The following is a 138811-nucleotide window of genomic DNA, read 5'->3' on the forward strand; positions in this document are numbered from 1 at the left end:
GAGGGGCGCAAAGGTGGTCCATGCTAGCTCCCCGCAAGGCAAGCTTATCCGATGAGGGTTGAGCACTGTAAGAGCAAACAAACCCTAAGAGGGAAACCTGGAACAAAGTGGGGAAATAAGCCCCCTGACTCCAAACATAAAATCTAGGCGGTTGGTTTTTAAAAAATGCTAAAAACTGAAAAATCAAATGTCATCAAAATTTTTCTAGGGGTCTCTAATTCCCAGAAGACTCTGAGCCACATAGATTTAACCCCTGATTATCAGAGCCCTTGGACAGCAGGATTCAGCCTCCTGGGCACAGTGCATGAAACCCATCCCCTCAGAGCAATTGTCTCAGGCTCTCGCCAGACTCAGGCAGGGCCAGCGTCTGTGCAGTGCCCTGCACAACAGGACCCCAATTCTGGTTGGATTCACAGTAATAGTAATGGGCTCTTGATGGATCCCTCCTGTGATCCCAGACATTGTCCCTGCCCGGATGGCCCCACAGTCTAGTTTTGGAGTCACGTCCTGGAATGCAGCACCCAGCAGTGAAGACAATATGGGGGATTTAGGGTGGGTTTCTCCCCAAACTGTCCTTAGTTAGGAAGACGATGAGCTCTGGGTTCTGAATAACTCCCGTGTTAGTGCCTAAGGGTTTGAATCACAAGATGGTGCTGCCCCACGGGGCTGCTGTAGGCGTGACGTACGCACACACCTGGCGGGGGTGGAGTGGAGAGGTCAGTAACTGACAACCTGCCTCATCTTTACATTCAGTTTATCCTAAAAAAAAGGTCCTGACCAAACCAACCCAGCAGAGCGAGAGCTCCCTGGGGAGAGGGGGAGCGAGGCCATCCCACCTGCGGGCACAGACTGAGGTCTGACCAGTGCGGGTGAGCTCATCCCACTGAGCAACCAGGCCCGGCCCTGCCATCTCTGCCCCTCTTCGTCTCAGATCTGGGTGGGGGAGGGGGGGTGGTAGGCAAGGGAGGTACACAGGGCTGGGGGGGAGGTCTATGGGAGCGTGTATACACACGCTTACCCGAGGCAGCCCCCCCCCGGCCCTGAGAGCTGGGTAAGGGGAGCGGAGCTGGCTGGCATACCTCATCTCCCTGCCCCCCACCCCTGCTGCTGCTAGGGTGAGGGAGCCCCCCAACTCCAACAGTCTTGAGTGGTTCCCAGCTACTGGACGATTGGGGTGGGTGTTGGTGTGATGGGGAAGGGGCCACTGTCCCACCGAGAGGCCCTGTCAGGGACACTGCCTACCCCTGTGCCATTCCCCAGCCTGTCAGGCCTGCTTCCCCCGCTCACACCGTGGGTTGAACCCTGAGTCTGGTGCCGGGGCACATGAGCCAGAAGAATGGGAAGAGCGGCTCGGAGAAGGGGGTGCCGGCAGCAAAGGAGAAGATGGGCTCCATGCCCTCGGCCTCATAGAAGGTGATGCTCCCGCTGTCACAGTCCAGGAAGATGCCCAGGAGCTGGGGGCTGCGGCTCGGGGACAGGCTGGTCTTGGGGCAGTTGTGGGCATGGTAGTGGCCCCTGATGAGGCGCACAGCCCAGATGCCCTCCTCCTGCTCCATGCTGAACCAGCCCTTCCTGCGCAGCGAGCCCCGTGCTACACCCAGCGTCCAGTAGGCCTTGTCGCCCGCCTCCACCTCCACCTCCCAGTAGTGCCGTCCCGTCCGCAGCCCCGCCACGCCCAGCACACAGCGGTATGTGTCGAAACGCTTGGGGTGGGATGGGACGGCCCGATGCAGCTCCACCAGCCGCACGCCACGATGGTCCTTGGACAGCTCCAGGCACGCGTGGGCTGTCTCGGGGTCCAGAGTCACGTCCGCTGTATGGAGAAATGAGAGTCAGACCAGCGCTGCTGAGGCCTGCAGCCAAACACTCCATGGTCCAGGGACCACGTGGCCCTGCCCATGGGCCCTGGCTGCACCTCTGCCCTGTGGTCCAGCTCCCCAGAATACAGCCCCACACCACACCATGGTCCTACCCCCAAAACGGAGCTGCAGCCTCTGTATCAGGGCCACACCTCCGGGGTGTGGTCCCCTGCCCCAGCTAGTGGCACCGAGACCACTTAGAGATTAATGAGTCTGCTCTACAGCCTTAGCTAAGAGCCATGCGGCTTTTAGCTCCTGCAGTAGAGGCTCATGCATTTAGCTCCAGAGGTCACAGGTTTGATCCCACTGGCGAACGGGATCTGTCGGTGTTACCCCTGCAATATGGCTCCCAGAAAGCAGCCTTATCCCATGCTGTGGATCTACCCCTCACTATGGCCCCATGCCCACACATCATGGCTCCCCACTTCAGCACTGTGGGCCTACCTCCCCTCATGTACAAACCACGCCCTCCCTACCTGCACGAGATTCTAAGGCCAGAAGGGATAACTGTGACAATCTAGCCTGGCCTCCTGTGTAACACAGCAGCACAAGACGTCCCTGAATTAATTTCTGTTTGAACTAGAGCAGATCTTTTAGAAAAAAAAAAATCCAAACTTGAATTTAAAATGGCCAGTGATGGAGAATTCGCCACAGTTGTTGGTAAATTATTCCAGTAGCTATTCACTCTCGCTGTTAACAAGTCATGCGGTATTTACAGTCTGAGTTTGCCTAGCTTCAACTAGCAGCCACTGTATCTTGTTAGACCTTCGTCTGCTAGCTTGAAGAGGCCTCTATTATTAAATATTTGTTCCCCATGTAAGTACTTATAGACTGTGATCAAGTCACCCCTGAACGTTCTCTTTGTTAAGCTAAATAGACTGAGCTCCTTGAGTCTCTCACTAGAAGGCAGATTTTCTAATCCTTCAACCATTCTCACGGCTCTTCCCTGAACCCTCTGCAATTTATCAACATCGTTCTGGAATTGTGGACACGACTCCAGCTGCAGTCGCACCAGTGATAAACACAGGTAAAATAACCTCTCTACTCCTACTCAAGATTCCCCCGTGTATGCATCCAAGTATCACTTTACTTCCCCCCCACACCCCTCCGCCCAAACACACACGGGGTGTATATTCTTCTGCTCTCCCGGGGATCCTCAGCAAATTCCATCCCGTGTGGTGTCACTCACTCTTGAATCTCTGTAGCATTTTCTTCATATCTAGGCAACGCTCAGGGAATTTGTATTTATTCTTCACTTCAGTGGAGATAGCTTCTGGCTCCCGCAGTTTGATAGTTTCAGCGCTACGGGGAGAAATGCCTTGTTATCTCAGCTCCCAGCACACCCATCCATAGCAGAAATGGAACGGAGATGGACCATGGTCACCCACCTGATCAGTGAATGCCTCACACCCTGCAGAGGAGAAACGGAGGAGAATCAGTGTCTGCTGTGAAAAAGGCTTGTTTGGTGAATCCTAACATTTTCCATTTGGGGTTTTTTCCAACCTCCCTCCCACCCAGCCCAAATTTTTGAAGAAAACAAAATCTTTTTCAGCAGAGGGAAAAATCCCAAGTCATTTCCCAACCAATTCTACCAGTTAGCCCCATTTAACAGATGGGAAAACTGATGCCCACAGAAGGAAAAGTCACCCAGAGGCAGGCTGGGATTAAAACCCAGGCATCCCACATCACTGCCCTGTACCTTACCCCCTTGGCCACCCAGCCACCTGCTGACACACCCAACACACTCTCACCTCTAGCAGCTCCACAGATGATTTCCGGCACTTCTCCTCCAGCTCTGCGATGAGTTTGCCCAGGGCAGAACTCTGCTCCGAGAGGTCAGCTAGGTTGGCCTGTACTCTCTGCACAAAGTCCTTCTCTTCTGTTGCCAGCTTCTCTAGCAGCAGCTTCTCCTCCTCGGTCAGGAACTGGCGGATCTTCTCGAACTCTGACACGATGATCTGACGCTGAACCTGCACTTTTTCCTGCCGGGAGAAGTAAAAAAATCCAACAGGTCTAAGGGAAAACTAAGTGCTACTTACACACCAACCAGCCAGCCAATCTTTCCCTACACTTTTCTCATTGAAAATGGTTTTAATAACAGAGAAAGTGGGGAGAAGGGGGTGTCTCCCACCCCAATTTTCTCCAAATTGTTTGACCTCCCCCCCACTCCACTATCCAGGTTTCAAAAAGTGAAACAAAACCAGCATTTTTTATTGAATAACTGTACAGATTCCAAGGCCATAAGGGATCATTAGATTCTAGTCTCACCTCCTGCATAGCCCAGCCATTGAATTTCACCCAGTCACCCCTGACCTGAGTCCAATAACTTGTGATTGACCAAAGTGTTTTCCAGAAAGGTGCCCATCTAGATTCAAAGCCATCAAGAGATGAGGCATCCACCACTTCCCTTAGGAGTTTGTTCCAGTGGTTAATCACCCCTCGTGTTAATAACTTGTGCCTTATATCTACTTTGAATTTGTCTGGCTTCCGCTCCCAGCCATCGGCTCTTGTTCTGCCATTCTCTGCTAGATCAAAGAGTTTTTTAGTAGCCAGTATTTTCTCCCATGAAGGTACTTCTACACCACCATCAAGTCGCATCTCAGTCTTCTTCTTGAGAAGTTTAAGAGTTTGAGCTCTTTAAGTCTCCCATTGAATAATTTGAACCAAAGGGGAAATTTCACATTGGCTCAGAATGTAAAGAAGATCTTCATTTCATTCTGAAATTTCCCATCAAAAATCAGGAAAGGAGAGATGGGAAGGGAGAGATGGATCCAGGTAAATGCTTCTCAGAAACACTTAAAGTACAATGAAAGATGCATTTGTTTTGATGCCCTGGCTTGACCCCTGTGTGATGAATGAAGAGGAGGGGTAGCTCCCATTTATGGACACCCAGCCAGACAGTTAGCTGCAAAATCCCTGTTAGTAGCTGTTCTCTACTGGCTTTACCTGTAAAGGGTTAAAAAAGCCCATAGGTAGAAGGAAGGGAGTGGGCACCTGACCAAAGGAGCCAATAGAAGGGCTAGAACTTTTTAAAATTAGGGATAAAACTTTCCCTTTGTCTGTCTGTTGTTGTTCTCTGGAGAGAGGAGACACAGAGCAGCAATGCTGTAAGAAGTTAAACCAGGTATGAAAAATCATCAAATCATACCTAGGAATTACTTGTCTGAAACCCCAGATCTGTAAGTAGATCAGGGAATGTCTGGGAAGACGTGATTAGGGTTATTTCTTATTGGCTTGTGGACTCCTCTGTGCTAACCCCCAACTGCTTTTGTTTTGCTTGCAACCATTAAACTGGACCTCAGGAAAACCATTCTTGATGCTTAATTATTATATTTGCTCTTTTAAAATCTAGCAATAGCCTAAGTTCCAGATGTATTTTCTTACTTTTTGTTTTTAATAAAATTTACCTTTTTTAAGAACAGGATTGTGTTTTTGTGTCCTACGAGGTTTGCGCAGATGTTGTTTAATTAGCTGGTGGCAACAGCTGATTTCCTTTGTTTTCTTTCTCAGCTCTTCCCCGGAGTGGGGGTGAAAGGGCTTGAGGGTACCCCACAGGAAGAAATTCCCAAGTGCCCCTTCCTGGGTTCCAAAAGGGGGTTTTGCACTTGGGTGGTGGCAGCATCTACCCATCCAAGGTCAGAGAGAAACTGTAACCTTGGGAGTTTAATACCAGCCTGGAGTGGCCAGTATTAATTTTAAGAATCCTTGCAGGCCCCCACCTTCTGCACTCGAAGTGCCAGAGTGGGGATTCAGCCTTCACACCCTGCTAGACAAGTTTGCCCAGGGATGACTCGGTCCCTTTGGGAGTGGGGGGCTCAAAGAGGCTCACACCCTCAAGGGAGAGGGAAAGGTTTTTGAGAGCTAAGGAGAACTAGACTGGGGAAAGTTGGCAGGATTCCAGGTAAAGCAAATCTACGTGGAGACCTTTTGATGAGTCAGGGTCCTTCTCTCTGAAGTGCTTTGTCCAGATGGTTACAGACACACCGCTATTGCTATAAGAAGTCTGGCTACTGAATGGACCGTGGGTTGGGCGCTCCCCAAGGGAGAGCCCACACGTGCATGATACACCGGGGACTGCGGGGCAGGACCCGGTCTGAGAGTGGCAGAATCTCAGGATTCCACCCCAGAGAGATGGAGGCTCACAGCCAGAGCAGGGTGTCCTCAGAGAGCACAGGGGGACAGAGGAGCAGTGTCCCTGAGCCGTGACAGCCATGCTCCCCTACGTCTGTGCTAATGTGCTCCCGGATCCCCACAGCAGCTACAGCACATGTATGCGTCTAGTAGTGTCTGCTCCATCCCTGGGAGTCTGTCAGTGGAGATGGAGCGTCTCTGTCTCAAAGCTCCGCTCTAGCTCAGCCAGGAGCTATTGGACCAGAGGCAGGAATCGCTGTGGGAGATTCTCTGGCCTGGGTTAGGCAGGAGGCCGGCCCTGCTGGCTTAGACATTTACAGTCGTTGCACTAATAAACTTAATCTTTTAGAAGGGGATGCTTTGGTGCCCTGGGTTCAGTCCCCACAGATCCCTGAGCCAGGGTCATCACTAAATACAGAAGGAGGCGCCCGTTAATACCTTGCTATTATTATTAATTCGTATCATGGTAGCAGTTGGGCCCTGTCACACCGAGCGCGGCACCCACACAAGGCGACCAAGAGCGAGGCCTCAATAGGTTGTGGTTGAACTGGAGTGGATCTACCTTCCCACCAGGGAGACACTCACCTGCCATTCCTTGATCTTCCTGTTCTCCTTGGCCTCCAGCCGCTTGGCAGCTTCCATCTCCTTCCTGAGCTGAGTCAGGGCTTGCTGGACTTTGGTCTGAGGGGGAAGAGCAGCACAGGTCAGGAGGGCATGCGGGAGGGCCGTGCACCTGCCACTGAGGTGCTGACCACTTCTGGCTTCCACCAGACCTGTGACCTGACCATGTAGAGGGGGTTGTAAGGCTGCTACTGCATCTCAGCTAATGCCCCCTGGTCTGCAAGCTCAAACAGGAACGGTGTGTGGTTGAAGATCCAGAGGTCTGAGATCAAGGGCGCTGGAACAGGGGAAGTCAGGGGGCCATGGCTCCCCCAATCTTTACTGGCCATAAGAACAAGTGATGGAGAAGGGACAGAGAGGAGTGTGTGGTGGGTGGGGTCTTGAGGGAAGGTGGTGCAGGAGCAGGGCCTTGGAGGAAGAGGTGGTGCGGGGACGGGGCCTCGGGGGAATGGGCGGTGCAGGGGCGGGGCCTCGGGGGAATGGCCCACATGGAGGTGGGGCCACAGTTTGGGAGCCTGTGGGCCCCCTCACTTTTAAGGCTCTTCCACCGCTCCTGCCTGGGATCAGTCACCAGGGGTGTCCCTTTGTACCAGTAAAGTGAGCCTATTAGCCACACACAGGCTCCCCTATAAATGAAGCCTGTCCATAGATTTGCTTAGAAGTTCCCCTCCCCCACAAAGAAAAATGTTGTTGTTTTTTTCAACATGGACGATGTTGTGAAAAATATTCATGTTTTTCCCTGAAAAGTTCCCTCGGTTGCAGTGAAGAAACCCTAAAGCCGTTGCTTGGTCTATTTGTGTCAGAGCTGGGAACTGAACCCGGCCTCCTGGAGGCCTGCCCTGGGCATGGACAAGCAGCCCAGCCCGCTGAGGAAAAAGCGTTTTCTCAAACACAAGAAAAGACTTGTAGCCCCACCTAAACTTTCAGCAGTGGAGAGGAGCCCCCAGCTGCGCCTGTGATTAGCACCCAGCTCCCCAGCAGATTAGCACCCAGGAGCCCCTGCACCCAGCAGACTCTCACCCTGTATGTTTGGGCAGCCTCCTCCATGGGTGCCACCCTGTGTTCCCGGTGCTCTTGGGACTCCCGGCACACCACGCAGATGGCCTTCCCGTCCTCCTCGCAGAACAACTTGAGCTGCTCTTGGTGATGCTGGCAGAACGGCCCCGCCCACTCCTCTCCTCTCATGGCCCTCAGCTCCAGGATGGACTTTAACATGTTGGCCAGCTGCCAATTGGGCCGGAAGTTGTCCTTCTTGAATTTCCCTTTGCAGACGGGGCACTGGACGGGGCGACAAGGGCTTTCCTCCTCACATGCCTCACAGTATCGGCTGATGCAGACCTGGCAGAAGTTATGCCCACAGTCAATGCTCACTGGCTCAGTGAAGCACTCCAGGCAGATGGGGCACAAGGTCTCACCCTTCAGTCTCTCCACAGGGTTTGCTGAGGCCATGATGCCGCTATATGGCAACGCCCTGTAAAACAGAGTGCTTATGTTCATGGCACACGCACAGAAATGAGATAAAAACATAAAACTCTCTTGCTGGAAGGTTGCAACGTGATGCTACTTTAATTCCTAGAATTCAGAATAACACTCCTCAAGAATCCCAAAACAGAGAGAGACAAAGCAGGCTGCTCCCTAAGGCAGTGAGGCCCAATTCATCCACCTTGCTCTTGGCTGGCTGGCTGCAGACTGACTGATCACACACTCCCCTCTAGAGCCCCTTAGTCTGCAAACAGGATCAGGAAAAAAAACATTCTTAAAGTGATAGCTTGCAATGAAAACACAGTCCTCAATACACCACACAAACCCAAGAGCTATTTTAGGGATCCAATCAAACTTGCTTTATAGAGACCCAAATTCTACCTAGGGAGAGGAAACTTCCTCTGAAGGTGTGTTATCCTGCATGTGTAACCCACCAGTCAGTGCAAGGCATGAGTCTATTACAGCCCAGCCACTTTAGCTCTAGCTATATGGACCCCATCACCAGAGTGTCGGCTGCCTCACTATCTTTATGAGTCCCTGTGCTAATCCCAGTCCTTCATGGCCCATGGGGAGAACAGGATTGCCTGCACTGCCCTCAACATGCTCACAACACATACAGCTCTGCACTAAGACAATGGCTGTAATCAAATATCATGCTTCAGGGTTACAGCCACTGAGGAGGTCAGGAAGGAATTATTTGTCTCCATGCACAGTTTGGCCAGATGTATTCTTCATTTCCTCTCCATCCCCCTTTCTCTGAAGCATCAGGGATTGTCCATAGCTGGAGACAGGACAGACTAGTGGTCTGAGGCTGTCTGAAGAATGCTTTCTAGCTATGTGGCTGGTGGATCTTGCTCCCATGCGCAGGAAGGACTGTTCCCCAGGTCAGATTAGCAGGGATCTTGGGGGTTTTCACTTTCCTCTGCAACATGAATCACCTGCCAAGACCACATGGGCGTTTCTCACCTAATCAATTCCCTGCCATTGCAGGGGCCTCAGGGGCCCCTTGGTCTCAACTGTTCTCTGCCTGGGACACTCAGCTATTTAATCTCCCGAAGACTGAAATGCTTTAGTCTAATCTAAGTGATTGGGCTCAATACCGGGGTAACTGGGTGAGATTCTCTGGGCTGGGTTATGCAGGAGGTCAGACTAGATGATCTAATGGTTCTTTCTGGCCTTAAAATCTATAAAACAGCATTGTAGTGATATTCACAGCCCCCCGTGAGACAAGGCACAGCTGTTACCCCCAGAACAGTTCACCGACTTGCTCAAGACCACCCGAGGGACCTGTAGCAGAGCAAGAATTGAACCCAAGTCAGCGGGTCCCAAGATAGCAGCACCCAAACCACTGGACCATCATTCCCCTCCCAACAGGAGTGCAACAGACTCATGCTTTTGGCTCTGCAGGCTGCTGTGGTTGGGCAAGATGTCAGCTACATCACTTGCCCTTTCCCAGCGCTGCCAGCTGTCACAAGATTGAATGCTTTTTTTCAAACCCTGACTCTTGCACTCCCCGGATTATGGGGGAATCTCCGGTTGCGTTTTTAAGAGTTTAAGAGTCAGCTGACAGAAACATGATGACCCTACATGGCACTGACCCTAGAGGACAAATAGACTAATTATTTTTTTTGAGGTCTCCTGATTTATGGGGTCCTTCCTCAAGTCAGCAGTGCCGTCTTCCTCTGACACAACTCGTACAGCCATGGGGCTGGATGGGGCAGTGCCCACAGAGAATACAGGATCATTCCCCTACCTGCTAGGACAGCAAGCACAACCGCGGCCATCTTGTCTGGCTTGGGGGCTGGGGGGAAGGAGCAGGACTGTGCCGAACTAAAAACACCAACCTCCCCAGCTAGAGCAAAGGGGCCAGAGTTTGGAGCTGAGGTTGTAACAGGCTCACATCTGCTGTGCATTAGGCCCAGCAGGGGACTGCACCTGTCACATACAGTGACCAGCAAGGGGGTCCCACCAGCACAAAAGGGACAAGCTGGGGCGGGAGACAGAAATAATGTGGGGAAGACTGAGCGTGGCAGGGGGAAGGGTGGAAGACAGGAATAAGGCAGACAGAAAGAGAAGGGCAAGGAGGAGAAATGGAATTCTTTACCTCCCCGAAAGCCTGGACCATGTGCTCAGGTCAGAGCTCCAAGCTCATGGCAAAAGCTCCCAGCACAAGGTGAAGCCAGCAAAGTGAACTTTGTCCTTCCTGCCACTTTCTGCGCAGAGGGCGTTCCCGGTTAGGGCTGCTGGAGCCTCCAGGCATTATTAAAAATCATGTCGTATGATGTAACCTCCAGGAATACATCCAACCAAAACTGGCAAGCAGGAGCGGGCAGATTGTGCAGGAGGAGGGGGCATGGGGCAGCAGGCGCCAAGAAGGGCAGAGGGTGTGTCCCTGAACAGGGTTTATTAGTGCCAAGACACAACCACAACCCTTGCTGGTGTGAATCAGCTGTTATTCCACTGGAGCCAATGGGCCAGATCAGCTGTAGCGCTATTGATGTCAGTGGGCCAGATGCCGACTGGGTGTGAATTGGCCATCACTCCTTTGGAACCAATGAGGCCAAATCCCCAGCTGGTGTCAATCATCCATAGCTCCATTGGCATCAATGGGGCCAGATACCCCAAAACTGGAATTTGTAATCAAAAATTTTAATGAAAACTGATTTTTAAACTAGTTAATTAATTGCTGTTTGAAATGGAAAGTCTCTTCAGTTTTCAGTAATTTTTTTTTAAAGGTAGAAAATTTCAGTGCCCAGTAATAAGACTGTTGGGTAAAATTTTTTGATATTCAGTTTCAAATAAAAAAACCCGACACAATGTGGTTTCCAAAAATGAAAAGGTTTGGGGGTTTGCATTGAAAAACTGGGCGGGAAGGGGAGGGAATGGCTGGAAATTTTGACTTTTTTTTTAATTTCTTGTGAAAAAAATTGGTATTTTCCAGCCAGTCCTTGTCTTATTATTAATATTTATTGGTATTGCAGTAGGTTTAGAGGCCGCAGATGTGGTTCAGGGCTAGGCTCACTACAAACACAAAGAGCAGGTGTCTGTCCCAAAGCGTTCACAGTCTGAGTATGTAGTGGAAAATCCTGTCCCCTGTAGGAAAGAACATTCTGGATATTCTAGGAGAAAGGAATGGGGTTCCACAGAGACAAATCAGTTTTCAAGGACCTTTTGGCGGCCTGGCCAGTCCCAACACTGAACAATCAGGCGTTCAGGCCCCCCACCAAATTATGCAATTATCTTAAAAACAAGAAGCGTGGGGTGTTTCTGTGGCCTATGGTTTCTGAGTGTTGAGGCTTCCACACTCAGGTCATGTTTCCAAGCTTTTCTCCCCAACCAGGAGAGCTAGAAACAAGGGCTGCACAAAGGTTTTTGGGGAGATGGGAAGAACTCTGAAGGGAGGCCCCAGAGGAGGGGTGGCTTGGGAGCAAGCCTGTTCTGCGCTCATCCTGCAGCGGTGGCTCCCATCCTGTGGGGCTGGGGCTGTGTCGTGAACGAGGGGCAGCTGGGCAAAACCTGGACAGCACTGTGACCTCCTGTGCCAGGACGCAATGCCACTCGGTTTGGATGCCCTCTCAAATAGGGGCTCTCCGGGGCAAACTAAACCGTCCCCTTCCCCTCCCTGCCACCCCAAGGCAGCACTGGTAGAAGCTGATTTTTCCAAAAAGCAGCGTCTCCTGTCATCATGGGATTCCAGGAGCTGGGACTTTGAGGAAAACATCCTATCGTATTGAGAGAGTTGGCCATGCTGCTACTCCAGGCAACAATAGAGGCACTGGGGATAATGTCCCCCTCCCAGCCGTACCTGCTGGTTTCACAGTATCTACATAGGGTGACCATATGTCACTTTTTTGACTGGGACACTCTGTTTTTTAAGCCTTGTCCTGACTGTCCCAACTTCTCCGGCAAAAGTGGGCATTTGTCCCATTTGCTCTTGCCAACTTGATCATCAAGAGCAAATGGGACAAATACCCCCGGTGCCCACAGGGGAGAGGGGTGGAGAAGAGGAGGGACACAGCAAGTGGTGCAGGTGGGGGCGGTGAGGAGTGTGGGTGCGGCCAACGGTGGAAAAAGCCAGGGGACAGGGAGCCTACCCCAGGAGAAATTTCACCCGCCACCCATGCAAGTGGCCATGCCAGCCCCATGCAGGAGTTCAGGCAAGGGGCAGGCAGGGCTCGGGACAGCCCTGCACTGGGGGAGGGGGAGGACTAGCCCCACACGGTGTCCTATTTTCCCTTTGGGAAATATGGTGTATATTTGCAGGCAGCATGGGTGAAATGTCCACATTTTTACTCTGCAACCACCAGGGCTACAAAACGCCCTTTCTCTTTGCTGGGGGTGGCAGGGGGAGTCCCCCGTGATCGCGTGACTCCAGGAGCTGGGGATTCCAGCAAACCCCCCGCAATGGTGCAATGGCGCACACTTTCCCCAAATCGGGAAGCTGAAGGGTTAAAAAGCTTGGAGGAGGCGCCTAAATCTTTCGGTGCCTGGGGAAAGCAGGCCGTGTTTACAGAGGGACGGAAAATGGAGGGACCTTCCTGTGCCAACCCCTCCCCGCCCCCCCCGGACACCTGGGTCCCTCCGGGGCTGGCTTGGGCGTACGGGGGCGAGTCCCCCTGTGAGCGCAGGAGGAGAAACAGCCGCAGAGGCAGGAAATCGGGGGCTGCAGGGCCGGGCGTGGGGCTCGGAGCCCAACCGGGGCTGGAACCGGAAAACCCCCCCCAGCTGAGCCAGGTCCGGGCCGCAGGAGAGCTCCGGGGCAGGGGGCTCAGTCTATGGGGAAGCAAAGCAGGGCGCTGGCTGGAGATGGGGAAATTGTGAATGATGATGGTGCAGCGAAGGCAGAAGGGCTCAATGGGCATTTCTGCTCTGCCCTTGGAAAGACGCTCCATGGAGTATTGTAATTGTACGGTATGTAGAACTGCCAGGGGTCCCGTTTTGTCCAGTCGAAAAGGGGACCGGACACTCAACGTCCGGTTATCGGAGTAACCGCAGGCAGCCTCTCCGCGCAGAGGGCGGCAAGAGCAGCAGCTGCTGCTACCTGGGGCAGCTGCTCAGCTGTTGACGGAGAGAAGTGGTCCAGCCTCCAGCAGACTGAAGTAGGTTGGATACTGGGGCTGCCCAGAAGGGGATCTTGTCTGCCTTTCCCTCAGCCATTGCCCCTGCCTCAGCCCCTTGCTCCGGGGACCGCCCTGCCCTGCCCTGCCCTGCCCTGCTGCGCCCCAGTTGCCCTGGCTCCTTACTCTGGGGACCGACTTTTCTGAGCCAGAGCCCCACTGCTGTGCCCTGATTGGGCAGCCAGGCTTCCTATCAACTCCTCCCAGCTTGGCTCTGCAGGTGGCAGGTGAGTGGGGGAGGGGGGCAAGCAACGGAGGGGGGGAAGGAATGAGGGGGGCAGGCTTGGGGAAGAAGCGGGGCCTCAGGGAAGAGGTGGAATGGGGTCTGGGGAGGGGAAGTAGAAAGTTGGCAACCCTAGCCCCAGACCCTCACTCTGAGGACCGACCCCACCCCCCACACACCCCGCTGTGCCCTGATTGTCCCCACCCCGGCCCTTTGCTCTGGGGACTGTCCTCCACCCCACTGTGCCACGATTGATTTCTCTGACACAACACTCAGCAAAGGTTTGAACAACGGATGCCGTGTGTTAAGAGTCAGTGTAGTCCAGAAAAATGAAGATGATCCCTGAGAACCACTTTTATGACAGAACTGTGTACTCTAAGGAATGCCAGGTAACTGATTTGTAAATATAAACATTGTCTGTGATGGGGATGTGGTGTTGGATTATGAACTAAATTCTTTGCATTCTCTCTTCTGGGTGGGTTTTTTATTGTTTGAAAGGTTAGAACAAATTTCAGAATATATTATCTTAATACAGTCGACTTAATATATCAACATGGTAGTGTCTTGTTTTGTTAATCTGGAGAGCAGCTGGTTTCAAATGTAAATTATATTGTTATCTTATAGTTTTCACATCAGTTTGTCACTGCTTAATAATACTCTCCCAAACATGAAAAACGGTGACACCGTAAGCATGCAGTCTTAGGTTTGATGTGCTAGCTGCACCAGTTAGTGCTGTTCCCAGAATGGTGCTCATAGAATCATATGAAGATTAGGGTTGGAAAGGACCGCGGGAGGTCATCTAGTCCAACCCCCTGCTCAAAGCAGGACCAACACCAACTAAATCATCCCAGCCAGGATGCAAATATGCAGAGATGTCCTTGCAGAAACTGGTCAAAACATCTCTGTTAACTTTAGCTCCACTGAAAAATAGCTTATGACAAAATATAGAGGATGATATAATATAATAGTCCTGTATTAAGGGGACCTGGGCAGTCTCTGGTCAGAAGTATTGACCAGACTCCAAAAGTCCAGGTACTGCAATTTTCTATCTTCTTCTAGTGTCCTGTAACAAATAATACCTGAAATTAGAATATATATCTGTCAGAACAACATATTTGATTGACTCTTTGAATTAACGTTTTTAGTGCGCAACCACAAGCAGAGGGGAGCAACTGGCCTTCAAAGAGTTAAGTGCCTAGCCAGCAGGCTTCAGCGGTCAGCTATGTAGTTAACATCGCGGCATCCTCAGTTGACGCTCTTTTATCTGGTGGCTAAACTGTGCTGCAGTCAGACTAGTGTGAGGTGAAATGGCAGCACCCGAAAAGAGAAAGATTCGAAGGCTGTGCTCTTTTAAAGACAAGTGGTTGCAACTCCCAGCATATCGGAATTGGCTTATGAAAGCAAGTGAAGACTCAGGGTATTGTTCTATTTGTCGTGTTCAATTCACAGTTAAGTTTGATTCTGTAAAAGCTATCAAGCATCATGCGGAGACACCGGGTCACAAAATCAAAGTACGAGCACAGGTACGGTCTAGTACTATGGATAAATTCTTCGTAAAGGCTGATGCCTCTGAAGAAGAACACACGTGCGCAGCTGAATTGCTTCTAACATATCATGGAGTTAAACACCAGCACAGCTACCGTTCTCAAGATTGCGGAAGTACGCTGTACCGCTCCATTTTCACTGATTCCAAGATAGCTTCCAAAATTCACTGCAGAAGGACAAAAGTGGAGGTTTTGATCGAGAAAGTACTTGCCCCCCATTCATTGAAACTGGCTGTGCAAGACATTGGATCAACATCGTTCTCAATAGCGATGGATGCTTCTAATAAAGGGAACACAAAATTATTCCCAGTTGCCGTCCGCTACTTTAATAAAGATAAGGGAAGCTGCATGTGTATCATAGACTTTTTTGAGGATGCAGACGAAACATCAGAGGCAATCGCAAATAACTTAAAAAGTTGTCTTCAAAATGCCGGTCTGATACATAATCGAATTGTGGCATATGGAGCAGACAATGCATCTGTTAATTTTGGAAAACACAAGTCTGTTTTCGTGCACCTAAAACGAATGTTGGATTTACCAAACCTTGTGCCAGGCCATTGCAGTGCTCACATACTACACAATACGGCGAAACATGGCTTGAAAATGCTCTCTTATGATGTAGAGCACTTGGTCATCAACGTTTTCAGTGAATTCTCGTCCAGTGAAAAGAATATTAGTGAACTTAAAGAGTTCTTTGACTTCATGGGGACAGAATATTCAGAAATCTTACCCCATATAGCTACACGTTTTCTGACCCTTTTCACTGCAGTAGACAGGTTACTGAAGAATTGGCCAGCACTCAAATCTTACTTTGTGAGCAAAGGAGAGGAAAATGTGTGCCGTGCAATATGGGCCTTCCTTTCTGAGCAAGAGCATGCAGTGTCCAACGATGAAACTCTTACGCTTCCCGAGCTGTACATCTATTTTGTGCACAACATTATGAGCCAATTTAACAACACCATAAAGGTTCTTGAGAGTGATTACGTTCAGGTAACTGAACTGTATACTAAATTCAACAAGCTGAGGAGAGAGATTCAGAATCGACAAGAAAGAGGATTCTATGGGTACCAGGTGACACAGTTCTTGAAGAAACTACCACCTAACAAGCAGAATAAATTTGTTGGAGATGCCCAACGGGCTTACACACGTATGGTACAGTACCTGGAAAAGTGGTTTGATTTCAGTGAAAACTCTTTCTATAAGATGTGTGCGCCCCTCAATCTGGACAGACCTCTTGAGCTAGACGAACTGTGTGCTTTGACGACAAGCTTGGGCATTCAAGTGGACGGAGATGAACTATTTACAGAAATGTGTACGTTGAATGATGTGCTACCGACCCTAAAGAATTTGACAAATTCTGCTGAATCGACACTGCGTCGGCAGTCACAAGAGCCCCACAATGTCTCCGAGGTGTGGGTAGAATTCTTTAAGCGCTGCGAGGCCCCGAACTTACTTAAAATTGTGCAGCACGTGCTTGCTACCCCACCCAGCAACACATTTGTGGAAGGCATTTTCAGGGTTATGAAGAACTTGCGGACCGACAAAAGGAATCGGCTCCAAGTGGACGTGGCAAAAGCTAAGCTATTCGTGCACTTCAACTATCAAATGACCTGTGCCGAGTTTGCTGGATTTTTGAAGACGGAAGCGGCTAAGGAGCTTGTGGGAACGGCAAGAAAATATCAGAAGTATAAATTTAAATAGGTTTTAAATTGCTATTCTCATGAAAGTTCTTTGGGGCTGTACTAGGGAGTTCCTTGCACTGTTTTTGTTTTTTAATGTCTCGTGAAGTATAAAGAAGATATAAAGGTTGTATGAAATGATTATACAGCATCTGGTGACGTCCAAAAATGTACAACTTGGCACCTAACCGTATATTAAAGCACACGCAGAAAAGCAACCTGGTTTTCAGAGGTTTTGTGGGTGCTCAGCACCACTGAAAACCGACTTAGCTTTATGAAAGTGTCCAATTGAGGTGCCTAATTTTAGACGGTGAGGTTTGAAAGGTTTTGCGTACGTCCTTTAGACTTGATAAGTGATTAGAGTCCAATAGAACAGAATGGATAAACGTATAATGTTTTTTTGTTATGCCTGGAAATATTTACATCTACCTTGGGTTTATGCAAATACTATTGCACAGATCAGATCAAAGAATAAAATCTCACCATCATTTTCCTGTGTACTATGTTACCAAACTCTAATTTCATTATAGGTCAGTGGGGAGATTAAGGTCATGTCCACACTTGAGATGTTACAGTGACACAGCTGTACCAATGCAAGATATAAGATCTCTTGTGTAGCCGCTCTGTGCTGATGGGAGAGAGCTCTCCCGCCAACATAAAGCACTCTACCACTCGTGCCAGTGAAACTTATGTCACTCGGGGGGGTGTTTTTTTTCCACACCCTTGAGCAACATAAGTTTTGCTGACATACGTGGTAGTGTAGTGTAGCCTTAATGAAATCAGGAAAAGCTCAGTACAGTGGGACACTGAAGAGAGAGAATGGGAAAGGGGAGTGTTAAAAGGCTCTGCGGGTTCTAACTATGCTTTTTTTTCCGAGCCAGAGCCCAGCCGCTGTCCCCCGATTGGGCAGACAGGCAGGCTCCACATGAGCTTCTCCCAGCCCAGCTCTGCGGGTGGCAGGTGAGTTCCGGGGGGTGGAGGGGCAGAGTGAGTGATGGAGGGTGGGAGGGGAAGAGGAGCAAGGGGGAAGAGGCGGGGTAGGGGGCGGAGCCTCATGGAAGAGGCAGAGCATCGGGTGTGGGGCAGGGGTGTCCGGTTTTTAACAGTTGGAAAGTTGGCAACCCTGATCGTATGACAATGCTGGAATACTTTCTAGACTTTTAGTAACCAAGGAGGACGTTTAAAAAAAAAATGAGTAGGAATAAACTTTTAAAAGTCAGCAGGCCCAGATATCTCACACTCAGAAGTCCTGAAACAGGTGAGTGAGGAGATCTGTGGCCTGCTGCTGTTCATTTTTAATATGTCTTGGAATACTGGGGAAAACCCAGAAGACTGCAAGAGAGCTAATGTCCTGCCAATATTTAAAAAGGGCAAGTTGGACAACCTGGGTTACCCTGATGTCAATCCTAGGCAGAATAATGGAATGGAAAATAATGTCAGATAAAGCATTAAAGGACGGGATTATAGCTAAGGCAAGTCATCACGGTTTTTTAATTGAAAATGGGTCTTGTCAGATCTGATTTCATTCTTTAATGAGGTGGCAAGTTTGGTTAAAAAAGCTAACTGCGTAGATGTAATAGACGTAGACTTCGGTAAGAGGTATTTGATTTCATGACGTCCAACGTTCTGACGTAAAATTCAGCCTATACCATATCCGTAAATTACACACTAAGTGGATTAAAAACTGGCTGACTGATAGATCTCAGTCATTAATGGAGAATCCTTACTGAATGACACTGTTCCTCGTGGGCTTCTGCAGGCATTGGTCCAGCGCTTTCATTTCATTAATGATCTGGAAGTAAATACAAAATCACGGCTGACAAAATATGCAGGTGTCTCAAAGATTGGCGAGTGATAAATAATGAGGACAGAATAGTTATACAGAGCGACCTGGATTTCAATCGAGCCAAATGCAAAGTTATACATCTAGGAACAAGGAAGGCAGGCCTTGCCCCAGAATGAGGAACTGTATCCTGGAAAGCAGTGTCTTTGAAAAGGATTTATGGGTCAGTGGATGAGCAACTCAACAAGAGCTCCCAGTGTGATGCTGTGGCAAAAAGGGTTTATGCGACCCTTGGATGTTTCACCTGTGTATATGGCATTGGTGAGACTGATACTGGGATGTTGCAGCCAGTTCTGGTGTCAGTGTTTTTAAAAAGGGTATTGAAAAAATTGGAGAGGGTGCAGAGAAGAGCTCCAAAAATGATTTAATGGCTGCAAAAAATGTCGTTGAGAGGTTAGGGCTTGCCTAGACGTAAATAATCCAGAATAAGGTGGTATACGTGGGGGGTGCGTGGGTGAACATAAAACGGATTAACTATTGATTAAGTCTACGTGTGGACACTCTTATTCTAGAGTTAGCTCAATCCATTTGTGTCCGGGGTTGGGATAGCAGGATGGCTGCAGATCGGGAATGAGGGGCATGGGCAGAGCTGTGTCTGGGGGAAGCTTTGATAGACACAGACTGGCTCAAGCCAGGACTATTGGGCTCTCTCTCCCATGAGCCCCTGCAGCGCCCCCTGCTGGCCCTGGGGTCTGTGTCCCCTCCATATCTCAGTGGGATATTCCCTGCCATCTCCCCTCTCAGACCCAACTCTTCCTAGAGGGTGCCAAGCTCCAGCTCCACGTTGACATGTTTGGCTCTTTCCCAGGTCGTGGTGGGTGTGAACGTCAAGGAAGAGAACTCAGAGAAGATGGCATCCTCTGGGGCATTATGGGAATATCCTGGCTTCCAGCTGAAATGGCTGCAGCCCCATCCTGAGTGTGTATCCCAGGATGCAGGGCAGGGTGAACCTCCAGGACCCCAGAACAATGCACCACATGTCCCCAGAGAGGCGCCCCAGCCCCTCCAGGAAATAGGTATGGGGCAGAATGCGGGGGGCTGACAAGGGACAGGAGTGACCAGAGTTGGGCATATGGAGGGCACAGGCTGGTTCGGGCAGGCCGCAATGCTGTGGCCACATTGTGGACAATTCAGTGGTCTGCTGGTGTCAGTGCAGGGAGGGGATGTAACTGATCAGCCCCGTGCCCCACCCCTGAGCAGGGAGTCTCCTCCTTTGGCTGAGTTACAGCAGCACCCCCAACAGGATCGGGGCCCCGTCATGTTAGGCACGGCACAGACACACAGTGACTGGGGACCTTGTTGTGCCAGGCATTGCATGGACACATACGACCAAGATTGGGGCCCCGTCGTGCCAGGCACTGCACAGACACAGTCCCTGCCCTGAACAACTCATGTCTAAACAGACAAAAGTTGGGAGGGGAAACAGAGGCGCAGTGACATACCCAGGGTCACACAGCAGCTCCATGGTGGTGGAGCCAGGAATTGAATCCAGGCGTCCTGAGTCCCACCCCACTACCTGCCCCGTTATCCCAGGCTGCATCTGCCCTGCCTTCCCTCCCAACTACCCCTATGTGGCCCCGTCCTCTCACAGCCCCTCCTTGTCCCCAGCCACCCTGGATTCTGCCCTCGCTGCAGAGTGGAGTCCTGGGCACCGGGGCCGTCGCTCGCCCTCGTCAGCCTCCAGCTGAGCCATACCCAGCTCTGTTTCCTTCCGTCAGCATTTCCAGCGCTGCTGCCTGAGCTCAACTCCTCTCCCCCACCCGCGACGGAGGAGGGGCAAGGGTCCCTGGAGCAGCCAGCACTGAGAGGAGAGTCCCGGGCACTGCAGGGGCCGGTGCAGTTTGAGGACGTGGCTGTGACCTTCACGGAGGCGGAGTGGGAGCTGCTGGATGAGGAGCAGAGGGAGCTGTACAGGGACGTCATGCTGGAGAACTATTGGAGCCTCCAGTCGCTCGGTAAGGGGCTGTGTGTCTCGGGGGAAGGTCTGGGCCAGCTCCTGGTGCCTGGGATTCGGCCCCGGAAAGCCAGCAGCCCAGGGAGAATCTGAAGGAGCTCGGTATGTTTTAGTTTGTCCCAGAGGAGTTAAGAGGTGATGTGATCCTAGCCTGTAAGCACCCACACAGGGAGGGGACTGCTGGGAAGAGAGGGCTCTTTAACATCCAGACAAAGGCAGGGTCTGACTGGGAGCAGATGGGAGATGAATTCTGGCTGGGAATTGGGGACCAGTGTTTATCTGGGAGGGGAATGAACATTGGGAGAGCTCCCCTCAGGACAGGGTGGATTCTCGCTCACTGGGAGTCTGTCAGTGGAGATGGGGCGTCTCTGTCCCAAAGCCCCGCTCCAGCTCAGCCAGGAGTTTACTGAGCCAGAGGCAGGAATCGCTGGGAGAGATTCTCTGGCTGGGTTAGGCAGGAGGCCGGGCTGGATGAGCACATTCTTCGATTCCCTTTATTTCTATGGGGTCAGCCCCCTGGTGCCTAGTGTGCAGCGCCTGTCACAGAGACGCTGTCACTTCCTATCTAAAAGGAGATCCAGGAATGGACCTGCCTGGTGTAAATCCCTTCCTGGGGGCTGCCACATCTGCCTGTCCTTGTTCTTGGGGATGGGCTCTGGTACCGGCCCTTTGCCAGGCTGCCGTCGGGGTAGGGGAGAAAGGAGGCACTACCCTGCCCACTCCCTGCTGCCACTACACACCCACAGCCTCCCTGAGAACATGGCTTCCCTGATCTCAGGCTCTCCAGCAGGGGTCACCCTTCCCACCATTCCCAGTGGGTCCCAGACATCGCTTCCCTCCCATGGGGATCACACCTCCCCCTGTGCCGAGAACCCCACCCATGTCACCTCTGTCCTTTCTCTCCCCCACGCACAGGGTTCCACATTCCCAAGCCAGATGTAATCTCCTGCATGGAGCAAGGGCAGGCGCCATGGGTCCCGGATCCCCTGCCCACCCCTAAAAGGTGCCACAGTACAGGTAAGAAACATTGGATCAACTCGGACCCACCATAATCCCGAACACAGAACTGGGATGCAGCTCTCCCACTCGTATTCTGTTCCCAGCTGGTCCCTCCAGAGAGACCGTCATGTCCCCAGCTGCCGTTCTGTAGCTAGCAGCGCCAGCCCCTCTGCCAAGGGGTGTTGTAACTAGATCAGGGTGACATTTTTTGGACAAATACAATTTTCACTAAAAAATGCATTTTTTGTGGCTCCGAAACTATTCCTGAATTTGGGTTGAATTCAATTAGAAGTTTCAGCTGGAAAAAAAAACCATGGGAAACACTTAAAAAAAAACAAAAAACAACCTCTCAAGGTTTTGAGGTGACCATTTTGAAATGTTTCGTTTCTACTTTTCTGAAGTTTGTCCAATTAAAAAAAAGAAAAGGGTGAAAAACACCCAAAAACAACTGAATTGAAACAAAACACTTTTTAAAAAGATCAGTGTTATGCCAGACAAAAGGTTTCTGTAGATCTGAAACCAAATTTTTTCAAGTTCTCCAGTTTGATCAAAAGATTTGGAAAAAAAAAGCAGTTTTGGTTCAAAACTAACACACATTTTTTTGTGGGGGGGATTTTTTGGTTGAGCCTGTGAACTACAAAATCAGTTATTCACTCAGCTCTAATTATAGTCTAACAGCTTTGGTTCCACGGTTGGGCAGGCAAATTTGCAGGAAAATTTTTCTACACAGTTTGGAGAGTATCGGGGACTGTCTGAGCACAAAGCCAGGAAGCAGCTACTCGATGGGGATTTCTAAGCTGTGTCTAACAGCTCAATCTCTGTCCCCTTCAAATTATTATAGTATGGTTAACTTCAGATCAGGGCCCCATTGTGCCCGGGTGCTGCATAGACATACAGTGCCTGAGATCGGGGCCCCATTGCACTGGGTACTGCCCAGACACGCAGTGAGAGACAGTCCCTGTCACAGAGTTTACCCTCTAAATAGACAATACAAAAGGAAGGATTATTTTGGTTGTTTTACAGGTGGGGAACTGAGCCTCAGAGAGAGAGTCAGTGCCCTGGCTCACTAGGTGCATTAAAAGAAAGTAACTTGTGCTGGAGATAATTTACTTATTATTGTGATATTTTGCATGTGGTGTCATTGCAGGGCCCTGTCACTCCAGACATTGCACAAATACTGGACCAGAAGGCAAAGCGCTGCCCTAAGAACTGCAGTCTAAAAATACCACTACAGGAATGGTGCCGGGGGGGAAGGGTTGGAATGGCATCAAATATATTGGTCTAGCAGCTGTAATTCCCGAATGCCCCATTCCATGTTTTTTCCATTGGTTTAGGGCAATCCAGGCTGTTTGGCTGAGTCCAGAGGGCTCAGGGGTTTATGTGTGATTGACCCAAGTAGAATGGAAGGTCAAATAAGGGACAGGAGTGGGTTTCTCTGGCCCACTGAGAAGATCCAAGTTGTGCTCCCCTTCCCTGCCCCTGCTCTGCTAGCCAGGTATAAAATGGCTGGATTTCACTCCAAAACTATGACTTCCACCCTGGGCACTTCAGTTCAGTCTTCTTCGCAGGCAGCCGAAAGGGGATTTCTTTTTATACTATATTCTCCCAGCATGCTTTACCACGGACAAGGCTGTTTAGATGGCTGTCATGGTGGATTGTATTTCCCAGCATGCCTTGTCACAGGTAGGGCTCGTAAAATGGCTGCCATGGTGGATGAAGCTTCCCTGAATGCCTTGCCACAGGCAAGACTACAAAGATGGCCATTATAATGGTGGAAGGTTCCTAGGATAGGGCCGAGTTAGACAGCCCCTCACGGCTGGCTTTCCTGTGTTCCAGCCAGCGTCAGGGCCACGAGAGGTGGCAAGGAGCTGAGGTGGGGGCAGTAGGAAGCTCCCGAGAGGGTGGCGCTGCCCCATGTCCCCTCCCCACAGCCGCTGAGCCCATGGGAGCAGTGCGACCGCTGCCCCAAATGCGGTAAAAGCTTCCTCCCCACCTCGGCCCTGCAGATGCATCTGAGGAACCGTTCTGTAGAGAGGCCATGCCCGTGCAGTTCCTGCAGGCTGCAGTTCAGCCAGGGTTACAATCTGATCAAGCACCAGGCCCCGCACATGTGGGGAGCGCCCCTACTGGTGCCCTGACTGCAGCCGGTTTCGCTGTCAGAGCAACTCCATCATGCACCGCTGCATGGCCCATGCCTGCACCGAGACCGCCAAGAGCGTCACCGGAAGCTCCAATTTTCTCAAGCGTGGGGCCCGCACGGCCGGCCGGCCGGCCGCATCTTTGCCACCAATGTGGGAAGAGCTTCGTCTCCAGGTCCCACCTGCAGGTGCGCTGCCTCAGCCACAGCGGGGCGAGGCCCAACAAGTGCCCCCAGTGTGGGAAAAGCTTCATCCGAGCTCTCTCCAAGCTCATCGGGCATCAGCGCATGCACGCGGGCGAGCGCCCCTTCACATACCACGAGCGTGGGAGGGGCTTCAGCCAGAACTCGCACCTTGCCCAGCACAGGAGAGTCCACGTGTCCTGATGGCCCAGGTGGTGCTGGGTGGCCGGCGTGGGACGGCACTCATTGCTCACAGACATCAGACATGGTTTAGAAGAAGAACAAACACACAACCCTGGCAAACTGAAATGGGCAGCTCTGTGCTGCGTGGGTCTGCCCGTGAGCCTGCCCTTCAAAGTGAAAATAAAATAAAGCATCATTTTAAAGAAATATTCCATGGGCAGCACTGACTTCAGATACTGGAGGGTAGGTGGGTGCTAGGGCTCCTGGGTGGTAGGGAGGGGTTGGGGAAGCCAGAAGGTAGGTGGGTGCTAAGTAGGGGGGATTGGATGGATACAGGGTGCTTGTGGGAGAGCTGGTGGCTACTTGGAGATAGATGGCGTTGGGGGAGGGTTGAGAGGTGCTGGGGGAGTAGTTGCGTGCTTTCATAGCTGGATAGTTTGGGGGGGTCCTGTAGGACAGACTCTTGGATGTTAGGAGTCTCCAGGGGTGCTGGAGGGGGTGTTAAGGGGGTACCTGGGGAGGGGGGCAGTAGAGGTGCTGAGGTTGTTGTGGGTGGGGGTATGGACGAAGGTTGAAGGAGCTCTTTGAGGGTTAGCAAGAGATCAAGAAGGGGTATTGCTTTCGATGGGAGATGGATACTCACAGCTGTAATGCTAAGCATGGGCAGAAGCTGCTGGCAGGATCGGGGCACTAATAACCCAGTAATTATTGATCATAAATAAAGCTGCGATTGAGTCACAGAGGTTAGGGAAGTCAAAGAAGCCATGACTTCCAAAGGCCTCCATGACTTCAGCCAGCACCGGCTGGGAGCTGCAGGGTCCCCTGCCACCTCAGCCGCGGGCAGCACAGGGGCACCCCCGATGCTCCCCTCTGCTGCAAGCAGCACAGGGGCACCCCCCCAGCTCCTGCCTGCTGCCCTCCTCCTGTGGGCAGCAGGGGGAACCCCCACAGCTCAGGGCCACCACAGGAGGCAGTGGGACCCCCGCAGCTCAGAGGCCCCAGCAGAGGGGGACCCTGGAGCTCCCAGCCACACGCAGCTGCCCAGCCAGTCCATTTTGTCAAGGATATTTTTAGTAAAAGTCAGGGACAGGTCATGGACTTCCGTGAATTTTTCAATATTGCCGGTGACCTGTCCGTGACTTTCTAAAAATATCCACGACAAAAGACACAAAACAAGCACTGAAAAGGACATTCTGAGGAAACATTTTTCAGCATTGGATCCAAAGGGGGATTAATGGCCTCGACTTAACTGGCAACCAATTAACTCAAGGTGAAAAAACAGACAATTAAAAAAAAACCCTAGTGAAGACAAGTCCATGTGCATGGACGCTGCTGTCAGCTTTCAGTCTGGCTACATGGGGTTAGCTTGCACCTCTCAGGCTTTGTCAACAGACAGACATTACCATTACTATACTGCTATGGTGAAAACAGTACAATTCCCGCCCACCCCCGAGTGAGGATGCTGCTGTACTGTTATAAAAGTGTTTAAACTGGGAATACCATAAACCAGTGTAAGGCACCTTTATAACTGTATCCACACCAAGCATTGTACCCGCTTTAGCTACACTGGTGTAGATTGCATCCCTTCCCACAATACTTAAATCGGTACCTAAGCTGCATCTAGGCCAGCCATTGCAAGTGCAAACTAAAACAATACAAACCAGGTTTAAATTTATTCAGATCAGACTAGAAGATGACAGTGGTCCCTTCTGTCCTTATAATCAATGAATTGGGAAATTGAATGGAATAACTGTCGTGGAATAGCTGCCTCTGAGGACATTTCTGTTCTTTTTGGGATTTTTTACTCTGGGCGGGGAGCTCTGTGTCCGGAGTCGGGGCTGCTGCTGGGTTCCCGGTGGGGAGCGTGCAGCCAAGAGTCCGGGGGCCAGCCATGCTCCCAGCAGGAAACAGGGAGCCAAGAGTGCAGGTGGCATCCAGGCTCCTTGCGGGTAGCCCAAGCGACAACCTGGCTGGGAGTGGAGAACCAGAGGGGCAGCCGGGCCTGACTGGGAGCAGGGAGCTGAGACCCCAGCGGGCAGGCCAGCTGGGAGCTAACATAGGTCAACTTAAGTTTTTAGCATAGACCTGGATGTATGGAAAGTCTGGACCACTGATTCCCCCCTCCAATTTTGCAGAGACCTGTGGGCTCCTTCTCTTCCCAGGCTGTGATGCCCTCACCCACGTGGTGCTTTCCTGCGGGAACCAGGGCCTGGGTTTCCCCATTACAAGAAAACCTGCAATTCCCACGCACTCCTCAAGTGCCTGCGGGAAAGCAGCACACGGGCGAGGGCATCGGGTGAGAAGAAACCGCACCGGAGTGAATCCGAATTGGCTGTGCTCTTTGTGCACAAGGAGGACGCCCCCTCCCCAAGGGCAGGGGAGGGTTGCGGGGGCCATAGCCACCCCAAAACTTGCTTTAGTCCCCCCATAGCCACCCCTTAGCATTGGCCATTCTCCCACCGCCCAGCTGTAAAGGCTGAGCAGAGAGCGCAGAGGCTGCTGGCCAGGCACCCAGCTGCAGTGCGGGGGACATACTCCCCTAAGGGATGTCTGTGTCCCAACCATGTGCTCCTCTGAACCTGGCAGCTTTCCCTTAGCCCTTAGTTTAAAAACTGTTCTACAACCTTTTTCATTTTAAGTGCCAACCATCTGGTACCATTTTGGTTTACGTGGAGCCCACCCTTCCTGTACAGGCTCCCCCTTTCCCAAATGTTTCCCCAGTTCCTAATAAATCTAAACCCCTCCTCCTCCCTACACTATCGTCTCATCCACGCATTGAGACCCTGCAGTTCTGCCTGTCTGACTGTCCCTGTGGGAGGAACTGGGAGCATCTCAGAGAATGCTACTATGGGGGTCCTGGACTTCAATCTCTTACCTAGCAGCCTAAATTTGGCCTCCAGGACCTCTCTCCTATCCTTCCCTATGTCATTGGTACTGTGGCAGATTGCCGGCACTACTACGATGGGTCTCACGCTTTCTCTTCTGGGGGGGGGGGGGTTCAGGGCACCATTTCTTGCTCCTATTAAGTGCCCCACTTGTGTCCTAGAGGAGGGGAGTGGAGAGGAGAGGAAGGGACCTGGGCCCACCATCTACTGCGGGTCCCAGCCCAGGGGCCCTAGGGATAGCAGTAAACCACTAGAACTAGCGGTTCCTTCCCCTGGGCTACGTCCTTCTCCTGCCCTTCAGCTTGTGGGGCTTTCTGCCCTCCCTCTGCACAACCCAGGTGTCCCTGTACCCAGGGTCTTAGTCTTCTTAGCCCACCGCAGCACTTCTCCAAACTCTCCTCTGCTTCTCTCCAAACTGCTCTCTGCTTCAACCAATCCACTCTGCTTCAACTCCTCCAAACTGCTCTCTACTCCCACATCAATCCACTCCACTTCAACTCCTCCTCTTGGCTGATTGAAGCAGGGGGGTTTTATCATGTGACTGGCTTCAGGTGCTTTAATTAATTTATAGCAAACTTTCTTCCCTCTACAGGGAATAAGGCTCCCTTCTAACACTCTCCTGCTGCCCTCTGGCCATGCTGTATCACAGTACCTACATGTACCATGATCACCAGCTCCTGCCCAGCACCACACATAGGCCTATCTAGATGTCTTGAGAGGTCCGCAACCTTCGCACCAGGCAGGCAAGTCACCATGCGGTTCTCCTGGTCATCGCAAACCCAGCGATCTATGTTTCTAATGATTGAATCGCCCATTACTAATTCCTGTCTCTTCCTAATAACTGGAGTTCCCTCCCCCAGAGAGGTATCCTCAGTGTGAGAGGATACCCCAACATCATCTGGAAGGAGGGTCCCAACATCATCTGGAAGGAGGGTCCCATTTCCCTCTGCTCTAGTTGGAAGTTCTCCTGTCCTAAGGCTTTCATCCTCCTCCACAGCACAGAGGCTGTCAGACTGGGGGTGGGACCATTCTAGTGTGTCCCAGAAAGTCTCATTTATGTACCTCTCTGTCTCCCTTAGCTCCTCCAGCTCAGCCACCCTGGTCTCCAGAGCCCGTCTCCAGAGCTCCTTGCACCGAATGCACACACATGCCACCTGCCCATAGGGCAGGTAATCATACATGCTGCATTGGGTGCAATAAACTGGGTAGTCCCAGTTCTGCCTGCATTCTCTTTTTACTCCTGAAGCTTGTTCCTTTGTTGTTGTTTTGTTTGTATTAGGGGGTGGTTTGGGCTTTAAGTTTAAAGAAGTTTAAGGAATGGTAAGTGTATGTAGCTCCCCCCCTCACTCTCTCCCTGTAAACTTCCTCGCAAAACTCCCGTTAGTCGCTCCTGTTTGCTAGCTGCTCTGGTCGCTTAAGAGCAGGCTTTTTAAAGCCCTGGTCTTCCTGAGTAGCCCCGGCCCCTGCTTAAGCGTTGATGGGTGCTAAAGGGCTTAGGGATCAAAGCTTCGTTAAGAAGCTTTCAGTTCTCAGCCTTGCCTAGCAGGCCACTAGGCTCAGCGCCCACACCCTGTGCCCCTGCCCAGACATAACACAGTCTATCCCCCTCTAATGTCCCCCCCCATCCGCCTGACCCATAACCCCAGCTCCCTGCCCCCACTCAGCCCAAACAGGCACTCCCTGACTCCCCTCCCCCCTGCCATGGGGGCTGTTGCACTCATTGGTGCAAGGAGCATGTTAGGTCTCAGAGGGAGCTGGGAGGGGAAGTTCTCTCTTGTGGGACTTGTCCCCTTGAGCATAAGGGCCAAGGGGGCGGGGCAGCATCTCTCCCCTGGGGCTCCTGAAGAGGGACATACCTGGGCTCCTGCTCCAGTGTGTCTGTCTGCTCTGGTCTCTTAGTCTGCCCCTCCCAACTAGGGATACGTGTGCCGTCTGCCGTGTGCAGACGGGGGAGCGTCCCTACCAGGGCGCCGCCTGCGGCAAGCGCTTCAGCCACAGCTCCACGCTGGCAGCGCTCCGGCGCATTCACACCGGGGAGCGGCCCTACTGCTGTGGACAGGGCAGGGAGAGCTTCACGTACAGCTCCGTGCTGGCCAAGCACCAGAGCGCCCACGCCGGCCTGCCCCCCTTCCCCTGCGCCTGGTGCAGCAAGAGCTTTGCCTCCTGCCCAGTGCTGGCCACGCACCAGCGGGTCCGCACCGGTGAGTGCCCTTTCCACTGCACTGACTGCGGCAAGAGCTTCTGGGGGAGCTCCAGCCTGGCAGAGCATCGGCGGCTGCACACCGGGGAGCGCCCCTTCTGCTGCCCCCAGTGTCCCAAGGCCTACACCTCCAGCTCCATCCTGGCCAAACACCTGCGCTCCACTCATGCTGGCCCGGGGCCCTGCCCGCAGTGCGGGGAGGCCTGCACCTCCCTGGCAGTCCGGACCAGGCATCCCACGGCACAGAGGCACCCAACCGCTGCCCTGACTGTGGCCACGAGCTGCGCTCCAGCATGGCACTGGCTAAGCACCGGCATGGCCACACTGGGGTGCTGCCCTACCAATGTGGGGGCGTGTGGCAAAGCCTTCAGCCGGAGCATGGGGCTAGTGGAGCCCTCTGCGCCCACGGATTCTGCTCTGGCTCAGAGCTGCGCTCCCGCCTGCTCACCCACTCCAGGGACAAGCCCCACATTTGTGGTGCCTGCGGGAGGGCCTTTGCCCGCCGTGCCCACCTGGCTGGGTGCTGGCACACCGGCGAGCGGCCCTGCCGCTGCCCTGACTATGGCAAGGGCTTCTACAACAGCTTGGTGCTGACCCGGCACAGAGCCAGCCATGCCACCCACTGGCTCTTTGCCTGCGCCAGCTGCGGCAAAGGCTTCAGCCAAGGGCTCGGACCTGCTCCAGCACCAGCGCATCCGCACCGGGGAGTGGCCCTACCACTGTGCCCAGTGCGGGAAGGGTTTTGCCCACAGTGCTGGCCTCCCGGTGCACTGCTGGACCCACTGGGGGCAGGACGGTCCCAGGGAGGTGCCTCCCAAAGAGAGAGAGCCTGTCACTGACTCATAGCTGCACTGCAGACCTCGAGCAAAACCAGCGTTGGGCCCTAACTGAAGACCAGGGCCATGTCTATGCAGCAGCGGTGGCTGCTCTTGCCATTTTCGGTGCATTGCCTTGTCATGTAAAGGTGGAAGCGCCTGAATTGATGTGGTTATGGCGGAACCTCAGCTTCCATTTCAAAACAAATTGTCTCTTTCTAGCCCCTGTGGCTTTGGGGAAAAGAACCAACCTATGGTCAGATCACCCCAAGTTATACCAGTGGTAGGACCTAATGATCTGGGTGGAAATAACAGGCAGCGTTTGTGTTGCTGCATTGCCACCTCTTGCCATTTTTATTCCCCACCGTGCAATGCGTGGTGGGTTATGTTGGTTTTTTAAGCCACCCGTTCCCAGAGTCACATAATGATAGGAGAAATCCGTCTGTGCATCGATCCATCTATTCCCCTCTCTCTAGATATAGATATATCCATCCGCACATTACACACACCCCCTTCTCTTTCTTAGGGTCAACTGGCATTTTTTTTTTTAAAAAGTCAGTTTCTGGTAGAGCTGGTTGGGAATTTTCCAGGTAAAGGCTTCTTTGCTGGAAAAGGCCTGTTCGTCGATAATGCACCTGTTCGCGGGAAAGGGCTGATTTCAACAAATCTCCCAATTTGAAAAAAAAATTGAATAAACAATTTGGAGTTGTCCGCATTTTTGAAATGAAAAGTTTCATTTTGTGGTCCGAAATGACTTTTCACTTCCAAATTTTAGTTAATTTATTACTCAAAAGTCAAAAATCTAAACAAAAGATTTTAAAATCATTGAAACGAAACATGTTGATTGACTAGGTCCAAACCAATGTTGAGATATCAATATGTGAAAGTGTTCAAGATTTGGACTTTTTATCCCAATTTGGGACAGGGAAAATTTTTCGAAAGCTCAAACTCTTGTGGGACTGTGGTCCAGCTCTAGTTTCTAGTCCTCATGGGGATTGAAATTGGAAAATCATAGACTATCAGGGTTGGAAGAGACCTCAGGAGGTCATCTAGTCCAACCCCCTGCTCAAAGCAGGACCAATCCCCAGTTTTTGCCCCACATCCCTAAATTACCTCCTCAACGATTGACTAACAACCCTGGGTTTAGCAGGCCAATGGTCAAACCAGTGAGCTATCCCTCCCCTAAAATATGACCCCTAAAGGCTCCAAAGCCAGAAGGTGAACAAACAGAACTCCCAAATGTATTATTTTTTTAAAATCCAGTCACTCGCTATTTTGGTGACAGGTTTCAGAGCGGCAGCCGTGTTAGTCTGCAGCAGCAAAAACGAGGAGTCCTTGTGGCATCTTAGAGACTGACACATATATTTGGGCATGAAAGCTTATGCACAAATAAATGTGTTAGTCTCTAAGATGCCACAAGGACTCCTCGTTGTTTTCATTATTTTGGGGGGCCCTGTGCCCCCTGATTGGAGAGTGCTGTATCTGTGTTAGGACAATGCAAAACTAATGAGGGAGCTCCGGCGCTCAGTAGAAATAACCCAGGGCAATGTGAGTGTTTTGGCTGCCAGGCTGGATTGCTGTGTGGAATTAACAGTCTTGTGAGGCGGTGCCTGGTTCAGACTGGTTTCCGTGAATCTCTGGATGGGGAGTGAAGTAGCTGGGCTGGGACTGCTACTGGAAGGAAAGAATTTCCAGTAACTTATTACAATTATATTATTTATTTATTGTATCATGGTAGCACCTTGGAGTCTAAGTCAAGGACCAAGACTCCATTGTGCCAGGCACTGTACAAACAGAACAAAAAAATCCTGCCTCACAGAGGTGACAGTCTAAACATAAGACAAGAGACAGAAGATCCAGACAGACAGAAGAAGGAGCCCAGACAGTCGTCAGTGCGCTGGTCTGGAAATTGCTTATTGTCGGGTAAGGGACAGGGCCCTGGCCACGGAGGACAATTTTATTCATTGTGGAAATAAATAACACAACTGGGTGTAAATGCTAGCTCTGCTTGGTGTAAATCCCACCCTTTGCTGTACTTTTCTTATTCTAGTTTGCATGTAGGTGGCTACATGTAGCTAGCAACCCTGCAGTGATCCTGATGCTCCTGCTACGAGTCCATAGGCTGTAAATAAAAATTATTAATACACTTTTTTTTTAAATCTGGGAATTGTTCCATTACGGGAGTGTTCTAGCCTCCGTGGAGCACACAGTGTTGGCATGAGATTTTATTGCAAATCTGGGGATTGGACATGGACCCAGCGTGTTCCCAGTCTCCAAACCCTGCCAGTCCTGTAGGGCTGGGCTAAGGGAGGGGCCTTCCTGTTCCACCCCACGACATCTCATGGCTCATGTGTGAGCAGGGTGAGTTCCCGTCTGCAGCCCCGGAGGATCTCCCTAGCTAGGCAGTAAGTGGGGGCATGAGGTGCAGGGGAGACGCAGAGAGTTGCAGCCAGAGGTGGCCCCAGGAAGGGAGAGAAACAGCAGATTAGTAGAGCTGGTGAGCTTTGGAGTTGCAAAAGAGTTCTTAGAATTAGTCCATCGTTTGAGCCCAATGTTCCATACCAGGGTATTCCAAATGGGACTGGAGATCTCAATCTTGCAGCTCAATACTTCCCCGGATAAAGCATAAGCCAATTTGAATAGAAAGGATCAGGTCCCAAGAATTCTTTATACAGGTCCTGGACAGCACAGAGTTCTTGAATGAACAATAGGCCTTTGATGTAACTTTCTGTTTCCCAAACATTACTGGTAATTAACTACATGGATTAACATAAGGTAATTTATCCATTAAGCAGTTCATCACAAACTTTAAAGAGACATATAGACAGGCCAGTCCTTGCCTACAGACAGCCCCCCAACCTGAAGCGAATACTCACCAGCAACCACATACCACACAACAGAACCACTAACCCTGGAACCTATCCTTGCAACAAAGCCCGTTGCCAACTCTGTCCACATATCTATTCAGGGGACACCATCACAGGGCCTAATAACATCAGCCACACTATCAGAGGCTTGTTCACCTGCACATCCACCAATGTGATATATGCCATCATGTGCCAGCAATGCCCCTCTGCCATGTACATTGGTCAAACTGGACAGTCTCTACGTAAAAGAATAAATGGACACAAATCAGATGTCAAGAATTATAACATTCATAAACCAGTCGGAGAACACTTCAATCTCTCTGGTCACGCAATTACAGACATGAAAGTTGCAATATTACAACAGAAAAACTTCAAATCCAGACTCCAGCGAGAGACTGCTGAATTGGAATTCATTTGCAAATTGGATACAATTAACTTAGGCTTGAATAGAGACTGGGAGTAGCTAAGTCATTATGCAAGGTAACCTATTTCCCCTTGTTTTTTCCTACCCCCCCCCCCCCAGACGTTCTTGTTAAACCCTGGATTTGTGCTGGAAATGGCCCACCTTGATTATCATACACATTGTAAGGAGAGTGATCACTTTACATAAGCTATTACCAGCATGAGAGTGGGGTGGGGGGAGAGAAAACCTTTTGTAGTGATAATCACCCATTTTTTCATGGTTTGTGTGTATAAAAACGTCTTCTGTATTTTCCACAGTATGCATCCGATGAAGTGAGCTGTAGCTCACGAAAGCTCACGCTCAAATAAATTGGTTAGTCTCTAAGGTGCCACAGGTCCTCCTTTTCTTTATACTTTTCTAACATGTCTCTAAAGGTTGAATCTGGGTCATTTAGCCTGTGAGCTCCTTAACCCTTTCTGGCCATGTGTCCACACGGGGGAGAGACCTCACAAATGCAATGAGTGTGAGAGACATTTCAGTCTCAGCTCAGACTTCAGAGGCTTCACATGGGAGGGAACCCCTACAAATGCAGTGAGCGTAGGGAAAGCTACAATCCCCCCACACACCTTATTGAGTACCCAGGAATCGACAAGGAAGAGCGATTCCACAAGTGCCCCGAATGTGAGGAAAGCAGCAGCAGCTCATACATTCTCAGATATGAGAGAATCCACATGAGAGAGAGAGAGAGAGAGACCCTATAACGGTCCAGGGTTTGGGGAAAGCTTCCACAAGAACAGGTTTCAGAGTAGCAGCCGTGTTAGTCTGTATTCGCAGAAAGAAAAGGAGGACTTGCGGCACCTTAGAGACGAACCAATTTATTTGAGCATGAGCTTCCGTGAGCTACAGCTCACTTCGTCGGATGCATGACTTCCACAAGAAGTCACACCTTACTGAACACCAGAGAATCCACACAAGAGAGAGACCCTGCAAATCTCCTGAGTATGGCAAATGCCTCAGTCACTTCTCAGTTTGTATTAGGCATCAGAAAATCCACCCAAGACAGAAATCCCATAAGTGACCTGACTAGAGATGAGCCAAGTGAACAGCACCATGGCTGATTTGCACCAAACTCACAGGCAGGGCCGTCCCTTGGGTATGGCGAAGCAGGGTGACAGCCTCGCACTTTGGGGGGCCCCCCACGGGTGGGGAGGTGAGGCGGGAGGTGTGTGGGTGAGTGGGGTGAGGAGGCGAACAGGAGGTGAGCGGCAGGCAGGCAGGCAGGTGGGGGGGAGCGAGGAGGAGCCCCCCTACCAGAACCTCCCCCTCCCCCCAGTGCCTCCTGCCCAACAGTGGGCCCCACTGATCAGCGCCTCCCCCTTCCTCCCAGCGCCTGCCGCCTGCCGCAGATCAGCTGTCAGGAGGCGCTGGGAGCAAGGCGTGCTCAGGGGATGGGGCAGAACTGGGCAGGAAAGAGGAGGGGCAGAGGTGGGGCAGAGGTGGGGCTTTGGGGGAAGAGGTGGAGTGGGGGTGAGGCCTGGGGGGAGCCGGTGGGAGCACCCCCCCGGCAGATAGGCGCCAAGTTTCTAAAGTCCCTAATGTCTGCTCACAGGGTTTGGCAAGGCTGGAGAGGCCACATAACAAGGGCATGTAGTAGTTATGTGAGCAGAGAACAAAATCACCATCCTGGACTAGAATCGTGTAGAGCCTCTGTGTGAGCCATGGCAAACGGGGAGCCTTGAAGTGTTCCTGGGGGAGCCAGCCACGAGTGTTGGGGGAAATTGTTTAATAGATATGCCCCTGTTTTTAACCTCCTAAGAGGCCACCAAACTAGGTTGAAAAATCATCTGGGTTTTATCTATGGGCCTGCGTCTTACATTGCTGCTGCTGCAGCTGCTGAAAGCCTCTCCACTCCTGCCGCTGTGCCCCGGCTCTCAGACGTCTGAAGATTGTCATATGTGGCTCGAAGGGTCAGTAAGTTTGGTCACCCCTGCTATAGTCCTTCCCCATATCTATATTCAGGTGGGACATGGAAGCAGAATTGATCCCTGGCTCCATCTCCCATTGGAAAGGGACTGGGGTTCAGTGCCTGATATCGCAATTTCCACAGCAATCATTTGGGTCTGATGCTTTACACTTCCTGGGGGCACTCTGGGTTGTGAGGCAGCTTGCTCCACCCGCCCTTAGCGTGAGGAAGCTTTGTCTGTGCCTGCCAGGGGCCAGCTCCCCAACTCTATCAGCCCCAGGTAACACAAGCACTCCCTTCTTGGCTTCACAGGCCCCACTATCACTCTGCAGGTTAGCAATAGGCAGACAGACCCGCAATGTCCTCCGAGAGTCCCCCGAGTCCACTGGAAATGCACAGTGTTCACTGATCTGTTGCTTCCAAAGAAGCAGTATACTCCATCTTACCAGTTTCACCTCAGGTCACTGCTCTGCTTAAATCACAGCACTCAGATTTGTTTAGAGTGAAATCAAGCATGAGTTTATTTAACAAAGCACAGAGATCCAACTAGTAGCAAGTAAAAGTGTTGGGACCAAATGGGTACATATAAAATAAAACCATAACTCACAATCTAGAGCCTAGATTTAATTAAAAAGATATTCTCATGTCTAATAAAGTTATTGCTCACCCAAAATCCCTGCAGTGCTTTCCAGCCAGGCTGGCTGTGACCCTCCTTTTGTGAGACAATCACACTGTCGGTTTGCCCCCTAGGTGAGTGTTTCAGTGTCTTTTTGCACTCTAGGGTATACCAGACCAACTCTTTGTCTTTATTCAAGAACAGGACACCCCTCTGCAGTTTGTTTCTTCCTGTAGATTTCTTCCCCTGTAGATTTTGCAGTCACTCAATTCACACTTGGCTCAGTATGCAACTAGGCCTACAATACATAAATGGCCAGACAGGGAGATAAGTGTCAGTTCACCTCCTGCCTGAAAGGAACATCTCTGAAGTATGTCACCTCCTGGCGACCTATCTTATCTCTAAGACCTTAAGACCATAATTCTCAGTATAGATACATAACTCCTTAAATATTATCCATATATACATTTTGCAATGATTATGAAAACCAGTGGGCTACTGGCTCTCGTTAGAAACCTCAACATGCCACCTTTTGGTGAACTATTATGCATATATCCAACCAAGAAGATCCCTGATAAAACCCTGTGCACTCTTTCTTTGCCAGCTGGCACCAATGCATCCCTGGGTCACAGATCCTGTCTTTCCCATTCCCCTCTCTGAGGTTTACTTTCGCCCGGCACAGGGAAAGAATGAATCGTGTCCAGATTCTCTCTCGCTGTCCCACCACCAGGTTGGGCAGTGAGTGAGAACAAGGAGAAGAATCCTCATCAGGAAGGCACCGAGCAAGTGCAACTGCATGGGATGATATTGGGAAGAGCCAAGGGGAACATTTCCCACAGTCCTAAGCAGGGAGAAGCCCATGAGAGTCAACACAGGGTAGAGAGGCACGCAGGGAAACCAGCCAGGAAAGAGAGGGAATAAATCCACTCACAGGAGCAGAGTGGTCAAGAAAATGAAAGGAACGACTCAGAGAATCCCCACTGGAGGGAGACCCAACACATGCAGTGACTGTGGGAAAAGCTACACCATGCACACCTTATTGAACACCAGTGAATCCACATGGAAGAGAAAGACCCCCACCAGTTCCCCCAATGTGGGAAAAGCATCAGCAGCAGCTCATGCATTCTCAGACATGAAAGAATCCACACAGGAGAGAGACCCTATAACTGCCCAGAGTGTGGGTAAAGCTTCAGTATGAGCTGGAGCCTTACTTCTCATCAGAGAAGCTACATGAGAGAGATGCTCTACATGTGCCCTGAATGTGGGAAGAGCATCCACCAGAGGGCACCCCTTACTGAACACCAGAGAATCCACACGGGAGAGCGATCCTGCCAATGCCTGACCGTGGGAATATCTTTGGCTGCACACTGGAGAAAGACCCTACAAATATTCTGAGTGTGGGAAAAGCTCTCGTCCCCTAATGCCCCTACTCTACTTGTGCTACATTGATGACATCTTCATCATCTGGATCCATGGAAAAGAAGCCCTTGAGGAATTCCACTATGATTTCAACAATTTCCATCCCACCATCAACCTCAGCCTGGACCAGTCCACACAAGAGATCCACTTCCTGGACACTATGGTGCTAATAAGCAATGGTCATATAAACACCACCCTATACCGGAAACCTATTGACTGCTATTCCTACCTTCATGCGCCAGCTTTCATCCAGACCACACCACACGATCCATTGTCTACAGCCAAACTCTAAGATACAACCACATTTGCTCCAATCCCTCAGACAGAGACAAACACCTACAAGATCTCTATCAAGCATTCTTACAACTACAATATCCACCTGCAGAAGTGAAGAAACAGATTGACAGAGCCAGAAGAGTACCCAGAAGTCACCTACTACAGGACAGGCCCAACAAAGAAAATAACAGAACGCCACTAGCCGTCACCTTCAGCCCCCAACTAAAACCTTTCCAGCGCATCATCAAGGATCTACAACCTATCCTGAAGAACGACCCATCACTCTCACAGATCTTGGGAGACAGGCCAGTCCTTGCTTACAGACAGCCCCCCAACCTGAAGCAAATACTCACCAGCAACCACACACCACACAACAAAAACACTAACCCAGGAACCTATCCTTGCAACAAAGCCCATTGCCAACTGTGTCCACATATCTATTCAGGGGACACTATCATAGGGCCTAATCACATCAGCCACACTATCAGAGGCTCGTTCACCTGCACATCCACCAATGTGATATATGCCATCATGTGCCAACAATGCCCCTCTGCCATGTACATTGGTCAAACTGGACAGTCTCTACGTAAAAGAATAAATGGACACAAATCAGATGTTAAGAATTATAACATTCAAAAACCAGTTGGAGAACACTTCAATCTCTTTGGTCACTCGATTACAGACCTAAAAGTTACAATTCTTCAACAAAAAAACCTTCAGAAACAGACTCCAGCGAGAGACTGCTGAATTGGAATTAATTTGCAAACTGGATACAATTAACTTAGACTTGAATAGAGACTGGGAGTGGGTGGGTCATTACACAAAGTAAAACTATTTCTGCATGTTTATTCCCCACACACACACACACACACACTGTTCCTCAGACATTCTTGTCAACTGCGGGAAATGGCCCATCTTGATTATCACTACAAAAGGTCCTCCCGTCCCCCGTTCCCCCCCTCCCCCAGCCCCGCTCTCCTGCTGGTAATAGCTCACCTTAAGTGATCACTCAGGTTACAGTGTGTATGGTAACACCCATTTTTTCATGTTCTCTATGTATATAAATCTCCCCACTGTATTTTCCACTGAATGCATCTGATGAAGTGAGCTGTAGTGCACGAAAGCTCATGCTCAAATAAATTTGATAGTCTCTAAGGTGCCAAAAGTCCTCCTTTTCTTTTTGGAAAAGCTTCAGTCAGTTCTCAGCCTGCATTGGCCATCAGAAAATCCATGCATGACGGAGACCCTATAAGTGACGTTGACTAGGGAAGGGCCAAGTGAATAACATCTTGGCCTATTATTCCCATCATGCTCAGGGGGTTGGGCATGGCTGCAGTGGCCATGTAACAAGGATGTGCAACTGTTGTTATGTAAGCAGAGATTGAAATCACCATCCTGGAATGTGTCCCAAACTGTGAGCCATGGGCTTCTTTGGGGAGCCAGTTCTTGGGAGAGCCAGCCACAAACGTTTGGGGGAAATTTTTTGATAGGCCCTTTTTTATTAATTATTATTATTATTATGACATTATTATACAAGGCTTAAAAATTACCTGCATCTTATCTTTGGATCTGCGACTTTTGCTGCTGCAAGGGCTGAGTGGGAACCTCTTTGTGGCCTCTGCTCCTGCAGGGGGCTTTCAGCAGAGAGATTCCATGTGGATAGATTTCAGAGTAACAGCCGTGTTAGTCTGTATTCGCAAAAAGAAAAGGAGTACTTGTAGCACCTTAGAGACTAACCAATTTATTTGAGCATGAGCTTTCGTGAGCTGTCTCATGCTCAAATAAATTGGTTAGTCTCTAAGGTGCTACAAGTACTCCTTTTCTTCATGTGGATAGAAGCATTCAGCAGGAAGTCCCTTGGCTAAAAGCCCCCTGCTGGAGCAGAGGGCAAAGAGAGGGTTCCAGCACTGTCATCATTAGCAGAAGCACAAGCACAAGCAGACAGGAGAAAGGGGCTGAGAGAAGAGAATCATGCATCTTTTCTTATCTAGCCCTGGTGCGAGTACTGCTGGAATAGTGTGTCCAGTTCTGGTGTCCACAGTTCAAGAAGGATGTGGATAAATTGGAGAGGTTTCAGAGAAGAGCCACAAGAACGCTTAAGGGATTAGAAAACCTGCCTTAGGGGTTGTATACACTTGAAATGCAACAGCTGCACAACTGAAGCACAGCAGCTGCAGCACCGTAGCACTTCAGTGTCGATATTATCTACGCCTACTGAAGGGGTTCTCCCATGGATGTAGGTAATCTACTTCTCTGAAAGGCAGTATCTAGCTTGTCAGAAAAACTCCACCATCAACCTAGCACTGTCTACATAGGGACTTAGGTCAGCTCACCTATGCCGCTCAGAATGAGTGTTTTTCACACCCCTGAAAAACATAGTTATGTTGACCTAATTTTCTACTGTTGACCGGGCCTTAGAGTGATAAGCTAATGTGACAAAGTTTCCTGCTCTACCTTGGTGGGTCTTGTGCTTATTGGCAGATTGGCTCGCCTTGGAACTTCATGGCAGCCCTCAGCTTGGCCGTTTTTCTGAATTCACAGTCCAGGTCAGCTCCTCCTGTGTCTGACCAGGAGTTGGGAGGATTTGGGGGGAACCCGGGCCCGCCCTCTACTCCGGGTTCCAGCCCAGGGCCCTGTCGAATGCAGCTGTCTAGAGTGCCTCCTGGAACAGCTGTGCGACAGCAACAACTCCCTGGGCTACTTCCCCATGGCCTCCTCCCAACACCTTCTTTAGCCTCACCATAGGACCTTTCTCCTGATGTCTGATAATGCTTGTACACCTCAGTCTGCATTCTCACTCTCAGCTCCTAGTGCCTCTTGCTCCCAGCTCCTCACACGCACACCACAAACTGAAGTGAGCTCCTTTTTAAAACCCAGGTGCCCTGATTAGCCTGCCTGGCTGCAGATCAGGGCTTGATTCTAGCAGCTTCTTGATCGGCTGCAGGTGTTCTAATCAGCCTGCCTTAATTGTCTCCAGAAGGTTCCTGATTGTTCTGGAACCTTCCGTTATTTTACCCAGGGAAAAGGGACCTACTTAGCCTGGGGCTACTATATCTGCCTTCTGTTACTCTCCTATAGCCATCTGGCCCGACCCTGTCACGCTAAATAGATCGAGCTCCTTGAGTCTAACAAAGAGGAGGTAAAGGGGTGACTTGGTTACAGTCTGTGGCAATGTGTGTGCACCCTGTCCCCCTGTGGGGTGGATTGTGGATGTGGTGGCACTGTGGTTACAGTCTGCCAGACTAGGGTCCTGCGACTCAAGGCAGTGCAGCTCAAGGGTCAGAGTCAAAGTGGCTGCCCTTGGGTTCAAGGCTTTGCAGCCTAGTAAATGGAGTCAATATAGTGGCCCTCAAGCGCAGGGCTGTGCGGCCTAGTGGCTGGATCCGGGGACCACCATCCAATGGGGGTGGCAGCTAGCGTAGAGAGTCCCAGGGTAGTGGGCCCACCTGACTCCACTGGGGTCCCAGCCCAGGACCCTGTCGGCAGTGAGTGCATTCACCACCCATTCAGTGTGGCTCCTACTGCAACATGCTGACCTTACACAGGTAGGAGATACCACTCACTCCACCTCCCTGGGCCACTTCCTGCCATGCTTCTTGAAGCTGTGATCCATGTGACAGCGGGGTCTCCGGGCTCCTTGGCGCAGGTAACTCCCTGGGACACTGACTCCAGCTGGTTAGTTGTTAGGCAACAGGTCTCCATTCTGGGTCTCAGGATCTTCAGCTCCTGCAGGCAAGAGCTGTAGCGGCTCCTGGGCTGGAGCCTCCACCAAACATCCTTCCTCCTTGGCAGCCAGCCCAGAGTGAGCTGGGCTGCTCTCCTGTATACTAGCACAGCAGTTGGAGCATGCCCAGCATGGTCTGGGGGGTGGGACTTCCTCCCCCCATAGTGTGGGATTAACCCTTTCTTGCCTAGTGTGGGTTATGCATACCCTGTCACACAGTCTATAAGTATCTACATGGAGAACAAATATTTAATAATGAGCTCTTCAATATAGCAGAGAAAGGTATAACAATGGCTGGAAGTTGAAGGTAGACAAATTCAGACTGGAAATAAGGTGTCATTTTTAAAGTGAACATAATTAACCAATTTACCAAGGGTTGTTCATGGTGGATTCCCCATCGCTGACAATTTTTTAAATCAAGATTGGATGTTTTCTATGAGATATTCTCTCGGAAATATTTTGGGGAAGTTCCATGGCCTGTGTTACACAGGAGGTCAGACTAGATTATCATAATGATCCGTTCTGGCCTTGGAATCTGTGACTTTACAAAGGAACGATTTTTACCAAGTGCTAAGGCTACACACAACAAACATTCGACTGAAGATGATAATGAACAGAACAGGAAGGAGAGTTGTGATTTTTTTCCCCTTCAGAAATAAGAAGAATTAAAGTGGAAGGTGGGTGGGTGGGGTGAGTCTAAAGAAGCAACTGCCTTTCAAAGAGCCTTAGAAGATTCTTACATTGTGGGCATGTGTCATAAATATAAAGGGAAGGGTAAACACCTTTAAAATCCCTCCCGGCCAGAGGAAAAACCCTTTCACCTGTAAATGGTTAAGAAGCTAGGATAACCTTGCTGGCACCTGACCAAAATGACCAATGAGGAGACAAGATATTTTCAAAAGCTGGGGGGAGGGAGAAACAAAGCATCTCTCTCTGTCTGTGTGATGCTTTTGCCAGGGACAGAACAGGAATGGAGTCTTAGAACTTAGTAAGTAATCTAGCTAGATATGCGTTAGATTGTGATTCCTTTAAATGGCTGAGAAAATAAGCTGTGCTGAATGGAATGTAGATTCCTGTTTTTGTGTCTCTTTGTAACTTAAGGATTTGCCTAGAGGGATTCTCTATGTTTTGAATCTAATTACCCTGTAAGGTATTTTTTAGATTTTATAGAAGTGATTCTTTTTACTTTTTCTTCTATTAAAATTCTTCTTTTAAGAATCTGATTGCTTTTTCATTGTTCTTAAGATCCAAGGGTTTGGGTCTGTGTTCACCTGTACAAATTGGTGAGGATTTTTATCAAGCCTTCCCCAGAAAAGGGGGTATAAGGATTGGGAGGATTTTGGGGGGAAAGACGTTTCCAAACGGACTCTTTCCCAGTAATATATTGGTTAGACGTTTGGTGGTGGCAGCAATAAAGTCCAAGGGCAAAAGGTAAAATAGTTTGTACCTTGGGGAAGTTTTAACCTAAGCTGGTAAAAGTAAACTTAGGAGGTTTTCACGCAGGTCCCCACATCTGTACCCTAGAGTTCAGAGTGGGGAAGGAACCTTGACAGTATGTGAATTGCAGAATACAAACAAGCACACACCATTGGCGAGACCCTTGTACTCCCAGCAGCAGTAGATGTGTCGAATTAAGATTGGGGAACAAGCAGCCATGGCACTGAAAACCATTCCTATTTCAAGTGATATTATCTGTCAATGTATTGATGGCTTTGCAGAAAATGTCAGGACCAGTCAATAGAGCAAGTTAAGAAGAATAAATATTTTGCACTGCCGCTTGATGAATCCACATCCACAGACAACATGGCTCAGCTTCTGTCATATATGAGATTTGTCACAGCAAGTACAATAGCTGAATAACTTTTGTTTTGCAAAGAAATCCCAACCTGAACAACCAATGAGGAAATAGTCAAGATCCTTGATAAATTCATAGTGGATAGACTCATAGACTTTAATGTCAGAAGGGACCATCATGATCATCTAGCCTGACCTCCTGCACTTTGCAGGCCACAGAACCTCACCCACCCACTTCTGTAATAGACCCCTAACCTCTGGCTGAGTTACTGAAGGCCTCAAATCATGATTTAAAGACTTCAAGTTACAGAGAATCCACCATTTACACTCGTTTAAACCTGCAAGTGACCTGTGCCCCATGCTGCAGAGGAAGGAAAAAAAAAACCCAACCCAGAGCCTCCGCCAATCTGATCGGGGGAAAATCCCTTCCTGACCCCAAATATGATGATCAGTTAGACCCTGAGCATGTGGGCAAGATCCAGCAGCCTGACACCTGGGAAAGAATTCTCTGTAAGTAACTCAGAGCCCTCCCCATCTAGCGTCCTATCACTGGCCATTGGAGATATTTTCTACTAGCAGTCGCACATCAGCTACATGCCATTGTAGGCAGTTTCATCATACCATGCCCTCCATAAACTGATCAGGCTCAGTTGTGAAGCCAGTTAGGGTTTTTTGCCCCCACTGCTCCCCTTGGAAGGCTGTTCCAGAACTTCACGCCTCAGATGGTTAGAAATCTTCACCTAATTTCAAGCCTAAACTTATTGATGGCCCGTTTATATCCATTTGCTCTTGTGTCCACACTGGTGCTTAACTTAAATAACTCCTCTCCCTCCCTGGCATTTATACCTCTGATGTATTTATAGAGAGCAATCATATCTCCCTAGTATGCTGTGTGGAGATGGGTTCTGACCCCTCTTTGCTTCTGTTTCACAGTGGAGTTGTCACATGGGAAAGTGTTACAATGCATCTTCACATCTTGCAGGTATGTGTGTAATATACCAATTTCTTGACTATGATCACTTACCTGGTGGACGTATTTGGCAAATTGAATGCGCGGAACCGAACACTTCAAGGGAGGAATACAAATATACTCAATATGAAAGAGCAAGTCAGGAGACTCAGGAAGAAGCCACACTGAAAAGGAAATTACTGAAATAGTTCCGTTGTTTCCAGTCCAGCTTTTTAAAGAGTGAAAGTGATCAAAATGCTACTAAAGACCAAATATCAACTCATTTCTATGGATTGTATTTCCATTTTGATTAATATATTCCTGGAGTTGAACATGAATCTCCAGATACCAAATGGATTCTAAACTGGTTCTTGGGAACAGCTGACTCCATTCCAACTTTAAGCATCTCAGCTCAAGAAAATCTCTTAAATTGTCAAGTGATCACATGCTACCAAACCAGGATTTCAGTTAAAGGAGAGTATGAAGAACTCAATAATAAAGCTGTGAACGTGTTGCTCGCATTTGCTTTATTTCTGTGAGCCTGAGTTTTCGTGAAAACTAAACATAGAAATCGTTGAAACTTGGAAAATGACTTGGCCCTGGTGCGACTGCTGCTGAAATGCTGCGTCCAGTTCTGGTGCCCGCAATTCAAGAAGGATGTTGATAAATTGATAAACCAATAAGCAGAGAATCCCCCAGAGTGGGAAAGACCCCATCAACATCCTGGCTGTGGGGTGAGCATTAGTTGGAACTTAGGCTCCATCAGCCTTCAGAGCTTCCCCAAGGAGGGAAAGACTTCATCAATGTCCTGGCTGTTAGGTAAGCATCTGTGCAGGCTCTGATTTAGGCTCCATCCTCTCTTGAAGTGGAGATATGTGGATTGTCATAGAGGTTAAGACCAGAAGAGACCATTAGATCCTCCAGTCTGACCTCCCGTACGTCACAGGCCATAGAATTCCACTTAGTTACCCCTATATTGAGCCCCTGTGTTTGGCTAATGCCTCTTCCAGAAAGGCACCCAGTCTGGATTTAAAGACATGAAAATTCCATGCAGAATCCATCTTTTCCCTTGGGAGTTTATCCCACTGGCTAATCCTTCTCATTGTTAAAGTGGTGATTTATTTCAAATTCAAATGTATCTGGCTTCCTCTTCCAGTCATTGCTTCTTTTTTGTTCTGCCATTCTCCACCAGATTAAACAGCCCTTTACTACCCAGTATGTTCTCCTGTGAAGGTATACTGTAATCAAGTTAACAGATTGAGCTCTTTAATTTTCTCATTGTAAGGCAGTTTCTCCAGCTCTCAAATAATTTTTTGTGGTTCTTCTCTGCACCATTTCCAATTTTGTTAATAGCTTCATAGATTCCAAGGCCAGAAGGGGACCATTGTGATCATATAATCTGAGCTCCTATATAACACTGGCCATAAAACACCCAGAATAATTCTTTTTGAACTAGAACATATCTTTTAAAAAAAGAAATCCAGTCCCCACAGCTCAGGGACTGGCCTACATCTGGGTTCTTTCCATGCCAGCAGGGCACCAGGGCCCTGTGCAAGGGTGGATGGGGGAGAGGGAATCTGGACCAGGATGGGGAACTACTTGGGAGGTTCTCAGGATAGTACAAAGGGGAGACAGCAATTGAGACCACAGAGCAACAGGAGATCCTGCCAGGGAAGCTTCCCACAGCATACTCTCCCGGTCACGTGAGGATTGACTCTATGATGGTGCTGGGAGCGCCCCAGCTAGGGGGCACATCTTGTGATCCACAGGGTGGGAGGAGTGGCCCAGCCAGCCCGCAGAGCACATAAGATGGCCTTTGCACCACTTCAGAGGCTGTGCCCAAGGTGGGGATGGGAGCCCTGGGCAGCGAGTGTGTCCACTCCACTGAGGTCGTGGGAAGATCCATTTTGGATTGCGCAATGTGTGAATCCAGAAATTTTTCTCAGTGGTGTGATGCATGTCTCTGTGTCTGGGTGTGTATGGTTTGGTGTGCGTCTCTCTGGGTGTGCTGTGGTGGTAGATGAATGACTGGGCTGGGAGGAGGTTGTGATGGGCTCTGGAGTAGGGGATCATTCTGGGTGTTGCTTGGGTTCAGTGAGAGCCTCGGGGTAGATGAGAGAAATTATGTACACATTGGAAAAGTAGCTACATCAGTAGCCCTGTTCAGTGTAAATCAAACCCTTAGGTTTCCATTGTTGCTGGACAGCTTGTAATTTGGATTGGTGTGACACTAGGCCCAATCTGGAATGGAGGGGAAGTTAACGAGGCCCTAGTCATGGCAACAGAGAGTCAAAGCTTAGTGCAGAGCCCTACAACCCTTGGAAATGTGTCACTGGGCTAATTTTTAACTGGTCTCAGAGACCACTAACTTTCCAGGACCTCAGCTCTGAACACATCTAAGACTCCACACCTCTCTGCATTGCTCCCCAAATCCTTGAGAGAAGAGAGCTGATGACAATTTTTCAAAAGAAAAGGTTTTTTTCCATTAAAAACTTTCTTTTTTATGTCTCAAGCTAATTTTCACATTTTTTTAAATCGAAACATTATTGAAAATGTCATGAAAATGGTCATTGAAACTGTTTAAGGTAAATAGAAAATTTTATTTAGCAAAAGTTGAGTCACTAACATTTTTTATAATATTTCTTATAAAAATGTTCCACAAAGAATTTTGGATTTGATCTGATGAAGTGAGCTGTGGCTCACGAAAGCTCATGCTCAAATAAATTGGTTAGTCTCTAAGGTGCCACAAGTACTCCTTTTCTTTTTAAAGAATTTAGGGAAAACAAAAAATGAGTCTGTTTGAAAACCTGTGAACTGAAAACAACTTCAGCATTTTTACCAAAACTAATTTGTCATTTTTTGTTGGGCTCTGTCATCTGGTTTTTAGCCAAAGGTTACCTTGCTACAGTGCATTCTGCACACATTTCCCTGGCCTTATTCAGTCTATTATTTATGTTATGGTGGTGCCTACAGGCCCCAGCTTAGCTCCAGGCCCCGTTGGGCCAGGCACTGCACAGACACACGGTGACCAAGATCAGAGCCCTGTTGTGTTGGGCGCTGAATACATAGGTGCCAACTTCTTCTGGTGCCGGTGGGTGCTCGACCCCCGTCTGCCCCTGCCCCGGCCCTGACTCCACCCCTACTCCTCCCCTTCCTGCCCCCATTCCCACCCCTTCCCCAGAGTCCCCACCCCAACTCTGCCCCCTCCCTGCCCCTATTTGACTCCTTCCCCAAATCCCTGCCTGGCCCCGCCTCTTCCCCGCCTCCTCCCCTGAACATGCCACGTTCCCGCTCCTCCCCACCCCATCTCAGAGCTTGCTACAGCTGTTTGGCAGCTCCAAGCGCTGGGAGGGAGGGAGGAGCGGAGATACAGCATGCTCGGAGGAGGTGGAGAAGGAGGTGAGGTGGGGGGGGCAGGGAGCTTGGCTGCTGGTGGGTGTAGAGCACCCACTAATTTTTCCCCATGGGTGCTCAGCCCCAGAGAACCCACACAGAGTCAGCGCCTGTGGCTGCATAGATATGCAGTGAGATACAGTGTCTGCCGCAAAGAGCTCATGTCCCATAGATGTGAAGGCCACAAGGGCCCATTCTCACCATTCAGTCTGACCTCTTGCGTAAACTGGTCAAAGAATCGCACCCAGCAATTCCTGCATCTGGCCCTCTGACCTATGGCTGAGCTACAGTGGACCCTTTGAACAGCTCCCCTCTTTATCCCAGCAGGTATCAAGGTCTCCTGAATGAGAACAAGGAGGTAACATCCATGGGCCTACATGGGTCATTCTCACGGAATTGCAGAGAGAGCTTATTGTAGACTTCCACCAGGACAAACAGCTTTGGATGCCAGCAGTGGCTGGAGAGTTCCCCACTGGGGTAGGCCAGGGGTGCAGGTGCCACAGGGTCCGTGGCAAAAGGGGAACTGAAGGACAACATGGCCCCCCACAGGGCCTGCCCCTGGGACTGGCCCCACCAGTGTGCCCAGCGCTTCCAACAACACTGCACACTTACTGAGCACCAGCAAGTCCACACAAAGGATTACCCTACCCCAGCCAGGACTGTGACAGGGCCTTTGGCAGTACTGAGCACCTTCACACCCACTAGAGATGGCACCGGGCAGGGCAAAAAGTATCCGCATAGTACAGGTTGGCCCTGGTGAGGTGGGGGTCATGAGAGTGGGCAGGGGAGGGCGGCTGGGGAATGCAACCCTGACTGACAGCTCCTGCTGGGGAGGAAAGGACAGGGTCCTGACTGACAGCCTTTCGTAAGCATTTTGGGCTATATAAGTAGGGGCATTGCCAGCAGATTGGGGGACGTGATCGTTCCCCTCTATTTGATATTGGTGAGGCCTCATCTGGAGTACTGTGTCCAGTTTTGGACCCCACACTACAAGAAGGATGTGGAAAAATTGGAAAGCATCCAGCGTAGGGCAACAAAAATGATTAGGGGACAGGAACACATGACTTATGAGGAGAGGCTGAGGGAACTGGGATTGTTTAGTCTATGGAAGAGAAGAATGAGGGGGGATTTGATAGCTGCTTTCAACTACCTGAAAGGGGGTTCCAAAGAGGATGGATCTAGACTGTTCTCAGTGGTACCAGATGACGGAACAAGGAGTAATGGTCTCAAGTTGCAGTGGGGGAGGTTTAGATTGAATATTAGGAAAAACTTTTTCACTAGGAGGGTGGTGAAGCACTGGAATGGGTTACCTAGGGAGGTGGTGGAATCTCCTTCCTTTGAGGTTTTTAAGGTCAGGCTTGACAAAGCCCTGTCTGGGATGATTTAGTTGGGGATTGGTCCTGCTTTGAGCAGGGGGTTGGACTAGATGACTTCCTGAGGTCCCTTCCAACCCTGATATTCTGTGATTCTATGAAATCATGTTGCACTCTAACCGGTGCAATTACTGATGCTCTGTAATATATATAGAGAGAATTAAATGATACTGGAAAAACCCAGTAAATCTTACTTAACTCATGCACATGTACACTCAGGCCAGGACAAGAAGTAAAGGGCTTAATCTGCAGCAAAGGAGATCTAGGTTAGATATTAGGGAAAACTTTTTAACTATAAGGGGAGTTAAGCTTTGGAATAGGCTTCCAAGGGAGGTTGTGGAATTCCCATCACTGGAGGTTTATAAGAACAGGTTGGACAAACACCTGTCAAGGATGGTCTAGGTTTACTTAGTCCTGTCTCAGGGCAGGGAGCTGGACTTGATGACTTCTCAAGGTCCCTTCCAGTCCTACATTTCTATGATTCTATCTGAGTCATCTCATTGGACAAACCCTTAGGCCTGTTGACGGCAAAGCCCAGTTAAGTCTTTCCATTGACCTTCAAAAAGGTTTTGGATCAGGTCCTCTGAGTGGGATCTACTCACCGGAGTCAGGGTTTCCAGAAGCTGGCTCCATCCCATAATCTCACTATTGGGGAGATATAATCATCTACAGTAAATTGTCACACATGTGTTTTACAATTCTTTTTCAAAAGCCAACAAAAAACAAACACCAAATACAGGCAAAGAGTCCTGTGGCACCTTATAGACTAACAGACGTATTGGAGCAGAAGCTTTCGTGGGTGAATACCCACTTCGTCGGATGCATGTAGTGGAAATTTCCAGAGGCAGATATAAATATGCAAGCAAGAATCAGGCTAGGGATAAAGAGGTTAGTTCAATCAAGGAGGGTGAGGCCCTCTTCTAGCAGTCGAGGTGTGAACACCAAGGGAGGAGAAACTGTTTTTGGAGTTGGCGAACGAGTCACAGTCTTTGTTTAATCCTGAGCTGATGGTGTCAAATTTGCAAATGAACTGAAGCTCAGCAGTTTCTCTTCGAAATCTGGTCCTGAAGTTTTTTTGCCGCAGGATGGCTACCTTTACATCTGCTATTGTGTGTCCAGGGAGGTTGAAATGTTCTCCTACAGGTTTTTGTATATTGCCATTCCTAATATCTGATTTGTGTCCATTTATCCTTTTATGTAGGGACTGTCCAGTTTGGCCGATGTACATAGCAGAGGGGCATTGCTGGCACATGATGGCGTAGATTACATTGGTGGACGTGCAGGTGAATGAACCGGTGATGGTGTGGCTGATCTGGTTAGATCCTGGGATGGTGTCGCTGGTGTAGATATGTTGGCAGAGTTGGCATCGAGGTTTGTTGCATGGATTGGCTCCTGAGTTAGAGTTACTATGGTGCAGGGTGTAGTTGCTGGTGAGAATATGCTTCAGGTTAGCAGGCTGTCTGTGAGCGAGGACTGGCCTGCCTCCCACTGCCTGTGAAAGTGAGGGATTGTTGTCCAGGATGGGTTGTAAATCACTGATGATGCGTTGGAGAGGTTTTAGCTGAGGACTGTATGTGATGGCCAGTGGAGTTCTGGTCCTCATCCTCCCTGATTGAACTAACCTCGTTATCCCTAGCCTGATTCACCGGCCTCTGAATGGACCCTGCGTCCACTTCAGCCTCAGAGACAGCAACAAACCCTAACACGTCCCCTCTCAATTCAGGCACATGCAGAAGCAGCATGAGAACAGCCCTGCTTACTCCCTGAAGCCTCATAAGCCACTAGTATGTCATGACACATGGTGCCATAGTCTCATGAGTTGGGTTGGGGTCAGAGTTAAGGTTATTGTGGAGCCTAGGTTATGAATTTATTTAGAAAGCAAATGGTTTGCTTGCTCTTGTAACTGGGAAGCTCTGCTGATGCTGGTGATGTGGATGCCTATGAAGTATCTTAGGGGGGGCCCAGTGGTCCCCTCTGCTTAAGAGCAGGAGAAAGATGGTATATTCTCTGTATGTCCCTGTGACTGCGCCTGCCCTGCACTGGCCCTGTGAGGGTTAAAACCAGCCTAGGGAGGCTGAGTGGCAGGCAGCCAAAGGAATGGTTGCAGAGGAAACAGCCAATTAGGGCAGCAGCTGCAGACAATTAGGGCAGTGGCTGGACCAGCCAATCAGGGCCCAGCTGGCCCATATAAAAGGAAGCTGTAGACCACAGTGAGGGAGTCTGCTGCAGGGAGCCCTAGGGAGAAGACTGGTTTCCTAGAGGGCTACAGAGAGACCAGCACCTGGGGAAGGGTAGGTGCTAGCAGGGACCAGGGGAGCTAGGGAGAGCTCCTGAAGGGCTGCCAGGACTTATAGGCTCGAGGCCCTGGGAAGAGGGCAAAGGAGCTGGAGCCATGCAGGAGCAGAAGGAACTGAGGCTGTGGGGAAGTGGCCCTGGGACTAGAGACAATGGGTTGGAAGGACAAGTCAGCAGGAAGCTGCTGTTTGCAGGGTCCCTGGGCTGGGGCCCGGAGCAGTGGGTGGGCCTAGGCCCCCTCCCCCACTAGCTGCAGAGGGAGCGCCCCAGCTGTGGACTGCCAAGCCACTGGGAGGAGTGGCTGAACTCTTGTTGGAGGAGTTCCCCGGAATGGGGGAACCGGATGGTGACACAGCCGGAGAGCTGTGCCACGAAGTAGAGCTTAACGGGTCATAAGGGGCCTGCAGATGGAGACGAGGGCAGGAGACCCACCACCACCCAAGGGTGCACCCGCTGGGACTGAGCTAATTCCCAAAACGCCCAGCAGGAGGCTCCAGTGTGGTGAGTGATGCCATGACAGTCCCTTTTGCCACCTCTGTAACATTGTCCCCACTCATCCTGGAGGCCTCTACAATTGTGCTCTGGGGGACTCGGGGAGGGGACATCCACTCACTGCACTACAGAGCTACTTTCTGTCGGAAAACCAAACATCTGATAGCAGACCATTTTTGGCAAGAACCTGAACATATTTCTGTGGTGGCATGTTAAGTGCCAGCCATTCGCTCCACCAGCTCCGGGTCCAGCGGAGCTTCTCGGTGGTGCCAGAAGTGCCTTCGTGCTGCCTGTCCTCTCCGAGCTGTGAGTGCATCCCATGCCAGGCCAGCTTCTCCGTCGCTGCTTAAGTGTGAGCCTATGGCATTGGCATTACTTCCCTCCTGCACATTGATGGGGTTTCACACCTGATCTGAGAACCCCCAGCTTAATGCATGTTCCTATGAGCCATCCCCAACCCTACTGCTCAGTGACAGGGCTCCCCACAGTCTCTGCCCCCCATGAATCATCCCTCTCCATACCATGCAGTGACATGAGAAGGCTCCACTGAAGTCTGGGCTCTTGTGTACCTGGAGCACGTTTCAAGGAGGCTCTCCCCTTCCCCATGGCCAGTGCAGGTTTGGGGGTGGATCTCCCCTTCCCCGTGGCCATTATCTCTCTTGAGGCCTCTCTCTTCTCCCCCTCTGTTAAAGCATCTTTTGTTGCTGCTTCGTTCTTCGCCGCCCTCAGTGCCCTCAAGGCAGCTCTCTCCTCATCCACAGCTGGTGCCTCTTTTGTTGTAGCTTTTTGGGGTATTGTCTGGTGTGGCTCTGTTCTCCCCCGTGCCCAGCCCATTTTGAGGGGCAGATCTCCTCTCATCGGCCCGAGGTTTGGGGGTCAACCTTTCCTTCCCTGTGGCCAACATGATTTTTTGTCGCTGCTTTCTCCGTACCTATGCCCGGTGTGTGACTGGAGGTAGCTGTGTCCTTCCTTGTGGCTGATGTCTCTTTTGAGGCCTCTCTCTCCTTCTCCCTTGCCAAAACATCTTTCAGAGACTGCACATCTTTCCATGTTGTTTTTCCTGCCCTGTGCCCAGCCCATGCCTGTCTCTCTCCTCCCTGGTGCCAGGGCCATTTTGGGGAGTGGCTCTCTCATCCCCCATTCTCAGCCCATGTCTGGGAGGAGCTCTGTCCTCGGCTGGCCAGTCTCTGGGGGCGGCTCTTTCCACCCCACGGTCTGGTCTGTGTCTAGGAGCATCTCTCTTCTCCCCTGTGCCAGGCCTGTTTTGGGGGACAGCTGTGTCCCTGGCCAGCACGGTGCAGGGGCCCACGTGGGTGCGTCGGTGTTTGACCAGGTGTGAGGCCTGGCTGAAGCACTTGCCGCACTCGGAGCAGGCGTAGGGGCGCTCACCAGTGTGGACGCGCTGGTGCTGCACCAGAGTGGAGCGATCGCTGAAGCGCTTGGTGCAGACGCTGCACTCGTAGGGCCTCTCGCCGGTGTGGGTGCGCTGGTGGATGATGAGGTTGGAGTTGTGATGGAAGCTCTTGCCGCACACAGAGCAAACATAGGGTTTCTGGCCCAGGTGGATCTTGCTGTGGGTCCGGAGGCTGGAGCTCTGCGAGAAGGCCCGGCCGCACTCCCCGCACTGGTAGGGCCGCTCCCCGGTGTGGGTGCGGTGGTGCACGATCAGGTTGGACTGCAGCCGGAAGCTCTTCTCACACACTGGGCAGTGGAAAGGCTTTTCTCCCGTGTGGACACGCCGGTGCCGCTGCAGGTCTGAGCTCTGCTTGAAGCCCCGGCCACACTCAGGGCACTGGTTGCACCTCTCAGACTGGGGCAGGCTCTTACTAGTGGGGGAGCCTCCCATGAACAGGTTCCTGCGGCAGGAATTAACGGGCGATGACAGAGGGGGCTGCTGTGCCTGCCTGAGAGTGGGGTGTGGCTGTGTCCTGTGCAGGGCAGGAAGCAGCTGTTCAATGCACAGAGGAGACAGTGGCTGTTCCTTGTGCCTAGGAGGGGATGGATGTTCCCTGCCAGGAGTGGAGGGCAGCTGTTCCCTGCTCAGGGGAGGGACAGGCTGTTCCCTGCCAAGAGTGGAGGGCTGCTGTTCCCTGCGCACGGGAGGGACAGGCTGTTCCCGGTGCAGGGGTGGGGGTGGCTGTTTCCTGCGTACAGGACGGAAAGGCTTTTGCATGCGCACAGAAGGAAGCGGCTGTTGCATGGACATGGGACAGGTGGGGAGCTGCTGCTTCCCACCCTCAGAGGGGGCTTCTGGCTCTTCTCCTTCCAGAGAGGGTTTCTTTCTCTTCCGGCCAGGGCTCTGGGGCGCTTTCCTCTTGGGCCACCTTGGTGAGGCCTTGGGTGTTGGAGCTGCTTTGACAGGTGCCTCCGCCTCCCCGTGGTGCGGCACAGCCAGCTCCTCAGCGTCCAGCCCCCTCCTGGTGTCTGCGGGGACCAAGGGAGAAGTGGTGCGTGAGCCGGGCCCCAGGTGCAGGGGGAAGCCAGCAGAGGGATCTAAACTAACACTGCCTGGAACGTGGAATTCAAAGTTCACAAAAATATTTGAGTTTTTGGAAAAAAGTTTGTCCCGAATTGGCACAAAAAAACAAAAACTGGAAATTTCCCCCACAACTTGGACCCCGCAATACTTCCTTTGGGACACACTGAGCTGCAGGAACGTTTGTGTGTGTGAAATGAAATGTGCTCCCTGGGATTCCCGGCTGCCCGTCCAGGCAGGTGCCGTGGAGTCAGGAAGTGCCTAAAGAAAAGGAGTACTTGTGGCACCTTAGAGACTAACCAATTTATTTAAGCATAAGCTCACGAAAGCTTATGCTCAAATAAATTGGTTAGTCTCTAAGGTGCCACAAGTACTCCTTTTCTTTTTGCGAATACAGACTAACACGGCTGTTACTCTGAAACCTGTCAGGAAGTGCCTAGGAGCCCCCGCTCCGGGGCAGCCACCAGGCCAGCTGCTGATGGCCCTGGGAGCTTGGGAGCCGGGTATCCCAGTGCTTCCAGATTCCTGGCGCCTCTGTAGTTCAGAAACCCCAGGCCAGGGGCAGCCCTCCTGGGGAGCTGCTGAAGCGCTGGGGAGGGGCGAGCTGGCGAGACACCAGGCAGGTTTCTGTCAGTCCCCAGCCTGCTTTCAGCCCAAATTCTGTCAGAACTGAGATGTTTCTATGGAACATTTCAAATTCGGCAAATCGTCACTTTGTTATGGAAAAAATCTCCAGCCAGCTCCAAAGTAACCCCATTATCTAAACCAGGGCAAACTGCCACCTGGAGGTGCCTACTTTGGCTTACCCTTAACCTATTTCCACTTGCATGGAACTGAACCAAAACAAACTTGGTTAAAACCAGAACAACGCCGTCCACACGGCCCAGTGCAGCTGTTTAACAGACACAGGTTATATTATAGTATACACAAATGCAAGAAGCCTGGGAAACGAGCAGGGAGAACTGAAAGTCCTGGCACAGTCAAGCAATTATGATGTGATTGGAATAACAGAGACTTGGTGGGATAACTCACATGACTGGAGTACTATCATGGGTGGATAGAAACTGTTCAGGAAGGACAGGCAGGGCAGAAAAGGTGGGGGAGTTGCACTGTATGTAAGAGAGCAGCATGACTGCTCAGAGCTCCGGTATGAAGCTGTGCCGGGGGGTGCTCACTGCTCAACCCCTGGCTCTGCCACAGGCCCTGCCCCCACTCCACCCCTTCCCACCCCCTCCTCTGAGCCTGCCATGCCCTCGCTCCTCCCCCCCTTCCCCTCCACAGCCTCCTGCACACCATGAAACAGCTGATCGGGTGGTGCGGGGAGGGAGGGAGAGGCGCTGATTAGTGGGGCTGCCGGTGGGTGGGAGGTGCTGGAGCTGATGGGGGGCTGATGACTTATTACTGTGGCTCTTTGGCAATGTACATTGGTAAATTCTAGCTCCTTCTCGGGCTCAGGTTGGCCACCCCTGGTCTGGAGGAACCAGCTGGGGCAGAGCTCTTCTTGACCTGCTGCTCGCAAACCAGAAGAATTAGTAGGGGAAGCAAAAGTGGATGGGAACCTGGGAGGCAGTGACCATGAGATGGTCGAGTTCAGGATCCTGACACAAGGAAGAAAGGAGAGCAACAGAATACGGACCCTGGACTTCAGAAAAGCAGACTTTGACTCCCTCAGGGAACTGATGGGCAGGATCCCCTGGGAGAATAACATGAAGGGGAAAGGAGTCTAGGAGAGCTGACTGTATTTTAAAGAATCCTTATTGAGGTTGGAGGAACAAACCATCCTGATGTGTAGAAAGAATAGCAAATACTGCAGGCAACCAGCTTGGCTTAACAGTGAAATCCTTGCTGAACTTAAACACAAAAAAGAAGCTTACAAGAAGTGGAAGACTGGACAAATGACCAGGGAGGAGTATAAAAATATTGCTCAGGCATGCAGGAGAGAAATCAGGAAGGCCAAATCACACCTGGAGTTGCAGCTAGCAAGGGATGTTAAGAGTAACAAGAAGGGTTTCTTCAGCTATGTTAGCAACAAGAAGGTGATCAAGGAAAGAGTGGGCCCCTTACTGAATGGGGGAGGCAACCTAGTGACAGAGGACATGGAAAAAGCTAATGTACTCAATGCTTTTTTTTTTCACCTCTGCCTTCACAAACAAAGTCAGCTCCCAGACTACTGCACTGGGCAGCACAGTATGGGGAGGAGATGACCAGCCCTCTGTGGAGAAAGAAGTGGTTCAAGACTATTTAGAAAAGCTGGATGAGCACAAGTCCATGGGGCCAGATGCGCTGTATCTGAGAGTGCTAACGGAGTTGGCGGATGTGATTGCAGAGCCATTGGCTATTATCTTTGAAAACTCATGGCAATCGGGGGAAGTCCCGGATGACTGGAAAAAGGCTAATGTAGTGCCCATCTTTAAAAAAGGGAAGAAGAAGGATCCGGGGAACTACAGGCCAGTCAGCCTCACCTCGGTCCCTGGAAAAATCGTGGAGCAGGTCCTCAAGGAATCAATTTTGAAGCACTTAGAGGAGAGGAAAGTGATCAGGAACAGTCAGCATGGATTCACCAAGGACAAGTCATGCCTGACTAACCTAATTGCCTTCTTTGCTGAGATAACTGGCTCTGTGGATGAGGAGAAAGCAGCACATGTGTTAATCCTTGACTTTAGCAAAGTTTTTGATATGGTCTCCTGCAGTATTCTAGCCAGCAAGTTAAAGAAGTATAGGCTGGGTGAATGGACTATAAGGTTGATAGAAATCTGGCTAGATCATGGGGCTCAACGGGTAGTGACCAATGGCTCCATGTCTAGTTGGCAGCCAGTATCAAGCGGAGTGCCCCAAGGGTCGGTCCTGGGGCCGGTTTTGTTCAATATCTTCACAAATGATCTGGAAGATGGTGTGGATTGCACCCTCAGCAAGTTTGCAGATGACACTAAACTGGGAGGAGTGGTGGATACGCTGGAGGGTAGGGATAGGATACAAACGGCCCTAGACAAATTAGAGGATTGGGCCAAAAGAAATCTGATGAGTTTTAACAAGGATAAGTGCAGAGTCCTGCACTTAGGATGGAAGAATCCCATGCGTTGCTACAAACTAGGGACCGAATAGTTAGGCAGCAGTTCTGCAGAAAAGGACCTAGGGATTACAGTGGACAAGAAGCTGGATATGAGTCAACAGTGTGCCCTTGTTGTCAAGAAGGCTAAGAGCATTGTGGACTGTATATGTAGGGGCATTGCCAGCAGATCGAGGGATGTGATCATTCCCCTCTATTCAGCATTGGTGAGGAGTACTGTGTCCAGTTTTGGGCCCCACACTACAAGAAGGGTGTGGAAAAATTGGAAAGAGTCCAGTGGAGGGTAACAAAAATGATTAGGGGACTGGAACACATGACTTATGAGGAGAGGCTGAGGGAACTGGGATTGTTTAATCTGAAGAAGAGAAGAATCAGGGGGGATTTGATAGCTGCTTTCAACTACCTGAAAGGGGGTTCCAAAGAGGATGGATCTAGACTGTTCTCAGTGGTGGCAGATGACAGAACGAGGAGCAATGTCTCAAGTTGCAGTGGGGGAGGTCTAGGTTGGATATTTGGAAAAACTTTTTCACTAGGAGGGTGGTGAAGCACTGGAATGGGTTACCTAGGGAGGTGGTGGAATCTTTATCCTTTGAGGTTTTTAAGGGCAGGCTTGACAAAGCCCTCTCTGGGATGATTTAGTTGGGGATTGGTCCTGCTTTGAGCAGGGGGTTAGACTAGATGACCTCCTGAGGTCTTTTCCAATCCTAAGATTCTAAATGTCTATCTATCTCTGGTAGTGACAGGCCCCAGCACCATAGTATGTAGGCACCTCACAATCCTTAATGTGTTTATCCACATGCATTCCTGGGAGGCAGAGCAAGGCTGTTATCCCCAGTGTACAGATGGGAACTGACACACACAGGGACTAAATGACTTGCCCAATGTCACACAGGGAGTCTGTGTCAGAGGTCAAACAGAAGTTAGGTCTTCAGCATCCAAGGCCAGCAATTAAGCACCAGGCCACACTTCCCGATCATGCAGCTATCTGCACTGCTGAATCTCTGTGCACAGCCAAGCCTGGTGGATGTCAGAGTAACAGTAGCTTGGAAGTGGTGACGGTGAGTGTCTCACACCTGGATTCACCGTGGTGAGGAGTGGAAAGGAAAGGCAGAGCATGTCTTGATTCTGCCTTCTCCCAAGGCTCAGTGGATCTGGCTGTGGGGCAGGGCTGCAGGAGCTCCTGGCTCTGTGGCTAAGCTCTGCCTTTTCTGGCTCAGCAGACAGAGTCAGGAGGCACTGCCATGGGAACTTGTGGCTGGGATCCCAGGATTTTGCTTTCTGAGCTGGCTGATTCATCCCTCACCTGTTGGGACGTCCCTCTGGGTCTCCTGCTTCTCAGGGGCTGGGGGATCTGAGATGCATGGCTCCTCCCCTCGCTCCAACTGAGAGATCAGGGTGGGTTTGCGAACCGGACAACCTGCCAATGGGGAAAAGAAAAGAAGCAATGAGGGCGCAATCAGCGAGCCCCAGGGCTTGGTACAAAAGTCCCTCTCTGCTGGGGAGGGGACGATGGGGAAGTGGGACAACCAGTGGGAGGAGGGGCAGGCACAACCCAACGGTGACAACTCTGAACCCCCAGAGACAGATAAGAGCACTCTCCGCTGGAGCAGGAACCTCAAGCTCACACACGCAGAAAATACAGACAATGCATGCGGATGTACTCGGACAGGGACTAGGCCCTTTTAGGAACTCTGGGGTGGAGTCACAGGTTCGAACCCCAGCTCAGGCAGGCAGGGAGTACAGGCAGCGAGTGTGTGTGGGCATGCGTGTACTCAGATAGAGAACCCCAGGACGGCATCACAGGTTCAAAGGCCAGCAAGGCCCATTCTCTCCAGACAGTTTGGCCTCCTGCACTGAGCCGGTTGGGTAAAATTCTACAAAAAAATGTTTCCTTTGGACAATGCCATTTCAACTAAAGGAAATTTTTCACACAAGCAAATAATTTTCAAAATGAACATTCTTTGGAAAATATAAAAATGCAAATACTGCAAAATAAATGTTGTTTTGAATATTTTCTAAATTACATTGTTTACATTATGAGCAGTGCATCACAGAACATAGTTCAAAGTGTCTCCGGTTTGTGCTGCGGTTTCTTATTTATTTGTGTTATGGTGGAGACCCAGTCGTGGAGCAGGACCCTATTGCGCCAGGCGCTGTACAAACACACAACAAATAAACAGTGTGTACCCGAAAAAGCTCATAGTCTAGTACATGACAAGAGACAACAGATCTATAGACAGACGGAGGAATACAAGGAAACAATGTGGTAACATTATCTAAATAGACAAAACATAGGGTGGGGGAAGGGGTAGAACAGAGAGAACGTCATGATAGCTCCAAGATTTACATCATGTTAATTCCACAGGTATCAAACTGTTTCCCTGCAACATAAATAGACATTTTGATCTAGAAAATAAGTCAAGATGTTCTAATCTGTACTAAGCAGTCACAGCCCTTAGTGCAGTGGTCCCCAACCTTTCTGTGGGAATAGCACATTCCTATTCCCAAAAGACTGTGGTGGGCGCCAAACACCCCACTGCCGAAATGCCTCTGAGAAGCGGCAGTGGAAAGAATCCTCGCCTCCGAAATGCCGCCGAGAAGTAGCAACACTTCTCGGCGGCATTTCAGCGGGTGGTTCTCCTGAGGCCGCGCTCGGCGGCGGCATTTCGGCGGCGCACACAACTGCCCCAGGGGGCACCATTGCGCCCACAGGCAGAGCATTGGAGACCCCTGCCTTAGTCTATTAAATAAATAAATATTTTGACTATTATGTCATGAGATTACAAATCATGACATGAGAGGGCACGTCCTAATGTGCACCGTATGTCATGAAATAATGTACAAATAATATAAAAATGAAAATAAAACACATTTTAAAACAATAATTTTTAGAATTTCTGTTTCATGGGAAATTACAAGAATATTTGGTTTTGTTCTGATTCAGGGTGAAAACAAATTTTTAAATGTCAAAACGAAACAGAAATTTGGAGTTTTGACCAGACTTGCTCCTGCATAACCCAGGCCACCCAGCGATTCTTGCTTCTAGCCCATCACAGAGATGCTCAGGAAATTACTTTTAAAAAAAATGTTGATTAAAAGGGGGGTCTTTTTTTTTTTTTAACCTTTTCAGGCTTTTGATGAATACACACACATTGGGGGTTTTCAGCAGTGGACACACAACATATTTGATGGAAAGTTTTTGTGAAAATGTCAGTTTTGTTGAAAAATCCAATTTCCATAGAAAATAATTTTGATGGGAAAGTTTGGAGCAGACCTATGCTTTATGTGCATGTACTGTGTTTCTCAGTCTCCTTGAAAACAAGGGGTGCAAAGGTTAGCCTGGGATTCTCACGTCACCTCCCACCAGGACCCCAAGAGACCAGGGAATAGCCTGCATCTAGAGATGTGTGAAAAATTTTCCAACACAACAGTTTCAGTGAAAATCATGAAGCTGCAAGATTGGCTGGCTCCCTGAGAGATGTTTATAAATTCAATTTTGGTTCTTCTGACACAGAATTTTTCAAATATTTCAGTTCCATGGGAAATTTCTAAAATTTCTGACTTTGTTGTCTGAATTTTAGAAAAGTGAACTGTCTCACAAGCCAAAAATTCTGGTTCCTCACTGTGCTACCAGGAGCCCGCCAGACCTGGGCATAGCAGAGAACTCACCAAGGGAACTGCTCAAAGACGAGCCATCCAAACTTTATTTTCAACTAAAACTGGGACATTGAACAAAAAAAATGAGTGGAAATTTTCTGCTTTGCTCAACATTTTTTGTTTTTTTCACTGAAAATTTATACAAAACCCAAAACAAAAATTAGTTTCCACTGAAACTTTCCATGGGAAAAAATCTCCATTTTCTGTCCAGGTCTACCCACAGCCAGAGCTAGTCAACATTTTTTTGTTTGACAAAATTTTTGGATGAAAAACAGACTTTATTTCCATGTAAAAAAGATCTACTTTTCAACAAAAGAGTTTCCAGTTTTTGTTTTTTCCTCTCTCATTTTTCCTTTATTCCCCCAGTACCAAAACAGTAAAAGTCATGTGAGAGAGAAAGGAAAAAATGGGGGGGAAAAAAACAGAGACAGACAATTTGGTTCTTGTTGGAAAACTTGAAATATTTGTGAAAAAAATATTTTTAGTTTTTTTCAAAACAATTTTTCGGTGGAAAAGGTTTACGATTTTCCAGTCAGCTCTGCCCAGAGCTTCCACATGAGGCGAGAAGTTTGGATAATCACCCAACTAACCCAGTGAGCTAATGCTCCGGTAAGTCTCCTGCATGACAGTCCCATACAGCTGCCTCTGCTCCTCATCCAACAGCAACCACTCTGCCTCAGCCAGAGTCACAGCCACATCCTTGAACTGCACTGGCATCTGCAACCACAAAAACATCCACCTCAGCACTGACCACTCCCGGCATAACTCCCTGCTGCGAGCTAGCTGTGCCAGGGACAACTCCTCCCCCGCACTACGCTCGTGCCAGTCCTCCCCTGCCCCGCTCAGGGCCAGCTGCTCTGGGGCCTATCCCTGGAATTAGGAGATCATGCACGAAAGCAGGGTAGGGTGCGACGTAGTGGGGATTTTCCCTTGTTAGGTTGTATGTGAGCCTTTGTGAGTCTTATTGCATGAATGCAGTGTGTGCCTCAGTTTCCCTGTGTATTGCACCAATGTCTAGGTGGTGGGAATAAGGGTGTGTGACTTTTGCGGGGGCTGCTCCAGCTGGAAGCGAGTCAGTCTCAGCTGGCTTGGGGCGCAGGGGAGAGGACCAGAGCCCTGGCTCTGGGCTCTCCTCCCCACAAGATAGACTTGGCTGAAAGTCACTGATTTCTGTGCTAACAAGTTCTGCCCTATGCTGTGTTCCTGTCAACTAAAAAACCTTCTGTTTTACTGGCTGGCTGAGAGTCACATCTGACTGCGGAGTTGGGGTGCAGGACCCTCTGGCTTCCCCAGGAGCCCCGCCCGGGCGGACTCGCTGCGGGAAGAGTACAGTGTGGAAGGGGATGCTGAATGCTCTGAGGTCAGACCCAGAAGGTCAAAGCTGTGTAAGCTTCTTGCCCTGGAGACAATATGCTCAGAGAGAGGAGGCTCCCCCAGAGTCCTGGCTCACTTCATAGGGAGTAGTTCCAGAGCATCGTCCCGGTGACTCCATGACACAGGGCCAATGTCAAAGGAAACAAGATGCACAGAAATGGGGTGTGCATGGTGGGGATTAGTGTGGGGAGTGGTGTTCACAGCCACATCAAACAATAACCACATTGTACCCTGGACGGTATCTCTGGTGAGGAGGTGGCCTGCCTGTCAGCGTGCAGTGCTCCAATTTGGAGAGCACGTTCCCTGCAAGAAAAATACTCTCACACAGCGAATCTGGGGACCAGGCTGGCACGACAGCATGAGGCCCTCCTCCATTCTGGGAAGCACGTTCCCTTCAAAATGGCCACCCTCACAGAGTGACTCTCAGACTCTCACGGAGACTCAACACTGGGCCTTTTCAGCTCAAACCAAACCTGTTCAGATCCAAAGCTGGGCTGCGTACTTGGGAACTCAAGGAACTGCGGGAGAGAGTGCTGAGATGTCACTGCTTTAAGGGAGACTTTAAATGAGAGCAGACCGTCTCCCACTCTCCCCAGTGGTATATTTTCCGGCCTCTCGGAACGTCTTAGCACAGGTGACGCCAAGTGTGGCAGATTCACTCCCTCAAAATCCCCTGATTAGCAGCACTGGCCGCCTCGCTAGCCGAGATCTCTCCCATTGTCCCTTCTGTCATAAATATACAGGAGGGATTTTATAGCACTGTATACAGAAAGGTGGTTACCCTTCCCTTTATATTTATGACACCTTCTAAGTTATTGGGGCCACATGAGCCCACAAGTGCTCCGATGCCCAGGAGTGGCCGCTAACTTGGGGCATGACAGTTTTTAGTTGTCCAGCTGGGAGACGGGTGGGGCCAGCTTTCCAGGGGGATGTGCTAAAGATAACACAACTTTAGCTGCGCAGCATCTGAACCATCAGGCCCCAGTTGACTCATGTTGGGAACCCAAACTCTAAAGCACCCACATGCTATGGAGACTCTTGAGCAAGGCTTTACGGAGACAAATACAGGAACCCTGGCTCCCCTGTGGCTTCCACGGTTTATCTCCCCTTCCCACCCTGGTCCCTCACTGAGATAACTGGAGTTAAACTCTCACCTGTAGCCCCGGCCATTCGATCTCTGGCTGCCCCACCTGGAACCCCTCTGCCAGGGCCACTGCTTGGGCGCCGGTCTCGGGACCACTTTCCCAGATCCAGCTCTGCATTTCCTCCGGCAGGATGGTCAGGAACTGCTCCAGGATCAGCATCTCCAGGATCTGCTCCTTGGTGCGGCTCTGCGGCTCCAGCCAGCGATGGCAGAGCTCCCGGAGGTGGCTGTAAACGTCCTGGGGCCCCTTGGCCTCCTGGTAACAGAATTCCCTGAAGCGCCTGCGCTGTGTCTCTGGGCTGATGCCATAGCGACGCAGGATGGTCGCCTTCACCTTCCAATAGTCACTTGTCTCTGTGATGTCTAGGCTACCAAAGGCCAGCTGGGCTTTCCCGGTGAGGTACGGCTCCAGTCGGGTTGTCCACTCCCCTCTCGGCCACTGGCAGGCATCAGCCACCTGCTCAAAGGTGGCCAGATAGGCCTCGATATCGTCCTCTGGCGCCAGCTGTGGCAGCTGCAGGGTTCCCCATGTAGGTGCTGGAGTTGGATTAACCTCAGCAGGGGTCTGCGGGGCTGACAGCTGCTCCTCTCGGCACGGTGCCGTCTCCTCCTTCGGCTCGATCCCAGCCTGCTCCAGACCCCTGGGTGACTCTCTGCCCCCCTGGGAGGTGGGGTTTTCACACCCACGTGCACAAGTCGGTGCTGGCACAACTCTGGGAGGGGGCGGCAGTTCTGGCTCTCCGTGCCCGAGGATGCAGGCCGGAGCCGGCCCCACCTCCGGAAGGATGTGCAGGGCCTGCAGCACCTCCTGCCAGACGTCCTCCCAGTGCTGCAGCATCTCCTTCTGCGACGCATACCGGGCCTGTTGCGGTGCCACCCATCTCAGCAGCTCCCCAATGGTGCCGGACTGCACCACAATAGGCAGCCCGCCCGCCCGCTCCAATCCCGCATCTGGTTCGGGCCCAGCTGAGGCCTGCTGCTCCGTCAGCCCAGCGGGACACACCGACTGCTCCACCTGGATCTGAAACTGCAGGTCCAGGGCCCCCTGTGCCCCCTGCCCTGCAGCCATGGCTGCTCCCTGGGGTGTCCTTATCCCAGCAGGGGATGAGCCCAGACCCCAGGCCTTTCTGGCTCATTCATGCCCCTGGCAGAAAGCATCCAGCCTCCGGCTTCCTACCCCAGTGTCCCGCTTTTGACACCAGGTGATCCGGATGGGGGATCAGATGCGAGGGCCCAGAAGCACAAACTGTCTTGCAAAACCAGAGCGACCTCCTGGAGCCGGCAATGCTGCTGTCTGGAAAGAGGGGCTTCTCCTGCAGCTCCTGAGAGGGCAAGGGAAACACAGACAGTGAGGGGGCAATTCCATGGTACCGAGGGATTTGAGCGCTTAGCTCAGTCTGCTAACTCCTGGTAAAAACAACAATGGCCGAGTTGTCCCTGGGATTGTGCCTCGTGTTTGCTAACACTCCTGTCCTCCTAGTGTGGATGCAGCCTTCCCTGCCAGAAAAACTGTGTGTTCTTACAGCCAGCTAGTGACCACCTCTCCTTGTTAGAGAATCATCCCAGAGTGGGGATAGGGCAATGAGGGGCACAAGCCAGGGACCTGGGAAAGCCGAGTTCAGTTCCCTGCTCTGTCAGACTCTGTGTGTGGCCCTAGGACAGTCACATGCAGAGCTTCCAGAGAAAAAATCGTAACAGAAAGACCCCTGCTCACCTCTCCCACTCCTACCCACAGCTTCCTGCCCCCACCCAGCACAGACAGGTCCCTTTCCAACCCTCCTTGTCCATCCCTCCACATGTACCTCCAGGGCCCTGCCCCCCCCCCCCCCGCACAGCCAGCCCCCTCCTTGCCCCATGTAGGGTGATATGGGGTTGCAGCTGCGTTATTAGGGTTTGTCTACATAGGGAAATTGGCTGGAAATAACCATGGGTTTGTTGGGCTGAATCTGCCGCCCACCCAGCATGGGGCCCACGCTGGCTCTGACAAATGTCCAGCTGGCCTGACCCCAGAGGAGGCGAATGGGATGCTGGGTGGGTCGGTTCCCCCCTCAGCTCACACACTTTGTAATCCTTCACCTCCTCTTACACAAACACCCCCCAACTCCTTCTGTTAGCATCACTCTCCACATGCCCATGGCCCCCACGTGCATCCTCCCCCTGCACTTGGCCCCAACCCTCCCCACCGGCAAGCGCTGGGGTTTTGTTCAGCCTCGCTGGCAAGCCCCTGCTGTCTGTGTGCAGTGAGAAAGCTGCAGGCTGATCAAACCCGCTGTTGTTCTCTCCAGTTCCGCCTTTGGGCTGGGCTTCCCTACAGCGTCTAACTCCTCCCTACTTGTGCCCTGCATTTTAACCCCACATTAGCCTGCTCCGTTTCCGCTGTGCTTAGAGCTTCCACAGCGTTTGGACAGAGAACTCCTCCTCCCTCCTGCCAGTTGGACAGAAGCCTCCCAGATCATGGGGGAAAGGTTTTATGGGCAGGATTTCCCAATGATTACGTTTGCAGATGACACAAAGCTGGACGGGGGGGGCGGGGGGGTAACCAACACTTTGGAAGATAGAGCTAAAATTCAAAGGGATCTTGATAAATTGGAGAACTGGGCTACAGCCAAAAAAAAAAAAAATGAAATTCAACATAGACAAGTGTGAGGTGCTGCACTTAGGGAAGAAAAACCAAATGCACCCATACAGAATGGGGGGAAACTGTCCTGGCAGCAGCACTGCTGAGAAGGATCTGGGAGTGGTGGTGGATCACAACCACAGCATGAGCCAGCACTGCGATGCTGTTGCAAAAAAAAGCAAATGCAAGTTTAGGTTGCATTAACAGAGGCAGAATCTGCAAGTCACGGGAGGTGATAGTACCGGTCTCCTCGGCACTGGTTAGGCCTCAGCTGGAGTAGTGTGTCCAATTATGGTCACCAATGTATAGAAAGGATGTAGAGAGAAACTAGAAAGGACCCAGAAGTGAACAACAAAGATGACCAAAGGGATGGAATGCAAGTCAGAAGAGCAAAGGCTGAAGAAACTGGGTATGTTTAGTTTGGAAAAGAGGAGATTAAAGGGGGATGTGATAGCGGTCTTCAAATACTTGAAAAAAGATGGAGAAAAAAGGCAAGAGGCAATGGGTTCAAACTACAGCTCAGAAGATTTATGTCTATATTGGCAATTGAGCGACAAAACTTTTGTCGTTCAGGGGTGTGAACAAAACAAAAGTTTTGCCATGGCAAGTGTCATTGTGAACAGTGTGTTGTCGGCAGGAGCGCTCTGTTCATTGGGGGTGCAAGTATTTTGTTGGCAAGAGTGCCGACAAACCGTGACGACACTGCCCGTCTTTTAGCGACACGGCTGTGTCAACACGGCCATGTCGCTAAAAGCTGTGTAGTATGGTCAAAGCCTAAGAGTAAATCTCTGAAAAAACTTCCTAACGGTAAGAACAGGAGGACAATGGAACAGACCTGCCTAGGGCGGTCAAGGAAGCTCCTTCACTGGAGGTTTTCAAAAGGAGGCTGGAGCCATCTGTCTTGGATGGGTTAGTGTGACGCATGGCTAGAAAGGGTTAAACATCCTGGAAAATAAATAACCCTCAAAAGACATGTGGGGAGATAATGTTTGTGTTTTTGTGTATTTATATATGTATGAGTAGGGTCCACAATGTAATCAACAGTCCCTGTCTATGCTGTATTCTGATATCATTTAAATTAGTTGTAATGTATTGTGAATAGTGGAGGAACAAGCAAATGGCCTTATGTTAATTCGTATAGCTAAGTACTGGTGATGGACCTCCTTCAAAGTCATCCTAATTACCTTTTGTTCCCTGTGGAACTCCAACTTGTCAAAAGACATGAAATTGTATAAAAGATCCTTGGGTCCTGATTCTGTCATCTCAGATCTGCTTAGGCTTCCTCAGGGGAAGTTTGAGTCGCAAGACTGAGGTCCCAGTTATGCTGGTAAGCCCTGAATATGGGATTTGGACATTGGACTATAAACTATGAACTATTTCTTAAAGAACTCTTTGCAGCTACAAAACTCACCATCTCTGGTATGAATCTGAACCTCAATGAATCGATCTCATGTCTGTATGTATATTGATCTTTTAACCATACTCTCTCTCTTTCGTTTTTTAATAAAGTTGAGTTTAGTTCATAAGAATTGGCTGTAGTGTGTATTTGGGTAAGATCTGAAATATTCAATAACCTGGGAGGTAATGTGTCCGATCCTTTGGGATTGGCAGAACCTTTTCTTTTATATGATGAAATAAGATTTACAGAAATTTTCATATTTGACGTGGGTACCTGGATGAGGGCCTGAGGCTGGATCTCTTTCAGGGAACTGTGTTGTTTGGACTTCTGAATAACCAGTAAGGTAATAAAGAAGCTGTTTTATGCTGGCTTGGTGAATCTAAGTATTAGAATATCCACCAGCTTTATGGGGATTGTCTGCCCTATTCTTTGCAGTTCACCCTAATTGAGTGACCACAGCTAGGACCCCAGTCACAGTTAGACACAACAAATCCTGCATCTTGCAGGGGGTTAGACTAGATCAGTGGTTCTCAACCTTTTGCAGACTACTGTACCCCTTTCAGTAGTCTGATTTGTTTTGCGTGTCCCCAGGTTTCACCTCACTTAAAAACTACTTGCTTACAAAATCAGACATAAAAATACAAAAGTGACACAGCACACTAGCACTGACAAATTTGCTTGTTTTCTCATTTTTGCCATATAATTATACAATTAATCAATTGGAATATAAATATTGTTCTTACTTTTCAGTGTGATACTTGAGTCCGTTTTTCACTTGTGAGCCTTGTTTGAAGCCGGAGCCACAGGCAGTGGGGCTGAAGTCCAAGCCCTACCACATAGAGCTGAAGTATGTAGCTTAGCTTCACAGGGGTACCTGTCTATCACTGCCTTTAACCTGTCCCATGACCACTGATCTAGATGAGTTGATGTACCCCCTGAAAGACCTCTGCATACCGCCAGGGGTGCGCATGCCCCTGGTTGAGACCCACAGGACTAGATGACCCCTGCGGTCCCTTCTAGCCCTGTGGTTCTATGACCCAGAGAGGCAGAACTGTCAGCTGAGCGATGCTCAGTGATGCACTGTGTGGTTTGCAGACTGAATGGCTGACAGACATTCCCATTAGAATTCTTGTTGCCAAAAGCTGTTAGCTTTCACCTCCAGGATGGCTTCCATTGATCATCAGGCACTTCACCTGTGAGTTATGTACATGCAACTGCTTTTCCCTTGTCACTGCACAGATAGCAGCTCTGTGCTAGGAGAGAGAGAGCACCCTGTGAATGAAATGAGAGAGCAGCTCAGATTAACGTACTGCTCAGCACCAGGATATATCCCACCAGAAACCCACTCCAGTACACAGCTAGCGCAGTAATATTAGGGTGCAGTTACATGGGTCTGGCGTGGGTAGTGCTTAGTAGCGGGGGTTTCCATGCCCAGGCTAGCTCTGCAGTGAAGAAAGACCCTTAGTGTGGTGCTGGGATTCCAGGCTGTGACACTGACCTGGGGAGAGGATGGCTGAGAGCAGAGGGACCTTTAACCACCAGACAAAGGCAGAGCACGATCCACTGGCTGGGAGTAGAAGGGAGATAAATTCAGACTGGAAATAAGGGGCCTGTGTTTATCAGGGAGGGGAATGAACCATTGGGAGAGCTCCCCTCAGGATGGGGTGGATTCTCCATCCCTGGGAGTCTGTCAATGGAGATGAGGCGTCTCTCTCTCAAAGCTCTGCTCTAGCTCAGCCAGGAGTTACTGGGCCGGGGGGCAGGAATAGCTGCAGGAGATGATGGGTTAACTAGCTGGGTTCTGCAGGAGGCTGGGCTGGATGGCGATAAAATGAGATCCCAGTGGGTAGGGAAAGGGCTCTGAGTGCTCCATTGGAGAGAGATGTCTGTGTACATGGAAATTTGCCAGTTTCCACCCAACACAGCTCCCTGCCCCTGCTCAGCACAGACAGGCCCTGCCCTGACCCTCCCTGGCCCATCTCTCTGGACCCATAATCCCAGCTCCCTCCCCCACTCAGCACTGGATGAGGTGCCAGAAGAAGGTGCCCGAGGATACACAGCTTTGTCCCTGAGATCTGTGGAGCTATCAGTCTTCTTGTGGCTGCACACCACCCATGGCTTCCTCCGCCAGCCCTGTACAGAGCTTCTAGCAATGGGGAGCCTGGCCTTCCCACAGTGATCGCCACTGCAAAGCCTGTGCCAGGCTGAGCCACCACAGCTGAGCTCTCTCCCTGCTTGGGGACAGGGAGTTACCGTATCCCAGACCCTGACACAGCCCCTTTAGCGAGCCAGGTCCCTGTGGGTGCTCTTCCCAAGACACTCCCTCCTGACAGACCCGTACAGGCAGACAGACATGGGTTCAAGGCCCAGCTCCGCCAGGGATTCCCTGCATGACCTTGGGCAAGTGACTGAATCTCTGGGGGCCTCAGTTTCCCCATCTATAAAGTGGAGATAATGCTCTCTTACCTCACGGGGCTGTGTCAGGATAAAATCCATTAACCACTGATAAAATCCATTAACCTGCCAAACCCTGTTGCTCAGGAGCCAGGTCCCCAAAATCTTGAGATTATCTTAAATATCTTGTCATTTCTATATATATAAAAAAACAATTTTAGAGCCTGTTTACTCTCCTGCTGGTGTGGGAGCCATTAGGTGTCATGTTTATCAGCTTTTCTCCTCAGCCACAGGGGCTGGAATCTTACAGACCAGGGCCCCATTGCACGAGGGCTCGCACACGATGGGACAAGGGACTGATAAACACCTACAGCAGAGGTGGGCAAACTATGGCCTGGGGGCCACATCCAGCCCACAGGACTGTCCTGCCCGGCCCCTGAGCTCCTGGCTTGGGAGACTGTCCCCCCACCCCCGCAGCCGCATGGCGCAATGCTCTGGTCGGTGGGGCTGCAGAGCCCAGCCTGACCCGGTGCTCTGTGCTGTGCGGCACGGTTCCTGTCCTGGTGCAGCTGCGCTGCCAGCCACCGGTGCTCCAGACAGTGCGGTAAGGGGGCAGGGAGTGGGGGGGGGTGGATAGAGGGCAGGGGAGTTTGGGGGGGTGATCAGGGGCATGGATAGGGGTCAGGGCAGTCAGAAGGCAGGGAAGAGGGGTTGAATGGGGGCAGGTGTCCTGGGGGGGCAGTCAGGAAGGAGAGGAGGGGTTGGATGGGGTGGTGGGGGGCAGTTAGGGGCGAGGGGTCCGGGGGCGGTCAGGGAGAAGGGGTGGTTGGATGGGGCAGGGATCCCAGGGGGGCAGTCAGGAAGGAGAGGGGGGGTTGGATGGGGTGGTGGGGGGCAGTTAGGGGCGGGGTTCCGAGGGTGGTCAGGGGACCGAGAGCAGGTGGGGTGGATGGGGCAGGAGTCCCAGGGGGACGGTCAGGGGGCGAGAAGCGGGGAGGTCGGATGGGGGCGGGGCCGGGCCATGCCTGGCTGTTTGGGGAGGCACAGCCTCCCCTAACCAGCCCTCCATACAATTTCAGAAACCTGATGCAGCCCTCAGGCCAAAAAGTTTGCCCACCCCTGACCTAGAGAGAGACCTCTAGGGATGGTCATACAGGAAATGTACAGGCATAACAAATTATTGCTCTCCATTATTAAACTCTCCATGTAGATACTCTTCTAGCAAACTAAGAGGGCTTGTTTCCCAGTTCAGTTTACAACCAGATTAGCTGTATGCGAATGTCCCTGTGTAGCGTTTGTTGGTTTTTCTCAGTGGAATGGGATGGAGTTTCCTTTCTGATTAAATAAATAGACATCACCTCCAAAAGCAACTTGTTTTAATGTCTCCCATTGATCTGATCCACCTCTGGGGTTGGAGGCAGCAGGGGGCTGATGATACAGGAATCTCTCACCGAGCACAGAGTTTTTACTAGGTCAGAAGAGGAGATGTAGATCTGAATTACTGACGCTGGCGTGGAATGAACTCAGAGGAAACAATTTCACGTGCTGCCTCTTGTGAGACTGGAAAATATTTAGACTGCGGCAGAGCTGGTGAATTTTCATCCTTCATCAAAGTGCGGGAGGGGTTTTGAAAGGAAACAGCTTTTCATCAAAATGGACATTTTTGCAAATACGTTTTAATTTTTTTGTCAAATTCCTTGATTTCACTGGAAAAAACTCCAAATCCTGAAACCCAACAAATGTTGTTTTCAGTAATCGAAGCCCAACAGAGTTTCAGCCTTAAAAACAAAACCATTTTGGTTTCAGAAAAGTAAAGAACTTTCAGTTTTTCAAGGGAAACCAAAATGTTATGACAAAAATGGAAAATATTTTAAAGGAGGGAGGAATACTCTGCTTCCCCATCCACTGACTCCTCTGTGTCCTGTACTTTGTGCTAAGGGCAGGGCTATACCCAGCCTCGGGCACTGCTCAGTACAAAGACTACACAACAAAGGATGCCCTCTGTTTGGATTATGAGGGAAGAAATTGCTCTCCCACTCCCCAGGACCCCAATCCTGCTGTCAATGGGCAGAAGCACATTGAGATCTGGATGAACGTTTTTGCCAACGGCAATTTAAGGCTCCTGGAGCCTCTGTGCACCCCAGTCCCTCAAAAGTGTGGCTCTAGGGCTGGGGGATGGCTCCCCACTCATGCCCCAGTCAGAGTGTTGGGGTCCCTCCTGCTTCACTTTGGTGGCGAGCTAGGGGGAGTGGAGAGGTACATGCCCATGTGATTCCCCCACACCTCCAGGAGCCACCTGCACCACACAGCCCACCATGGGGCCTGGCCCCTGCTCTGCTGCTAGACTTGGTCCTGCTCCCTCCATCAAGGCCTGGCTGTGCTACATGTGCCCCTGTAACTCACACCCCCCTTGGGTGGGGTGCTCTGTCCCATCTAGCATAGGCGCCGACTTCTAATGGCGCCAGTAGGTGCTCAACCCCCCTCTGCCCCCGGCCCCGCCCCGACTCCACTCCTGTCCCGGCTCCTCTCGCCCCCATTCCAACTCCTTCCCTGAAGCCCCAACTCTGCCCCCTCACTGCCCCTATCCGACTCCTTCCCTAAATCTCCACCCCAGACCCACCTCCTCCCCTGAGCACGCCACGTTCCCGCTCCTCCCTCCCGGAGCTTGCTACAGCTGTTTGGTGGCAGCAAGCGCTGGGAGGGAGGGAGGAGCGGGGACCTGACCACTCAGGGGAGCAGGAGGAGAAGGTGAGGCAGGGCAGGGAGCTTGGCTGCAGAGCACCCACTAATTTTTCCCCATGGGTACTCCAGCCCTGGAGCACCCACAAAGTCGGTGCCTTTGCTCTCTAGCAGCACTGAGACCACTTAGAGATTAAAGAGTCTGCTACAGCCTTAGCTAAGAGCCATGTAGCTTTTCGCTCATGTGGTAGAGGGTCATGCATTTAGCTCCAGAGGTCCCAGGTTTGATCCTGCCTGCCGCTGATGAGCGGGGGCCTGTCAGCATTACATACCCACTCAACTGGGGGGTAAGTGGGGGCTCCATCCAGAGCAGAGGGCAGGCATGTTTGAGAAGGATTGTTCCCATCTTTCAGCACAGGGCGCTGCTCTCCTGCCCATCCCCTGCCCAGCATTTCCCGGTGCTGAGATTCAGCTGACTCTGAAGCGGGGCTTGGAGCCTGTTTATATAGGTGTCCTTCACCTGGCAATGAGCTACAGCTGACTTTGGGGGCAGGCCTGGGGGCATGTGCCCTCTCTGCTGGGATCCCCCAGGCTGGGTGTCACTGTTGCATTGACTCCAGCACCCATAGCTTGTGTCCATATTGGGAGTGTCTGACTAGGAGGCATCTCCACTCCCCTGCCACAGTGAATAGCCAGCACCCAACTGTCCCCAGCAGGTGAGATGTGGTGGGGGACCAGGACTCCCTGGGAAGTAGAGGCTAGAGAGCTGCTGGCTGCCCCCAATCATTGTGTTTAGGAATAAAACCATCCCGACAATTAACAGCAGCTGGGCAGAGCTGGGACTGAGCCATCCCAAATGCAGGGCCTGGCTCTGATGGGACTAGAGGGTCAGGCCCTCATAGGTGCAGGGGCTGCCCCTGACACCCCATCTTGCCCATCAGCATCCTGCAGGGACAGGATAGTGCTAGGTTCCCAGAGCTGATCCCTGGCTCTCTGGTGTCACAACTCAACAGCCATCGCTGGCTCTGGAGCTCTTCCCACATTGATGGGGTCTCTCCACCACCACAAAGGGGGGGCTTTTGGGGACTGAGTGAACTGCCCCACTAGTGGGACATTGATAGGGTCTCTGCCCCGCAGGCTGGCTCTGTGCTCTGTACACTGTCCCCTGTACATGGGGTCTTGGTGCCACTAGAAGGCATAGGCACCGACTCTGTGGGTGCTCCAGGGCTGGAGCACCCATGGGGAAAAATTAGTGGGTGCTCTGCACCCACTGGCAGCCAAGCTCCCTGCCCTGCTCACCTCCTCCTCCGCCCCCTCCCTGCTCCTCCCTCTCTCCCAGCACTTGCCACCGCCAAACAGCTGTAGCAAGCTCTGGGAGGGAGCAGAGAGGAGCGGTAGGGTGACCAGAGGGCAAGTGTGAAAAATCAGGACAGAGGGTGGGGGGTAATAGGAGCCTATATAACAAAAATCCCCCAAAATCGGGACTGTCCCTACAAAATCAGGACATCTGGTCACCCTAAGGAGCGGGAACGTGGAGCACTCAGGGGAGGAGGCAGGGCTGGGGCGGGGATTTGGGGAAGGAGTCGGATCGGGGCAGTGAGGGGGCGGAGTTGGGGTGGGGACTTTGGGGAAAGGGGTTGGAATGGGGGCGAGCGGGGCCGGGACAGGAGTGGAGTCGGGGCGGGGCTGGGGGCAGAGGGGGGTTGAGCACCCACCGGCGCCATTAGAAATTGGCGCCTATGCTAGATGGGACAGAGCACCCCACCTGGGGGGGTGAGTTACAGGGGCACTTGTAGCAGTGTATCTCCCCAGTGTGGGCAAGGGGGTCCCTGGTGGGTGGCAGCTGAGAGTTGAGCTGAGAGAAAAATGGCCCCCATGCTCCAGGGACCCACGGGTTCTCTGCTCCACATGAGAGAGAGTGTGTGCCATGGGCCAATTTCTGGGGCAAACATCCCCTAGTGTAACCAGTGTAGCAACACCTGCCTGCATCTTCAGGGAGCCTGAGAGGGAGCTGTCCTGGGTAGGACCAATGCAGATACACTAGAAAACTAACACAAAGAACCCAAGGTGTATTTTTAGTCTCCTGGTCGGTGATCACTTTGGGTTGGCGATGGTGTCTCAGTGGGAACTTCCCACTGACTGCTGTGGAGCAAGGGTCACACAGAGACCTGAATATAACCCTGTCCCAGGGACAATGGAATCAGCTGTCTCTGATGACTGAGTATTCATAGGCTGGAAGAATTAAAGCCCGGAGGGACCACTAGATCATTAGTCTGACCCCTGTATAGCACAGACCACTAAATTCCATCCAGTTTCCACTGTATCAAGCCCAGTAACTTATGTTCAGCTAAACCATCATCCAGGAAGGCCCCCAGTCAGGATCTGAAGACATCAGGAGATGAAGAATCCACCACTTCCCTTGGGAGTTTGTTCCAGTGGGTAATGACCCTCACAGTGGCAAACATGTGCCTCGTCTCTCATTTAACTTTGCCTGGCTTCAGCTCCCAGCCATTGGTTCTTGTTCTGCTTTTCTCCGCTAGATTAAAGAGCCCTTTAGCGCCCAATATTCCCCCCCCCCCCCCCCCCGGAAGGCACTTTGACTTCCTGGTGCGGGTAGCAACAGACAGGGACACAGTAACATAGGCATTGTCAGACTAGGTCAGAGCCAAGTTCCATCCAGTCCAGTGTCCCATCTCCAACACAAGACGCTGCAGAAGAAGATATAAGAACCCAGCAGAAGCAGATGGGGGATAATCTGCTCCCCGAGCCCTTAAGCAGGAGGGGTTGCCAGGCATTTTTTGCATTAACTACTCTAGTTCTGGATGTTCCCTCTTTGAATCTTGCTAAGTTCTTGCTTTCAGTGGAATCCTGGGGCAGTGAGTTCCAGAGGATAATTATGTGCTGTGTGGAAAAGTATTTACTTTGATCAGTTTTGAATTTCCCAACTTTTAGTTTCATAGTGTGTCCCCTTGCTCTTGCGTTATAGGATAGGGAGAACAGACACGCCTTTCTCCCAGATGTCCTTTCTCTAGACCAGTCAATATTTTATAGACATTGATCATGTCCCTTCTTGTTCACCCCCTAACAAAGGTTACAATTCCAGCTATGTCTCTCTCTCTCTCCAGGAGGAAGCTCTTCCCTTCATAGGTTTTTAATAAACCAAGATTTATACAACTGTGCGATAAAGACCTAATAACTCAAGTTGTCTTTGTTATAATATAACATGATTTTATTTTATGGGGCGGTTTACTGTGAACCCAGCAGAATAGTCAGCAGGTGATCTAACCACATTTTTTGTTATATTGGGTGGAACAGAAATGTGTGTGCTGCCAGGGTTGCCAACATGTGAATTCTGGGTGATCCCTGGCCCAGGAATTTGCAGAAGTTTTTGGGAGAGCAAGGAGTGCACTGCGACACAGGGGTTGCTGACTACAGGCAGATTTGGGTGGACAGAGGTAGCCTGTGTTCCCAGCATGTTTTGCCCACTCTGCAGCATCTAAGGCTTGACTACACTACAAAGTTTTGTTGGCAAAAGTTATGCTGCTTTAATTAAAACGGCTGTTGCATGTCCACACTAGCTCCTTGTGTCAGCCGAGCGCATCCACACTAACAGCGCTTGCCGAGTCGGGCACTGTGGGTAGCTATCTCACTAACTGGCCACAGGGTGCTTTGGGAAGGGTTTGCTGCTTGCAATGGCTCGTGGGGCAGGTACAGAGTCACATGATGCAGGTTTCGGTCAGTCTCTTTTTCAGTGTGTGAGGAGGAGAGGTGAGTGGCGTGTCTGGGGCAGGGGAGACAGCAGGCTGACTGGCCTATCCTGAGGCAGAGGGAGGGGGATAACCCCCCACATCAGCTCCCGGCTCTGCTCAGCACAGCAGTCTCTCCCAAAGCAGCCCGCTCTGCCTGCAAGTTTGTGATTCCCTCCGAGTTCTCCCTCAGCGGCACCCAGAGCAGCTCTGTGAGCTCTCCATGCTGAGGAATGTCACAGCAGTCGTCCCCCCCACCCCCCCGCTCAGCGGCAGGCTAATGATTTGCTCTTTGTGCCCCAAAGGGAGCAGCCCGCTCAGCTGTCAGCTACTTCCCGGAGCTCTGAAAGGGGAGGGGCGCATGATGCCTGCCGGGCAGCAGAGATCAAAACAGTGAGCAGAGCGGTCACGGCAGGCATTGTGGGATACTGGCGGATTCTGGAAGCCGGTTCTGTTGACAAAACAAACAGCAGTGTCTACACTGAGGCTTTGTCACTTTAACTTGGCTGCAAAAAGTTTTTATGCTCTCGTTGAGGTGGTTTTATTTTGTCGGCAAAACAGCAGAGTTTTGCTGCCAAAAGCAGCTTTGCAGCGTGTACACCTCCCCTGTTTTGTCGGCAAAAAACAGCTTTTGCCGACAAAACTTTGCAGTGTAGAGAAGGCCTAACTAATGTCTTGTAATCTACCGGACTTTGTCGTGATTCACTCAGGCAGAAATGATCTGGGCCTCCTTCAATGGAGGACAGCAGATTTGGTCTGCATCACAGATTTGTGTCCAGGACCTCCGATAGTCTGGCTAAGGCTTCGCCTACACTACCAGTTTATGCTGGTATAACTATATCGCTCAGCAGTGTGGAAACCTAACCCCCAGTGTAGAAAGCGCTTCTCCTGTTGACATAGCTAATGCCTCTCGGGGACGCGGAGAACCTACGCTGATAGGAGAAGCTCTCCCATTGGCATAGGTAGCATCCACACTAAGTGCTACAGCCGCACAGCTGCACCCGTGGAGCTGGGCCAGTAAGTGTAGAGAAGCCCTGATTGTCTGCATAATTCCTGCAGTGACAATATGGCAGCCATTACTAAGGGTTGGAAGAACATTAATCGGGAAATGAGAAGGTTCCTGGCTGACTGGACAAAGTGTAGTGTTTGTCACAGAAACATTACGAGCTCTGACCCTGCAGTGTTTCTCAAAGATGGAGTCCATCTATTGAGCAGGGGACAGAGGTTCTCTCTCTCAACCATAAAACTGTCAATATTTTGGAACAGAAACCCCGTCTGGGATTTCTCTCACTGGCCCTGCTATAAACTCCACCCTTCAACCACTCTGAAGCACAACCACGAACACCACTGCACTGTAACACAGCTGTCCTTCATTCCAGGCACTGCATGTGAGTTGGGTTATCAGAGGGGATAAGTAATGCCAGTAGAAACATTTTATATCAGGGAATGAGGAGTTCAGGGATATGCATTTCCTCCTTGCAAGGGGCGGGGGGGGGGGGGGGGAGAGGAGAGCCTGGAAACAGTAGTGGGAAGGAAGCTAGGTTGGAGTGGGGAAAACAGGGGGTCAGAGGTATAGAGGAGCCCAGCTGATGTGTAGCAAGGGGCTGGCTGGCTCAGGATGCAAATTGCAGGACATGATATGTACAACTGCCTAAATGACTACTAACTTCTACCAAAACAATATATTTTACAGTTCAAAAAACTAGGAAATTCAATGACAGAAAATGACATTAACACAGAGTTATGGTTGCTTGGTGGTATATCGGACCCTTGCAGAATGCTGAATTGAGCAAAACTCAAACTTCTGAAAACCAGGAAATGCAATTTGTGCTGATGCCATGCCCCAGGTGAACACCTGCCACTAATTATTGTAGTCCAAATGCAATAAAGATTTAACAACTCAAGTTGTCTGTGAGAATATGTTTTTATTTTATGGGGAGGGTTACTGTGCACGCAGTAGAATAGTCATCAGACAGCCCTGTCCTCTTTTAGCAATGCCTCAATATACCATGTTAACAGGTATACCTTTTTACTTGGCCAAACCCACAATTGCTGAAATGTAAAAGCTCCTTTTACAGCTCATTCACAGGATTCCATCTGACGCTATTAAAGGACAAAAAGGAAAAAACAAAGTTGCCCAACTGAAAAAGGGCAGAATTAAGATTGTACGGGCAACCTTAACTTTTCATTTCCTGGTTTTCAGAAGTCTGAATTTTGCTCAACTCAGCATTCTGAAAGGGCAAACAACCAAACTAGCTTAACTCAGCCTGAATGTAGTTCTTTTGCCATTGAAATCTTGATTACACTTGTTGAAGAGATATCTTTGGTGTGTGACATTGTTCGTGTTGGTTAAAAGTGCTTTTGGAGTGCTTGTAGGATTTTACGTGGGTCAACCTGGTCTGCTGCTGACATAATCCGGATGCTGTTGGAGCATGCGGCAGCCCTTGATCATTACAGCTAATAGTGTGGCTGCTTTTTATTTTTTCCTTTTTATCCAGCCCCTTTGTAATTTTGTAGTTTTCCTGTTGTGATCTAAAGAATGTCCAGTGGCTGAACACATCTCCTTTTGTGTCTGCTTGTTCAGGGAAAGGGATTTGACATGTCACCAGGATTTTTGTTAGGCTTGGGAGGATGAGATTTTTAATTGGTAAATGTCAGTAAACGTCAATTTCTCCCAACGCACACAAACCAATGAAAAATTATTGCCACTGGTTATAACTGAAATTTACAGATAGGCAAAATAAGAAAAATGCTGCTGGAGAACCCCTCAGAATTCAATTTAAGGATATTTACTTTGTATATTTTGACCAGTCCTATTCAACATATTTATAAATGATCTGGGAAAAGGAGTAAACAGTGAGGTGGCAAAATTTGCAAATGATACAAAATTACTAAAGATAGTTAAGACCCAGGCAGACTGCAAAGAGCTACAAAAGGATCTCTCAAAACTGGATGACTGGGCAACAAAATGGCAGATGAAATTTAATGTCGATAAATGCAAAGAAATGCACATTGGAAAGCATAATCCCAACTATACATATAACATGGTGGTGTCTAAATTAGCTGGTACCACTCAAGAAAGAGATCTTGGAGTCATTGTGGATAGTTCTCTGAAAACATCCACTCAATGTGCAGCAGCAGTCAAAAAAGCAAACAGAATGTTAGGAATAATTAAGAAAGGGACAGATAATAGGAGAGAAAATATCATGTTGCCTCTATATAAATCCATCGTACACCCACATCTTGAATACTGTGTGCAGATGTGGTCGCCCCATATCAGAAAAGATATATTGGAATTGGAAAAGGTTCAGAAAAGGGCAAGAAAAATTATTAGGGGTATGGAACAGCTTCCGTATGAGGAGAGATTATTAAGACTGGGACTTTTCAGCTTGGAAAAGAGACAGTTAAATGGAGATATGACTGAAGTCTATAAAATCATGACTGGTGTAGAGAAAGGAGATAAGTGTTGTTTACTACTTCTCATAACACAAGAACTAGGGGTCACCAAATGAAATTAATAGGCAGCAGGTTTAAAACAAATAAAAGGAAGTATTTCTTCACACAACGCACAGTCAACCTGTGGAACTCCTTGCCAGAGGATGTTGTGAAGGCCAAGACTATAACAGGGTTCAAAAAAGACCTGGATAAGTTCATGGAGGATAGGTCCATCAATGGCTATTAGCCAGGATGGGCAGGAATGCTGTCCCTATCCTCTGTTTGACAGAAGCTGGGAATGAGTGACAGGGGATGGATCACTTGATAATTACCCGTTCTGTTCATTCCCTCTGGGGCACCTGACACTGGCCACTGTCAGAAGACAGGATACTGGGCTAGATGGACCTTTGATCTGACCCAGTAGGGCCATTCTTATGTAACACAGACAATTTGTGTTTTAATGGTTATAAAACTTTAATTTTTTGCATTTCAGCATCTGTCATTAAATAAGTATTGTCTGAAACACATGCCATTTCCTGCAATTGCAAAAATGTAAATTGATAAAAATAGAAAAAAAAAGTTTAAAACCCACACATTTGTGCAATTGTGGAAACGTAAATGGACAAAAATCTAAAAAGCTTTAAAATAAACATAGATATTACCCAGTGAAGTTAGAAAAAAGAAAATTCAGTCCTGACAAGTCTAATTATTGTTTCCTCTTTGAGTTTTGTTTTTCTGCAATATTCTTAGTTTTGAATCTCAGGTACCTGCAGGAGCAGACTAACTCCTGACACCATGCTCAGTGTTCTAGCATAAGAGAAAGAGCCAAGGTAGTGCGACAGTCTGGTTTTATTCCTTCCGCCACATCTACAGTCCTCTCTCATCAAGCAACTACTGACCGTAGAGTTCTCTGCATTCCTAAGCATTACCCTATATGAGTATCCTATCATACAATTGTAATGGCCCCCTGTGCTGGGGAGAGACCCCTCTAATGTGCTGGCAGTAGGGCAGAGCCAGCCTACGGGGGCAGAAACCCTATCAATGTCTGCGTGGAGGAGGGGGCATGAGGGCAGATCACTTAGCCCCCAGTAGCTCCCCTCTGCGATGGTGGAGAGACCCCATCAATGTGAGGAGAGCTCCAGAGCCAGCGACAGCCACTGAGCCATGGTGCTGGGGAGCCAGGGATCTGAACTGGGCACCTGGTGCTGCCCTGGGTCTGCAATCAGCCATTGGGGGAGGGGCGGGGTGGCAGAGGCAGCCCCTGCACTCATGGGGCCCTGACCCCCTCCCCCAACCTAGTCTGTGCTAGTCCCTGAGGATGGGATGACTCAGTCGCAGCACAGGCCAGCTGCTATTAATTGTGGGGATGGTTTTATTCCCAACCACAGTGGCTGGGAGCAGTTGGCATCACTCCAGGCTTTAGCCCTCAGGGAGACCTGGTCGCAACTCATCTGCCAGTTTAGAGCTGGCTATTCACCCTGGGGGGTGAGTGGAGGTGCCTCCTGGTCATATACTGCCAACACAAACACAAACGCTGGAATCAGTGCAATGGTGCACTGGGCTGCCCCCAGGCCTGCCCCAGCATCCCAGAGTGTCTGTATCTTAGCCCAGGCCTAAACAGCCCCCACATCCCACCCCAGAATCAGCTGCAGCTCTGCACCATACAAGGCATTCCTGTATAAACAGCTGCCATGCCCCACCCCAGAGATGGCTGCAACTCAACAGTGGACAAAAGATCCCCGGTTAAACAGCCCCTGCAGCCCACCCTGGAGGCAGCTGCATCTCATTATGGGATGAGGGACCCTGTGCAAACATCCCTAACGCCCCACCCCAGAATCAGCTGCATCTCAATGCCCGACAAGGGATCCCTGGCTAAAGGGTCCCCAGCACCCCAGAATAAGCTGCGTCACAAAACTTGTATAAACAGACCCCACCCTCCATCCCAGAGCTAGCAACATCTCAGCTTTGGCTGAAGGACCCCCGTATAAACAGCCCCTGCACCCCACCCCAGGGGTATCTTTACCTTAGGATGGACTGAAAGAATCTGTGTAAAGAGCCACCAGAGACAGCTGCACCTCAGCTCCCGGCACACCCTCCATGCTGACCCCACCCCATAAAAGCTGAGCAAGGGACGCCTCTGGGCAGCAGGTCCTGGGAGCAAGCTGGGGGGTGAGCGAGCGAGGAGCAGCACCACCACCCTACAGTTGCATGGTGGGAAAAAGTCTCCTCCCCCCAACCCCACCCTCCGCATCCGGTCCAATAACTTCGGGCTGAGCTGGAGCGTAGCCTGGGGAAAGAGACGGACTGACAGACACCCCCAGCCCTAGGGGCCCGGTTCCCAGCGTGACTCCCCAGCCCAGGTAACCACGGGCCCCCTAGTCCCAGCCTGGCCGGGTCTCCCACCCGCTCTCAGCCTGTGGTTCTGGCTCTGCCTTTGTCTGGGAGCTGAAAGCGACCTCTGCTCCCAGCCCCCCGCGGCAGCGCTCCGGCAGGGCAGGGAGGCAGCCCGGGGGGTCCCGGCCGGGGCGGGTGAATGCGGACGGGGCAGGGGGGGGCGCGCAGGGAGAGGGACGGGTGGAGGCTGGGAGCAGCGCTGGCGGCCGGACGAAGCAGAGGCGTTCACAGGGGGCTCCGTGGGAGCCGGGGGGGGGGGGGGGGCGATCTGGTTTGTGGAAATAAAGCCAATAGTACTTTGAGGGGGAAATGGGGGCCCAAAATAGTCCTGGTGGCACAGGGCCAGTAGGAGGGGTAGGAGAGCCCCCACCTGTGAGAAAGAGCCCAGGCGCCTGTGACTGAGAGAGCGTGTGTGTGTGTGTGAGAGAGAGACAGGGGGAGAGCGTGTGTGTGTGTGAGAGGGAGAGAGCGTGTGTGTGCGCCGTGTGACAGCCAGAGAGCATATGTCCTTGTGTGATGGGCAGAATGTGTGTGTACACATGTAACAGGGAGAGAACGTGTGTGTGTGTGTGTGTGTCAAGGGCAGAGGGTTTGTGTGTGTGTGTGACTGGTAGAGAGCATGTGTGTGCATGTGACAGGGAGTTGCCTGTGTGTGTGTCAGGCAGTGTGTGGCTATGTGATGCACAGAGAGCATATGTGTGCTCATGGGATCAGGAGAGAGCGCACATGTGTGTGCACACCAGGCGACTTGTGTGTGTTTGTGCAATGGGCAGAAGAGCGCGCGTGCATCGCCTACGACAGGGAGAGAACATGTGCCAGGCAATGTGTGTGTTAGAGAGACAGCCAGCCAGCAGAGACCGTATGTGTTACATTAATTTATTGGAATATATGGACATAAAGACTCACAGGTGTCCAATAGTAAACATTTTAAAACAAAGTTCAGGGTTTTGGTAGTAATAGTATTTAGTACCCTGGCAAATACCCCATTAAACATTCTTTTAATCCTTTAATAAAGATACAAAAAAGGAAGGGACAATATAGTTAAAGGTTTGACATGTAAAGTACCAAATAAGGCTTTTATTTTAACACTGTTTTTTCTTTTTTTAAAAGAAGCAGGAGGGAGTTTCTAAAAAGGAATGTTCCCTCCCCCATCATTTGACAGATCTTTAGATGGTATTAAAGATAGTAATAACTGTTAGTGAAGTTTGATTTTTTTATTAAAGGCAAAAGCAAGACATGCACACATCAGGGGACAGAAAAGGACAGCAGAGATAGAATGTGCAGTTTCTGTCTTTGTTGATTTTGACTTGCAGTTTCACTGTTGGAAAAAACACATGTTGCAAGTCACACTAAGACTTGGCAAACTTGTACCAGTATTGAGCTGTTTAGGGCATTGCTTTTAGCTGCCTCTTTGGTCAGAAGTTTACAGCCATATTGCAAAATATACGGCCTTGGCTGACTAAGCCAGACTCTTGTTAAACAGAAGGCAAAAGAAGAGGGATAGGAAAGAGAAGAAATAAGATGGGGAGGCAAAAAAACACCTAGGGGTGGGGGGACAAAGTCTTACATCCCAGGGGAGGTGATCATCTGAGTCCCTTTTTTTGCCTGAGTCTGGTAAGAAAAATCTCTTAGGATCAGGATGACAAAGGCCCAACAGTGTCATGGAGAAGCCTGGTCATCCAGGAGACAATGCGGTCAGGCAGTCATGATAAAGCTTGATCCTTCCTGATCTTCTCTCTTGCAGTCTGCCTGCATCCCCCTTTGCCAATTTTCCTCCAAAAATCTCTCTCCTTTTTTTAAAAGGACCTTATTGCAGTATATGCACACCCAATTCCCCTTTTGGGTCAGATCTTGGGTGAGGGGGCACTGCAGTTACAGTGCACCAGACTGTCCTCATGCTTAAGACAGCACAGCTGACAGGTTAGAGTAAATATGGCTGCCCTCAGGTGCAAGGCTGTACAGCCTAACAGCCAGAGTCAGGGGCCACTCAGGAGGGGAGGTTGACAGCTGGGGTAAGAGGCCCAGGCCCTCCCTGCTCCACCAGGTCCTGGCCAGGGTCCTGTCAGCAATGAGTGTGGACAACACCTAGTCAGCAGAGATCCTACTGCAACACGCTGACCTTCCTCAGGTGGGAGATACCATTCACTCCAGCCCCCCGGGCCACTTTCTACTGTGTCTTCTGAAACCGGGATCTGTACATCTCAGGGTCTCCGGGCTCCTGGCACGGGTCACTCCCTGGGATTCTGACTCCAGTCAGGCCACCGTCAACAACAGGTCTCTGATCTGGTCCTCAGGATCCCGCAGTTAGGTGCTAAAGCAGGTTCTGGACTGGACTGGAGCCTCCACCAAGCATCCATCCCCTTCAGCAGTCAGCCTAGAATGAGCTGGGCTGCTCCCTTTTATACTAAAGTGGCAGTCGGAGCATGCCTAGAAAGGTCTGAGGGGTGGGACTTCCTTCGCCCACAGTTTGGGATTAACCCTTTCTTGCCTAGTGCAGGGTATGCACACCCTGTCACAGACCCCAAAAGGGGAGTGGTGGGTGGAATAGCCCATCCCCTCATTATTTTGTCCACCAAGAGGCCCAATATCTGACACACCGATTTTTGGTTCATTGACTTCTGGTCCCAGGCATGCCTGTAACACAGATTTGAATTATATCAGTAGGCCTTTTGGTTTAGATTAATTCAGGCTTTCTGTCCCCCTTTTGCACCATTTCCCACCATCATATATTGTTAGAGGTTATAGTAACATGTTTGTAAAACTTTTGTTTACTTTTTCACAGTTAGGCTCACAATAATTGCAAGGCCCCAATTGTTCCAACAGTGTGTGTGTTTGAGACAGGGTGATCAGATGTCCCAATTTTATAGGGACAGTGCCAATATTTGGGTCTTTGTCTTATATGGGCCCCTGTTACCCCCCCCCCCCCGCCCTCTGTCCCAATTTTTCACAATTGCTATCTGGTCACCCTAGTGCCAGATGGGCAGAGTGTGTGTGTGTGTGTGAGAGAGAGAAATGGGAAGAGAGCATGTGACTACAAAGACAATATTTTAGTGGGGAGAGGGTCTGTGAGGCGCAGGAGCATGTGTGGAGGACATGCCAGAGAGGTGAAGGCAAAGAACACGTGGGGGTGACACTAAAACAAGGCGCATATGAGAAGCGTGTTTGGGTGAGGGGTGGCCACGTGGGTGAGGGAACGTGTGTGTGTCAGAAGGGATACAGTGAGAGGCGGGCTCATATGTGAGGAGGCAAAGGCTCATGAGGGGATGCGCGTGAGTACAGTGGGGAAGGGAGGCACGGATGCTGGGATCCCGTTCTCCTCACCTGCGGGTTCAGATCTGTTGAATGCTGTTAGAGCTGGTGCATACCCCTCCGCTGGGTCCTTGTACAAAAGGAGGGGTTGTTGACATTCCCACCAGCCAGTTTCCCCATGGAGATACACCCTAATAACCTAGATATAACCCCATGTCACCCAGCACTGGGCTTGGAGGAGCCTGTCTGTGCTGGGTGGGGCAGGGAGCTGAGGGAATGGGAGGTGGATGGGGAGGTTAGACAGGGGCCTGTCTGTGCTGGATCAGGGCAGAGAGCAGGGGGTATGAGTGGGGGAGATAGGCACGGGTCTTTCAGTTATGACTTCTTCTCTGGAAGCTCTGCATATGTGGTATGAACCATGCAAATTCTGCCAGTATTGGGAACTTTCACTCACTCCCTTGTTCAAAGATAAGTGAGGAGGAAATATGCTCCCTGTTAACATAGTGTGTGAGCATCCCACAGGCCTTCATGTATTTATCCTCACATACGCTTGTGAACCAGGCCAGTCCGACTGTCCCCAAGATACAGGTGGGGAAATTGAGGCACAGAGAGACCAAGGTCTGGTCTACCCTTCAAAGCTTTACTAGCACAGCTTGGGAGGGGGATGGAGGGTGCGATACTATTACCGACAGAGCTATACCAGTAAATGCTCTAGTGTAGATGCAGTTACACTGGTAGAGTTTAGACCACACACCAAACCAGCATAAGCTATGTCAGTGTAAGCACTTTTATACCAACTTAACTGCATCCCCACGACAGGGTATTGGCGGTGTAGCTATACTGATGTAATCATACCACAAACCCTACCTCATGTAGACGAAGCTAGAGTGGCTGTCCCAGGGTCCGAGTCTGACAGAGCAGGGAACTGAACTCGGCTTTCCCAGGTCCCTGGCTCGTGCCCCTCATTGCCCTATCCCCCCTCTGGAACGATTCTCTAACAAGGAGAGGTGGTCACTAGCTGGCTGTAAGAACACACAGTTTTTCTGGCACGAAAGGCTGCGTCCACACTAGGAGAACAGGAGTGTTAGCAAACGTGAGGCACAATCCCAGGGACAACTCGGCCATTGTTGTTTTTACCAGGAGTTAGCAGACTGAGCTAAGCGCTCAAATCCCTCGGCACTATGGAATTGCCCCCTCACTGTCTGTGTTTCCCTTGCCCTCTCAGGAGCTGCGGGAGAAGCCCCTCTTTCCAGACAGCAGCATTGCCGGCTCCAGGAGGTCGCTCTGGTTTTGCAAGACAGTTTGTGCTTCTGGGCCCTCGCACCTGATCCCCCATCCGGATCACCTGGTGTCAAAAACGGGACACTGGGGTAGGAAGCCGGAGGCTGGATGCTTCCTGCCAGGGGCATGAATGAGCCAGAAAGGCCTGGGGTCTGGGCTCATCCCCTGCTGGGATAAGGACACCCCCGGGGAGCAGCCATGGCTGCAGGGCAGGGGGCAGAGGGGGCCCTGGACCTGCAGTTTCAGATCCAGGTGGAGCAGTCGGTGTGTCCCGCTGGGCTGACGGAGCAGCAGGCCTCAGCTGGGCCCGAACCAGATGCGGGATTGGAGCGGGCGGGTGGGCTGCCTATTGTGGTGCAGTCCGGCACCATTGGGGAGCTGCTGAGATGGGTGGCACCGCAACAGGCCCGGTATGCGTCGCAGAAGGAGATGCTGCAGCACTGGGAGGACGTCTGGCAGGAGGTGCTGCAGGCCCTGCGCATCCTTCCGGAGGTGGGGCCGGCTCCGGCCTGCATCCTCGGGCACGGAGAGCCAGAACTGCCGCCCCCTCCCAGAGTTGTGCCAGCACCGACTTGTGCACGTGGGTGTGAAAACCCCACCTCCCAGGGGGGCAGAGAGTCACCCAGGGGTCTGGAGCAGGCTGGGATCGAGCCGAAGGAGGAGACGGCACCGTGCCGAGAGGAGCAGCTGTCAGCCCCGCAGACCCCTGCCGAGGTTAATCCAACTCCAGCACCTACATGGGGAACCCTGCAGCTGCCACAGCTGGCGCCAGAGGACGATATCGAGGCCTATCTGGCCACTTTTGAGCAGGTGGCTGATGCCTGCCAGTGGCCGAGAGGGGAGTGGACAACCCGACTGGAGCCGTACCTCACCGGGAAAGCCCAGCTGGCCTTTGGTAGCCTAGACATCACAGAGACAAGTGACTATGGGAAGGTGAAGGCGACCATCCTGCGTCGCTATGGCATCAGCCCAGAGACACAGCGCAGGCGCTTCAGGGAATTCTGTTACCAGGAGGCCAAGAGGCCCCAGGAGGTTTACAGCCACCTCCGGGAGCTCTGCCATCGCTGGCTGGAGCCGCAGAGCCGCACCAAGGAGCAGATCCTGGAGATGCTGATCCTGGAGCAGTTCCTGACCATCCTGCCGGAGGAAATGCAGAGCTGGATCTGGGAAAGTGGTCCCGAGACCGGCGCCCAAGCAGTGGCCCTGGCAGAGGGGTTCCAGGTGGGACAGCCAGAGATCGAATGGCCAGGGCTACAGGTGAGAGTTTAACTCCAGTTATCTCAGTGAGGGACCAGGGTGGGAAGGGGAGATAAACCGTGGAAGCCACAGGGGAGCCAGGGTTCCTGTATTTGTCCCTGTAAAGTCTTTGTCCAACATGTTCAGGAGTGTTCATGTCCAATATGTTCATGGAGAGTGGGTGCTTCAGAATTTGGGTGCCCAACATGAGTCAACCGCCCCAGCTACAGTTGTGTTATCTTTAGCACATCCCCCTGGAAAGCTGGCCCCACCCGTCTCCCAGCTGGACAACTAAAAACTGTCATGCCCCAAGTTAGTGGCCACTCATGGACATCTGAGTGCTTGGAGACTCATGTGGCCCTGACAACTTTAGAAGCATCAAGGGGAGAGACCTTGACTAGCGAGAGCTACCAGTGCTGCTAGTCAGGAAATTCTGAAGGAATGAATTCCCCACACATGGGGCATCTTAACACAGGTGTGTCTGAGATGCCCTGAGGGAGAGTTGGAGACGGTCTGCTCTCATTTAAAGTCTCCCTTATAATAGTGATATCTCAGGGTTCTCTCCTGCAGTATCGTGACTGGTTTGAGTTAAACCCCACCCGGTGTTGATTTTCTATGAAAGTTTGTGATTCACTCTGTAAGGGCGGCTATCTTGTAGTGAAGGTGCTCTACAAAATTATGGGCCTCATGGAAACAAGCCAGCCTGCTCTTTAAATTCACTGTGTAAGGGTGGCTGTCTCCCAGAGAATGTGCCCTCCAAATTGGAGGGCCTCAAGCTAACATGCAAGTCACCTCCTCACCAGAGTTACTTTGTAGAGCACAGAAAACAACATGGTAATTTGATGTGGCTACGAACACCATCTCCCCACACTAAGATTCATAAATTCCAAGACCAGAAGGGACTATTGTGATCATCTAGTCTGACCTCCTGTCTAACAGGCCAGAGAACGTCCCTGAAATAATTCCTAGAGCAGAACTTGTAGGAAAAACATCCAGTCTTGATTTAAAATTTGTCAGTGATGGAGAATCCACTCCTCACGCTTGGTAAATTATTCCAATGGTTAATTACCCTCACTATTAAAAATTTGCACTGTATTTCCAATCTGAATTAGTCTAGCTTCAACTTCCAGCCATTGGATCATGTTAGACCTTTCTCTGCTAGACTGAAAAGTCCATTATTAAATATTTCTTCCTTATGTCAATACTTATAGACTGTGGTCAAGTCACCTCTTCTTTTTGTTAAGCTAAGTAGATTGAGCTCCTTGAATCTATCACTATAAGGAACGTTTTTTTTATCCTTTAATCATGTTCACGGATCTTCTCTGAACCCTCTCCAAACATCCTTCATGATCTGTGGGCACCAGAACTGAACAGAGTATTGCAGCAATGGTCGCACCAGTGCCAAATACAGAGGTAAAATAACCTCTCTACTCCTACTCGAGATTCCTGTTTATGCATCTCAGGATCACATTAGCTCTTTTGGCCACAGCGTGACACTTGGAGCTCGTGTTCAGCTGAATACCCATCACGACTCCAAAACCTTTCTCAGTCACTGCTTCTGAGGATACAGTCCCCACTCCTGTAAATATGGCCTCCATTTTTTGTTCCTAGTTGTATATATTTACATTTATCTGTATTAAAATGCATATTGTTTGCCTGAACCCAGTTTACCAAGTGATCTAGATTGCTCTGTATCAGTGACCTGTCCTCTTCATCATTTACCGCTCCCCCAATTTTTGCGTCATCTGCAAATATTATTAGTGATGATTTTTTGTTTTCTTCCAGGTCATTGGTAAAAATGTTAAATAACATAGGGCCAGGAACCGATCCTTGTGGGCCCCACTGAAAACACGCCCGCTTGATCATGATTCTCCATTTACAGTTACATTTTGAGACCTAGCAGTTAGACAGTTTTTAATTCATTTAATGTATGCCATGTAAATTTTATACCATTCTAGTTCTTTAATCAAAATGTTGTGTGGTACCAAGTCAAATGCCTTACAAAAGTCTAAGTATATTATGTCAACACTATTACCTTTGTCATCCAAACCTGAACTCTCATAAAACAAAAAACAAGATAATTTGACCGGACCTATTTTCCATAAACCCATGTTGATTGGCATGAATTACATTATCCTGTTTTAATTATTTATTATCCTATATCAGCCCCTCTATTATCTTGCCCAGGACTGATGTCAGGCTGACATGCCTATAATTATTCAGGTCATCCCATTTACCTGTTCTATAAATTGGCACATTAGCTGTCTTCCAGTCTTCTGGAACTTCCCCAATGCTTCAAGACTTATGGAATAGCAACACTAACGGTCCAGCGAGCTCCTCAGCCACTTCTTTTAAAACTCGTGGATGCAAATTATCTGGGCCTGCTGATTTACAAATGTCTTACAAATAGCTTCTGTTTAACATCCTCCAGGGATACTAACGGAAAGAGTGTTCTCGTATGATGAGACTAAATCATCTGTTTTTCTTTTCCCAATAAAGCACAGAAATATTGAACACTTCTGCCTTTTCTACATTATTATTGATAATTCTACCATTTCCATCTAGTAATGGACTAGTACTATTGTCAGGATTCAAACCCCACCATGCACACCCAAATTCTGTGGGTCCTGTTTCCTCGGCACTTGGCCCTGACCTGCTTTTGTGCCTGATCCCCTGATTTCAGGGATTGGCCCTGGAAAAGCTGGCGCTAAGTGGGATGCAGGAGGATGGCAGAAGTTGGGAGGGAAGGGCTAGTGTCTGGCACAAGCATTAGTGAGCAAGGGGTAGCCTTGGAGTGGCCTGTGCTAAGGTGGATGATTTTGTGGTTGCAGGAGCCAGTACAGTTTGAGGATGTGGCTGTGAGTCTGAGTGAGGCAGAGTGGTTGTTGCTGGATGAGGAGAAGCAGCAGCTCTACAGGGACATCATGTACGAGAATTACCAGAGCATCCGCTCGCTGGGTGAGTTGCATTATTATCCAAACTTCCTGCCCACTGTGGAAGCTCTGGGCAGAACTGTCCAGAAAATCATAAATCTTTTCCACTGAATTTTATTTTTTAAAGAAACTGAAAATATTTTAAAAAAAAATTCTTTTTGCAAAAGTATTCCAAATTGTCCAACAAAACCCAAACTGAAAATCTAAATCTTTGCCTTTTCTTTTGCCCCCTCCTCGCTCTGCTTTTTCCCATCCTCTCCTCTCTCCTCCTGCTCCCGCTTTCCCCCATTTACTATTTTGCTACTGGGAAAAAAGGAAAAACCGGAGAGAAACAAAAACTGGAAACTTCTTTTGTTGGAAAAAATAGTCTGTTTTTCATCCAAAGATGTTGCGGAACGAAAAATTTTGACCACCTCTGGGCTGGCTTTGAGCAGAGCTGGACAGAAAATGGCAATTTTTTTCAATAGAAAATTTCAGTGGAAACTAATATTTGTTCTAGTTTTTGTTGAAGTTTTCAGTGGAAAATTTATACTTTTCAATGTAACCCCAACACTTTTGGTTCAAAAACTGCCAAAAAAAATTAAAAATCAATAGAATTTTAAAAATAGCCAAAATCTGGGTTTTGGCTGAAAATTTTAAATTTGGGGGACTTTGATGTTAAAAAAAAAAAAATTGACTAAAGCACACACTCTCTGCTAAAATTTTTGTTCCATCAAACCCCCAATTTTCTGTCACAGAAAGAGTCTGGATAGTTTTTGAGCAACTCTCACTCTGAAGTCTCTGCTACCCCCAAACCTGGCAGGCTGCAGGGAGCTTCATGATCAACTAGAATTTTTTTACCTGTGAGAAATTTCTGACTTTTGTTCAAATTTCAGAAACATGAAATTAGAAATTTCCCATGGAACCAAAATGTTTGGAAAATTCTGTTTATGAAAGAACTGAAATGGAATTTTATAAACATTTCTGGCTGGAAATAGGATTTTTATTTTTAATTTTCACAAAACCTTTTCACTAAATATTTTTGTCACTGAAAACCCTCAGATATGTGTGGGGTTTTTTTTGTTTTTTTTTTTCCTCAACAAAAACCTGAAAGTTCTAAACACCGCCCCCCCCCCTTAAAAAAAATTTCACAGTGGGGAAAGAAAAATAATTTCCTGAGCCAGAGGCGCCGACTTTCTGATTTTCCTGGGGGTGCTTGACCCCCACTCTGCCTCAGGCCCCGCCCCCACTCCACTTCTTCCACCAAGGGCCCACCTCTTCCACCCACTCCCCCAAGTGCACCCCACTCCTTCTCCTCCTCCATCCAGGGCCTCCTGCCTCCAGCTTCTCCCAGCAAATAACCCAGCGGGTTTCAGCTACAGGGGGAGCTGCTCTTGCAGTTGCTGCTGTGCTGGTGAAATTCACCCCTCGGGAAGCATGACCCTCTTCCAGGTGCTGGTGGCAGCTCGGAGGGCCAGGGTCAGTTCTCCAGTGGGGTGGTTCAGAAGTTACTGGCTGGGACACCCACCAAAATTCCAGCTTGGCCCAGGTGCTTTGCCAGGCAAAACTGCCCCAGGCCCGGCGTGTGGGGCTTGGAGATGCAGAGAGCTTTGTGCCTGGGGGTGGGGGCCCGGCCCAGGCTGGGAACAACCAGCACTGGATCAGCCAGCCCCAGCTAGTGAGTCCAGCTGCCTTGGCCGTAGCCTGGCCCTCTGCCCCCTCAGTGCGCTGAGCTGTTTCCTGAGTGCCGCCCCAGCACTGGAGCACCCATGGAATCAGTGCCTATGTCCTGAGCAGCTCTGTGATGGGCTGGATGCAGGAATCAGGGGGTGAGACTCTCTGGCCTGGGTTATGCAGGAGCAGGTCCAGTCAAAACACTGAATTTCCATTTCACTTGACATTTCAAAATTTGTTTTCATTCTGCATTGGAACAAAACCAAACGTTCTTGAAATGAAACACAAATTCTTAAATTGTTTAGGCATTTATTTTATTTCTTTTTTTCTGTTGTTGTATGATTTGGATTATTTTTACCTTATTTCATGACATGCAGTGCACGCTATGGCATGTCCTCTTGTGAGAGACAAAGTGGGTGAGGGAATTTCTTTTATTGGAACAACTTCTGTTGGAGAGAAAGACAAGCTTTTGAGCTTACACAGAGCTCTTCTTCAGGACTGAAGGTTACAACACCACTGCATACAACATGGCCTCTCATGTCACGTCATATAATATGGCATATTATGCCATAACATTCAAAATATTTTAATTTTATTTTGAAAAATATTAAGGGCAGTAGCTGCTTAATACAGATTGAAACATCTTATTTTCTAGATCAAAGTGTCTCCTGTTTATGGTGTAGTGAAAACATTTAACACCTGTGGAACTAACATGACATGAATCATAGAAGATTAGGGTTGGAAGAGACCTCAGGAGGCCATCTAGTCCAACCCCCTGCTCAAAGCAGGACCAACCCCAACTAAATCATCCCAGCCAAGGCTTTGTCAAGCTGGGCCTTAAAAACCTCTAAGGATGGAGATTCCACCACCTCCCTAGGTAACCCATTCCAGTGCTTCACCATCCTCCTAGTGAAATTGTTTTTCCTAATATCCAACCTAGACCTTCCCCACTGCAACTTGAGACCATTGCTCCTCATTCTGTCATCTGCCACCACTGAGAACAGCCGAGCTCCATCCTCTTTGGAACCCCCTTCAGGTAGTTGAAGACTGCTATCAAATCCCCCCTCACTTTTCTCTTCTGCAGACTAAACAAGCCCAGTTCCCTCAGCCTCTCCTTGTAAGTCATGTGCCCCAGCCCCCTAATTATTTTCATTGCCCTCCACTGGACTCTCCAATTCGTCCACACCCTTTCTGTAGTGGGGGGGCTCAAACTGGATGCAGTACTCCAGCTGTGGCCTCACCAGTGCCAAATAGAGGGGAATAATCACTTCCCTAGATCTGCTGGCAATGCTCCTACCAATGTAGCCTTGTCACGGAGTCCCCAGACGATGCTCTGGAACTGCTCCCTACGAAGCCAGTCAGGACTCTGGGGAAGTCTCCTTTCTGGGAGCAGCCTGTCTCCAGGACACACAGCTCACACAACTTCCACCTTCCTGGGTCTGACCTTGGAGCATTCAGCATCCTCTGCCCCTCCATGCGTTTCCCACAGCGAGTCTGCCCAGGCAGGCTCCTGGGGAAGCCAGAGGGTCCTACCCCCCAACTTCGCAGTCAGACATGACTCTCAGCTAGCCAGTAAAACAGAGGTTTATTAGACGACGGGAACATGGCCTAAAACAGAGCTTGTAGGTGCAGAGAACAGGACCCCTCAGCTGGGTCCATTTTGGGGGGCAGTGAGCCAGACAACCACTTCTGCACTTCACTCCATGTCCCCAGCCAGCCCCAAACTGAAACTCTCTCCAGCCCCTCCTCCTCTGGGCTTTGTCCCTTTCCAGGGCCAGGAGATCACCTGATTCCTTTGTTGTCCAACCCTTTAGCTCTCACCTTGCAGGGGGGAAGGGCCAGGCCATCAGTTGCCAGGAAACAGGGTGTCGGCCATTCTCTGTGTCCAGACCCCTGCACACACCTGCCCTTTAGGGCTCTGCAATGATCTTACACCCTTATCCCACCACCTAGATGCTTAAGAACTGCATAGGGGAAACTGAGGCACCCCCACAATATTCAGAGGAAACATTAAGAACAGTCCCGCTTCGTCATAAGCCTTTTATTTAAAGTGAATTTTGTAATGTGGTGTTACACCACCATGGGTTCGGCTCTGGCAGCTACAGTTTCAAGCTTATCAGAGTGAAAGTTCCCTCTGCTCCTTGCTTCAGAGTTAGTCTCTAGGAACACATAAAGACCAAGGGTGGTGACCACACATACATTCAGTACAAAGTCTAGTCTATTTTACAGGTTTTATTAAAGTTACTAAAGTTATGATTACCCAAGCATATAGAAATTCTATACAGAGTTATGCACAAGTTACAAATACAGTTATACTCGCATCCTTAACAATAGTGTTAGGGCATGGCTACACTTGCAGATGTAGAGCGCTGTGAGTTAAACCCACCTTCGGAGAGCGCAGCAGGGAAAGCACTGCAGTCTGTCCACACTGACAGGAACAAGTGCACTGGCATGGCCACATTTATGGTACTCGCAGCAGCATTGGGAGCGGTGCATTATGGGCAGCTATCCCACAGAGCACCTCTTCTCATTCTGGAGCTGTGGCTTGTGGGAAGGGAGCAGGGGGGCATTCTGGGTCCTGTCCCAACCTCCCATGATGCATCGCTTTGCATCCCAGCAATCCCTGTGCTTCTGATCACATTTGGCGCCATCTTTCAAAGTTTTTTGTACTGCATGCTTTGTCTTCCCTTTTGGTCTGTGGGAATGGAGCCCGAACTGCTGAGAAGTATGCTGACGAGTCTCGCCAGCATCTCACGTTTGGCAGTCGAGTTATTCCTTATGATCCAAAATGACAGTGAGGGCTCAGACGATGATATTGACTCGAGTAACGCATATGACATGAGTTTGCTTGTGGCATTCATAGACATGCTCACCACAGTGGAACACCACTTTTGGGCTCGGGAAACAAGCACTGAGTGGTGGGATCACATAGTCATGCAAGTCTGGGATGAGAACCCAGTGGCTGCAGAACTTTTGGATGAGAAACGCCACTTTCATGGGACTGTGGGAGAAGCTCGCCCTCACCCTGCAGCGCAAGGACACAAGATTGAGAGCTGTCCTGATGATGGAGAAGCGGGTGACTATTGCAATCTGTAAGCCGGCAACTCCAGACAGCTACCGATTGGTCGCTAACCAGTTTGGAGTGGGGAAGTTGACTGTTGGAATCATGTTGATGCAAGTTTGCAGGGCCATTAATCGCATCCTGCTCAGAAGAACCGTGACTCTAGGTAATGTGCATGACATTGTGGCTGGCTTTGCACAAATGGGTTTCCCTAACTGCGGAGGGGCGATAGATGGCACACATATTCCAATTCTGGCACCAGCCCACCTAGCCTCAGAGTATGTTAATTGGAAGGGCTATTTCTCTATGGTTCTCCAGGCGCTTGTGGATCACCGTGGGTGTTTCATTGACATTAAGGCAGACTGGCCTGGAAAGGTGCATCTTTCGGAACACTGGCCTGTTCAGTAAGCTGCAAGCTGGGACTTTTTTCCCAGACCATAAGATCACCGTAGCGGAAGTCGAAATGCCCATTGTGATCCTTGGAGACCCCGCTTACCCTTTAATACCATGGCTCATGAAACCCTACACAGGGAGCCTTGACAGCAGCAAGGAGCGGTTCAACAACAGGCTGAGCCGGTGAAGAATGACTGTGGAGTGTGCCTTTGGCTGTTTAAAGGGCCGCTGACGCTCTCTGTATGGGAAGCTGGACCTGGCTGATGACAGCATCCCCACAGTTATATCCGCATGCTCTACCCTCCATAACATTTGTGAAGGGAAGGGTGAATGATTCCCTCAGGCATGGAACTCGGAGGTTCAACACCCGGAGGCTGAATTTGAACAGCCAGAGAGCAGGGCTATTAGAGGGGCCCAGCGCAGGGCTGCAGGGATTAGGGATGTTTTGAGGGAGCAATTTGAGGCTGAAAGCCACCAGTAATGTCTGGTGCCCTTCACGGGAGTGAAGTGCAGTGGTTCCAGTATTAGTAGGAATCTGTGTGTTTGCTATGCTGACTTGCAGTGCCTGTTTCTTTCCTGGGCTAAGGTATCTTTTACTTTATGCAATAATAAAGAATGTTTCCAAAGCCAAAAAATCAATTTATTCATTTATTGAAAAGAAACACAACTGCTTGGGAAACGGAAAGGGCAAGGGGGTGGGGTGGGGAATGGTACAATCACAGATTTGTGTATGTCCTGTAATCATTCTCAGCCTTCCTGTCTGGAGTGCTGTGCAATGAGTGCTGCACTTCTGGCTGGCTATACCACATGGTGATGGGGGTTGAGTGCAGAGGGAAAGGGTCTTAGTTTTCAGGGCTGGGTGGTGAAGCTACAGGTGTTGGAGGCAGCTGATGGTGGTAAGAACCCAGATGTTGGGGAAAGTGGGTTAGAGGTGACATGAGGGCACAAGGGAAAGAGTTTTGGGACAAGGGCTGCAGGCGGGGTTGGGCACGATAGTGTTCCGCCTGCATGACTACGAGCGCCTGGATCGAGTCTGCTTGGCGTTCCATTATGCTTATCCGCTGATCCATGCTTTGCTGCCGGAGCACCATGCTTTTGTGCCGGCGTTCCTCATTCTGCTGGCGGATCCTCCTTTCACTGTCCCACCACTCCTGCACTTTTCGATTTTCATTACTTGAATGCTGCATTACTTCATGCAACATGTCTTCCTTGCATCTACATGGTGTGACAAAGTTCCTGCTCTACCTTGGTGGGTCTTGTGCTTATTGGCAGATTTGCTCGCCTTGGAGCTTCATGGCAGCCCTCAGCTTGACTGTTTTTCTGAACCCACAGTCCAGGTCAACTCCTCCTGTGTCTGACCAGAAGTTGGGAGGATTGGGGGGGAACCCGGGCCCGCCCTCTACTCCGGGTTCCAGCCCAGGGCCCTGTGGAATGCAGCTGTCTAGAGTGCCTCCTGGAACAGCTGTGCGACAGCAACAACTCCCTGGGCTACTTCCCCATGGCCTCCTCCCAACCCCTTCTTTACCCTCACCATAGGACCTTCCTCCTGGTGTCTGATAATGCTTGTACTCCTCAGTCCTCCAACAGTCCGCGTTCTCACTCTCAGCTCCTAGTGCCCCTTGCTCCCAGCTCCTCACATGTACACCACAAACTGAAGTGAGCTCCTTTTTAAAACCCAGGTGCCCTGATTAGCCTGCCTTAATTGATTCTAGCAGCTTCTTGATTGGCTGCAGGTGTTCTAATCAGCCTGTCTTAATTGTCTCGAGAAGGTTCCTGATTGTTCTGAAACCTTCCCTGTTACCTAACCCAGGGAAAAGGGACCTACTTAGCCTGGGGCTAATATATCTGCCTTCTGTTACTCTCCTATAGCCATCTGGATCGACCCTGTCACAATGGCCTCTTTCTGATTCTTTGGAGTCTTTCAGCCAGTGATAACATGGATAGCTGAGATCTCAAGGTTGCATCTGTAAAGGCAAAATGCAACACTTAACAGAGGCAGCATTGTTCACACCAGACAGAGCAATGATTCCCCCATACTTAAGGGCAAGTACAGTCTACACAATAGCATAATTTGCCCATCCCAAAACAAGCGCACATAACCCACAGGAGCCCCAAAATGGTGAGTAAGCACAGGGTCAAGCGTGACTGATTGTTTCACGGCTGAACTGTCCTCTGGGTTTCTGTGCCTTGGGGAGAGCCAACAGTGGCAGGGGCTCCCTATACTGAACACTGTCCCCACATTTTCCACAGAGTTCATCCTGGAAGATATCTCGCTGCTGAGGGTGACTTGGGAAGCAAGGGAGGGTCTTCTACTGCAATGCAGATTCCGCCCTGGCCCATATGCAGCTTGCCTGTGTGCAGCAATGGTCCCTCCGCCCCTCACGGCACAGTGGCACGGACAAGTTAGCCTTACTGGGACAAGGAACACAGTGGCTCTCCCAAGAAACCTGCGCAAGAGCATTGCCCAGGTTCTGGCTGAGATCTTTGAAGAGACCACTGAGGCCAATTACCACGATGTGAGAGAGCACATCAACGCCCTATTCCACATCTAGGCATGCATGCAGCCGAAACCCTCCTCTCCCCCAGAGCCTGCACCAAGTAACTTCCTTCCCAAAATAAAAGCTGCTTACCGGGAACCTCCTCTGGTGTTTGTCCTTCCCCAAGCACTGGCTGCCGCAACTGGCTACCTTCCTCCTGGCTTGAGAACAGCTCCTGGCTGCATGCATCTAGGGATGCTGGGGTGTCTTTCTCCGCTGGAGCACCCTCGCTCCCGCTTTGCTGCTCCTCTTCCTGCCTTGTTGAACTGGGCTCTGAAGTGTCCATGGTGGTACTCAGAGTGGAGGTGAGGTCGCCCCCAAGTATCGCGTCCAGCTCTTTGTAGAAACGGCAGGTCGCAGGGGCAGCACCGGAGCGGCTGTTTGCCTCACAGGTTTTGCAGTAGGCATTCCGCAGCTCCTTCACTTTAACTCTGCACTGCAGTGCGTCCCGGTCATGGCCCCTTTCCATCAGGGCCCTTGATATCTGCCCAAAGGTACCATAATTCCTGCGGCTGGCGTGCAGCTGGGACTGGACAGCTTCCTCCCCTCAAACACTGATGAGGTCCAGCACCTCACCATTGCTCCATATTGGGGACTGCCTGGCTCGTGGAGGCATAGTCACCTGGAAAGATTCGCTGATGAGAGCACTCCACGCCTGGCTGAGCAAACAGGAAGGGGATTTTCAAAATGCCTAAAGAATTTAAAGGGCAGGTCTGATGGTTGGTCATCTGAGGGCAGGGCAGTAGAGTTCAAAGTGATGACCAGAGTGGCCAGAACAGGCATTGTGGGACACTTCTGGAGGCCGATAAGAGCGCACTATAGGACCAGGGCGTCCACACCAGTGCCGCGGCACTCCAGCGGGGGCGCAGCAAACGTTATTCCACTCGCCCAGGTGGAGTACCACCTCAGCAGCGCTGTAGCCGCGGAGTCAGAGCGCTCTAAGTGCCCCGCCAGTGTGGCCAGGCAGTGAGCTAGTGCGCCCGGGGCTCCTTTATTGCGCTGTAACTCGCAAGTTTAGCCAAGCCTGCAGGGTCTGATGGGTCTCTCATGGCTTAGTCATCAGTAGAGGGATGGTTCCTGCTGGAGCCTCCCAGAGGGAGCTTAATTTTCCCGTTCGGGGCATCCCCTTTTTATAATGTGATTCTGTCTATACCTACATTCTGCGCATGTCCATAAAAGTGTCAACCCTCTTTTCTCTTATTGGTCTGTGTCCCCTGGAAACTTAAGGGACCCCAATTTTCTATAGGCTGGGTAGGTTCCCTTTGTTCTCATTAGTATCAACTCACAACCTGAATCCCATGGTTAAGACACATGTCTGAGACAGATACGCCTTTACAGTATTTTTATGATCTAATATTAACCTTCTGGGTAATTTTGCACAATGTTACCACTTGGTGCCCCTTTTCCCATAACCTTAGGGCATTAGGTTATTTCTCGGTCATTGGCTTGAGTCATCATTTCTTGTCTCCAAGGCCCAAAATGGCTAAGCTAAAGTCTTGCAGGCCTCAACCTACAGGTTCTTGTGTTTCAGTTTGTCTGTCTTACTTACTTACTTGGTTCCTCTAAATACCGATCGATTTTATACTTTTATAATCCTACAAATTAATTTCCAATGAATATATGTAATATAACATTGATTAATCATAACATCACACAATAAATGGATAAACTAAAATCATTGGCTACATTTCTTCCCCCCACCCCCGACAGGGTGAGTGTTATCTCATTATAATTGATGATTGGACAATAAGAGCCCTGTCACATATATATTACATGACAGTATCCAGCCATGATTAATACAATAGTACACATAGTAAGAATACTATAGACAATAATCCTTTTTTTCCATCCAATTTTCATCTCTCTTGATACAATGAATACCTTATGAGCTGCTACTGTCAAAAATTTCAGACAGTGCTTGGTTTGTCTTATTTATGTTATTCCTAATTTTAATTAATTGCACATTTTTTTTCTTTAACGATTGTTTTAGCTGTAAAGTTTAATGGTTTATATGCATGAAGCACTGGAGTGCTCCGTTCAATGAGATCCCGGTGATCTGGGTTGCTAAGAATAACTGTTTCATTTTCGAAAACATTGGAGATATTGTCGTGTGCCCAATAACTGTGGGTACTTGTTGCTTAACACGAAAATTTGGATGTGTTACCATACATCCAAGATGACCATAATAGAATTTCTTGTGACTAGTTACTACACAATATTATTCCTTTTTGCTATAGGCCACATATTTCGTAAAAGATTTCTATTTGGTTAGTTGCACTGCACATGATACCCGTGTGCATTGCGTTGGTACCTTTCCAGCTGGTGACACAGTGGAGTTGTTACATCAAACACATTATACCTACAGATCCATTGATGCACCTTTTGAGAGCAGGAAGCAATCCATGGGACTTTCCATATCTGGGCATTTTGGTGATACACCACCAGTGCAGGTATTTGCATTTGTTTCTTATAGATATCATCTTCTAGGTGGCCTATGGAATGGAAAGCCAATTGATCACATACGTCCTTATCTGGATCGAATACGACCAATGATACTGTGAACGAGGCATATGGATCATAAAATGTCACAGGTTTCATTTAAATAATGTGTCATCATTTGGATGTGGTTTCACAGATCCCAAGTTTCTATTTGAACCAAAAGATTTTTTTTTTTTTTAAATATATTTGGTTTGGCATTCGACTTTCTCTTCTCCATGTTTTGAATACAATGTGGACAATACCAATTCAAAATTTGTTGATCTCTGATTAATTTGGGTACTTTTCTTAGTTCCAAGAATTAATAGGTATTATTAATAGTGTCTATTACATATTCACTATATAATGAACAAATAATTTCTTTTCCAAGTTAATGATTTTTCCCTGATCATTATTATATTTATCAACTGATCCATCTTATTTTGAGTTTCATTAAACAATTTGGTTATTTCCTGCATATTATACACCATAAATAATTTTTTTATTTTGCTAAACCTTTAATTCCTTTAACATGGGGTTAATTACTTTTTTTAGCTTCTTTTTTTAATCACATAATTGATATGCCTTATGATTCTTTTAACATTAACCTTATTTCAAATTAGCACCTCTGAACTAATAAACCTGTGATACTGTTCAAAACTAACCTTATCAATGAGAAGTACTGAAAAGAAAGTTGCAACCTTAATATCTTTACAATAACTAAATTCACTTATTTACCAATTTAGATAAATTTCATACAACAGGGATATGAATAAACTGAACTTGATTAATTAATACCCCTGGTATAGACGTAGCTGTGAGACCACTAACAGGGCCTTCTTGCAAACTGAACACTTCACAAGGTTCTGTGAATAATGGTCTTTTCCATTACTGTGGCTTGTACTTTTACTTTAAAATATTTATTAATAACTTTTACAATACCCGAAGACTTAATTTGGCTACAAGCTTCATATTCTCCTTTATATTTATAATTTAGGTTATATATATGTATCTGGTCGACGCTTCAGTTTTTACTGAGCTTTGGCATTTGGTTTTGTTTTTCCATAATCCATATGGGATTCCACCACTTATTGATGAAGATTTATCTTCACTTGTAATATGTTTTATATCCTCCCCCCGGATTTCTTAATTAAGGGAGAGATGTTTTTCCCCAATCTACATAAGGCATGTGTTCATTCCCTTTTATGTTGTATTTAAGAACAAGTTTCTTATCTATTACTTTTTTACCTTTTGATAAGATTTGTTATGAGTGGTTGGAAGAAGCATTTGACTGACTAAATTTCTTTGTTTTTGTATCTCCAGTGGAAAATCCTTTCCACAATACAAACTTTCACTTATCCGTCAATGCTAACCATACCCCAATCTATACAGACCTGATGTATGACTTTGTACCTTATGTATTTTCAAAGCTGTGCTATTAGTTCATGCTGAAAACAATATTTTAACCCAAGTCGTAATTATAAATTGTCCTTGTGCTGGCTGATAATTCCATTTGAAGAAAATTTCAGTTGAAAAGCGCTGATCTTTCACATCTTAATCTGGTTTTATCCGTTCTTGAGCCCAGATCACTGTTATAATTTGCATCCTGCACAACAGGCAAGTTTGAGCTTAGTTCCAACATAAAATTTTGATTTGCCTTGACTATTCTTGGTTCTTGTTGTACTGGAAGAGTCTGTTTGGTCTGAAGTGCAGTATTAAGGCAATAATACAGCATCAAAGTTAAGACATGCATTTTTTTCTTTTCCCTCTACTGGCCTGGCTTTCTCTGATCCTTTACTTCCTCTTTTGTTGTCAACATCTCTGGTTCTTCTGCCTGTGGAGAAATATTTCTTTTCAGGTACAACTTTAATTCTATTAACATGATAGAATTTATCTACCTTTTTTTGATTCTGATTCTTTATACAGAGGAAACGGAGTCCATTTATAATATAATGTGGCCCAGTTCACTGGTTACATAAATTGTGTTCTGATACAGCATATTACCACCTGATCTCCAATTTCCCAAGCATTCTCTCTTTCTCCTTTATTAAAATAAACCTTTGCCTTCTGTTTGGATTTTCCCAATTTGATAGCTACCTGCAAGAGAACCTGATTTAAATGTTTTTTAATGCTTGCACATAGGTTTTCAGTTTGACTTCCTCTAGCTGTGTGCCACTGGTATGCCACAAAAGATGCTTTGGCATTCACGTGGTTTGCCCAGTCATCACCTCAAAGGGTGTATGATCTGTGGAAGCAGTGGGAGTTGCCCTGAGTGCCGTTAAAATGAGTGGAATCAGGGTATTCCTACTGCATCCATTGGCATCTACCAGTTTCCGCAGCATTCGTTTGATGGTGCAACTTGTTCTCGTTAGCATCCCTGATGATTGAGGTCTATGTGAAATGTGCAATTTTGTGGCACTCCCAACAACTGTAAACATCTTTGGAACACTTGCCCAGTAAAATGTGTTCCTCTGCTGGACTCTACCCTAGCAGGGAGTTTCCAATGAGAGAAGACTTGTTTCACCACGTCTTGTTGTTGTGGCTAAAGGAGCATTTGCCTCAAGGGGAAATGCTTTCACCCATTTGGAGAGTGGATCAATAACAAGAAGATATTGGTTTCTTCTGATCATAATAAGTTTCTGTGATTTTTATTTTGGGAGGTATTGATGTGAAAATCTGGGTTCAGATTTTCCCTGGATTAACATCTGGGCACACATGAGGGTTCCCAGAATACAACAGGGCTTCCAGCAGGGGAGATAGAGTCCATGCTGGAGTTATTTTTATACCTCTGTCATGCAATAGCAAAGTTCAGTGTGCTAGGTGAGCATTAGATATCTGTCCATCCTTGATTCGATTAGAAAGCAAGAACTAGAGAGGGGTGTGTGTGTGAAATGTAGAGCTACTGGGTTTAAACCAATTAAAAATGCAAAATGCTTGGTTGTCCAGCTAGTGACCAATAAATATTTTTCACAAGTGGAATATTTAAGTTCCACTAGGCTCATTCTTTTGGAGCATAGGCTATTGGCCTAAATTTTTCCATTACTCTTTAGAAGCTACTGTTGCAAGTGCAATTGCACTCAGAGACCTTTTAAGTGATGCGGTTTGCTGGGATCTGGAGTGATCAGCACAGATGCTTGAATTACTACTCGCTTCAATTTTACAAATTGAACTGATCTGATCTGTCCTGGTCCAAGCAATCCCTTTTCTTTCAGAAGTTATACAGTGGACTTGCAATGAAAGCAAAGTTAGGAATGAAGTCTTGATGGTGTCATACCAACCCTAGAAAAGATCATAAAGAAGTTATGTCAGTAGGCGTCGATAATTCTCAAATTGCATCTGCCTTGTGTTGGGCTGATGTTTGACCTCCTTAAAACAAAGTAATACCTAAAAAAGAAAGACGAGGAGATGGTTTGTTCCTGCGCCCTCAAACAGGCATCTTTAAAATACAGCCAGCTCTCCTGGACTCCTTTCCCTCTCATATTAGCTTCCCAGGGGATCCTGCCCATCAGTTCCCTAAGGCAGTCTTAGTCTGCTTTTCTGAAGTCCAGGGTCTGTATTCTGCTGCTCTCCTTTCTTCCTTTTGTCAGGATCCTGAACTCAACCATCTCATGATCACTGCTGCCCAGGTTGCCACCCACTTCTACTTCCCCTACTTCCCCTGTTTGTGAGCAGCAGGTCAAGAGGAGCATGGCCCCTAGTCGGTTCCTCCAGCACTTGCACCAGGAAGCTGTCCTCAACACTCTCCAAAAACTTCCTGGATTGTCTGTGCACTGCTGTATTGCTCTCAGCAGACGTCAGGGTGATTGAATTCCCCGCATTGAAACCAGGGCCTGTGATGAATCTAATCATAGAACTATCATGACATTGCCTGCCATCACATTGTTCTCTCAGTTTTACCCCTTCCCCAACCTTGTGTCTTGTCTATTTAGATAATGTTGCCTCCTTGTTTCCTTGTATTCCTCTGTCTATCTGCATAGATCTGTTGTCTCTTGTCATGTACTAGACTGCGAGCTTTTTCAGGTACAAATTGTCTATTTGTTGTGTGGTGTTCAGTGCTTGGCGCAATAGGGTCCTGCTCCATGACTGGGGCTCCTAGGGCACTACAGTAATAGAATAAATAAATAAATAAACAACCACAGCACAAACAGAAGAGACTCTGATCTATGTCCTATGAGGCGCCTCACCGAGTGACCTGTCATGAAATAATGTGAAAAGAATGTAAAAATGAAAATAAAACAAATTTCTGTTTTGAATTTTCCTAAATTACATTTTCCAAAAAGTTTTCATTTTGAAAATTATTTGTTTTTGTGAAAAATTTCCTTAATTTGAAATGACATTTTCCAAAGGAAACTTTTCTTTGTAGAAGGCCAAACTGTCTGGTCAGAGTGTGGGCCCTGTTGGCCTTCGAACCTGTGACTCCACCCCAGAGTTCCTAAAAGGGCCTAGTCCCTGTCCGAGTACATCCGCATGCATTGTCTGCATTTTCTGCGTGTGTGAGCTTGGGGTTCCTGCTCCAGTGGACAGTGCTCTGGTCTGTCTCTGTGGGTTCAGAGTTGTCACCATTGGGATTGTGCCTGCCCCTCCTCCCACTAGCCGTACAACTTCCCCATCGTCCCCTCCCCAGCAGAGAGGGACCTTTGTACCAAGCCCTGGGGCTCGTTGACTGTGCCCTGATGGCTTCTTTTCTCTTCCCTATGGGCAGGTTTTCCAGTTCGCAAACCCGCCCTGATCTCTCAGCTGGAGCGAGAGGAGGTGCTGTGCGTCCCAGATCCCTCAGCCCCTGAGCAGCAGGAGACCCAGAGGGATGTCCCAACAGGTGAGAGATGAATCAGCCAGCTCAGAAAGCAAAATCCTGGGATCCCAGCCACAAGCTCCCAGGACAATGCCCCCTGGCTGCGTCTGCTGAGCCATGGCAGAGCTTAGCCACAGAGCCAGGAGCTCCCACAGTGCCCACGGTCAGATCCACTGAACCATGGGGGAGGCAGAGCCATGAATTCCTGGTTCCCCAAGCTACACTGTCCAATTTGGGTGCTGCCACAGACTCCTGCGTGACCTTGGGCAAGTCACTTAGATCCTGTGTGTGTCGGTTCCCATCTGTACACTGGGGAGAACAGCCTTGCCCTGTCTCCCAGGCATGCATGTGGATAAACACATTCAGGATTGTGAGGCACTTTTATACTATGGTGCTGGGTGGGGCCTGTCAATACCAGAGATAGACAGACACTTTAATATAACCCGTGTCTGTTAAACAGCTGCACTGGGCTGTGTGGACGTCCTTGATCTGGTTTTAACCAGGCTTGTTTTGGTTCAGTTCCATGCACATGGTAACAGGTTAAGGGTAAACCAAAGTAGGCACCTCCAGGTGGCAGTTTGCCCTGGTTTAGATAACGGGGTTACTTTGGAGCTGGCTGGAGATTTTTTCCACCACAAAATGACGATTTGCCGAATTTGAAACATCTCAGTTCTGACAGAATTTGGGCTGAAAGCAGGCCGGTGATTGACAGAAACCTGCCTGGTGTCTCGCCAGCTAGCCCCTCCCCAGCGCTTCAGCAGCTCCCCAGGAGGGCTGCCCCTGGCCTGGGGTTTCTGAACTACAGAGGCACCAGGAGCCTGGAAGCACTGGGATACCCGGCTCCCAAGCTCCCGGGGCCATCAGCAGCTGGCCTGGTGGCTGCCCTGGAGCCGGGGCTCCCAAGCACTCCTGACTCCACGGCACCTGCCTGAACGGGCAGCCGGGAATCCCAGGGAGCACATTTCATTTCACACACACAAACGTTCCTGCAGCTCAGTGTGTCCCAAAGGAAGTATTGCGGGGTCCAAGTTGTGAGGAAAATTTCCAGTTTTTGGGTTTTTGTGCCAATTCGGGACAAACTTTTTTCCAAAAACTCAAATATTTTTGTGAACTTTGAATTCCACGTTCCAGGCAGTGTTAGTTTAGATCCCTCTGCTGGCTTCCCCCTGCACCTGGGGCCCGGCTCACGCACCACTTCTCCCTTGGTCCCCGCAGACACCGGGAGGGGGCTGGACGCTGAGGAGCTGGCTGTGCCGCACCACGGGGAGGCGGAGGCACCTGTCAAAGCAGCTCCAACACCCAAGGCCTCACCAAGGTGGCCCAAGAGGAAAGCGCCCCAGAGCCCTGGCCGGAAGAGAAAGAAACCCTCTCTGGAAGGAGAAGAGCCAGAAGCCCCCTCTGAGGGTGGGAAACAGCAGCTCCCCACCTGTCCCATGTCCATGCAACAGCCGCTTCCTTCTGTGCACATGCAAAAGCCTTTCCGTCCTGTACGCAGGAAACAGCCACCCCCACCCCTGCGCCGGGAACAGCCTGTCCCTCCCGTGCATAGGGAACAGCTGCCCCCTCCCCTGAGCAGAGAACAGCCTGTCTCCCCCATGCACAGGGCACAGCCACCCCCTCCTGTACGCAGGGAACAGACACCCCCTATCCAGCTGCCCCATCTGCCATCCCTGGCTAAGTCCTGCAGCAAGGAGCCAGCAGAGCAAGATTCCCCTCCCAGCAAGAGCCCGCCCCCCTCTGAGAAGTCCTACCAGTGCCCCTTGTGTAGTCAGAACTTCAGGCAGAGCTCAGACCTGCAGCGGCACCGGCGTGTCCACACGGGAGAAAAGCCTTTCCACTGCCTGGTGTGTGAGAAGAGCTTCCGGCTGCAGTCCAACCTGATCGTGCACCAGCGCACCCACACCGGGGAGCGGCCCTACCAGTGCGGGGAGTGCGGCCGGGCCTTCTCGCAGAGCTCCAACCTCCTGACCCACAGCAAGATCCACCTGGGCCAGAAGCCCTATGCCTGCTTCGAGTGCGGCAAGAGCTTCCACCACAGCTCCAACCTCATCATCCACCAGCGCACCCACACCGGCGAGAGGCCCTACGAGTGCAGCGTCTGCACCAAGCGCTTCAGCGATCGCTCCACTCTGGTGCAGCACCAGCGCGTCCACACTGGTGAGCGCCCCTACGCCTGCTCCGAGTGCGGCAAGTGCTTCAGCCAGGCCTCACACCTGGTCAAACACCGACGCACCCACGCAAGCCCCTGCACCAAGAATAGAGCTGCCCCCAGAAAAACACCAGTCACAGCAGTGGAGAGAACCAGCCCCAAAAATGGGGCAGCCAGGGGGGAGGAGAGAGCTGCCCCTACTCCTGGGCTGAGTGAGAGGATTGCCATGCCTCAAAATGGAGCAGCTCCAGGGGAGGAAAGAGCAGCCCGGAAAGATGCACCCACAGTGGGGAAGGACAGAGCCACCCAGGAAGTGGTTTCAGAGGGGGAGAAGGACAAAGCAGCTCAGAAAGTTGCTTTGGCCAGGGAAAAGATAGCTGCCCCCAAACGCATGCTGGCAACAAAGGACACGCTGGCCGCAGGGAAGGAAAGGGTAACCCCCACACTTGGGCTGGGTGAGTTGAGAGCTGCCCTCATAAACAGGCTGAGCACAGGAAAGGACAGAGATGTGCCCGCTGTGGGGGAGAAGAGAGCACCGACTCCAGCTGCACCAGCCGTGCATGAGGAGCGAGTCGCTCTGAAAGATGCACTGAGGGCAGGGAAGGACAAAGTAGCAACAAACCACACATCAGCTGCGGAGAAGGGGAGCACCGCCCCCAAACGCACGCTGGCCACGGGTAAGGGGAGAGCCAACCCTGAACACGCACTGGCCACAGGAAAGGGGAGAGCCGGCCCCAAACACGCACTTGCCCCAGGGAAGGGGGGAGCCGGCCCCAAACACGCACTTGCCCCAGGGAAGGGGGGAGCCGGTCCCAAACACGCACTTGCCCCAGGGAAGGGGGGAGCCGGCCCCAAACACGCACTTGCCCCAGGGAAGGGGGGAGCCGGCCCCAAACACGCACTTGCCACAGGGAAGGGGGGAGCCGGCCCCAAACACGCACTTGCCACAGGGAAGGGGGGAGATGCCCCCAAACACGCACTGGCCACGGGGAAGGGGAGAGCCGGCCCCAAACACGCGCTGGCCACGGGGAAGGGGAGAGCCGGCCCCAATCACGTGCTGGCCACGGGGAAGGGGAGAGCCGGCCCCAATCATGTACCAGGCACACGGGAGCGCAGACAGCAGGGGAATCCTCTCATGTCACTGCGTGACAGGGGCAGGGATGGCTCACAGGGGGAACAGACCGTGAGGAGCCCCATCACTGCACGGTAGGGTCCGGGCTGGCTTCTCTGAACATGCATTCAGCTGGTTTTCCACTGACTGGGTGTGAAACCCCATCAATGTGCAGGAGGGAAGTAATGCCAAGGCCATAGGCTTGCACTTAGGCAGCAGTGGAGAAGCTGGCCTGGCGTGGGATGCATGAACAGCACGGAGAGGACAGGCAGCACGAAGGCACTTCTGGCACCGCGGGACCGGAGCTGGCAGAGCAAGTGGCTGGCGTGTAAAATGCAAGCACAGACCTCTCTCTCTCTCGGGGCCGGGGGAGAGAGGAGGCTGAAATCTTGGCAGGCACCAGGAAGGGAGAGTTGGGTGAATTTTAAACTCTCAGACTGGGCCCTGAGCTGAGGGAGTGTAAAAGAAGCTCTAGAAATCTCCCTCTGTGTGGAATTAAAATGAGAAAAAAGGTTCTGGTGTGACCAACTCGTGATCTGTGGTCTTGTCTCTTAAAGCCCCAGCTCTGCTTTTATATATAAAAAGAAAATCTGGGTCTAGTCCAATGACTGGAGAGAAAAATCAAGGAAACTCAAACCCTATTGGCTACAACGCCAGAGGGCAAATCACTCTGTCTTAATTTATTTTATTTTATTAAATCTAATGAGTTTTTAAACCGATTCTGTGATATTTTGCATCTGACTCCACATTTCTTTGAAGGCCTGGGGCTTTTGGGGGAGGAGGGGCTGGTAAAGCCACAGGAGGCAGTTTTAGAAGCACAGTGAATGTATCCTCCACGTCCATTGCCACCCCCATGCTGCATCCCAGGCGAGCCCTAATGGGGAAATGGTCGAGAAGTGGCAGCTGCATCGTGCACTCTTACACCTGCAGAACGCTGTTGGGATTGTTCTTAGCAAATTGTTGTGGCCACAGCCCATTGGAAGAAGTTTAAAAAAAAAACTGTCGGCCCAATTTTTAAATGGACGGTGCCCCTTTCATAGCGTTTTAGGTCAGAACATTGTAACGGTGTAGTCTGATCTCCTACGTACCACCGTCCGTAGGCCTTCCATTAATTAAATGTTGCTTCAAGCCCAATAGCTAGGACCCTACCAAATTCACGGTCCATTTTCATAACTTGCACAATCATCGCATTTTAAAAAATCTTGAATATCACGGTATTTAAAGGTATTTCAGGTATTTAAATCTTAAATTCCATGGTGTTGTAACAAACATGAATATGTATTTAAAAACAGCAAAATATAAACATGCAAAGCCCTTAAGATTCAGCATTTCTCAAACTGGAGGTCCCTACCTAAAGGGGGTCACAAGGCTATTGTAGAGGGTGGCCACAGAGCAGCAGGTGCTGGCTATGCACCCAGCTCTGAAAGCAGGGCTGCCGCCAGCCAGAGCACAGCCGTAACGGTGACAACACCGTGACCCCCCCTACAATAGCCTTGCAACCCCCTTTTGGGTTGCAGCCCCCAGCTGCGGAAAAGCTGTGTACTTCTGTATAGGGTACTTTTATAATATAGGTAAAAGTACACAAAAGACCAGATTTCACAGTCCATGATACGTTTTTGACAGCTGTGAATGTGGTAGGGCCCTATTTATAAGCTATATTAGCTGACTGTATTGTGCTCCTTGGCCCTTTCACTGCCCCTTTCTCTGGGCCAGTCTTAAAACAACTCTGTTCAGCAATAAAAGTGCTTCGCTGGGCTACCCCAGGGACGTAACCAACAGACAAAATCTTTATGACATAGGCTACGCTCCAGGGGATGAATACATGTCATTCCCATTTCGTTCCCAGTCTCACAGGGATGCTGTGAGGGTCTTGTGACTAAAGAGCAGGCTAGGAATTTCCTGAGTTGTTTTTTTAAGAAAACATTTTTAAAAAACACGTGTGACAATGGGCTGTAGATGATTTTATCTCCCTCGAGCGAGATTACCAGCTGGAGCCAGCTTCTGAATCCAGTGAGTAGCTACTGAAGGTCGCTGGAAAAATTTTGCAGAGCTTTGGACAGACCTGTGGTCTCAGTGTGTGCAATGAGACGACTCCCATGCGTGAGGCTTTGCAGGCCTGGCTCCTACCTTTGGCCGTAGCTCTAGGTGTCGTGACACGCTGGAACACTTTGGTCAAGGGGTGCATCTTCACGGTGGGGTGAGCCCCAAGGTCTGAGCCCTTGGGGTTAGCCTAGCCCCGGTGTTAGCCACCACAATGCAAATCCTGACTTGAGTTACTGTGTCCTGATGTGTGCCGCCCTCCCCCACAAGCGTTAGGACTACAGGAGACATATGCCATTGGTGCTTTGTGCTGCAGCAAACTGAGCTGCTCTAGGATTTTTTCCCCCCAGTGCACTGAGAGAGAATTTTTCTGACCTTCTGGGCCCATGGGGGCATTGTGGAAAGGCACTGGAGGACTATCAGCACTGCAGTGGGTTAACCTGCGTCCTCACTGCAAAGGGGGCAGGTTAGCACCCTGAATGAAAGCAGCACCAGGACTTTAACCCGCCTGGGTTTAAAACCCCTACAGAGCTCAGGAGAGAGGATTTTGTGCGTATGGACAGGGGGTACAACATGTGGGTAAGAGCAGTGAAGACAGACCCTCTGAAACACAAGACAACATACTAGTCAAATCGGCAGAGTCTGTAACCTGCCTGTCCCAGCAGAGCGTGGCTGATGGGCTTACAGTAACCATGGCACAGACCTCTCCCAAGAGCACATCCCAGCACAGACACACTGCTGCTGGGTGAACTAAGGCCAACACCTAGAACTGTTCCCACACCTCTTGCCACACACACACAAGTTTTCATCCAACTAAACCTTCCACACGCACAAAAAATAGTTTGACAATTTTATTTTTTAATTCTAAACTAACTTTCAGGGGGAGTCCTGTGGCACTTTAAAGACTAACATATTTATTTGGGCATAAGCTTTTGTGGGTAAAAAATCCTGGTTTTTTACCCCTGAAAGCTTATGCCCAAATAAATTTGTTAGTCTTTAAGGTGCCACCAGACTCCTCGTTGTTTTTGTGAATACAGACTAACACGGCTACCCCTCTGATACTTTTAGGGGGGAAAGCAATATTTTCAGTATTTAAAAAAAATTTCCTTTCAAAATAGTCAGAAAATGCACACTTTGTTTTTAAATTCCCCATCATTAACTGGCCCATTTTCTCTAGATTTTATTTTTAAACTTAAAATGAGAGAATGTTTAAAAAGTGAAAGAATGAAAGTTTTAAAGTACCACTTCCATTTTAATTCTCTTTAAATGACATCAAATAGCAAAGTAGCAATTTTTTTTTAATTGGAAAAAACAGTAAAGTGAGAAAGTTTAGACTCCCCATTTAGTCAACAAAATTCCCTCCTCCCAGTGGAAAGATAAAACATTTTAAAAGACACTGGGATTTTTCCCGATCAAAATAAAGGAAAAATTGCACTTTTCCATCAAAAAAAATATTTCAGAGTTCAAAGCAGTTTGAACAAAAACAACAATCTTGTCATTGGAAATTTTCTATGGGGGTGGGAGGGGGAGACCCATTTTGAGCAGCTCTGCCTTTCTCCCTGCACCCCGCCCACTCCCTCAAAAAATATATATATTTTGAAAGGTCCCATTCCCAGAAGTGAATAACTCCAAATAAGCTGGCACTGGAGTTGATGCATCGAGTCATTTTTGGAGGCACGTTTTACAACATCACTAAGATATCTGAGTGGGGAAAACATTTCCTGTTTCAGCTCCCCACCGCCACAGCGCGCCATGCGAGCCCACTGACCTCAGACTTCACCAAGGCAAGCCGGTGGGCAGGAAACCACACATGGGACGTTCCCAATGGAAATTGTTTGTGTTTTATAGGAAAAGCATTTCACTGGAAGTGAAGGGAGCACAGCTGAAGGTCTGCTTGGGATGGAAAATGAAAGGTGACTGGAAAGGGAAAATTGGCTGTTTGTTTATGATGCTTGATTTTTTTCATTTTTTCCATTATAAATATTGATTCCTGACTTCCAGTTTTGCTAGGGGGTCCCGTGGGGAGGCGGAGAATTTAGCAGGATTATATCACAGGAAAGCACAGACTGGGACTTCTACACTTTGGCCTCAGATTTCAATCACATGCCGAGGCACCTGTCTCTAACCGCAATGCCAAAGGGGCTGCCGAGCTGATTCTCATTGCAGGCTGGTTGCATCAATAGCCTATTTTGTTCAAAGCTCTAACTCAGACTTGGCAGAAGAGCTGTCTGTGTAAGAGATTCACCCCCTGCTAGCTGAGGAATCACCCACTCCAGTTTTCTCCTAGCAGTCTGCCAAAAATCTGGGAAGGCAAGGATTGATTGCCAAGGCTCAGATTTTCCAACTAGCACCCAACTGGTCAGATTAAAAGAACAAGCAGAGAAAAGCTCTATCTCAACAAAAGGGGAAGCCCTCTAACATCTTCTTCCCACATCTGAAGGAGCAAGAAGAAAAAAGCCCATGGCGTTATTTCTCTCTTCACAGGTCACCCAGGATGGTGCCCTTTCAGAGATGCTGTCCTTCTCTCGCAGGCACACAGTGAACTCGGGGGGAACCTTCCTCCACTTTCATTTGGTTTGTTTTAAAATTAGGATTCCAGGCTTAAAACATCAAAATGATCTATTCATAGTAATGATGTACATTGCCCTTACTGCTCTGTTGATACAATATTGCCATATTGCCACACAGGCTGTAACGCAATAAAACAAAGTGACTTTGGGTTCTTTTGACTCATCATTGTACTTAGCTGGGACCTGATTTTTTATATTTGCATTCATTTGATTATGTTTAACAATTTATAACACAGATAACCAACCGATACACATGGTGACATTGTAAAACACTGTCGCTATCAATACTACATTAATGTTGCCGTAGTTTGCTTTTAATGATCTTACACATTCTAGCCTGGGTTCTGCCACATTATTTAACAAGTCCCACATCAACATTAGAAACAAACATAGGCAGCATGTGAACCGCTGGCTGGGGGAGGCTATCCCCCCCCAGCCCTGCCCCTTCCACCAAAGGGCCCGTCCCTTCCATGCACCCCAGAACCCAGAGCCCCCCCAAGGCCACTGGCCCCTGCCCCAGGCTGGCTAGTGCCCGCAGCTCCCCCCAGCCCCAGGAAGGTGGGCAGCGTGGCCAACCCCCTGGAGCCCAGTGGTACCACCAAAGCAGGGCCCTGGGGGCAGAGTGTGGGCAGGTCTACGCCTGGCTGTTTGGGGAGACACAGCGTCCCCCAGCTTCCCCTACCTGCCGCCCATGGAAACAAAGTTATAATTACATTATTTACTGAGGCAAATAGACCTGTATTTATTACTAGCATTTGCAAAGGAACTGAACTACCATTAGTGCATTATAATAATCCACCAATGGTGGTTACAACCTAATTAGAATACTGAAACAGAGTGGTACCACAAAAAATGTTTTCAATATTTTTCTTTCATAGTTTCGCACACAAAAATGTTTGCTGCAACACAAACCCCACAATTAAAAAAAAAAAAAAACCCAACAGTCACATGACATAAACATATAACCAAGGAACAAATTATTCCAACATTATTATACATAAACAAAATATATTAGAAAACAAAGAGTTAAAAACACAAAATAAACCATAATCAATGGATTAAACATTGCTGTTTAGGACAGAGGTTCTCAAATGGGCGGGCACAGAATGTATTCTGGGAATGTGTGAGGAAAAAATTACTGAGCACATTCAGAGCTGGGTGGCTGGAGAGCAGCAGCTGCTGGCCGGGCACCCAGCTCAGCAGGCAGAAGGCAGCAGTGAGGGTGGCATGGTATTGCTACCCTGACTTCTGCACTGCTGCTGCTGGCAGCGCTGCCTTCAGAGCTGGACAGCCAGAGAGTGGCTGCTGCTGGCCGGGCACCTGGCGGGGGGGAGAGAGAGAGAGAGAGAGAGAGAGAGAGAGAGAGAGCGTGTGTAAAAATGACTACAGACACAAAGAGGGGCACAAGCAAATAAGTTTGAGAACTCCTGGTTTAGGACACAGCCAATAAACCTCAGGCTTAAAATCGTTAATTACCCTTGACTTAGTTCACAGCAGCATTGATCAATAAGGCAAACAGGCACTGGAAATTTGTCCATTTTTAAACAGAATGATATCAAGAAAAACCTACTTGAGTTAACAACCTCCTTTTAGCTAGATTGCACCTTAATTTACCTATAAAAATTAAATAGTTTAGTTAAGAGCCAAAAGGTGTCTTCCCTGACTATTCATATCCTATATAAAAATTATTTTAAAAGGGATATTAACACATGCTTTATTCACTTAGGAACCCTAAAAGAAAAATTGCAAGGAATAAGTCTGGATATTTCTATTTTGATGAATGACTGTTATATTGTGGGTAGCAGGGGCTACTTACTACCTTTTATTTTTACTTTTTTTTTTTGTTTTTGCTAGAGGCTTCAGTGAGTCTTCAATACTTCCTTAAAAGAATGATCCCTGGGTAAAACAGAAAAGTTCTACATTGTTCATTTCCTTGATCACGACCACAGGGGGTGTGTCCTGAACTACAACTGACTGGATACCTATCTCTGGGATAATGATACACAATAACCAATTAGTAAAATCAAGGATATGTTTATTAACAACCAAAAATTTGAACCCAGCTAGTTCTGTAGCTAGCAGTCCAGCCAATTCAGATGTTCAAGCAACAGAACAATATAAATACTTAATATTTTAATTGTACCTAAGGTTTTCCTTTTGTTCCTTTTTTCTGCCTTTTCCCCTTCCTCCACCATATTTTGCAGTTTAGAAGATTAGTGGGGGCGGGTTTGCTTTACCCTTTATATCTGGCATAGCCTCATTTAAAGAAGATGCTGAACCTTACAACTTACTAATATTTTTAAAGTATACTAAATTAGATGCTCCTATAGGACTAAAACACTTTCAACTGACTCTGTTCAAAATACATTATTAAAATAAGGGAATTACCACTGGTTTATGGGCAATACATTTGTAATGTCATTAAGCCAAATTTAGGTTAAAAGCAAATCGCTTCGCCTGTTTCCCCTTTTCACACACACAGGCTAGGGAAGTCACTTCCCCTTTGTGACTGCAGCAACATGTTGGCTACTGGCCAAGAAGTGTTAACTTTTGACTGGTTTCTGTCAACTTTAACTAAAGAACAGACACAGGCATTACAGCTTAAAGGCACAGTGGACAATTAATGCCTTAATATCCTTGACTTTAAATTATTTTCCATTATTATTATTAAGACGACAGACATTTATGAATCCTTTTAAAAGAGCATTTATGTCACACACATTTTACATAAATATTTCTATCTCCATGACTACTTGCCGTTCCTCCTGCTGCTCCACCTCCCCTGACTTCCCCCCCTTTCTTACCTCCTCCCTGCATCCTTAATGTACTTCAACACAAAAACTTGTTAGGCCATTTGTTTGCCTGGTCATACTCTGCTGACTCCATTTCTTCTTTATTTATCTATGGCTGTAGTATAAATAACAACTGATTTTAAGCCTTTTACACATCGCTCGGTGGAATCCTTCCCACAATTTTCTTAACTTTATTTTTAAATTTCTTAATTGGTTTCAACATACTTCATGTCCTTAAAATTCTTTAACACACTCGATTGTGCTTAAAATTCCTGGAGAGGGCTGAGGTCATTCTCTCCCTCCCTGGGCTACTCATAGCTAAGGCTATGTTTTAGTCACGGGTACTTTTACTAAAAGTCATGGACAAGTCACAGGCAGTAAACAAAAATTCATGGCCTGTGACCTGTCCATGACTTTTACTATATACCCCTGACTAAATCTTGGGGGGAGGCAGCCCAGAGGGCACTCCGGGTGCTCGGGGAGGGGGTGTTAATCGGGCTGGCAGGTTCCCTACCTGGTTCCAGGCCTTCCAGGAAGTGGCGACATCCCTCCACTCCTAGGCGGAGGCGTGGCCAGGCAGGTTCTAGGCCTGACGCTATTCAGCATTTTCAGTAATGATCTGGAAGTAAATACAAAATCATGGCTGATAACATTTGCGGATGACAACGAGACTGGTGGAGTGGTAAATAATGATGAGGTCAGGGCTGTCACACAGCAGGATCTGGATGGCTTGGTAAGCTGGGCCCATTCAAACCAGATGCCTTTCAATATAGCCAAATGCATCAACATCCATCTAGGAATAAGGAATGCAGACCAAACCTACAAGATGGGCTGCAACCTGGAAAGCAGTGACTCTGAAAAGGCTCTAAGGGTTGTGGTGGACAGACAACTTGAACACAAGCGCCTACTGTGATGTGGCAAAAGGGCTGATGCAGTTGTGGGTGTATAAACAGAGGAGTAGCGAGTAGAAGAACCAAAGGCTGGAAGCTGAAGCCGGACAAATTCAAATCAGAAATGAAGCACACATTTCTAACAGCGAGGGTGACTGACCATTGGAACACTGCCCGGGCACCCAGCCACCGAGACCAGTGCCCCGGCGTGCTGGACACTGCCTAGGCACCCAGTGAAAAACACTCTCTGCCCCTAGGATCTCTCACAATCTAAACAGGCATTAAAGAGGTGTAGTGTCCCCTTTCCACCCCGTTACTTTTTAATGCCAATCTGCTTAAAGGGTTTGATGGACAGGTCTGGGTTCTTCTGGATTCTGCCACCCACTTAGCAGGCTGTATCTTCTTTACTTTTTCCTATGAATTTATTTGGCGGTGCCTTCACCCCCCTCTCTTCTTCCTGGGCAGCTTGGGAGGAAAATTCTAACCACAGGGTAACTCCCACTTACTTGCCAGATAGTCTGAGACTCCCAAGAAATAATACAAATACATACAATATATTTAACACAGTAATTGTATTAAACAGGAGACAAAGATAACATAACAGGGTAAAACACTATTCTTAGGGTCACCGGTGCCCACACTGATAACACCCGTGACTTTTCCCAGTCACGTGACCTGACGTAGCAAATGTAAGATCAGTGTCCCGTTGGTACACGTACTTTGGTGGAGCCCTTGATGACCTATGACCACAATATCTTCTCTGCCGTGGTTTAGCAGGGTGGCTGACTGTGTTCACTACAGCCCAAAGAACTCACAAGTGGGAGGAGGTGGTAAGTCCCTCCACAATTTTAATACGCAGCAGGTTATAAAATCCCCAAACCCTTACTCCCTGGCTTGAGGACACAGCTCAGGGAGTAGGGGGTCCCCAAAACAATTTCCCTGACTAACTAAATGATGGTGCACTCACAAACTCCATGATCGATCCTTAGGTTCAAAAATGACTCTGGACTCCTCCGTCACTACAGAGGGGCTGATCTCTTCAGGCAGGAGTCAGACTGCTTCTGGTCCCAGGATTTCCCCTCCCCACAAAGTGGTGCAGGGGTCAAGGTGCAGATTACACAAGTACACTAAAATCCAAACGGTCATCTCCTAGCCCAGCGTCCAGACACTCACAGCGGGCAGCAGCCCTGGACCAGCAGCCAGAGCAGAGCTGACCATGTGGTGGCTGGTCTCACCTAGGGATCTGGAGGGGGAACTCAGCCTGGCTGGGGAAGCTTCCCAGCAAAACTCTACAAACTGGGAGTCATCAGTGGAGAGGGAAAAGCCCAGCTGCGGGCTCTGGCTGTCAGGTCCCCAGAGGCCAGTTCTCAGGGGGAACCCTGCATGCAGGCCTGGGACTCACCAGCTCCCCACACAGCCAGTCCTGCCCTTGCCCTGGCTGGCTCCAGACTGCCTCAAAAAATGGCTTCTCTGCTTTCCTGAGCTCCCTGGGAAGGGCATCTCACTCCCTAGTGGTTGCCAGGCAGACTCTGAGTCTGCCTTAGCTCCCCCTCCCTACCAGGGACAGTGTGCCTCTCCCTGAGCTGCCAGCAGACAGAGCCCCAGGAATCTAGGTCATCTCCTTGCGGGTTACAGAGACAAGGGATTATTTCCCCTGTTTTGCAGGGGTGGAGCCAATAACAGAACCCAGGGGTCCTGAGTCCCAGTCCCACACGCCAGACACCACTCCCACTGGACAGCAGCCCCTGTGGATAGGGCACCAGCTCTGCCTCCCCATCTCACAGCATGGTCAGCAAATCCTGGGGGACCTCCCTTGCTTTAACCCATTCCTCACCTGCATGGGCACCCATCAGGGTCCCCCAGGCCTCCACGCCGAGCAGCTCAAGGATCCAGCTGTCATCCCCCTCAACCAACTTCCAGGCAGCGGGATGGGAGCGAGAACACAGCACAGTGCCGGATACAGGCTCTTACCACCAGCTGGAGCTGTGGGCACGTGGAGGGAGAGAGGGGCAGCAGGCGATCAGGAGTGCAGGGAGGGAAAAGGGTTTCGCGCAAGTGGGTACATTACACCTGGGAGGGGGCACAGAGAGAGGTGAGGGGGCTCTGAGCAGGGGCTGACGGTCTATGGGGAGGAGCCCAGGGAGACTAGTAAATGGGAGGGAACTGGGGGGTCTGAACCACTGCATCTCAGCAACTCTGGGGCATAGCTGGGGGCATCCTCCAAGTCTTCCCTGGTCATGGGCCCGGGCCCAGCACCTCCACTAGATTATAAATTCACCTGCACCTGGGATTGTTTGGATCAAGCCGTGCCACTGCTGGAAGGGCCATTTATGTATAGGGCGAGCCCCGCCCATGGGCGGGTTATGTCAATAAGGGGGTGGAGCCAAGGCCCATATACACACCCCTAATCAGGCAGGATGCTAAGTGGAGCAGTACACAGAGGCAGTATCTGGAGTATGCTGGAGCTGTCCGTCAGGTCGTGTTGCAGATTTCAGGTTCAAGCTTCTAGCGTACAAGTTTCAGGAATGGCACGAACTGGCTCGCAGAGCCCAAGCAGTGAGAAATGGAGTTTTGCAGGGAACCTAAGAAACATTCCCTCCTCTGCCCCTTTGGGCAGTTTCTTCAGTGGCTTGTCTCACATGTCTTTTCCAGAGCCCCTTTCGGAGAAATTGAAACTGCTCTGGAATCTGCACTTGGCAACTTTCCCCCAAATCAGGGATACACAGCCAGCATCACACACACATTGAAAAATCCTGTGCCTGTCCTTCTCCACAGATGCACATACACACACACACGAAAAAATAATCCATGCTGGGTTGTGGTTACCTTGGAGCATGTGATTACTCTGGAGAGGCGATTTCAATAAAACACTACGCCACCACATGCAATAAGGCATAAATTGACCACCCTTATAGCCCAGTAGCCACTTCCCTGAACTAACACCAATGAGTCTAGCTGTTCAGATTTTACCTCTTTTAGCTTCTGTTTATATCTCCCAGTCCACTTTGCAAACATTGTGGAGCATGCAGCAGGCTAGTATGACCACAGGAATATTTTCTTCATTTAGGTCTAACCTGTCATAAAGGCAGCACTAGTGTGCTTTTAATGTGCCAAAGGCACATTCTACAGTCAGTCTGGACCTGCTCAACGTATTGTTGAAGCTATCCTTGCTGCTGTCCAGGTTTCCCATGTAAGGCTTCATGAAGCATGGGAGCAAGGGATACACTGGGTCTCCCAGGATCACTATGGGCATTTCAATATTCCCCGCTGCACTCTTCTGGTCTGGAAAGAAAGGCCCTGCTTGGAGCTTTCTGTACAGGCCAGTGTTCCTGAAGATGTGTGTATCATGCACCTTCCCAAACCACACTGCACTGATGTCCGTGAAATGCTCATAGTGAGCTACAAGTGCCTGCAATACCATAGAGAAGTATCCCTTTCTGTTGATGTACTCCATCGCAAGATGGTCTGTGGACCAAAATTGAATTTGCCTGCCATCTATCACCCCGCCATAGTTAGGGAATCCCATTTCATAAAATCATAGAATAATAGGCCTGGAAGCGAACTCAAGAGGTGATCTAGTCCAGTCCCCTGCACTCATGGCAGGACTAAATATTATCTAGGTTTCAGAGTAGCAGCCGTGTTAGTCTGTATTCGCAAAAAGAAAAGGAGTACTTGTGGCACCTTAGAGACAAATAAATTGGTTAGTCTCTATGGTGCCACAAGTACTCCTTTTCTTTTTGCAAATATTATCTAGACCTTCTGCAAAGCCATCCAATATTTCATGCACATTGCCAAGAGTCACAGTCCTTCGTAGCAGGATGTAATTAATGGCCCTACACACTTGTAATACCGCAGCCCAGGTGGTCAATTTCCCAACTCTAAACTGATTCGTGACCAACCGGTAGCAGTCTGGAGTTGCCAGCTTCCACACAGTGATCACCATGTGCTTCTCCACCGAAAGGGCAGCTGGCATAGCCCAGAGGGGAGGGCTTGAGTGCCTGAAAGGCTGGTGGTGTTAGGGGGCTAACACCCACCTACCACAGGCAAGACTCCCTCTCACCCGGTGGGGGGGGTAACAGTATGACTCAGACTCCTGGATACCCCAAGAACTGCTACAGCAGGGTTCTTGGGGGAGTGTCAGGGCCCATAATATCAGCAGCCTGACCTAGGGGCTGGAGCCCAGAGTAGAGTCAGGGTCATAGTCAGGAGTCATGCCAAGGGTCCCAGACTGTCATTAACTGGAGTTAGGGTGAGGAAGCAGGGACAAGGAGCAGGAACCAGTCCAGAAGGCAGGAACTTGTTCTCAGGGGTCTGCTGAGCCCAGCAGCAGCTGGTCAGAGGAGGGATTTGGCAGGAGCAGGATGCCATATGCCTAGAGGGTTTGTGGCTAGTCAGCTGCACCTGCTGAGTCAGTGGGAGCAGGCCCTGTCTGTGGGGGATCAGCTACCATTTCCATGCTGGGCCTTGCAGTGGCTGGCACAGGCTTGAGAGCTGCAGGGCCTGATCAGGAAGGGGTGGGGTTTCTACAAGGTGGGGCTCCTGAAAGAACAGTTCACAGGGGGAGGGGGGCTCCCAGGATGGGATTCCCAGAGGGCAGGCAGCAGGGTTCTGGGGGGAGGTGAGAGGGCTCCGGGGGGGGATTGGGATTCCCAGAGGCCAAGCAGTAGGGATGGGGGGTGAGGGGGCTCTGGAGGGTTTGTGGGGAGGGATTTCCAGAGGCCAGGCAGCAGGGCTGGGGGGAAGTGAGAGGGCTCTGGGGAGGGGTTTGGAGATGGGATTCCCAGAGGCCAAGCAGCAGGGTTGGGGGAGTGAGGGGGCTCTGAGGGGGTTGTGGGGAGAGGTTTGGGGGTGGGATTCCCGGAGGCCAGGCAGCAGGGCTGAGGGGACTCTAGGGGGTTTGTGGGGAAAGGTTTGGGGGTAGGATTCCCAGAGGCAGGCGGGGGGGGGGGGGTGAGGAGGCTCTGGGGGGTTTGTGGGGAGAGTTTTGCGGGTGGAATTCCCAGAGGGCAGGCTGGGGGGGTGAGGGGGTTCTGGGGGGGTTGTAGGGAGGGGTTTGGGGTGGGATTCCCAGAGGGCAAGCAGCAGGGCTGGGGGGTCTCTGGGGGGCTTGTGGGGAGGGGTTTGGGGGTGGGAGTCCCAGAGGGCAGGCTGGTGGCTGAGGGGGCTCTGGGGGGGTTGTGGGGAGAGGTTTGGGGTGGGATTCCCAGAGGGCAGGCTGGGGGGGGGGGTGAGGAGGCTCTGGGGTGGGGTGGGGAGGGGTTTGGGGGTGGGATTCCCAGAGGGCAGGCAGCAGGGGTGAGGGGGCTCTGGGGGATTTGTGGGGAGGGGGTTGGGGGTGGGATTCCCAGAGGGCAGGCTGGGGGGTGAGGGGGCTCTGGGGGGGTTGTGGGGAGAGGTTTGGGGTGGGATTCCCAGAGGGCAGGCTGGGGGGGTGAGGAGGCTCTGGGGGGTTGTGGAGAGGAGTTTGGGGGTGGGATTCCCAGAGGGCAGCCAGCAGGGCTGGGGGCTCTGGGGGGTTTGTGGGGAGGGGTTTGGGGGTAGGATTCCCAGAGGGCAGGCTGGGGGGTGAGGGGAGAGGTTTGGGGTGGGATTCCCAGAGGGCAGGCAGCTGGGCTGGCGGCTCTGGGGGGGTTGTGGGGAGGGGTTTGGGGGTAGGATTCCCTGAGGGCAGGCAGCAGGGCTGGGGGCTCTGGGGGGGTTGTGAGGAGGGGTTTGGGGGTAGGATTCCCAGAGGGCAGGCGGGGGGGGGGGAGGGGGCTCTGGGGGGGTTGTGGGGAGAGGTTTGGGGGTGGGATTCCCAGAGGGCAGGCAGCAGGGCTGGGGGTTGTGGGGAGGGGTTTGGGGAGAGGTTTGGGGTGGGATTCCCAGAGGGCAGGCTGGGGGGGGGGGTGAGGAGGCTCTGGGGGGTTGTGGGGAGAGGTTTGGGGTGGGATTCCCAGAGGGCAGGCTGGGGGGGGGTGAGGAGGCTCTGGGGGGTTGTGGGGAGAGGTTTGGGGTGGGATTCCCAGAGGGCAGGCTGGGGGGGGGGAGTGAGGAGGCTCTGGGGGGTGGTGGGGAGAGTTTGGGGGTGTGATTCCCAGAGGGCAGGCAGCAGAGCCGGGGGTTGTGGGGAGGGGTTTGGGGGTGGGATTCCCAGAGGGCAGGCAGCAGGGCTGGGGACTCTGGGGGGGGGTTGTGGGGAGGGGTTTGGGGGTGGGATTCCCAGAGGGCAGGCAGCAGGGCTGGGGGGTTGTGGGGAGGGGTTTGGGGGTGGGATTCCCAGAGGGCAGGCAGCAGGGCTGGGGACTCTGGGGGGGGTTGTGGAGAGGGGTTTGGGGGTGGGATTCCCAGAGGGCAGGCAGCAGGGCTGGGGACTCTGGGGGGGGTTGTGGGGAGGGGTTTGGGGGTGGGATTCCCAGAGGGCAGGCAGCAGGGCTGGGGGCTCTGGGGGGGTTGTGGGGAGGGGTTTGGGGGTAGGATTCTTAGAGGGCAGGCAGCAGGGCTGGGGGCTCTGGGGGGGGTTGTGGAGAGGGGTTTGGGGGTGGGATTCCCAGAGGGCAGGCAGCAGGGCTGGGGGGGGTTGTGGAGAGGGGTTTGGGGGTGGGATTCCCAGAGGGCAGGCAGCAGGGCTGGGGACTCTGGGGGGTTGTGGAGAGGGGTTTGGGGGTGGGATTCCCAGAGGGCAGGCAGCAGGGCTGGGGACTCTGGGGGGGGTTGTGGGGAGGGGTTTGGGGGTGGGATTCCCAGAGGGCAGGCAGCAGGGCTGGGGACTCTGGGGGGGGTTGTGGAGAGGGGTTTGGGGGTGGGATTCCCAGAGGGCAGGCAGCAGGGCTGGGGACTCTGGGGGGGGTTGTGGGGAGGGGTTTGGGGGTGGGATTCCCAGAGGGCAGGCAGCAGGGCTGGGGGCTCTGGGGGGGTTGTGGGGAGGGGTTTGGGGGTAGGATTCTTAGAGGGCAGGCAGCAGGGCTGGGGGCTCTGGGGGGGGTTGTGGAGAGGGGTTTGGGGGTGGGATTCCCAGAGGGCAGGCAGCAGGGCTGGGGGGGGTTGTGGAGAGGGGTTTGGGGGTGGGATTCCCAGAGGGCAGGCAGCAGGGCTGGGGGGGGTTGTGGAGAGGGGTTTGGGGGTGGGATTCCCAGAGGGCAGGCAGCAGGGCTGGGGGCTCTGGGGGGGGTTGTGGAGAGGGGTTTGGGGGTGGGATTCCCAGAGGGCAGGCAGCAGGGCTGGGGGGGGTTGTGGAGAGGGGTTTGGGGGTGGGATTCCCAGAGGGCAGGCAGCAGGGCTGGGGACTCTGGGGGGTTGTGGAGAGGGGTTTGGGGGTGGGATTCCCAGAGGCTGGTGGGCGGGGGGTCCCCTCTGGAAAGGGGCGGGGCTCTAAATAGTCAGGTGCTTCAGGGCTCGGTCACTGCCCCCAAGCTCCCACCCCACATCCAAGCCTAGAGGGCGGGGCCAGAAAGGGGGCGTGTCTTCGCCGCAGCTCGCCCTCCCGTCATCTGATTGGCTGTTAGCGGCGGGAGGCGGGGGCTTCTGCCGCCATGTTTTTCTGGGGCGGAAGTCGCCGGGGGAGGTCTGTTAATGGTCGGAGAAGCTGGCTCAGGGGCCATCTTTGTTGAGGGCAACGCGGGCGCTTTGACCCCGCGGTGTCCGAGGAGCTGCCTGGTGAGACTCGGCCCTGCGGGCGGCGGGGCCCGGTGCCCGGCTGTGCGCGGCCAGGGACACCCCAGAGCACGTGGGGCCAGACACGGCCGCGCGAGCCCCTGGGAGTTGGGGCCGGGGGTGCAGGGGGTTACGGGGGTGCAGAGAGATGGAGGGGGATGCATGGGGTGGGGGGTGCAGGGGGTTACGGGGGTGCATGGGGAGGGGGTGCAGAGAGGTGGGGGGGGATGCATGGGGCGGGGGGTGCAGAGAGATGGAGCGGGATGCATGGGGCGGGGGGTGCATGGGCTGTATACACTGTTGCCTTGGCTCCCTCCAACAGAAAGGGACCTGGGCCTGTCCTACCCTGCTGGGTGTGGAGAATTCCCTATGTGCCTTCTGCAAATTCATCACAGGACTCGCAGCTGCGGAAGCCTGTTGGCTCCTGTTGGTCGGGAGCTGCCCACCCCGGGCCTCTGTCCCTTGGCCAGGGTGGCTGGAGCGAGGCCGCTGGACTCAGCGCGCACGGTGACTCCAAGTCCAAATATTTCAGCATGAGCGAAAGGTGGAAAAACCACTCGACCCAAGTCATGGCTATTGTGAGAGAGTTTGCGGAGGTGGCGAAGAGAGGCAGTGCTACAGAAATTGCAAAGAACAAGCGAGTGGTACGACTGAGATCTCAGGCGGGGAACCTTTTCGCTGAATGCAGTGAGAGAAGGAGACTCCCAGAACCGACTGACTTTGGCTAAACATCTGTGAGCGTTAGACTCAGACTCTGAGGGTGAAGGTACTGATATTACTGCATTGCCATTGCCAAGTACTTCAGAAGGAAGCTGGATCCAGGTCAGCCAAAGACAACGAGCAGGAAGTGTCATGTTGTTTTCAATCACTCCAGGAAAAAAAAAACAAAACTCCAGAACTGAAACAAAAGAGGGACTGGAAAATTGCTAATTTTTTTTGTAGCAGTAATATTCCCTTTTCTGTTATTGAGCATCCAACTTTTCAAGCAATGATCAGCTGCCTACGGCCAGGCTACCGAGCACCCAGTCAAAAGCAGGTACCAGGTGAACAGTGAAATGCAGTTACTGATGGCTTGAGGGGTGGAAGCATGCAACAAATTACATGGAAAAACAGTTACGGCTGGCATAACTGTGTGGATTGCTCACTGTGTGCAAATAGGGAAGACTGCTTCATGCGTCAGTGGTTGATATGGTATGTAATAAGAAGCCTGGACAGTACTATGCTACACTGGCAAGAGAAGCCAAGGCATTAGCAAATGAACTGTACAGTTGCATTGTGAAGAGCGACATGATAGAAAATAAGAAAAAGATGGAAAGTATGATTGATTTGGAAGACGATGGATGTGCATCATATTGACTCAATCTTCTTGGACAAGAACGTACACTAAGTGCTTTGATGAAATGTAGATTGCCAGAATATTTTTGTAAATCGCTGTCAGCCTGGAGCTTGGTTCAAAGAATGCCGAATCCCCAGTGACACGATGGAACAATCAAATAACATGCTTGGAAACATAAGTTAAAAATCGGCCACATTATCTCAGGATTGTGAGAACTCATGAGGCAGAATTTGAAGATAGAGCGATCAGTATAATTAATACTCAAGGAATTTACCAAGAAGCAAAGAACTTGATCACTCAATTGAAACCAGTTGCGGTGGCACTTGACACACTCCAAAGGGACACACATCAACAGTTGCTGTTACATGTGAAGTATGGTTGGATCTGCAGATAAATGAAGATCTTGCACCACATAAAGCAAAAGTACAAAAGAGACATCCTGAGGCAATTACTCCTGTACACATGTTGATCAACCTCCTTCTCAGGAAAACACTCAGGAAGGAAACCGTCAGCTGAACAAGAATATATTGCAAAGCAGTGGGTGCTTGGCAAAAATCTGAATGTTGCGCAATATTTACTTGCATTTAAAGCAGAAAGAAATCTACGTTTTCATCCACTGTGAAGAAAAAGGATGGGAAAATCTGAAGGATGCTGATAGTCCATCTAACTTCATAGAACTGGTGATGCAATTGCATCAGTGCCCAGCAAGTGCAGCAAGCAAAGAACGAATCTTTTAAACTTTGGATACATCCATTCATAACTGAGGAATAGGCTCGGTCTATCCGCTGCATCAAAGTTGGTCTACTGCTGCAGAATGCTGCATGGCCAGTTGGACCCAGGCTGGTCGCCTGCAACGCTGCATGCTTCTGATTGCGTAATGCATCAAGCTTGCACCTCTGCATTGCTGTCATTTTCATATCCTCAGATGGTTTTGATATTTGTATAATATTGAAAATGAGTCATGACCCGTATGATTTCCTTGAGGAAAATACCAAACCAAATTGGACACAGGCATTCCGACGTTCCTAATTACATATATTCGTATTATGCCCTGTGCAGTTTTACTTTTTATTTGTACAACCCTAAATTAATCACTGAATCTACTGCCTTATGGAACCGCATTTTCAATATGTAACTAAAGTGGTGTGCATTACTGAAACCGTTTTTAAAATGCCTTAAATTGGGACTAACTAGTTTTTCCCAGGGTAGTAAAAACCATGATTTTACCTGGTAAAAACACCACCTCTGGTAAATACCATGCTATCCCTGGTGTGCATGGGGGTGCAGGAAGGGATGGGTGACTGCACGTAGCAGTGATGGGAGGAGAGATGGGTGAGAGTGCATAGGGATGAGTGGGTGGAGGGGTGGGTGTTCGTAGGGGTGGCATAGTGTGGTGGTGGAGGGGATGGGCTTGTGGTGGATGGGTGTAGCAGTAGGAGGTGGCATGGCAGTGGGTGAGTGGAAGCATGGTGGGTGGGGATGAGGGTAGAGGTGCATGGTGGTGGAGGGGATGGGTGAGTGGGCATGGTGGTGGAAGGGTTCTGCTAGGGCTGCTGTGAGATGGAATCCAAGCCTTTGTGCTCTGGATCTCTGGGGTATTTCAAACACCTGGAGCCTGAACAGAGTCCAGCTACTGCCCAATCTCAGGGTCCCTAGGCACGCACCCAGAGCACAGACCTGCTATCTGGCACCCCCCTGTGAGTGTTGGAACCCACTGTCCAGCCACCTACCCACTCCAGGCTCCACAGTACTTGAACTCATTTGCCACAGATCCACAGGATCGGTGCTAGGCCCCAGTTTTTAAACAGTGCTTGGAACCCTTCAATGCACCAGGCCTCCAGGGGGTCCCACTCTTCCTTCAGGGCAGGCCACCCAGCCTCACTGCCACCGAGATGGAGCCTCTGGCCTCCAGCCCCCTTGCTCCACCCAGTGAGTTCTGCCCTGCGAGCTGACGTGGCCGTGGCTCGGTGAAGGGCAGCTGGCCTCAGTTGTGCTGTCCTCTCGCTCTCTCCGCAGGGTGTGATGTTCCCTGCCCTGCACCACCTCCGCCTGGGTGCCCGCCCCACACTTGGTGCCAGGAGGGCAGGCGGCTCTGCAGGGGAGTACCTGTCCCGGGAGAATGAGCAGCGGTGCCGAGGGCTGCTGGAGGCCTCCACCAGACGCTACCGGCAGGAGGCGGTGGCAGCGGCTGTCCTGGTGACGCTGTGTTCTGTGGGCGGGTACCCGGCACTGCTGTACACGCTGCGCTCCAGCACGCTGACGGGCCAGCACAAGGGAGATGTCAGGTACCACGGCCCTCGACGCACTGAGTGCCCTGCAGCCCTGCTCCCCAAGCCTACCTTCCCTGCGCCCACAACTCTGCCGGTGCCCCTCAATCCCAGCCTGCACCCCCTGCTATCCCAGCTTTGGGCTACCCCCCTCCCACAGCTCTGCCGGTGCCCCTCAATCCCAGCCTGCACCCCCTGCTATCCCAGCTTTGGGCTACCCCCCTCCCACAGCTCTGCCGGTGCCCCTCAATCCCAGCCTGCACCCCCTGCTATCCCAGCTTTGGGCTACCCCCCTCCCACAGCTCTGCCGGTGCCCCTCAATCCCAGCCTGCACCCCCTGCTATCCCAGCTTTGGGCTACCCCCCTCCCACAGCTCTGCCGGTGCCCCTCAATCCCAGCCTGCACCCCCTGCTATCCCAGCTTTGGGCTACCCCCCTCCCACAGCTCTACTGGTGCCCCTCAATCCCAACCCACAGCCCCGGCTATCCCAGCCCTGGGCTCCCCGCACCCCTCCACAGCTCTGCCGGTGCCCGTCAATCCCAGCCTGCACCTCCTGCTATCACAGCCTTGGGCTCCCTCCCACCCCCCTCTACAACCCTACCAGTGCCCCTGAATCCCAGCCTACACCCCGCTGTTATCTCAGCCCAGAGCTACCCCCACACAGTTCTGCCGGTGCCCCTCAATCCTGACCCACAGCCCCATTATCTCAGCCCAGGGCTCCCCACCTCCCAGTGCAACTCGGTCCCACCTCCCAGTCCCCTGCTATCCCAGCCCTGGGCTCTCCTCACGCACAGCTCTGCCGCTGCCCCTCCACCCCTCTGTTGTTTCAATAGTTAATGGAAGCTCTTCTCTGCGGTCCTGTAATAAGTCTATGCCCCTTTGGCCAGTTCCTGAGCATCTGGTGCCAGGGTGGAAGATGCCCCTTCTGCCTGCCACAGCGCCTGAGGCAATGGGTCTTGCCTCCCCTCTAAGGAGACTCTGGTTTTCTTGTTGCAGTTTCCCGGGCGGCAAACGCGACAGCTCCGACCAGGATGTGATTGCCACAGCGCTGAGGGAGACTCAGGAAGAGCTGGGCCTGCACTTGGGGGCTGAGAGCGTCTGGGGGGTCATGAGACCCCTACCCACTGGGGTAACACCACTCCACTCCCCTAGCAGTGTGAGGGAATCTCTGGGGCAGGGCAGTGTGAGAGAAGGGCGGGAGGATCTCTCTGGGGTAGGGTAGTGTGAGGGAAGGGGGGGGGTCTCTCTGGGGCAGAGTCCTGGGGTGGGGGGGATCACTTTGGGGCAGGGCGGATTTTTCTGGGGTGGGATCATGTGGGAGGAGCAGCATGAAGGGTGGGGTGTTGCTCTGGAGCAGGGTCCCATGGGGGGCAGCCATGTGAGTTGGGATCCTCTTGAGGCTGGGGTCCACTGCGCGTGGCAATGTGAGGGGAGGTGCTGTGAGGCAGGAGGGTCCTGTTGAAGGGGTCTTTTGGGGTGTGTGTACTGTGTGACAGGGAAGGGTCCTATGGGGGGGCGGTGCACTGTAAGGTGGGGATGTCCCATTGGGGGTCTCTCTCTCTGAGGTGGGGTGTGTCCTGGGGTGGGGGCGCTGTGAGGTAGTGGGCCATGGGGGGGTCTCAGAGGAGGGAGATCCTAAGGTGGAAGGCTGGCAGGGAGGATCCCTCTGAGGCAGGGTGTGTCCCATGGTGTGGGGGTGGTGAGGCAGAGAGGCTATCGGAGGGGGCCCTCTCTGAGGAGAGGGAGATTCTGGGGGACAGTGCTGTCAGGAGGAGGGTCCATGGGGGGGTCTCTCTGAGGAGGAGGGTGGTACTGCAACGTGGAGGGTCCATGGGGGCTCTCCCAATAGGGGTGGGTTCTGTTGCAGCAGTGTTGTGAGGCCAAGGGGCCTCTTAGGGAGGATTGCAGGGGGGCGGTGCTACAAGGTGGAGGTGGGTCCTGCGGGCAGGGGATACCTCTGTGAGGCAAAGGTGGGTCCTGGGATGGGGAGAGGTTCCTAGGGAAGCCAGTGTCAGTGAGGTCTCACTCTGGTTTCCTTCCAGAGGGGACTGACTGTAGCTCCCGTCCTGGCACATCTGGGCCCCTTGGAGTGTGTGCGTCTGAGCCCCAACCCACAAGAGGTGAGCCCCACGCATTCCCCACCCCGCCATGGCTGTGCTGTTTGCGGCTGCCCTTAGCACGTGCAGGGCCCCCCACATCCTTCGGGTCCCTGGCCAGAGGGTGGCACCCCAGCCTGGTTAGCGTGCTGGCCTCCTGCAGGGAGGGAGATCAGCAGAGCCCCTGGCCTATGGGCAGCTGGGACCAGTGTCACCATGGACCTGGCTGCCTGCATCAGGCTCCCCCTACCTGGAGTGACTCATGGTCTGGCCAGAGTGGACCTTCCCAATCACCCTGGCTGAGTTCCTGCCCCAATCCAGTAACCCAAGACCACCCCAGTGCCCCTTGCTGGGGGACCCCTCCCCTGCCCTGCTCAGCAGCTCCCCTCCTGCAGCAACTGGAGCGCCCCACCTAGCAACCCACTCGGGCAGTAGTGTCCTGGCTTGGGGGAGAGCCCATCTCCTGCAAAGAGACCCTGAGGCCTGCTGGTCTACACTTAAATGTTAGGATGAGCCGGCTATGGCTCTTAGGGGTGTGAAGAATTCTCCACCCGCCCCAAGCGCTATAGCTGCACCAGCCTAGCCCCTGGAGCGGAGAGGGCTAGGTCAACAGAAGAACGCTTCGGAGGACCTAGCTGCTGCTTTTCAGAGAGGTGCAGTTCTTGCAGCAATGGAAAAATCCCTTCCATCCTTGTAGGAAGCGTCTTCGCTTCAGCAGCGTAGCTGCAGCACCCTTAGCGTAGACGTGGCCTGAGAGTTCAAGGAAGAATGATAGGGAATTCGCTCTGCCTGGGCACCTTGTTCCAAGCATTATTTTCTCTCCCTATTAGCCATTTGTGCCTTATTTCCAGTCTGATCCCAGCCCTGTGTCTGAAGTTACATAGTCACCTGCTCTCAGAAATGCTCTCCTTTGGCGATCCTTATGCACCAGACTCAGTCACCTCTTCGTCTTCTGTGACTGTGGATTTGTTTGTAGTAGGTCTATGAATGCTATGTGTGCCTCAGTTCCTCCCACACATACTTTGCAGTGCCACCCAGTGGTGGAAAATTTTAAATGGGAAATTGCATTGAGAAGGTGCGTTTCCAGCGAGGTCCCAGGGGAATTGGTCCTTGGCCCTGCACTATTTAACATTTTTGTCAGTGACCTGGAAGAAAACACAGAATCATCACTGATAAAGTTTGAAGATGACACAAAAGTCAGGGAGTGGTAAATAATGAAAGGTTTCAGAGGAACAGCCGTGTTAGTCTGTATTCGCAAAAAGAAAAGGAGTACTTGTGGCACCTTAGAGACTAACCAATTTATTTGAGCATGAGCTTTCGTGAGCCACAGCTCACTTCAAAGTGAGCTGTGGCTCACGAAAGCTCATGCTCAAATAAATTGGTTAGTCTCTAAGGTGCCACAAGTACTCCTTTTCTTTTTGTAAATAATGAAGAGGACAGGAGCACAGATACCACGTGATCTGGAACACTGGGGAAACTGGGCACAAGCAAACTATGTATTTGAGTATGGGTAAATGTATACATCTAGGGACAAAAAAGGTAGGTTGTATTTACAGGGTGAGGGACTGTATCCTCAGAAGCAGTGACTCTGAAAAAGATTTTGGGAGTCATGGGTAGTTAGCTGAACATGAGCTCCCAGTGTGACGGTGAGGCCAAAAGAGCTAATGTGATGCTGACTAATCTTGAGTAGAAAAAGGGAGGTTACATTACCCCTGTAGTTGCTGCTGGTGTGACCACTGCTGTGTCCAGTCCTGGAGCCCACAGTTCAAGAAAGATTTGGATACATTGGAGAGGGTTCAGGGAAGATCTATGAAAATGATTACCTGCCCTATAGTGATACTCAAGGTGCTCAGTCTGTTTATCTTAAAGAGAAAATTAAGGGGCAACTCAATCAGAGTCCATAAGTACGTACATGGGAAACAAATAGTTAATAATGGGCTCTTCAGTCTAGCAGAGAAAGGTCTAACAGGATCCCATTGCTGGAAGTTGAAGTTAGACAAATTCAGACTGGAAATAAGGTGTAAATGTTTAACAGAGAGAGTAATTAACCACTGGAACAATTTACCAAGGGTCAGGGTGGATTCTCCATCCCTGGCAATGTTTAAATCAAGACTGGATGTTCTGCTAAAAGCTCTGCTCTACGGATTGTTTTGGGGCAGTTCCCTGGCTTGGGTTAGACAGGAGGTCACACCAGATGCCGGCAACGGTCGTTTCTGGCCTTGGAAGCTATGAAAGAAGAGTTAAGTTTGCTCCTGGGGCAGCACAGGAGACATGAGGTGTGGGTGGCGTTTTGTTGTGTGGGGTGCAGCGAACAAGGAACTAGCTAGAACCTGCTGAAACCGAGCCATATCAATGCCTAAGCCAAAAAAGATGATAGGAAGCCACAGTGACGAGAACACGCACACATAGCAACCAGGAGACATGAAGAAGGAGGTTCCCCCCACCTCACGGCAGGGAAGCAGAGCCTAGGCCAGCTCGAGAACCGATGACAGAGAGGCCAGAAAGGGATAGGAGAGGGCATTTGAGAGAGACAGCATGCTCATCTGAGACTGAGAATGGGACAGACGGAGCCTGAAATGGAGACCAAGCAGCTTGGCTGGTAGATGGCACTGGCTTGGCCAGATGGACAGTGTCTTAACCTTTATTTCTCTCTGCTGCCCTAAGACCCTCCCCAGACTGGTTCCAGGTGACTAATAAACCCTGCTGTGTGTGGGAAAGGCTGCCTGGTGTCACTGCAAACACTGGCTGGGGTGCATTAGTCCCCGAAGAGTGTACAAGTCTCTGAGCAGGGGCCTGGCTCAGTGGGATGCACTGGGCAGAGCTCATGGGGTGGAGCAGGAGGGATGGAACCTAGTGGCCCACTCTCAGAGGCCTGAGAGGAAGAGTGGGACCCCTTGGGGGGTTGGTACACAGAAGGGCTCCTCTAAGCAACTCTCAAAGTTGGGGTGCAGCACCGATCCCATGGATGCATGACACCTCCTGGACAGAGCCGTGAGATGGTGTTCTCTGGGCAAGGCCAATCCCAGCACTGGATGCGGTAACCCGGGGTGGGCCCTCCCCCTCCCTGCTCGCTGTCTCCACTTGTACACCAAGGACTGCATTCACCTCTCAGCCACCAGGACCCCTGGGGGCTACTCAGGGTCCCAGCTTGCCAAGGACAGCCCTACCCTTCAGCCTGACCTGCAGGCTCCATTCTCAGCCACAGGAGCTGGCACTAGGCAGGATGGAAGGGGCCAGGTCTGATGCGTCCCTGCCACCTTTGGGGATGTCTACGCTGCGTTTTAAAACTTGCAGCCGGTAGTGAGCCCGGCTCTACAGCCCTGGGCTTCTGCCGGAGCTCTGGAAACAGCCGTGTGGGTTCGAGGCCTGAAGCCGGGGCAGGGGGTGGGCTCTGAAGCTCCAGCCCAAGCCACGTCTATATGGCTCTGAGGCTCGCTACCGGGGGGTTTTAAGAGGGTAGAGGTCGCCTTTGTGCCGCCTGCCTGCTTTGCCACCAGCCATCCCTCATAAAGCTGAACAGCAGAGGGCCGAGCACGGTTCCTAGAGGTCACCCTGAAAAGGCCTCCATCAGCTCCAGAGGGGAATGGCCCAGTGGGGAGCTCCCAGGGGGACAGGGGATGAGCCTGCAGCTCCTGGGGGGTGGGGGGGGAACAGCAAGATGCTGTCATGCTGCAGGAGTATCTGTGCTCGAGAATACACTCCCCTAGTGGGGAGGGAGGCTTGTCAAGGAGGGAGCAGCCGTGGTCCCAGCTGCTCCTCTCCCGGGCCCTACTCTACTGTAGGAGGTGCTGTGTGCTGGGGCCATGGAACACAGCCCCCCGTAGGGCACTCGGGTGTGCTGCTTCCCTAGCCCAGCCCGGGGGCCAGGCACGGGGGTAAGGGGACCCTGCCGGGCAGCGCAACACCAACATGCTGTTTGTGTCTCTCTCCGCCCCCCAGGTCGAGGATGTTTTCACCATCCCTCTGTCTCATCTGCTGCAGGCCCAGAACCACGGTTACACCCACTTCCGCCACCAGGGTCGTTACAGCCACACGCTGCCCATCTTCCTCAACAGCCGCTACCGGGTGTGGGGGCTGACAGCCATCATCACGGACCTCACGCTGGAGCTGCTGGCGCCCAGCGTCTACCGCCGGAGAACACGCCCGCCCAGCCCCCGCTGAGCCCCCAGCCCACCTGCGCTATGGACTGCCCCACCCCGCAGCATGGAGAGAGCCAGCTGGCTGGTCTGGGTGAGGTCCCCCTGGAGGCAGAGAGAGCCAGCGGGGCAGGCTGGGTGAGGTGTCCCCTCACCTCAAGGGCAGAAAGAACAAGAGGAGCAGGCTGGGCATGCCTGCCCCAGAAGCGTGGGACATCGCTGAGGGGGTGACCCCAGGAGGGAATCCCCAGCCCCTGATAATGCTGCGGGGGAGAAGAGTTACATGGTGTCAGGAGGGGGGATACTGGTGAGACCTGCGTGAGCCGTGATGCTGGAGCCTGCTGTATTTCATGTGGGGCCTACGCATAAACAAACCTCCCTGAGTTCAGTGTGCCACCTCAGTGCTGGGGGGGGGGAGCAGTGGCCCAGGGCCAAGTGCTGCCCCCTGCTGGGCTTCAGCTCCTGCCCCTGTGGGAAACACCAACAGGAACTCATGAACAGCCCCCCCCCCCCTTTACCCCACCCCTGCCAGCAACGGGGACTGGAGGAACCCCTGGTGCCCCAGCGTGGCCCCCTCCCACAGGGCCACTCTTCCACCCACATGTGGGCCCTGGCCAGGCTCTCTGAGGCCAGTCCTCGCTGCCCACGCTCTCCCCCACTCCCACAGCACCGCTCTGCAACCCCCCCCGCAACCTGTTCACTAGGGGCCAGTTTGGGTGAAGTGAGGTCAGAAAACAGCCCAACCCCGTGGGCTCCAGTCCGATCTGACCACCTGCTGCCCTTGGGGTTGGCACAGCAGCAGCCACCTGCTAGTCTCTTGCCAGTCACTGCTGCCCAGCCACACGGCCTGTGCTGCAGAGTGAGCATGCCAACGAGTCGCGGCACCTCCAAGTTCCCAGGCAAGAGGCGGCCCAGACAGATTGCAGGGGCCTGAGGGCAGGAAGCCCTGAGGACGCGGAGGCAGCAGCAGCACTGGCTCGGGGAAGCGTCAGGTCAGGCTTTCAAATTAGACCCAAGCAGAGCTCAACTGGTACCAGATCACCCCCAAAAATAAGCCAGATCGCCACAGCTGTAATGGAACCCAACCCGCCCCTCTTCTGGAAGAGAGGGGGCCCCATGCGAGGGACAGCAGCCTGGGGCTCCGTGCCCAGCTGCTCCCTAGCGTTACACAGATGCGCATTCACACAGGAAGGAGATACAAGCTGCCACCACAGCACATTTATTGAGGAGCTCACCCAGTGGGCAGGTGAGGAGACAGCACAGCCAGGGGGTCTCCCCCTCATGCAAGAGGAACCCCAATATACACACAGGTAAGTCACCCGCCCCGCACATGCCAGAGAAACCTATCAACACCCAGAGGCACGGAGGGCTGCCCCCATGCAGATCAAGTGCTCAGCCCCTCCCACCTGCTGTCATGGGGGAGGGGCGCTGACCACGCACAGAGAGGCGGGATCCAGCCCCCTCCATCACCGGGCACCCAGCCCTCACGCGGACGCTTGCCGAGCCTGGGTCTCCTCATGACGCCGCATCCGCTGCTCCAGCTCTGGGCGAAAGTGACGGATCAGCCCCTGCAAGCAAGGAATGAGTGTGCAGGGCTGGCAAGGTAGCACCTCTCCCCATCCTGCATCTGCCATCCACCCCTCACCACACGCAGAGTAGCCCCCAGATGTACCCCCCCCCCCCATCTGCAGGAGCCTCTCTCTCACACACACACACACAGCCCTTGTGTCAGGCTAGTTTATGCACACACCCACCACCTACCCACACCCCCTCCCTCTGCCAGGCCACCCCTGCCCTGGTGCCCAGCCGCCCGCTACCTGCACAGGCCAGGCGGCCCCATCGCCCAGGGCGCATATGGTATGGCCCTCAATCTGCTTGCTGATCTCCCAGAGCGCGTCGATCTCAGCTGCCTGCGCATTGCCTTGCACGAACCGCCACATCACCTTGTTCATCCAATCCACACCTGGGGTGGGGGGCGAGGCTGCATCAGCAGAACTGCCCTCCCCCGATCCCACCCATAGGCCCTGACAGTTGGGCATCCCCCCCCCACCCCCAACACCCACAGATCCAGCCAGTCCAGCATCCTCACCCCAATTCCACCCATGGTCCCAGCTAGTCAGACATCCTCCCTGCCCCATCCTAACCCCAGTGACCCCAGCCAGCCCAGCATCCTCCCCACCACACCCAGTGACCCCAGCTCTCCCAGCATCCTCCCCCACCACCAACTCCGATCCCACCAATGGGCAGTCTGGCATATCTCCCCCAGTCATACCCAGATCAGCAGCAGCCCAGCTCCCAGCACTCACCCTCCCTGCAGGGGGTGCACTGCCCACAGCTTTCGTGCTTGTAGAACTCAATGAGGCGGGCGATGGCTCGGACAATGTCTGTCTGGGGAAGGAAGAGAGGGTGAGTGCCACACTGCGGGGGAGGGGGGGCGGGGGGGAAGAGAGCGTGCCACCGGCAGGCCAAGGCCTTACCGATTTGTCCATGACGATGACGGCAGCTGTGCCAAGCCCAGTCTGCGCCTGCACCAGCCCGTCGAAGTCCATGGGCACCGTCTCACACACTGACTTGGGGATGAGGGGGGTGGAGGAGCCTCCTGGGATCACCGCCAAGAGGTTGTCCCAGCCACCACGCACACCTCCTGTGCACAGAGGGGGCAGGGTTAGGCCTAGCACTTCCCCTCCCCATGGCAAACCAGATCCATGATGCCCAGTGCTGTCCCCTTCCTTCCGCCCAAGCCTCCTCCTAGTGCCACCTGCTACTCCAGGCTCTGGGTGGAAGCGACAGATCAGCCCCTGCGCACAGGCCACAAGCAGGGTTAGCGGGCCAGCACTTGTCTCCCCCATCACTCCCCCCACACACCTGCCTACTTCTGTAGGGTGAGCTACCCACAGCCGCCACAGCTGGAGCTAGACCTGTGGGGCAGCCCTGAGACAAAGTGGCCTAAGAGGGGAAGGGGGGACGGGCGGGTGTCCAGCCCTGTTGCTCACCCAGCAGTCAGGGGAGGACTGGGGTTTGGCATCTCACCTGCATGCTTCTCGATCAGCTCCTTGAGCGGCACCGACATCTCCTCCTCCACGGTGCAGGGCGTGTTCACGTGCCCAGAGATGTTGAAGAGCTTGGTGCCCGAGTTGCGCTCACGCCCGAAGCTGGCAAACCAGGCCCCCCCACGCCGGCAGATGGTGGGCGCCACAGCCACCGTCTCCACATTGGCCACGGTAGTGGGGCAGCCGAACACACCTGGGGAAGGAGAGAGCAGTGACATGGACGCAGAGCAGGCTGGGGGTCCCAGTGCTCCAAAACAACGTGACCCCCCTGCCCCACAAGCAGCAGGACAGCGGGACCCAGCTAGAACACCCCACAATCCCTCAGTACCCTAAAGAGGGCAAGCGAACCCCCACTAAGGCACCCCCCATCTCCCCCCAACAGCACAGTTCCCCGGTGGGTCGTACCAACGTCAGCCGGGAAGGGTGGTTTGAGGCGTGGCTTGCCCTGCTTGCCCTCAATGGATTCAATTAGCGCTGTCTCCTCCCCACAGATGTAGGCCCCAGCGCCTCTCACCACAAACACATCGAAGTCGTAGCCTGAGTTGCAGGCATCTTTGCCCAGCAGGCCGGCCTCATAGGCCTCACGGATCGCCACCTGCAGGGAGACAGGTCAGCACAGCTGCTCCCCCGGCCCTGCTGCTCCACACCCGCCTGGCCTGGCTCCCTGGCTTGCCTTGCCCTCTGTGCCCTGTAGAGAGACCAGTCAGTACAGCTGCTCCTGCCGTGACACCCGCAGCCCTGCTCTCTGTGCCACATGGGCAAATGGGTCAAAGTGGTGGCTGCTGCCCCACCCCACAACTCCCCAGGCTCTATGGGTTAGTGCACCTGCTCCCCACATAGCTCCTGCTTACCTGCAGGTTGGAGGCTTCATTGTAGAACTCCCCACGGATGTAGATGTAGGCAGCCCGGGCCCCCATGGAGCGCCCTGCCACCAGGCAGCCCTCCACCAGCTTGTGTGGGTCATGGCGCATGATCTCGCGGTCCTTACAGGTGCCTGGCTCCCCTTCATCTGCATTCACCACCAGGTACTTGGGCCTGGAACACAGACCCCGTCGAACTGACCGCAGCAGCCCTCCCTGCGTGAGCTACCATCCCACAGCAGACCCGGCTCCACCACCTTGCTGCCAGCGAGCAAAGCCCGTTTGGCCAGTACTGCCAGCTGTCCCCACCCTAGGGAGCCAACGGGGCCCAGACACACTGCAGCTCAGCAGCCCCATGCCCTGCAATGGGACTGCCCCCGGGGTGGAGATACTCCAGGAACGCCTGTTAGTGCTGGGAGCTTGCAGCCAGGATGTCTAGGTTCTATGCAGGCCCGAGCACTGCCCACCCCA

General features: G+C 51.0%; 6 protein-coding genes and 1 long non-coding RNA gene across 24 annotated transcripts in view; 3 read left to right on the plus strand and 4 right to left on the minus strand.

The window, feature by feature from the left end:
- Positions 1-737: 737 nt before the first annotated feature.
- On the minus strand, positions 738-10287 carry LOC125637924 (E3 ubiquitin-protein ligase TRIM58). The gene is made up of 7 exons (XM_048853013.2): positions 10198-10287; positions 7632-8082; positions 6576-6671; positions 3611-3841; positions 3248-3270; positions 3049-3161; positions 738-1813 (listed from the first exon to the last, which is right to left on the minus strand). The coding sequence occupies exons 2-7, from the start codon at positions 8058-8060 to the stop codon at positions 1284-1286; spliced, it is 1422 nt and encodes a 473-aa protein (XP_048708970.2). The 5' UTR covers positions 8061-8082; positions 10198-10287; the 3' UTR covers positions 738-1283.
- A 2300-nt stretch (positions 10288-12587) lies between these two features.
- LOC125637908 (uncharacterized) lies at positions 12588-22746 on the plus strand. Of its 7 annotated transcripts, none has more exons than XM_048852975.2 (8): positions 12588-13437; positions 13710-13822; positions 14579-16662; positions 17538-17616; positions 19308-19515; positions 20218-20454; positions 21369-21470; positions 22600-22746. In XM_048852975.2, the coding sequence occupies exons 3-8, from the start codon at positions 14741-14743 to the stop codon at positions 22656-22658; spliced, it is 2607 nt and encodes an 868-aa protein (XP_048708932.2). In that variant the 5' UTR covers positions 12588-13437; positions 13710-13822; positions 14579-14740; the 3' UTR covers positions 22659-22746. The 7 variants fall into 7 exon arrangements, with proteins under 7 accessions (XP_048708932.2, XP_048708933.2, XP_048708935.1 ...); XM_048852974.2 differs by having other exon boundaries at positions 13172-13192; XM_048852976.2 differs by lacking the exon at positions 13710-13822.
- Positions 22747-49318: 26572 nt separating this feature from the next.
- Positions 49319-81604, minus strand: LOC125637907 (uncharacterized). 2 transcript variants are annotated; one of them, XM_048852972.2, is made up of 5 exons: positions 81431-81604; positions 63148-64459; positions 61210-61336; positions 58266-58379; positions 49319-53843 (listed from the first exon to the last, which is right to left on the minus strand). In XM_048852972.2, exons 2-5 carry the CDS (start codon positions 64204-64206, stop codon positions 52447-52449), a joined length of 2697 nt encoding a protein of 898 aa, XP_048708929.2. In that variant the 5' UTR covers positions 64207-64459; positions 81431-81604; the 3' UTR covers positions 49319-52446. The 2 variants fall into 2 exon arrangements, with proteins under 2 accessions (XP_048708929.2, XP_048708928.2); XM_048852971.2 differs by lacking the exon at positions 81431-81604 and adding an exon at positions 65321-65465.
- A 57-nt stretch (positions 81605-81661) lies between these two features.
- Positions 81662-109386, plus strand: LOC125637906 (uncharacterized). The gene is made up of 5 exons (XM_048852968.2): positions 81662-81767; positions 86276-87588; positions 90399-90525; positions 105322-105435; positions 106627-109386. The coding sequence occupies exons 2-5, from the start codon at positions 86530-86532 to the stop codon at positions 108768-108770; spliced, it is 3444 nt and encodes a 1147-aa protein (XP_048708925.2). The 5' UTR covers positions 81662-81767; positions 86276-86529; the 3' UTR covers positions 108771-109386.
- On the minus strand, positions 94253-118440 carry LOC125637936 (uncharacterized). Of its 4 annotated transcripts, XR_012669146.1 has the most exons (5): positions 118366-118440; positions 116588-116692; positions 103898-104003; positions 98238-102453; positions 94253-97571 (listed from the first exon to the last, which is right to left on the minus strand). It is a non-coding gene; the product is annotated as an uncharacterized LOC125637936 (long non-coding RNA). The 4 variants fall into 4 exon arrangements; XR_012669143.1 differs by lacking the exon at positions 103898-104003; XR_012669145.1 differs by having other exon boundaries at positions 98238-104003.
- A 6055-nt stretch (positions 118441-124495) lies between these two features.
- Positions 124496-134813, plus strand: NUDT8 (nudix hydrolase 8). 7 transcript variants are annotated; one of them, XM_048854852.2, is made up of 5 exons: positions 124496-124598; positions 127948-128216; positions 129195-129354; positions 130241-130318; positions 134234-134813. In XM_048854852.2, the coding sequence occupies exons 1-5, from the start codon at positions 124515-124517 to the stop codon at positions 134453-134455; spliced, it is 813 nt and encodes a 270-aa protein (XP_048710809.1). In that variant the 5' UTR covers positions 124496-124514; the 3' UTR covers positions 134456-134813. The 7 variants fall into 7 exon arrangements, with proteins under 7 accessions (XP_048710809.1, XP_048710812.1, XP_074985295.1 ...); XM_048854855.2 differs by having other exon boundaries at positions 134276-134813; XM_075129194.1 differs by having other exon boundaries at positions 129195-129327.
- Positions 134814-135621: 808 nt separating this feature from the next.
- Positions 135622-138811, minus strand: part of NDUFV1 (NADH:ubiquinone oxidoreductase core subunit V1) — a 4681-nt gene continuing 1491 nt past the window's right edge. For both annotated transcript variants that reach the window (XM_048853720.2, XM_048853719.2), the window contains 7 exons: positions 138332-138515; positions 137886-138075; positions 137461-137673; positions 136908-137074; positions 136737-136818; positions 136248-136393; positions 135622-135998 (listed from right to left, as the gene is read on the minus strand). In XM_048853720.2, coding sequence (XP_048709677.1) covers positions 135915-135998; positions 136248-136393; positions 136737-136818; positions 136908-137074; positions 137461-137673; positions 137886-138075; positions 138332-138515 — 1066 coding nt within the window. In that variant the 3' untranslated portion in view covers positions 135622-135914. The remainder of the gene's footprint in view (positions 135999-136247; positions 136394-136736; positions 136819-136907; positions 137075-137460; positions 137674-137885; positions 138076-138331; positions 138516-138811) is intronic.

Source organism: Caretta caretta, chromosome 6 (genome assembly GCF_965140235.1).
Source record: "Caretta caretta isolate rCarCar2 chromosome 6, rCarCar1.hap1, whole genome shotgun sequence".
Lineage (NCBI taxonomy): Eukaryota > Metazoa > Chordata > Testudines > Cheloniidae > Caretta > Caretta caretta.

Excerpts from the sequence above, each read along its gene's own strand:
- LOC125637924 (XM_048853013.2), bottom strand. The coding sequence starts at position 8,060 with ATGGCCTCAGCAAACCCTGTGGAGAGACTGAAGGGTGAGACCTTGTGC. Across the intron at positions 3,842-6,575 it reads GGAAGATCAAGGAATGGCAG|GAAAAAGTGCAGGTTCAGCG; the intron begins GTGAGTGTCTCC and ends TTCTCCCGGCAG. Across the intron at positions 1,814-3,048 it reads AATGCTACAGAGATTCAAGA|CGGACGTGACTCTGGACCCC; the intron begins GTGAGTGACACC and ends TTCTCCATACAG.
- NUDT8 (XM_048854852.2), top strand. The coding sequence starts at position 124,515 with ATGGTCGGAGAAGCTGGCTCAGGGGCCATCTTTGTTGAGGGCAACGCG. Across the intron at positions 129,355-130,240 it reads CACTCCACTCCCCTAGCAGT|AGGGGACTGACTGTAGCTCC; the intron begins GTGAGGGAATCT and ends GTTTCCTTCCAG. Across the intron at positions 130,319-134,233 it reads TGAGCCCCAACCCACAAGAG|GTCGAGGATGTTTTCACCAT; the intron begins GTGAGCCCCACG and ends TCCGCCCCCCAG.
- LOC125637908 (XM_048852975.2), top strand. The coding sequence starts at position 14,741 with ATGGCAGCACCCGAAAAGAGAAAGATTCGAAGGCTGTGCTCTTTTAAA. Across the intron at positions 16,663-17,537 it reads ACGGCAAGAAAATATCAGAA|AGCCCAGCCGCTGTCCCCCG; the intron begins GTATAAATTTAA and ends TTTCCGAGCCAG. Across the intron at positions 19,516-20,217 it reads CCAGCCCCTCCAGGAAATAG|CATTTCCAGCGCTGCTGCCT; the intron begins GTATGGGGCAGA and ends TCCTTCCGTCAG.
- LOC125637907 (XM_048852972.2), bottom strand. The coding sequence starts at position 64,206 with ATGGCTGCAGGGCAGGGGGCACAGGGGGCCCTGGACCTGCAGTTTCAG. Across the intron at positions 61,337-63,147 it reads TCGAATGGCCGGGGCTACAG|ATGCCAGTGCAGTTCAAGGA; the intron begins GTGAGAGTTTAA and ends TTGTGGTTGCAG. Across the intron at positions 58,380-61,209 it reads CCGGAGCATTAGCTCACTGG|GTTGTCCGGTTCGCAAACCC; the intron begins GTTAGTTGGGTG and ends CCCCATTGGCAG.
- LOC125637906 (XM_048852968.2), top strand. The coding sequence starts at position 86,530 with ATGGCTGCAGGGCAGGGGGCAGAGGGGGCCCTGGACCTGCAGTTTCAG. Across the intron at positions 90,526-105,321 it reads CCAGAGCATCCGCTCGCTGG|GTTTTCCAGTTCGCAAACCC; the intron begins GTGAGTTGCATT and ends CCCTATGGGCAG. Across the intron at positions 105,436-106,626 it reads CCAGAGGGATGTCCCAACAG|ACACCGGGAGGGGGCTGGAC; the intron begins GTGAGAGATGAA and ends TGGTCCCCGCAG.